We start from the raw sequence: 138,397 nt of genomic DNA on the forward strand, positions 1-138,397 counted from the left end.
GTAATGGATCACAGAAATGTAAGTGGTGTGTGAGTGCCTCTAATTACAAATTGTATTAATAAGAATAAAATAGAATATAGAGCATCTCGGAAAGGAATCCTCAAAATTGAACATGTTCAATACATTGACATCAAGATTTTTCATCATCATTATTGCCATAATGTTTGTGATGTGCCAGCTGTAAAAAAAACAAAAAACAAAAAACATTTACACAGAGTATTTAATTCTCATATAAATGCAGGTGATATAGATATGAGTTTCCTTCTTTATAGCAGAACCAATTCTTAGAGCAGGAAAATGTATGCCTCTAAGGTACAAATAATGTGTATTTGTCTATTAAGATATTTGCTAGTTACAACTCTAAGTCTTTGTAGTTTGGTACTTTTCTTACATAGACTATTTGAAAACTTAAGGGTAGCCTTTTTCTGAATGATCGAATGAAATCACTATCAGAAAGTGATTTAAAAATCCATTACCCAAGCAGTCAAGAAGGCTCCCAGTTTTCAGATTTGTAGGGCACAGGCACACTAAAAAGCTCTTTTGTGTCTGACCTTTTGTTACTGTACTAACACTCATTTTCCTAACTTGACATCAGAGAGTTAGATAAGTTAGAGAACAAAATGAGATGCTGATTGTGGAGCAGAAGAGCCTGACTGCACCCCACAGTAACTCCTGGATTAGTTAGGTTACTTAATCTAACTAGTCCTTAGTTTCTTCACTTGAAAATAATAAGAAACAATATCCTATTTAAAATAGGTTTGTAGTAAAGATTAAATGAGTGGCTATGTGTAACATAGTATAGAATAAAACTTTTATAATCGGACTTCAATATTTGTTTCTTACAACTAAATTGTTCACCAGAAATTACGATTGGCCCTTTGCCATATCCAATACCATTAGCTTCTAAATCTGTCTCCTTGTGATAATAAACTGCTTAATGGCAGATGTCTGGCAAAATTGCCTTTTTTATGAGTGAGAACTCAACGATGTTTTAGTGCATAAAAATGTGTGGTTGACAAGCCAGACCTTTTATTTCAAGCCTTAGACTACTTTGCAATAGTCTTATAAATTTAAAAAGTGAAATCATGGTGATATAAAGTAACAACTGTATTCAACTCATGATGTAATTAAGAAAGGACCTCCATGTTTCACAAGGATACACTGTACATGCCATGCCTTTTATTGAGGAAGGATTTTACTTTGGTATAGTCATTTTTCTTGCTGCTTAGTACCCTCCATTTCTGTTGCAATCTTTTTTTTAAGTCAATAATAATAAATATTGCTAGCAATATATTAAAGATATCCAAACTGAGTGGGTAATAGTGTCTGTGGATAATTTTGTGGGTCTTTAGAAATCTGAACGACAGTAAGTAGAGGTGTGAAAGTGTAAAGAGACATAGTTACTGTAATTGTCTTTGATTATACATCTATTATAAACCCATACATAAAGGGCAAAAACACTGCTTGTGTAGCAACACAAAGACCAATCTGATGTTGATAGTGTTAAACTGAACACCAAATGCTTGATACTGGTTTTGCAGACTGAGAAGCTCAGAAAGCCAGTTTATCATGTTAGTGATGGGGTCCTTTATCTCTTTAAGGGTCCTAGTCAATAAGGTAATGCCAAGTCATCCATCTTGAGGAGTGACTCAATTAAGCAACTTTTGGAAAGCACTTCACTGATGAGCAATAACAGAGAATAATGATTGTTTTGGTAAACACCTAAGGTTTCATTCACCCAGGGAGCTCAAATAGTCTATTTCTACACAGGTCCAGGTCTGTACCATAAATATCCAGCAGAAGTAGCATTCATTCTTAAAAATTCTGTCTTCTTGTAAGTCATGTTGTTACATAAACACTGTTTCTTTTGATCATTCCCCAAGATAGGCATCTCTACTGTTTTATATTCCCTTTCTAATGGTGAAACCTGTAAATATCACCTTCAGAAACAGCTTTTTCCATCTTCAATTTATTGATTGGCAGCAAATCACAGAATTTGTCATTGGGAAATGAAGTCATTTCTAGCTTTAAGTGCCTATAGAAAATTAAATTCTGAACTGGATTGTGCTTTATAATTATAGCTCAAAATCTAAAGAGAGTGACTATATTGTAACTATATAGACATACTAAGTCCAAACTTACACTAGACATTCTGTTTATAATATAACATATGTAATCTGTTCTAGCAATTGCTCACCACAAAAAAACACACTATTTTTTAAATGACATATTTTGTTGAACTTACATATAGTAAAATAGTTACTACAGTGAAAAAAGCAGAATAATCATAGCCTCATTTACCCTACAAATTCTCTTTTTGTGATGCACAGTTGCCTCTTCCCATTCTTCCCTTTCATCCTATCTATATCCATAGTAAACACATTTATTTCATATCTCTGTATATTTTATCTTTTGTGATTTTTATAATAAAAGATATACATGCACATGAGATTATACAATTTTTTTCTTTATGTACCAGTCTCATTTTACCAGGAATACTGTCCTCCAGATTCAATGTTATGTTTCTTTCCTATATTTTTTTTGAGATAGAGTCATACTCAATATGCAATCGAGGCTTGCCTTAAGTTTGCAGTCTTTCTGCCTCAGCAACCCAAGTGTTAAGATTACAAGGGTATGACACCATGACAAGCTTATATTTTATTTTATTTTTTCATTTTTTTTCTTGTGTGTACATCTCTAGGAATCAAAATTAGAGGCTGTATTAGACATACTTCCCACTACTGAGGTATAATTCCAGCTCCAAAATCTTCTTCTATTGATAAACTTTTCCATACCGCACAGTGGATTCGTCAGCAAATAGCTTTCTCTTCATAACATACTTGAAATCTCACCTCATGTAACCACCTCTATATCTCTCACTGTGATCTTCATCATGTCCTATCTGGATTAACTAGTCTCTTTACCTCTGTTCTTGTATCATAAAGACTTAGTGCCAAGCAAAACTCCAGATTTACACTTTAAATTAAATATCCACATCGCATTGACATATTTGAATGTTCAATAACTCTCTCTATGTCCTTAATTGTTACCATATCAGACACAACAGATTATTTAAAAGCACTGTTTAGGAGTGTTCTTGTCTTCTTAGATTACATACTGTATTTATCTGCTTTTTATAAATGCAAGAAATCCACAGTGTTTATGTACAAAATATCTCTACAATTCTGTCAATATCATAAGTAGGAGATCAAGTAAAAATTTACTTCCTATGCATTTTGTTGATCCTCTTTGTTAAAGAAAATGACATTAATAAATGTGTCAGGCTTCATATAAGAGCTCATTTACTCATCAAGTACCAGCATGAGTCTTCGTATTTTTAAGCTTTAGGAAGTCAAAGATGGTTTCCAGGCATATAAGTTCAGATTGTGCTGACAAGATTGTGAGCAGAATTTTTCATTTGCTCAAACTATTCATTGTGAAGACTTTTTAAATATTAGTCTACTTTTTGTTTTAATTTTTATTTAAAATTGAAACAAACTTGTTTTACATGTTAATCACAGTTCCCTCACCCTCCCCTCCTTCCCTGTCCCCCCAAACCCCATGCCATTCCCTTTCTGATCCCCATGGAGGATGAAGTCTATCATATCATTTGGAGCAGAGCCCAAGAACCGCCCACCATATGTCTAAGCTGAGAGAGTATCCCTTTATGTGGAATGGGCTCCCAAAGTCCATTCCTATACTAGGGATAACTACTGATCCACTATCAGAGGTCCCGTAGATATTCCAGGCCTCCTAACTGACATCAACATTGAGGGGGTTTGGGTCAGTTCGATGCTTGTTTCCCAGTTATCAGACTGGGAATCATGAATCCCCCCTTGTATAGGTCAGCTGTTTATGTGGGATTCTCCAGCCTGGGTTTCTGTGGGTTTCTTGAACCCTTTACTTATCCTTCCTGGAGGGATCATCTAAATCTGTCAAGTCATTTGGAGTAGGGACTAGGTCCTACCTCCTGCTTGTAGCTTAAGGGAGTATTCCTCCATGGGTAATGTGCTCCCAAAGTCCTTTTGTGCACCAGGGATACATCCTGGCTCCACTGCCAGAGGTTCCTTAGACTTCCCAGGCCTTTCTAATTGAGACCCATGTTCAGGGGGGTCTGAATAGGCCCAATGCTGAATTCCCAACTATCAGTCTTGGGGCAGATTAGCTCCTCCTTGTTCAGGTCAGCTGTTTCTGTGGGTTTCTGCAGCCTGGTCTTGTCCTCCATCTCTGCATTTGGATTCCAGTTTGGCTCAGTATTTAGCTGTGGGTGTCTGCTTCTGTTTCCATCAGCTACTAGATGAGGGCTCTATGATGGTGGATAAGAAATGAAGAATGGATAAAGAAGATGTGGCGCATTTACACAATGGAATACTACTCTGTGGGGGGGATCAGAATTTGCACACAAATGTATGGGGCTTGAAGAAACCATCCTGAATGAGGTAACCCAGTCACAAAAAGAGGAACATGGTGTTTACTCGCTAATATATGGATTTTCAACATAGAGCAAAGGATCACCAGCCTATAATTCACATTGCCAGAGAAACTAGGATACAAGGAGGATTATAAGAGATTCATACAAGGTCCCTCACAGAAGGGGAAAGGAACAAGATCTCCTGAGCATATTGAGAGTGGGAGTGCAGTTAGTTGAGAGGGGGCTACGAGAAAGAGGAGAGGAAAGCACATGGAACTAGGAAGATTGAGTCAAGAGACAAATGAATGAGAGGAGATAGATAGATAGATAGATAGATAGATAGATAGATAGATAGATAGATAGAGAATAAAAGAGGGAGCCACTATAGGTTTGAAGAGAAAACTGACTCTAGAGAAATGTCCAGAGACCTACAAGACTAACCTCAATTAACAATGTGAGCAACAGTGGAAAGGCTACCATAAATAAATGCCCTTCCCAGATAATGAGATTGATAACTAACTTAAAGCTATATTTCTTCCAAGGTAAAATGCATAAGTGAGCAGTATCCTTCCAGATAGAGACAAATACTGCAGCGAAAGAAAAATGTTTTTCTCACCTGTTTTGTAGTTTTCACATTGCTAATCTGACTAGTTTAGATTCCAGGGCTTCAATGAGCAGACTATGTCCTCAAAAGTCAAACACATAAGGTGTTTTCCTGTTTCTCTTGCCTTTGTGGAGCAGAATCTGGCCTTAGATTGTGGTTTATCTCCTTTGTTTTCTACTACATGTGCACTTGAATGTTATAAACCCTGCCTTTATGTTTCTAATATGGGTGCAATGTGAGTAGTGAAAATTTGAAAGTGGTTTTGGATTTGTGGACAAAATGAGCTGTCTATTTTTTCCTCTTGGATCTAAGCCATGGATTGCTGAGCAGTTGCATAGAAATCTTTCATTGGTATATAAGATATACAAATGACAACCTCTTTTTTTTTTACCACTGTCAAGTGTGCATATCTTTAGACATTTCAAGGACAAGAAAGGAGGTCACTCTTCAAAAGAAGATTCAGATGATATTTTATCCATTGGTCACATATCTATTGAATAGTACTCAGATTCTCCCTAGAACCATTATGATGTATTAGGAGAAATAAAAGGTTGAGTAGTGAGTTACAGAGTGGTCCTGTATTTAGTTACAAGATAGCTCTGGTAGGTGCTAGTGTCCCTGATAAGATAGGTGTTTTTTCCATACATGATGAGGACTTATGCCACTTGCAATAGGGGTGGTGGAATAGGAGGAATAAAGTTGCTTCCTGTTGGAGCAAAGGCCATTTAACATATGTCTATTTTTCCTGGCAATGTTTCATTTCAAAGTTATGAATATTTACTTGATCTGTACTCTTGTTTGTCTATAGAGAACAAAAATCTTCAAAAGCACCATTTAATAACTAAAATTTACTTATCAGGGAGATAATTTTGTCTGCTAGTTCTACTAAGATAATTAATTGATGCATAAGCAATGAAAACTAAATTCATTGCATATTTTCATAACAGCAACAAGAATAGTCTCAAAATAATTTCACCTTCTCAACTAAAGTATCTATAATTCTAGCCACAACAAAGAAGGCATACATTGCTATATCTTGATAATAAGTCCAGGCTTGGTTTTCACATTTTTAATTCATTCATTTGTTTCTTTGTTAATGTTCACTGTCTAAATCACTGTTGTCAAGTCTGTGCATTATGGATGCTCAGGAACTCAAACTACTATGTATAAAGGACCTTTAATCATTTTGTTCCCCAAATATTGTCTGCATACTCAATAAAAATATCTTCCTATATAAGTGCTGCTGAATTTAGATGTCTGCACACACTGTGATTAATCAAGCACAAGACCATATAATATTGTTTTTAAATATGTACTCAATTTTCATCCCAGTTCAAGTACTTTCTTCAGCAAATAGTCCTAGAAATATAAGTAAAATCATATAGTGATTTTGGATTTTTCTGATTACATAAACAGTTCCTCATACTTCCTTTCATAACTCCTAAGTGTTAGAAAACCTCAGTTTCCATCATGCAGAGTTTGGTCCTTTCCCACTATGAATTAATATGTACAAATTCATTGTAATACAATTTTTGAGCAACAGGAGCCACCCAACCCTGATAAGTGACTGTTAAGGTATCTCTATAGCACAACTAGGGACATATACCCGGGATATTAACAAGTGAAACTGAATAAACTCTTTCAAAAACAAACAACACAACAACAAAGAAACCCCTCTGCTCCATCTAAAATGATTGCTTCCTTCTTGTTCCTGAAAAATACCACCATTTCTTTGCAAACATAAGGAAATAATAGGACCTAGAGGGAACTCATGAGACTCTAGACATGCAGTCTCTCAGCCATACTTTATCTTGTACTGATTTTGACTTTCTTAGTATTGCTGGCGAGAAGTGACCAGCTAACTCGTTGTTCAGCACCCTCTCCTCTTCAAACATCCCTGCTACACATTTCAGGCTGCTCATCTCTCTAGGGTTCAACTTGTATAAAGATAGTCAGTCAGCTCTCGTTCCTTCTGGGGCTACATGGACAATGTGTCAAATATCTCTGCAGTTCTGATTAAATGGCCGACTTGATCTGTTCTTCTTCAGTGAGCTGCAATTGAAGTCTTTGGGAGGTGGAGGAGTGGCAAGAGTGACAACACTGGTGATGCACTCAGGCTTCACTTCCAAGATTAAAGGGTAAGATGTGATGACTCATTCCCATATAACAAATTGTTTTCATAGTGAAATTAATTGGAAGACTGGGTAAAAGTACAATCTGATTTGTAGCTTTTGCTTAAAGTTTAAATGGCAAGGACAGTCAATTTTCCTCAAAATAAACTCATTTGGATAATGAACTCCTTTAGCTTGCTTCCATCTCACAATTTTCACCTTAAATTTCAGTTCATTAGCTTTCAAAAATCCTGTCGCATAATAATTTGGAGAGGAAGTGTCAATAGGAAAATCTTGCGGCTGGATGAAACAACAACAACCACAACAAATGAAACAATGAAAATCCTGTGCCTTTGATATTAAATCAGTGAAAGTGACTTTCGTTGTAAAATGACAACAGCATACACACACACACACACACACACACACACACACACACACACACACACACACACCACAGAGAGAAAGAGAGAGAGAGAGAGAGAGAGAGAGAGAGAGAGAGAGAGAGAGAGAGACTCCTTGAGCACTAGTTGAAAGATTGGAGAGCAGTGGAAGGATAGAGAACAAAACCATCCCTTTTTATTGCATCTGTTATTGCGTCTACGCATTTTGGTGGACATTTTTAAAGGCTGACTTATCATACTTCCAAATGGGTATAATGATGGCCAGCTTCAGCCAGCAGTGCACACTCTACACATAATAAGTACCCAATAAATATTTATTAACAGCAGCTGACCAATTCAAGATCAATTTAGGAGACTGCCCCTTTTATTTATTTATTTTTCCTGCCAGTCTTCCTCTGATTTTAGGTCTCAGAATGCCTTTAACTAGGCTCAAGATAGAGATTAGGAGCAGAGTCACTATAAAATATGCTAATTTAGCATCAGCATTATGATCAGAAAACAACATCTTTCCAGAGGGAAACATACCACATACCATAAACAGTTGTGTTTATTCCTCATGTGTTTTGAATATTATCTTCAGAATATTATTTTAAAAAAGAATTCTCATCTAAAGATTATTTTAGCATGTGTGTATTTTCTCTAAAATGGCTCAAAAATTACATTTTCCTTTTTACATATTTATCAAAATGTCTCCAAGTCACCATATTATAGAGATACTTGCATATCAATGTTTATTGCAACATGCTTCCCAACAGCTTAAACGAGGGAAGCAACCTAGGTGTTTATTAACAAGGGATAAATAGAGTACAATATGCATACACAATTGAATATTTTTAGTCTTGAATAAGAATGAAGCTATGTCAGGAAAATGTATACAACTGGAGATAATTATATTAAATTAAGTCAGTCTCAAAAAGTGAAATATTGCATACTTTCATGTGTTGTCCCTAGATGTTACATGTACATATAAAATCATGTACCCATATTTTACACAAAGGTAGAAACAAAACTCTAGGGGATCAAAAGGGTGTAGTTGGAGGGAGAGGAGGGAGATCAGGCAGGGAAGGAAGACACAGGGGAATACACACAAAACAAATGCATACTTGTATAAGAATGTTGTTGTGCAACACAGTTTTATTTATAAAGAGTACACGTTAATGGAAGTTTTTTTAAAAGGCTGTATATTTTCTGTATTTTGTAATACTATTTTCTGGCTACTATTACAAATAGAAGGCTACACATTCCTACATTCTTTTTCATTGGTTTTATAAAGCCTTCTTTATTCTTTCTTTATAGACTTCCTAAAGTTTCCAGTAGGTTTTGTTGTTAATTTTATTTTTCAAAAAGTAGTAGATGAACTCCTGGTAGAAATTTCAAAATAAGCATCCCATTTCTTTCACATCTTTTAATGTGTTTTTTTGTGATAATTTGGTCAAAATTGTGAGTAATTTGTTCTTAAACATAAGAATATACAAAAATCACCCAGAAAATATGAGACCCAAGGGCCTATGTCTAAGTCCAGATAGTAATATTCAGAAAGAATTGTCTGATACTTATGCAAGTCACAGTTTTCCAGTTACTATTCTAAAGGCCTGAATGGGACATCCTCCAAGGTGTGCATGCGTGTGTGCGTGTGTGCGTGTGTGTGTGTGTGTGTGAAGACCTGACCATGTTACAGCTTAGTTGCAAAACTACTGTTTTGAGAACAACTCAAGTGTGATGAACATGTTTTCAAAGCTTATCACGTGACCTATGCACATTATCAGTTGGTGTGGTAAGGTAGCCTTTGTACATTTTAAGTGTGTGTGTGTATAAAAAAAGAAAGCTTGTTTCCTTTACTAAGAAACTACTGGGTTCAGTAAAACTTGATTTTTGATTTCATGACAGGAAACCATGATAAAGGAGGTGAGGAAGCACTCAAACACATTTGGTTACTTTGCATGTCTTAAACTACCCTAGGCCCGGGGAAGCAAAATAGAAAGCCAGCCAACAATCTGGGATGAATTTTCAATAAATGCATATATATTCTTTATAAACAAGTTTACTTGAATTTCTAAATCAGTAACTCTAGATCAAGTCCTACTTAAAGAAACTGGTAAGCCTGCAGCATTTTCCAGATCTGACTATATTTCTAAGAAAACTTTTTCTTGTTCCCTCAGAGTAAGAGTAGACTGCCGAAGACTTGGGTCTTTCACTGCTAAAGGAAAAAACGGTCTGAACTGATTGACAGGCAGCAGAAGAGACATGCTCCTTTCTCTTTTTAGAAGAGATGAATTCCACATGTTGCTAAAGTTATGGGATAGTGGGAATCACTTTTACCACAGAAGCATTCAAATAGGTTTCATGGCAAAACTGCATGAAATTTCTATCACTTTCTGGAAGTTAAGGAAGAGAGGAGAGATAGGGATAATAGAGGGAAAGGGGTGAGGGAGAGAAATGGAGGAGAGGAAGATAGAAAGAGAGAGAGAAAGAAGGAGGGATGGACAGAGAGAGAGAGAGAGAGAGAGAGAGAGAGAGAGAGAGGGAGAGAGAGAGAGAGAGAGAACACACGAGAGGACCTTTTATTCATGTCAGAGTAGCATTGGTAAATCCTGTGAAGACCTGAGGTGAGGCCCACCACAGCACTTGGCCTTTAATTAACCTCATTTATGATGCCACTTTTCATCTTCCATGGGAAGTGCAGGGACTTGGTTTCCTGTGTCACTTCAGAAGGCTATAATTTCAGCAGTGGCTTCAGGACAAGTGATTAAATGACATCTTTCATCGAGTCCTTGCGCTGGTGGATCAGAGTCAGCCAAGGCTTTCACAGGTTTTCCTACAATGTGTTTCCCAGTTCTCAGAGAAAAGGCACAAATGACAAGGACCCCTTGAGGGTTTCAGTACAAGGTACTCTTTCTTTGTATGATTGTGGCTTTTGATGTTTCTCTTTTACCTTAAGTGTGCACCACTTAAAATTATGCTCAACAGGACAGCTCAAAATGTCCCTGCTTAAGGAAGGATGAATGTGTATGCATATCCTTTAAGAAGAAAGAGACTTCTTTCCAACAATTCATATCACATTTTCCCACTTGTGATTAAATGCATAATCTCAACATGGGCAGTTGGAGAGACAAAGTAACTGTATTTTCTAAACATCATAGAAAAAAATCTTTTTGCAAGCTTGCCGATGCTGTGTTACTTTTTGGCAGCCTCTAAAACTTACCAAAACTACATATATTTGTTAGGTGATATGTAGCCCTATTTGATCCTCTAGGAGGATTTCTGCAATTTGAATGAGAACTAGAATGGAGCTTGAGGGACCGACAGCAGAGCGAGAGTGATTGAGAGAGAGAGAGAGAGAGAGAGAGAGAGACTACCAAGTACAAGTTGAATTGAACATGAAGAGTTTACAAAGGTTGTGACTCACTACATATGTGTTTGCATATATGTATGGATATTTCATATATGGCCCAAGTATATAAGGCTATATATGAAAATGTGTATATATTTATTATATATCTACACTTAATTTTATCAATGTACTACAGTGTATTTGTATATTTTTATAAATGAAGCTCTACACTAGAGCAAGATGAAGTAATTTGCCTAAAGTCTGTACAGAAAAGAGCAGAGAGTTTTGAATGTAGTTCTCCTTGCCTAATGATACCTTCAGACACCACAATTATTGTGAGACTGGAAAATGAAAGTCCATTGTACAGAATTTAACTGGATCTCTGTTTTATTTTTTTCTTACTCTGTGTATTGGAGTATGGGCATGTTGGCAGCTGCCTTCCACCCTGTTTTGAGACAAGGTCTCTTGGTTTTCCCTGCTGCATATGCCAGTCTAGCTTGCCTGTGCACCTTGGGGAAATCTCTTGTATCATCCTAGTATCTCTCCATAGAAATAATGGAATTACATATGTGCAGTACTACATCTGGCTGTATATTGGATCTAGGGATCCAAACACAGAACCTTAGGCTAGTGTAAAAAGCATTTTTCTAACTAAGACACCATGGGAGCTCATTTCATACAAACAAATACAACAATGATAAAAACAAGCCTTTGGTTTAAGGCATCTACTTGGGAGGTGATAGTGATAGCAGAGAAGAATTCATTATGTTTTTGGAAAAGTAGTGGAAAGAAACCAACATGAATCAAATTCCTGAACTGAGCACTAAGGAGAAGATACAGGGACAACCCTGGGAATTGCTGGCCAGCAAATCTAACACTATTTACCATGTTCCAATCCAGTGAGAGACCCTATCTCAGAAAAAGGAGTGGTGAATAATATTCCAAGGAGTGACACCCAAGCTTGCCCTCTGGTCTCTACACACACATACACCTGCAATAATATAAACACATGTGTACCTGCACATACAAACACAAAGAGAGGGAGAATAAATCTTTAAAATGAGTGATATATTCGATCCTGATTTCCTACATTTTCTTCATGTTAGCCCCAAATTATTAAGAATGCGCCATAGTCCCCATGTACTTTTATTCTAAAAAGTTCAAGCACTTTTTCTAGGTTCTTTATTAATCCTCCCCATATGTGTCCAAGGCACCCACTGCCAAATGTCAGGCCCATTTTATAGATGAAGGATTTGAGCAGCTTAATAGAAGGCATGTCACTCACACCCTCAAAGGAGTGAGGATCCAAACCAATGTGAGACCAGACTTTCTGGTTTCCCTGCTGTTGCCCTTTTTATTAAGAAATGTGGTTTCCCTTGGTTTTACTCTGGTGCTCGTCCTTGGATGGTTACTAGGCAACTTGAGCTATCACAGCCTGACTGGTTCAAAATACCAGTGCATCAAAGTTTTAGAAAAATATGAGGGAAAACCTTTCCATTGTACACATGTTAAATTTAGCCTAATATGTCACTGCAACCAGGATCAGTTGTGAGACACAAAAATAATAAAGAAACCCTTTGATGCAGCACCAAACACTGTGCATTTGATAGACTGGGTTAATTATAAGCTGATAATCATTATATATGTCTTAGAGGGGAAAATACAGGCAGTTTGCTCTGTAGAGTTTAGACCCTCAAGGCACTCAAATAAATACTTGTAGCTTGTGGGAAAATGATATAAAGGGTATGATAAGAGGTCAAGGAAGAGGATCAAAATCATACAATAACCAGGGCAACTGGTCTTAGCTTCCCTGGGCTTTCATGGCAATTTCAAAATGAGAAGGCAAAAAGGTGAAGGGAGAGGGAACAAATCACCCAGTTACTTGTCTTTGAAGCAGAGAAAGGAATTCCTTAAAAGAGTCAGCATGGAAAGACTGTTATATCTCAGAATTTGGATCCATACAGACTTTGCTGTGTGAAGAAAGTTTTGCCTTGAGGACAGACAAAGGTTCAGGATATTGTCCTGGTCTTTCAAACAGCAGAGGAGCTCCAAGCCTATAGTACAATATTTGGTGGCACAATTAGGTAGAAATATGTTCTTTCTCTGCAGAAGTCACAAAACATGGTCCAGGGAGAATGCTAACTAATGTGGGTATTTGAACCCATACTTAAAATGCATGAAAAGCTCAAATTTGCCATTTTAAAAATGTGGCACTGAAATATGAATGGAGTAGTAATTGCCTTTCAAGATCTTCTTTGTTACTCGCAGCTCCATCAAACCAAATAACAGAAAAACTATCCCAAAAGGTCTATAAAATCCTCTTATAATATATTATTCTTTCAGGATATGTTTTAACTCAGTCATATCATCATGGAACACCATGAAAGATTATGCAACTATGTAAAGTATCAGCATCCTCACATATAGTAGATATTGACCAGTTGCTTAGACTGAACCAAGGACATGCTATTTCTTTCATATTTTTAGAGTTCTGGCTAATGAGATAATCCCTAAACAACTTAAATAAACATTTAAGTCATATTGTCCCAATATGCAAGTAATTTCATACAAATAAAACTAAGCTAATTAAATATAAATTATGTTTTTTCTTTCAAAACCACACTAAGGTATTGATTACTAAGAAACAATACTTTAGCTCACTGAATTGTTACAACACCAGATATGTATGGAAACAAAATACAAACATATACACTCCTTTCTCTATCAATTAGTGAAATACAAATCAAGAGAATTTTGAAATTTAATCTTATTCCAGTCAGAATGGCAAATATTATCAAAACTGATAATAAAAGCTGGAGGAGGGGGGGCATAGGGGAATCCTTCTTCCCTGTTGATAGGATTGCAAACTGGCACAGTCACTATGGAAATCAGTGTGGAGAATTCTCAAAAAGCTAAAATTAAATCTACCATATGATCCAGCTATACAACTCTGTCTTATACCCAAAGGACTGAACATCCTACTCCACAGACACTTGCTACTACATTCACAATAGCTGGGAAATGGAAACAACCCAAATGCCCTTCAACTGATAATGGATAATGAAAATGTAGTAATATAATAAAACAATACTAGTCACCTGTAAAGAAAAACTAAATCATGAACTTTGAAGTTAAATTGATGGAATCAGAAAAGAAGCATACTGAATGAGGTAACCCAGACCCATAAAGGCATATGTCACATGTTCTCTATCATAGGACATGCATGGCTCCAAATATTCATGTGAGAGTACATATCACAGAGTAACTACAGAAACCAGAGTACCAGGGCCACCTGAGTGGGACAAGGAGGCCTACAGCCAGGGCTTTTACTCTCCACTTCAGACTCAAATAAGAAAACATGGGCCCACCTGGAAACTTGCAGCATAGGCCAGATGGACACTAATAGTGGGGCAGGAGAGGAAGAGAGAGAGGAGAGAAGGGGAGAGAAAAGAGAGAGGAGAAAGAGGAGAGAGAGCAAATAGAGGAGAGAGGAAGAGTGAGGGAGAGAGGTGACAGAGTGAAGAGAGGGGAGAGAAAAATGGGAAAAAGAGGAAAAAGGAGAGAGAATGGAAAAATATGGGAAGTAGAGAGAAGAGAAAGAGAGAGAGTGAGGAAAGAGGAGAGAGAGCAGATAGAAAGAGGAGAAAGCAGAGAGAGAGATGAGAATGTAATAGTAGGCTACAAGTGATTGGGGCAATGGGGAGGAATCAAATTAGGGAGGGGAGGGAGATAAGTGAAGAAGAGACAGGAAGCTAAACTTACAGTAAGGGTGTCTGAAAAAGTCATAAAGAAGCTCACTACTAACTAAAAGGTCCTTTAATACATGAGTTTGTTCAAATATACTTACATAGTTTAAATCAAATGTCCCCATCTGGGCTACAATGCTCCTGTCAAACTCCAAAGACTTTATAACAATAACTCAATCACAATGCATGAGAAGCTCTCTTTTGAGTTGTTGATCAGAGTCATCCCAAAGACTTGCAGAGCATTGAAAACTATTGCAATTGCCTTTGGTTGCCTTTCCCAACTCCCTCAGAGGTGGAAGACAAATTCTATTGCTGAAGACACCATGTACTTGAGACATGGGCCTCAGAAACCTCTGAGGTAGAACTGATTTGGAAGCCTCCTCACTGAGGATTAGCTTTCATGACACCAGAAAGCACAAGGCAGACTTTTAAAGGCAAGAAATGACCAGTAGTTCTACCTAGCTCCCTATGATGCCTATGAATCAAAACAATGACCAACTCAATTAAAGGTTACTCATGCCTGGAAACCTAGCCAATTACCCAAGACTAGTGAAGTCATGGATTTTGGAGGAGAATCTACAATTGCCATTTTACTAATTCAGCATAAAATCCTGTACAAAGAACTATAAGCAACTAAGGTATGTGGAAAACTGGATAAACAGTCTTCCCCAAGGAAGAACACACCACACACCAGCTGGTTACCCAATACAAAATGGTCAGCCCCAGAAACGTACATTCAAGTAACAGTGTAAAGACTGGGAAATTATATATATATATATATATATATATATATATATATATATATATTTGGGGTGTGTGTGTGTGTGTGTGTATATGTGTGTGTAAGTAGTAGTGTTAGTAACAACAATTAATTAATGATTACAAGGCCATGGATTACAGAGAGAGCTAGGAGGGGCATATAGGAATATTTGGAGGAAGAAAAGGAAAGAGATAATTCACTTAATTATATTGTGACCTAAAAAAATTAAATTAATTTTAAAAGTAAAATAAAAAAATTTGTCAGGTGGTGGTGAAGCAAGTCTTTAATCCTAGAACTCAGGAGGCAGGGGCAGGCAGATCTCTGAATTAAAGGCCAGTCTGGTCTACAGAGTGAATTATAGGACAGCCAGGGCTACATGGAGAAACACTGTCCCCAAAACTAAAACAAATAAATAAATGAACAAACAAATAATAAATAAAATAAATAATTTATGGATAAAGGATATTTAATAAGCATTAAAAATAAGTACAATTTGAAAGATAATCTGATTTATAATGAAACCAGATAGAGATGGAAATAGAACATATATACTCCATTAATAATTGAGGCAAAATGACATAATTTATTATGTTTACAGTAAAAAATGCAATAACCAAAATACAGGATTAATTTAGAGAGTTATAAATTTTATTGAGGTTCGTCAAATTAGACTGGCAGAAACATTCCATGCTCCGTGACAGAAAGTCTGAAGTATCATACAAATGTCACTGTCTTCCAAATAACAATAAATATTTAAATAAATATTTAGTGAAGTTTTGTTAACCAAAAAATCAAGTGGGGTTTAGGTAGTTAAAATGATTTTTAAGTGCATATACGAAATCTGGATCCATCAACATCCTCTTACAGAAAATAAACAATATATGGGAGAAACCAAAGTATGCAAAAGTTGCTAAGAATGCTTTAACATAAGTAGGAAATATAAGCTTGTTCTCCCAACTATTAATGTGAAAGGTTGGTGTATTCCAGAAGCTTCCCCTTAGTAACAGTTTTAAGGAACTCAATATGGCACAGTTATTATGATGAGTTCAGTACTGACTCATAATTATGTAGGGATATGAACATTAGAGTTGGCTCTGTGTTTATGAGTCAGATAAAGAAACAGGTAAGGGGAAGTGAGCTTAAGCTTCCTACTGCTGCAGGTTCTAATGAGTTGGGACTCAGAAGAGCTGTGCATCCTAAAAGCTTTCCTGGGATCACTTCCTGCTGCACTCTGCTCTTTCAACATTTCCCACTATAAACAGGTCCTCCTTCTACTCTGCACACTTTGCCTTGATTTTAATTTGGTTTCCTGCTTGGCTTGGAAGTCTGGGATCTGGCACTGTTCCCAGTGTTTTCTTCTGGCTTGGCCACTTTTATACTCCACTTGGATTTGACCCAACATCCAGCACTTTTTTCTAACTTGCTTTATCCTTGCCAGCATCCGGAATTCCAGATTCAGTCACATCCTCAATCGTAATTATATTGCTCCCCCCCCAGAGAAAGAAAAATGGTCTCTAGTGGATTAGGACAAGTGGCTAGACTCTGAGAGGTTTGAAGTCCTGATTTATCAGCCTAGCATCTCAATCATAGTTTCATTCGTTTGCTCAGACAGCTGTGGCAAAAAGACGACAGTCTGGGCTTAAACTCCAGAAATGTTTTTCCTCAAGCTTCTGCAGGAAAAAAAAATATCTGAAATCCAGCTGTCAATGGACTTGGTTTCTTTTAAATGGCTCTCTTTCTGTCAGATGCCTATCTTCAATGTATTCTTTTACATGTTCTTTCTTTGGAGTGTGTCTGTGTCCTAATCTTTTAATAAGGACACTAGTAATATTTGGCTAAGGCTCACCCACTGATCTTATTTAACTACAATTACTTCCATAAAATCCCAAAATAGAGTCATATTCTGAGACACTAGGGGATAAAACTCCAACATAGGAATTTGACCAGGTGAGGGAAATCCCCAGTCCACACTATAATACTAGCTCATCCACTTACATTCAGTATACATTTCCACCAGCTAAGGAACTTGAAACAAATTATGTTCTTTAGGCCTCACTTACCTTATTTTCAAAATGCAGAAGATAAGTTTTTGTCTAATAGAATTATTGTGAGGAGGAAAAAACAATAGATACCAAAGTGCCTGTACTATTAAACTATTATTAGTGTCTTTGAGGTCTCAGAACCACCACAAAATCAATAAGAGATCATGTAAGAATGACTCTATACATTTTAAAATGCTAAGGTATTTATTTCCTTAATGAGGATTAATTGAGCACTACCTACACAATTAACTTGCATTGTTTAGTTGATTGTTTTATGTAAAGTTAGCTGCATACTGAATCACAGAATAGTGAATCATTGCTCTTAATGCAAATACAGAGTTAAGCTCCTGAAGCCTCTAGTCACAAGCTTTGTAACACTTAATCAATATATAAAATTATTTTATGTGAATTCATATTTAAAAATACTTAGTTGTATAACATTCATTTATTGACATTGAACTACTGACTATCAATAGGACTGAAGAATGTTTATCTGATTCCTAAATTTTTTTCCATTAATCTCATCTTCTGGCACACCTCAGCCTTCTTGCACTCAAGTATAGCTGTACACATGGCGTTTTCATTTTATTTAATTTATTTTACAAGGGTTCTAATGCTGGACCACACCTTCAGCACCTAAAACACACTTGAGATAGTGTGTTTCCCAACAAAGAACACAAAGGTGAGCCATTACTTTGTCCTCAGCAGAATATTGTTTTGGTTTGAGAACTGATACAAGAAGGCCGAATGCCACTTTGCTCAACCTCAGTTGTTACTATGCATGCATACTTTTGGATTCTTAATTTTTTATTTTTAATATAAAATAACTTTATTTTTATTAACTCAAAAATTTAAAATAAAAAGTTGAATATTACTTTTTGTTGCTTTGCACATGTCCATGAAGTACTGTAAAAGTTATTAGAGTACTGATATTGAAGTTACATATAAATTTTAGTAGGTAGGTGAATCCACGAATAGAGAATCCTTGGATACTGAAGTTAGACAATATGCTGAGTACTATGATAAAAGTTTAGGGCACACTGAAACAAAGGTGAGCTTTTTATTTTATTCTTTTTTTTCCATTTTTGTAATTTTATTTTCTTGTATTTTATATAACAAAGTCCAATTAAATGAAAACAAACATTTATACACAATATTTGGGATTTTGTGCGTCGTTCTTTCCAAACTACTTCCTGCTGGTAAGGGGCGCTGTCTGGGGGATTCGAAGAAGATTCAGAAATCCTGGCTGTAGTCTGTAGGGCTGTTTTGTCCAGCTGTTTTGAATGTAGGATTAGCTTGTACTCTGTTTCAGGCAGTCTGGCATGATCAAACCACATTAGTCTGGAAGGAATCCACATCTTTTCATTTTCTGTGGAAACAAAAATAGAAATCCTTTCCCCCAGTAACTTGTCCTTCAACCTAAATTTTGGAGTCAAAGCATTTTTTTAAATTTAATTTATTATTTTACATGTCGATCCCAGTTTCCTCAACCTCCCTCCCTCCCCCCAGCCCTCCCTCCCTCCTTCCCTCCCTTTTACCCTCTCTGCCCTCTCATATGCACTCTAAACACCCTCCCCTCCCATTCCCCCACCCCAATTCCATATGTAGGGGAATGTCATCCAGTTGGGGTCATGTAGATCTGACAGGTCCTGTGAAGTAGGGACTAGGGCTTCTCTCCTGTCTCTAGATTAAGGCAGTTATCCCTCCATGGGGGATATGTTCGCAAAGTCCTTTTGTGCACCAGGGATACATCCTGGCTCCCCTGTCTGAGGTCTCTTAGACTGCTCAGTCCTTCTGGCTGAGACCCATATTCAGGGGGCCTGAGTCAGTCCCATGCTGGCTTCCCAGCTATCAGTCTAGTGGCCTTTAGCTCCTCCTTGTTCAGGTAAGCTGTCTCTATGTGCTTCTGCCACCTGGTCTTGTCCTCTCCATCTGCTTCTGGGTTCTAGTTCGACTCAGTGTTTGTGTATGGATGTTTGCTCCTATTTTCAACAGGCATTAGTTGAGGGCTCCATGGAGAAGTTAGTTGTTGATCTCACTCTCCGGGAAGGGCATTTATGATAGCCTTTCCACGTAAGCTCAACTTGTTAGTTGGGAGCAGTCTTGTAGTTCTCTAGACCTTTCTTTGTGTTCAATTTTATCTTCAAACAAATATTGGCTCCCTCTTTTATGTTCTCTGTCTCTGTCTCTGTCTCTGTCTCTGTCTCTGTCTCTGTCTCTCTCTCTCTCTCTCTCTCTCTCCTATCTTCTATTCCTAACCAGGCTCAATCTTCCTGGTCGCACAGGTTTTCCTTACCTCCCCCTCATTTTCTCCTACTTCTCTCTCCATTCACTGTCCTCCCCCACTTCACCTGAGGTCTGGGGGACTTGTCCCTTCCCAGTTCTGTGAGGGACTTTATATGAATCTCTTATAATACACCTTGTATCCTAGTTTGTCTGGTGATGTGAATTATAGGCTGGTGATCCTTTGATCTAGGTCTAAAATCCATATATGAGTGAGTACATACTGTGTTCCTCTTTTTGTGACTGGGTTACCTCATTCAGGATGTTTTCTTCAAGTGCCATCTACTTGCCTGCGAATTTCAAGATACCATTATTTTTTTCTGCAGAGTAGTATTCCATTGTGTAGATGTGCCACATCTTCATTAACCATTCTTCAATTGAGGGGCATCTAGGTTGCTTCCAGGTTCTTGCTATTACAAATAGTGCTGCTATGAACATAGTTGAACAGATGTCTTTGTTGCATGGATGTGAATCCTTTGGGTATATGCCTAAGAGGGGGATTGCCGGGTCCTGTGGTAAACTAATTCCCATTTTCCTGAAGAACTGCCATACTGATCTCCAAAATGGCTGTATGAGTTTGCACTCCCACCAGCAGTGGAGGAGTGTTCCATTTCTCCACATCTTCTCCAACATAAGTCATCACTGGTGTTTCTAATTTTAGCCATTCCGGCAGGGGTAAGATGGTATCTCAAAGTTGTTTTGATTTGCATTTCCCTGATAGCTAAGGATGTAGAGCATTTTCTTAAGTGTCTTTCAGCCTTTTTTATTTCCTCCATTGACAATTCTTTCTTCAGTTCTGTACCCCATTTTTTAATAGGGTTATTTGGTGTTTTGTTGACTAGTTTCTTGAGTTCTTTGTGTAATTTGGAGACCAGCCCTTTGTCAGACATAGGGTTAGTGACTTCACCGACCTTGAAAGGATAATAATCAACTTTATATGGAAAAACAAAAGACCCAGGATAGCCAAAACAACCCTATACAATAAAAGATCTTCAGGAGGCATCACCATTCCTGACTTTAAGCTCTACTACAGAGCTATAGTTCTGAAAACAGCCTGGTATTGGCATAAAAATAGACAGGTAGACCAATGGAATCGAATTGAAAATCCTGATATTAATCCACGCACCTATGAACACCTGATTTTCGACAAAACAGCTAAAAGTATACAATGGGGCGAGGACAGCATTTCAACAAACGGTGCTGGAACAATTGGATGAGGGTGTGTAGAAGACTGCAGATAGACCCATGTCTGTCACCGTGCACAAAACTCAAGTCCAAATGGATCAAAGACCTTAACATCAATCCAGCCACATTGAACCTCTTAGAAGAGAAAGTAGGAGATACCCTTGAACAAATTGGTATAGGAGACCGCTTCTTGAACATAACTCCAGGGGCACAGACACTGAAAGAAACAATTAATAAATGGGACCTCTTCAAACTTAGAAGCTTCTGTAAGGCAAAGGACACAGTCGACAAGACCAAACAGCAGCCCACAGACTGGGAAAAGATTTTATTTTATTCTTATTTTATATATCAATCCCAGTTCCCTCTCCTTCCCTCAATCCCTCTCTCCCTCCCTCCCATGCCCCCCACCACCCTCCCATCCTACCCACCCACCCCCACTCCACAGAGAGGGTGATGAGTTCCAGGATGGATCAACAAAATCTGTCAAGTTATTTGGAGTAGGATCTAGGACCTCCCTGCTGCTTCTAGGTTAAGGGAGTATCCCACCATGCAGAATGTGCTCCCAAAGTACTTTTGTGCACCAGGTATATATCCTGGTTCCACTGTCAAGAGGTCCCCCAGATTGCTCAGGCCTTCTAACTGAGACCCATAATCAGGGGATCTGAGTTGGCTCAATGCTGGTTTCCTAGCTATCAGTCTGCGGGTACATTAGATGCCCCTTGTTCAAGTCAGCTGTCTTTGTGGGTTTCTGTAGTCTTGCTTTGTCCCCATTTTCTTGTAACTCCTCCCTCTCTGCATCTGGATTCCAATTCTGCTCAGTGTTTAGCTGTGGGTGCCTGCTTCTGTTTCCATCAGCTACTAGATGAGGGCTCTATGGTGGTGGGTAAATTAGTCATCAATCTCATTATCAGGGCAGGGCATTTAAGGTAGCCTTTCCACTGTTTCTCAGACTGTCAGTTGGTGTCATCCTTGTAGGTCTCTGGACATTTCTCTAGAGTCAGTTTTCTCTTCAAACCTATAATGACTCCCTCTTTTATGGCATCCCTCTCTCTTTTTTTCCTCTCATCTATTCCTCTCCTGACTCAATCTTCCTAGTCCCACATGCTTTCCTTTCCTCCCCTTCTCTTTCTCTGGAAAAAGGTGAGTTTTTTTTTTTTTTATTTTACATGTTGATCCCAGTTCATTCTCCCTCCCTCCCTCCCTTCCTCTTAATCTCTCTCCACCCTGGCATGTACCATGACCACCCTCCCCTCCCAAAGATTTTTTTTACATGTCTCCCTCAGTTCCCTCTCCCTCCCTCACTGCCTCTTAACCTCCCTGGAAGCAACCTAGATGCCCCTCAACTGAAGAATGGATAAAGAAGATGTGGCGTGGCACATCTACATAATGGAATACTACTCTACAGAAAAAAATAATGGAATCTTGAAATTCGCAGGCAAGTGATGGCACTTAAAAAACCATCCTGAATGAGGTAACCCAGTCACAAAGAGAGAAACATGGTATGTACTCGCTCATATATGGATTTTAGACCTAGAACAAAGGATCATCAGGTTATAATTCATATTACCAGAGGAACTAGGATACAAGTTGTATTCTAAGAGATTCATATAAGGTCCCTCAAAAAGGGGGAAGGGACAAGCCCCCCAGAGCACATGGGAAGTGGGGGTGGCAGTGAATGTAGAGAGAAGTAGGAGAAAGAGAAGGGGAGGAGAGGAAAGCACATGAGACTAGGAAGATTGAGTCAGGGTAGGAATAGAAGACAGAGAAACGAGAGAGACAGAGAGACAGAGAATGTAAAAGAGGTAGCCATTATTGATGTGAAGAGAAAACTGAACCTAAAGAAAGATCTGAAGACCTACAAGACTGCCATCAACTAACAATTTGAGCAACCGAAAGGCTACCATAAATGCCCTTCCCTGATAGTGAGATCAACAACTAACTTATCCACCATCATGGAGTCTTCATGTAGTACCTGTTGTTAACAGAAGCAAACACCCATATACCTGAATACTGAGTCAAACTAGAATCCAGATGCAAAGGGAGAGGACAAGACTAGTTGCAGAAACACATAGAGACAGCTGACCTGAACAAGGAGGAGCTAACGGGCCCCCAGACTGATAGCTGGGAATTCAGCATGGGGCTGACTCAGACCCATGAACATGGGTCTCAGCTAGAAGGCCTGAGAAGTCTAAGGGACCTCCCATAGCTTTTTAAATGATGCTTACTGTCTAGAAAGTGACAGGATGGTAAGGAGCCACAAAAAAAAATGTTTAATGAGTGACTTAGAGACTTTAAAGTATCGGCAGGGATGTTCTAGTTCCATATATTTTGTGGAAGGGAAGAGGATTCTAAGCATCCCTATATCCTTCAGGATCTGTCACCCCACTTATTGAATAATCACTTTCTCTTTCAGGGAAAAACCTAGTGAGGTGCATGCTGAAAATTGCAGTTTGTCAGCATGCTGTTATGTGTCCTCTAACCTATAGCAAATGGTTTCACATGACTGAGATAGAAGTACCCTTCTCTCTTAACTCAAGTGGACTCTTTGGATGCCATTTTCCCTTTTCAATGAGGCAGTAACTCACCCTTAAGGGCTTGCTTTGATGACAATGACCAGAGTTTTTCAAGAAAGGGGCAGGTATCTTTTTCTAGGCCCATATGATCTTATTCTATCCCCTATCCTGCGACTAAAGTTTAAAATAGGGATTCTGTGCTAATGAGAATGTGGAGAAAGAAGAACACTTACACAATTTGTTAGGAAGCTACTATGAAAGTTGGTGTAGTGGTTTCTCAAAAGATTTAAAATAAAAAATACCTTATGACCTAGATACACTAGTATATATACCAATTCTGGGTGCTTATTGTAAATATATCACCCAAATACTTACATATCCATAATTATTTCACTATGCATATTAGCCAAGGTATAGGCCAAGCTTTGATGTTTATCAAGAGATAGCTGGATAAAAAATATTGTACATATATACAGTAGAATTTTATTCAGCTGTAAAGAAGAATGAATAATGAGATTTGAAGAAAATAGATGGAACTAGAAAATCACTATATTAAAATAAATACACCAAACTCAAAAAGGAGATTGTTGGGGGCTGGCAAGATGAGTCAGTGGAAGGCTGTGGCAGGTATGAGGGGAAGATATGGGGAGACTTGGGGGTGAATGGTATTGGGGTGAATGATATGAAATTCCCAAAGAGTCAATAAAGAAGTTGTGAAGAAAAAGAGAAATCAGGCAGAGCCAAATAGGGGAAGTCAGTAAGCAGCATCCCTCCTTGGCCTCTGCATCAGCTACTGCTTCCATGTTCCTGTTTGAATTCCTGAGATAAACAGTGATCTGGAAGTATAAGCAGAATGAACTTCTTCCTCCCTACTCTGCCCCTCCCCCCAAAAAAATAGATGAGTACATCTGCCTGCTATCCTGAGTTCAATCTCAGTGGAAAAGTCAACTTACTACTGTGGTATACAGGTATCATTCCCTTCCAAATTAGATAGATAGATAGATAGATAGATAGATAGATAGATAGATAGACAGACAGACATATAGATAGATGATTTTAAATGCACTTGTCACAATTTCTTTCTCACATGTAGTATCTAGAAGGGTGTAGCTATAAGCTGCAAGATCACACAGCAATTATACAGCCATTATATATCATGAATAACTTGAAGAATTAAGGATTCTTCTGAAGAAAGAAACCAGTACAAAAGTTGTACCTGGCATTATTATGTTGTGAATGAATTGGCTGTGTTTTGCTGTAGATTTTACCTGTAGCTTATTACTTCATGTAACAAACTTGGGATTTACTTCCCACAGTTCAGCACCATCTGATCATTTACTGAGAAAAAAAAATTCTCCCATGAATTTGGAGTTTTACTGATTACACTCCCTAGCTATGTGTAAACACCTGTTCTTCACTAAAAGGTCCTACTTTACTAATTATATTCCTTAGCTATATGTGAGGCCTGTTTTCCTCTATAAGGTTAGTGTCCCCCTCTCCATTGCAATTGCAGAGATCTGCCTTTCTGCAATTACATTCATTGATTTGGCATTTGGTTAGTGTTTAGGACCCTGGCAAAAGCATTCCATCTAAGACATTCTCAAATATCCAAGGACATAGAATTACCACACGTCCAAAGTTATTGATTCATCACTGCCTAGATGGATAAATGGATAGAAAATACAAGCATGCCCTTGTCTTTACCTCAATGGCAGATAGAGAAAGTAATAACATGAACTAACCTTGCACTAACCCAAGATTTTAGCTCAGAGATTTACTGCTCCCTCTTGTTTCCTCTGAGAAGATAAAGACATAGGTAATTGTCCCATTTGCTCATCCTCAGGGTAAAGTTTCTTGAAGGCCTGTTCTGCCACTGAGACTAGAGCACTAGAAGGCACCAGGTTTTGTTTCTTGTGCAAATCAAACTTAGACCCTCTTTGACCTACAGCCATAAGCAATTGATGCTAAAACTTTACCCTAGAAGTTTTAGTTTATTGCTCTGTGTGTAAATCTTATCTGCCTTACTGACCCTGAGAAACTCAAGCCTCACATTGTATTGTAAAAAGAATTACTGTTGCTAATGTATATTATACCTATACCCTCAATAACTGGGAAAAGACAAGAACTTGAGAGAGAAAAGAGTTAGGGAGAGGAAGAGACGATATAGAGAAACAAAGAGGGAAGAAGATTAAAGATAGACTAAAGAACTTGCAGAGGAGCAATTGTGTGTGAAGCAATTCTTTTTTCCTCACATACATTTATTTCCATTGCTTATTTGCAGTTCATTTTTTAACCCTGAGTGGAAATTTTAAAAACTGGACTTTTAAAGTTTCTGATTGTGTGTGTGTGTGTGTGTGTGTGTGTGTGTGTGTGTGAGTGTGTGCAAAACATGAAGGTAGAAAGGAGACTCAGATGAGAAGCAAGTGAAGCAAGAGTGCAATGGGAAAAAGGTAGGCACACAAGGATGGGAGAACAAATAAGAAGAAAGTATAATCACATACAGGAAAATACCATAATGAAATAAAAAATTAATCTAAAATATAAAAGAACCAACAACCAAACAAACAAGGATTCTGAATTCCGGCTGTACTAGAGAACCACTGGACAGGCTTTAAACAACCTCTGAAGTCAGAGCAATCCAACAGGCTCTGCTAGTGGCTTCCATGAATCATTTCCTAAGGTTTCCTGAGGAAAGCACCACTACGTCGTGTTCTTTGCCTTTCAATTTCATCACATGTAGAAAAGGATGATGCTGTCTGATGTGTCTGAAGACAAGATGTTATAAGCTACAAACCTAGATTTAGTTTAAAAACAGCATAATCATCTATCTCACAAGCCTCCTTCCATTAATATGGATTCTATAATAAATATGCTAATCAGACTCAATAAGAAGTAGGTTCTCTTTATCTGTCTTTCGTATCTTGGAGTAAGAAATTGCAATAAGGAGGAATTATCTGTTTAGGAATAGCTGACTCAATAAGTCTCAGTTAAGCCCCTAAGACAAACAATGAATGACCTCATCAATTTCATTAGCATGGTTTAAGATGAACCCACCTTTCTTAACTGGCAAAAAGATTGATATGGCCTCGTTGGAATGCTAGATCTGTACCCAGGCCAGAATTCTATTCTCTGGATCAGGAAAAGTATTCTCTTAAGATATCTTCATTTCTATAAATTTGGTTCTCTAAAGATCCTAGAATCACTTACAAACCAGATTATAGATCTAAAAGCCTGGAACTGTCAGGACAGGTGTCTGGAAAGAGTATTGAAAATGGTCAAGGCAAAGCTCATTTGAATCTCTTAATGAATTCACAAGAAACTTCATTTATTGGACCCTTTGATTTACTTTGGTCTCTAAGGTTGGTCTCCAAAGTGATGAGCCCAAAATCATATGCCATATCCATAGATAAGAGGAGGAATTTTTAAGAAATATTAAAAATGAGCCTTTTCTATCACAAACTATAAAACATGTTTAGAATAAAGAATTCAAGTATTTTAATTGTCCTTATTTTATAAGACATCTATGCAAATACACACACACACAAACACGTATATATATATATATATATATATATATATATATATATATATATATCATTGATTTATGTGTTGGCTCTACTGCTGGACAAGGGGTATAACCTTAGGTGTGGTTAGCACCAGTAAGACACCATTGGGGAAAACTATCTTTTCATTTGCAAGCAGATGACAATTGGTGTTGGCTTCTTGGTTAAGGATGGGAGAGCCATATCCACTTTCCTCTCTCACTGCTGGCTTGAACCTGTGTAGACCCCTCCATACCCAGTAAAATCTTTATTTACACAAAGGCCCCTGATATATTCTAGGAATTTAATGGCTTAAAACAGTTACCCTTTTTCCCCTTTCCTCCTTTATTTCTTATACATCAATTCTTTTCAGATTATCCATTTAAATAAAATTGTAAGGTTGAACCCAGCCAATGGGGAAAAAGCACAGACAGTTACCATCTAATTAAGAATAAAAACCCATGGTATTTCCTGTTTCTGTGATCCCTCTTCCAAGCATACCCTTTTAATCAAGAGTAAAGTTTTACCTTCTCCCGAAAATAAATACGCTAATTAAGAGATTTTCTTTCTCACAGTATGTCCAAACTGTAATTGATGTCTAAGTATTCACAAGTTTGGAAGAAATAAAATGATGCTTTTCCCTCCAAAGAAACAAAAATAAGAGGTGAAAAACCAAATCAAATCAACCAAACAACCAAAAACAAAACCACACCCACATCTTTTTTTTTTTATTGAATAAGAGAAAAAACAGTATGATCTCTCACATGACAGTCGAAATTGAATTCATCATGACATGAATTTCAATGCCATTTTGTGTCTCTAATCACATCCCTTGAGAGCTTTGGTCTATGGCTTGAATGAGCAGAAGAGATATAGATTTGAGCCAAACAGGATTTTCTTTTTATTGTTCATTTTTGTTTTTGAAAAAAGGGAACATGTTTGCATCTTTGGGGAAAAAGAAGAGTTCAGATCAGAATCTATGAGGTACGACTAAAATAAATTTGAGTGGGCAGATGACCAGAGTAAAGGGCACAAGGCTCTCCCTACAGGATTTAATGCTGAATCAAACAAAAAGAGCACTTTATATTCTTCTCAGATGGCACACTGAAATCCAGTACTTACACTACCCAAGCAAGATCTTAAAATGAATGAAATTTGAAATTTCAAGTATCATTTAGAGGTGTTAATTAGTTAAACAATGGTCCTAAGAGGTTTTTGAGTTTTTTTGTTTTGATTTTTGATAAAGACAGTTTTATGTTTTCTGCTATTTTGTTAGGTTGGGATATTGATGGGCCTCCAGGGAATACGATATTGAGCCAACTTCCAAGATCCAAGATGTGAGGCTATTTAAAACTTTTGACAGTAAAAGAACTGATAGTGCAAAGAAGCTCAGATATAAATTTGAATTAGAATACAAGAGATTTCAGAATGGAATCCAGATAAATTAGTAAGATAACTAGCAGATATCCCAAACTCACATGGATGACAAGTGAGATTCAATGATATCTGTAAAGACTAGATGTGATCAGGTCCCAGAGGTAAAGAAATGAAGACAGGATAGCTAGAGGTTTATTTATTGTTCATGATACAGAAAAAAATAAGCAAATGGGATGGGTCTACATAAAAGTGAATCACAAATCAAGGGGCTAAAGGCAGAAATAGGAAGCCCATATTAACTATTGGACTCTCGAGATTAAATGCCTCTATGAATCAGAAATGTAAAGTGGGACAGGAGTTCTCTTACAATTCCATTTACAAAATCAGAACTGTCATCAAGGAATAATCTGGCAGTTGGGTACCTCCTGGTAGAATAACTAAAATCCTGGTTTGTTTGGAATTTTTAAAGTTAAAAAAAGAAACATGAAGACCTAAAAAATCTCTTAGTCCTAGGGGAAAAAAAACAGTAATGGTTGATTATCTTGATACTGGCTGATCCTGTAATAAAATCATACACTTTCTGAGTAAGAGAAGGCCTGTTCTAAAGAAGACTATGAAAGGAGTAGAAAAGCTAAGGAATTAAGAATGTTTATTAGAGCTTGTGCAATGGCCTTGGGATCTTCTCGATATCTGCCATCTCTTGGAACTTGGTTTCTACATCTGCCAAATGATTATATGAGATTCAAGAAATTACTTTCTATTATTTCTCTCTCTCTCTCTTTCCTCCCCACCCCCCGTGTGTGTGTGTTTGTGTGTGTGTGTGTAAATCTTTTTTTCCCTTTTACTGAAGAAAAAATTTTCTTCTCACATAACATATCCTGATTAGAATTTTTCTCCTACTATTCCTCCAAGTTTCACCCCTCCTCCACTCCCATCTCTCAATAGAAAGCAAACAGACACTTAAGGGAAAATACGAAAAAAAATAACCAGACAAAAAAAAAACTCCAAGACATTGGAATAGAACAGAACAAAATAAATACAGAGAAGAAAAAGCACAATACACAGATGAAAATGCAGAGACCCACTTATTTACACACATAAAAACACTGCATCAGAGTTTATGTATGGGTGTTTGATCCTGTTTTCAACAGGCATTAGTTGAGGGCTCCATGGAGAAGTTAGTTGTTGATCTCACTCTCCGGGAAGGGCATTTATGATAGCCTTTCCACGTAAGCTCAACTTGTTAGTTGGGAGCAGTCTTATAGTTCTCTAGACCTTTCTTTGTGTTCAATTTTATCTTCAAACCAATATTGGCTCCCTCTTTTATGTTCTCTATCTCTGTCTCTGTCTCTCTCTCTCTCTTTTCTATCTTCTATTCCTAACCAGGTTCAATATTCCTGGTCACACATGTTTTCCTTTCCTCCCCCTCATTTTCTCCTACTTCTCTCTCCATTCGCTGTCCTCCCCCACTTCACCTGAGCTCTGGGGGACTTGTCCCTTCCCAGTTCTGTGAGGGACTTTATATGAATCTCTTAGAATACACCTTGTATCCTAGTTCGTCTGGTGATGTGAATTATAGGCTGGTGATCATTTGATCTAGGTCTAAAATCCATACATGAGTGAGTAAATACTTTTTGTGACTGGGTTACCTCATTCAGGATGGTTTCTTCAAGTGCCATCCACTTGCCTGCGAATTTCAAGATACCATTATTTTTTTTCTGCAGAGTAGGATTCCATTGTGTAGATGTGCCACATCTTCATTAACCATTCTTTAATGGAGAGGACAAGACGATGCTGCAGAAACACATAGAGACAGCTTACCTGAACAAGGAGGAGCTAACGGCCATTAGACTGATAGCTGGGAAGCCAGCATGGGACTGACTCAGGCAGAAGGACTGAGTAGTCAAAGAGACCTCAGACAGTGGAGCCAGGATGTATCCCTGGTTCACAAAAGAACTTTGCGAACATATCCCCCATGGAGGGATAACTGCCTTAATCTAGAGACAGGAGAGAAGCCCTAGTCCCTACTTCACAGGACCTGTCAGATCTACATGACCCCAACAGGATGGCACTCCCCTACATATGGAATTGGGGTGGGTGGATGTGAGGGGAGGGTGTTTAGAGTGCATGTGAGAGGGCAGAGAGGGAAAAAAGGGAGGGAAGGAGGGAGAGAGGGCTGAGGGGGAGGGAGCGAGGGAGGGAAGGAGAGGGAACTGGGATCGACATGTAAAATAATATATTAAACTAAAAAAATAAAATGCTTTGACTCCAAAATTTAAGTTGAAGGACAAGTTACTGGGGAAATGGATTTCTATTTTTGTTTCCACAGAAAATGAAAAGATGTGGATTCCTTCCAGACTAATGTGGCTTGATCACGCCAGACTGCCTGAAACAGAGTACACGCTGATCCTACATTCAAAACAGCTGGACAAAACAGCCCTACAGACTGGATATCTGAATCTTCTTCGAATCTCCCAAGACAGCGCCCCTTACCAGCAGGAAGTAGTTTGGAAAGAACGATGCCCAAATTCCCAAATATTGTGTATAAATGTTTGTTTTCATTAATTGGACTGTTATATAAAATTAAATAAAATTAAAAAAAAACACTGCATCAGGGAAAAGGAATGGAAAAGGATATTCTAAGCAAAGGAACCTAAGAAGGACGCTGGCATAGCCATTTTAATTTTGGGGAAAATAGATTTCAAACCAAAACAATCAGAAGAGATAGTGAAGGACACTCCATACTCATAAAAAATTCATCTATGCAACAAACACAGGGGCACCCAATTTCATTAAAGGAACACTATTACAGCTTAAGTCACATCTTGACTCTCATATAATGATAATGGGAGATTTCAGTTCCCCACTCTCTCAAATACACAGGTCATTAAGTCAAGAATTAAAAAGAGAAATGCTGGAGCTAACCAACATTATAAACCAAATAGACATAGCAGATAACTAAGGAACATTTTATCCAAACACAAAAGAATTACCTTCTTCTCAGGACCTCATGGAACTTTCTCCAAAAGACACAAAGCAAGTCTCAACAGATACAAGAAAATCAAAGTAACTCCCTAAATCTGCTTAGTCTACCATGTATTATAGCTGGATATCAAGAGCAGTGTAAACAACAGGAAGCTTACAAACTCGTGGAAACTGACTCCCTATTAATGGAAAAATGGGTCAAGTCAGAAATTAAGAAATAAATTAAAGATGGTCTAGAACTGAATGAAAATTAATACACAACATATCCAAACATATGGGTCACATTGAAAGTGGCTCAAAGATGTATGCACATTGAAAGTGGCTCAAAGATGTATGCTCATAGCAGGAAGTACTTACATAAACAATTTGGAGAGATTACATACATCTAAATTAACAGTATGCCTGAAAGTTCTACAGCAAAAAGCAGAAATCACACCCAAAGAAATATCTGGCAAGAAATAATCAAACTCAGGGCTGAAATCAATAAAATAGAAACAAATAATCAAAACAATATGAAGAATCAATGAATCAAAAATTTGGTTCTTTGAGAAAATCAACAAAATTGACAAACCTGTCAATTAATGAAAGACCGAGAAGATATAATTATCAAAATTAGAGATGAAAAGGAAAAAAACATACACTGAGGAAAAACAAAAAAATCATAAAGACGTTGTTTATAAACTTGTACTCCACCAAATTGAAAAATCTAAAAGAAATGGTTTTCTCAATACAGTCTACTTACCAAAGTTAACCAAAATCAGAGAAACAATTTAAACAGACTTTTAACCACTAGTGAAATAGAATAAAGCAGTCATTAAAAGTCTCAAAAACAAACAAACACAGAATTTTCCAGATTTTCAAGGATGAGTTAAAAATCAAAATACCTCAAATTATTCCACAAAATAGAAACAGAAGTAACATGACCCAACTGGTTTTAAGAAGCCACAGTTGCCATGATACCTGAAGCACAGAGAGACCTCACAAATAAAGAGAATTACAGACCCATAAACCCATTTCTCTTATGGACATAGATGCAAAAATCTTCAATAAAATACTTGCAAACTGAAGACAAGAACACATCAAAAAGAACATCTTATGTGATCAAGTAGACCTCATCTCAGAGATTAAGGAATGATTTGATATACAAAAATAGATACATATAATCAGCCATACAAAAAACTGAAAGAAATCACTATCCGTGAAAGGCATTGATGGTAGCCTTTCCATGGTTGCTCAAATTGTAAGTTGGAGTCAGTCTTGTAGGTCTCTAGACCTTTTTTAGGTTCAGTATTCTCTTTAAACAAATAATGGCTACCTCTTTTAGGTTCATTCTCTCTCTCTCTCTCTCTCTCTCTCTCTCTCTCTCTCTCTCTCTCTCTCTCTCTCTCCTGTCTTCTATTCCTACCCAGATTCAATCTTCCCAGTTGCACGTGCTTTCGTCTCCTCCCCTTCTCTTTCTTCTAGTTCTCTCTCCATTCACTGCCCCCGCCAATTCCCATGGGGGACTTGTCACTTCTCCCTTCAGTATGAATCTCTTAGAATACACCTTGTATCCTAGTTCCTCTGGTGGTATGAATTATAGGCTGATGATCCCTTTCTCTAGGTCTAAAGTCCATATATGAGCAAGCACATACCATGTTCCTCTTTTTTTGTGACTGGGTTACCTCATTCAGGATGGTTTCTTCACGTGCCGTCCACTTGCCTGCGAATTTCAAGATTCAATTAATTTTTTCTGCAGAGTAGTATTCCATTGTGGAGATGTGTCATGCCACATCTTCTTTATCCATTCTTCAGTTGAGGGTTGCTCCCAGGTTCGTGCTATTACAAATAATGCTGTTATGAACGTAGTTGAGCAATACCTTTGTTTCATGGATGTGAATCATTTGGGTATATACCTAAGAGGGGGATTGGCAGGTCCTGTGATAGACTGAGTCTCATTTTCCTGAGGAACTGCCATACTGATCTCCAAAATGGCTGTACGAGTTTGCACTTCCACCAGCAGTGGAGCAGTGTTCCCCTTTCTCCACATCCTCTCCTGCATAAGGTGTCATTGATGTTTCCCAGATAATGAGAACAACAACTAACTTATCTACCCTCATGGAGCTCTCATCTAGTGCCTGCTGGAAATAGAAGCAAACACCCATAACTAAACACTGAGTCAAACTAGAATCCAGAAGCAGAGGGAGAGGACAAGACCAGGTTGCTGAAACACATAGAGACTGCTGACCTGAACAAGGAGGAGTTAATGGGTCCCCAGACTAATAGCTGAGAATCCAGCACAGGACTGACTCAGACCCCCTGAACATGGGTCTTAGCTAGAAGGACTGAGCAGTCTAAGGGACCTCAGACAGTGGAACCAGGATGTATCCCTGGTGCACCAAAGGACCTTGCAGACACATCCCCTATGGAGGGATACTCCCTGAACCTAGAGACAGGAGAAAAGTCCTAGTCCATACTTCAAATGAATTGACAGATTTACATGACCCCTCCTGGATGGCATTGCCCTTCATGTGGAATTTGGGTGGGAGGATGGGAGGGGAGGGTGGTCAGGATGCATGTGAGTGGGGGGAGAGGGTAAGAGGGAGGGAGGGAGGGAGAGGGAACTGGGATTGACATGTAAAATAAAAAAAAAACTGAAAGAAAGAAAACCCAACATGATCATCTCATGAGAATCAGAAAAGGCCTCTGACATGGTCAACACTCCTTCATGATAAAAGTCTTGTAGAGATTAGGAATACAATAGACATATCTAAACATAATAAAGGCAGTTTATATCAAGCCCATAGCCAAAATCAATTTACATGGAGAGAAATTAAAAGCAATTCTCCTACAATCAGGAACAAGCAAGGTTGTCCAATCTCTCCACACCTATTCAATATAGCACTTGAAGTCTTAGCTAGAGCAGTAAGACAACTAAAGGAGATCAAGGGAACATGAATTGGGAAGTATCCTCATTTGCAAATGATATGTTAGTAGGCATAAGTGACCCTAAATTTCCCACCAGGAATATTCTACAGCTGATAAACACTTTCAGCAAAGTAGCTGGATACAAAATTCACTCACCAAAACCAGTAGCCCTCTGAGGGAGAAATCATGGAAACAACATCCTAGTCAGGGCTTTATTTCTGTGACGAGACACCATGACCATCACAACACTTTATTATTATTAACATTTTCATTTACTTTACATACCAACCACAGTTTCCTCTCTCTCCTCTCCTCAAATTCCCTCCCTCCCCCACCTCATATCTGTCCCCTCCATCCACTCCTCTTTCATTTCCTTTCACGAAGGGGCAGGCCTCCCAAAGGAGTAAACACAGTATAGCACATGGAGTTGAGGCAGGACTAAGTTCCTCCCCCTGCATCAAGGTTGAGCAAAGCAAGCACACATGGGGAATAGTTTCCCAAAAGCCAGTTCAAGCTCCAGGGACAGGTCCTGATCACACTGCTAGGAGCACCACAAACAGATCAAGCTATGCAACTGAAACACACATGCTGAGGTCCTAGGTCAGTCCTATGTAGGCTCCCTAGCTATTGGTCCAGACTTGATGACCTCCCACTTGGATTTTGTCATACTTTAGCCTAATCATCTACATTTGAGGTTAGTAGATTCTATTGGCTTCACAGGATATACTTTCCCATAAGGATTATGTTCTGATGATAAAGAATCAAGTACTTTAATGAGGTGACCCTGGACGGTATGCAGTTTTGTCTCACCAGAATGATAGTTTCCAGTGAGCCTGAAATTATGCCTAAACTCTATCTTTCTGTTTTCTTAGTACAATAGATAGGTATTGGTGAATATAAACAAATCACAATCATGAAGGTATATTGGAAACCAGAGGAAGAATCATATGTTTGGTTGTCATGAGATGAAAGCAAAAATTCTTATTTTGGTAGTTGCCCCTGAGACACACCTCATGGGAAGCAGATGAACAAGTTTCTATCACTAGTCTCTTCAGCTGCTTAGTACTTGAACCATACAAAATTAAGTTCTTCTGGTATTTTGTTTCTAGCATTAGTTTGCGACTTTGATCTATGAGATTCTTTCCAGTGTCATTCTTTCGTCAAAACTTTTATGTTTTAAACTTTATCCAATCTTGTTGCTTACTGGACCTTAAGACATGGTGGTGAAAAGATACAAGTCCAGGGGCAATCGTCTGTTACTACCTAATTGGGTGACTCTCAGCAAATTATCTTAACTCTCTAAACCTCTTGTTTGGTCCTATTGTGATGGTTGTGGATAGTTAATTATAGCATTGGCCACACATTTATTGTGTTATATGCTACTTTTAAAAAGCTATATGTTACTTAAATTGTGATAGTTTTAAATATAAACTAGGTCTGCTCAACATGAGTTTCATAGCAATGCATGTCCTGTTTGTTTATTATTGTTCTTTAACAGAGATGGTGGTATCATAGAATTGAAAACTAGCAGTAAAAAACCTTTAGATTTGACATTTTTTAAAGGTAGCAATTATACACAGATACTTTGACAAACAGTGATACAGATGGTATTCCATTAAAGAATGTTTCACATACAATACAACATGTATAACCTACAGATCCTTTGAAGAAATATTCAACATTCCTTATTTATTTACCCTTCATCTTCATGGTATTGTCATCCATTAGTGTCTATTAAGGAAAGAAAATATAGTGTAACATGTGTTCAAAAAAAAAAAAAAAAGCTCAAAAATCAGTTTCCAATGTAAATGGGATGCATTCCAAAGCCAACTGGCAGTTCTGATTTGTATTACTCATGCCGTTTCTCAAAGATGTCCAAGGATAATTAAAAGCCAGAGGGAAATTTTTAATTCTTTTCTGTTAAGGTATAGTGGCTGTAGTAAAAAAGAGAGCATTACCATTTTCAGAGGAGGAAGAAAGAAGTGCTTGATTAAATCGAAAGCAAACAATCAATTCTAAGCATATGCTGTGGTCACTTTATCCATTAGCTGCTGGACAAGAGTGGCATTTGGAGCTGACTCTTCAAGGCATTGGCACTTGGCCATTCCTGAAGCACACAGTCATTATGCAGACATTTAATTAGTGCATTTTGCATGATTGCCTATGGACACAGGAGAAGCAATGTGCCATTTGGCCCTTTTAGGGTCAGTTGATGGCTAGAGTGGCTGTCAGCCTACAAAGTCATGCTAAGCCTATGTGGCTAGGAACTTCATAATGCTCCTATTTTTATTGCCCTTCATTCATTGATTAAGGCCTAGAATGTATTGGACAGTCAGTAAAATATATGCTGAGTGAATAATTGGCCTTCAAGTTCAGTAATTTAAAATACTTCTGGAAACCTATTGGTATCACTAGCTCAGTTCAGGATACCTGGCCCTAGCATTTGGCAGAACCATTATTTAAATGCAAATCTTTTAAATTCTAGAGTTCACACTTATTATAGTCTGTTGCAAAACTGACATCAGAAACAAATGACATGATCTTCACAACTGAATGGCCTCTCAATGTCTGATTTCGGTACCCATCCTTCATGCCTCACCAGGACTGTCACCAATCACTTTCCTCTCTTCTTCCTAAAGAGGGATACATAATGGTGCCTTTTGCACCCTTACTAGGAAAATAAAACTAGATCCTTTTGCTGTGAGCAAAGATGTCCTCATTTTCTTTATTTAGTATGTTGGCTGTATTCTGACCTTGCCTTTAAGAACTCAAGTTGACCCTTGGGAGCTCAAAAGATTTTAGTTTAAATAGAAAGTGGAATATGACTCTGAAAACCCATTTCAACTTGTTGTTTCCTACAACTTTGCATACTATATCACCTTTAAGCAACCTTCAGTTGCATATTTTAAAACAATAATAGAACTAATAACAGTACTTAATTTAAGTAAATATGGTAGTGTTTCCAAATAAATTAAACTCATTTTTTATGTGACCAGCTGATAGATAATAGATAGATAGATTACATGAGTTATGAACTGCACCCTGAAAGCTGTGGGTTCGAGTGAGAGCATTTAGATTTTGTCATATGGAGGAGGAAAAGAGCTTTCAGAGCTATAATCTTGGAATACATTGATTCAGTCTTAACAATATCATTTAGTTGTTATAAAAGGTGGGTCTTGGTAAGTGTAGCCAAAACAACCCTGTACAATAAAGGAACTTCAAGAGGCCTCACCATCCCCAACTTTGAGCTCTACTATAGAGCTATAGCCCTGAAGACAGCTAGGTATTGGCACAAAAATAGACAGGTAGACCAATGTTATCGAATCGAAAATCCTGATATTAACCTGAGCACCTATGAACACCTGATTTTTGACAAAACAAAATTGATAAAATTATACAATGGAAAGAGGTAAACATCTTCAACAAATGTTGCTGGAACAACTGGATGATGGGGTGAAAGACTGAAAATAGATCCACTTCTACTGCCATGCATAAAACTCAAGTCCAAATAGACCAAAAACCTCAACATAAATCCAACCTCATTGAACCTCCTAGAAAAGAAAGTGGGAGGTACCCTTGAAAAAATTGGTACTGGAGACCACATCTTGAACTTAACACCAGTAGCACAGAACCTGAGATCAACAATAAATGGGACCTCCTCAAACCGAGATGCTTCTGTAAGGCAAAAGACACAGTTGACAAGACCAAACAGCAGCCCACAGACTAGGAAAATATCTTCACCAAACTCACATCTGAGAAAGGGTTGATCTCCAAAAGAAATTAGTCACCAAAACACCAAATAACCCTATTAAAAAGTGGGGTACAGAACTGGATAGAGAATTCTCAATAGAGGAATCCAAAATGGATGAAAGACACTTAAGAACGTGCTCAACATCCTTAGCCATCAAAAGAAATGCAAATCAAAACAACTCTGAGATACCATCTTACTCATGTCAGAATGGCTAAAATTAGAAACATCAAAGACAGCTTATGCTGGAGAGGAGGTGGAGAAAGGGGAACTTCATCCCCTGCTAGTGGGAGTACAAACTTGGGCAACCATTTTGGAGATCAGTATGGTGGTTTCTCAGAAAAATGGGCATCAGTCTACCACAGGATCTTAGGCATATACCCAAATGATCCACATCCATACAACAAAGACATCTATTCAACTATGTTCATAGCAGCATTATTTATAATAGGCAGAACCTGGAAGCAACCTAGATGCCCCTCAACTGAAGAATGGATAAAGATGTGGCACATTTACACAGCAGAAAAAAAACTACTCAGCAGAAAAAAACAATGGATTCTTTAAATTTGCAGGCAAATGGATGGAACTTGAAGAAACCATTCTGAGTGAGGTAACCCAGTCACAAAAAGAGGAACATGGTATGTACTCACTCATATATGGATTTTAGACCTAGATCAAAGGATCACCAGCCTATAATTCACACTGCCAGAGAATCTAGGATACAAGGCGGAACCTAATTGATTCATATAAGGTCCATAACAGAAGGGGAAAGTAACAAGATCTCCTGAGAATATTGGAAGTGGTTGGGAAGCAGTGAGTGGAGTGGGAGTTAGAAGAAAGAGAAGGGGAGGAGAAGAGAATATGTGGGACCAGGAAGATTGAGTCAGGGATGAATCGATGAGAGCAATACAAAAAGAGATACCATACTAGAGGGAGCCATTATAGTTTTGAAGAGAAAACTGACTCTAGAGAAATGTCTAGAGACCTACAAGGATGATCCCATCTAACACTGAGCAACAGTGGAAAGGCTACCTTAAATGCCCTTCCATGATAATGAGATTGATCACTAACATATATGCCCTCATAGAGCCCTCATCTAGTAGCTGATGGAAACAGAAACAGACACCCACAACTAAACACTTAGCCCAACTCCTGGAATCTAGTTGCAGAGTGGGATAATAAAAGCGGTCAAGACGAGGTTATAGAAACCCACAGAGACAAGGGGAACTCATGCCCCCCCCAAGACTGATAGCTGGGAAACTAGCATTGCACTGACTCAGACCCCTTGAAATTGGGTCTCAGTTAGAAGGCCTGGGCAGTCTAAGGAACCTCTCACAGTAGAACCAGGATGTATCCCTGGTGCATGAAAGGACTTTGGGAGCATATTCCTAAAGGCAGGAGGGAGGGCCTAGCCTCTACTCCAAATGACTTGAGAGATTTAGATGATCCCTCCTAGAAGGCATCACCCACCTTCCCTGTGGAGTAAGGGGGAAGGGATAGAAGGGGGTAAGGGGGCATAGGAGCGACGAGCGACGCAGAGGAAACTGTGATGGATATGTAAAATAAGAAAAAATTATATATGTATATATTATATATATATATATAATATATGATAAAGGTGGGTCTTGGAGACTGATGTGTTGTAGGAATTGAGGCTAGCAGAAAAATAGAAATGAAGGTGATGATAGGAAGAAATGAAAAACTTTGAAGAAAGAAGAGATGCACACTAAAATTTCAAATCCAACATTTATTGTCTGTTCTTGGTTTAGAAGCTATAGGAAGTGTCAAAGTTTTGTGTGTCATATTACGTGAAAGCTGTCTTACACCTAAATTAATAACTATATGTGAGTTTATGACTTGGTGTGAAGCCATACAGAGCAGATGAAAATGTATACTCAAAACAATGCCTTGTAACAGCAACTTCTTTCCAAGAATCTGATCTCCCCTCTTTTTGCCTATATACTTTTAAAGTTCCAGAGAGCACCTGAGTGGGATTAACTCACCTCAGGGCTGAGGTGAAGACAGAGGCAAAGACTCTGATTTTCCACTTGAAAATGGTAATCCTATTCAGCCTTTCTTTGGCATTTAAAATCTTTGCAAGATGCCCTTTTAAGCCTTTTACTTCCTCTATTGTTCTTTATTCACCTCTTCTTTGGCTCAGTCCCTGCTTTTGTTTTAATGTAGCATCATAGAGAAGCTGTAATTGCATTGATTTGAGTTCAATTATTGGCCAATCTTAGGAAGATTCTCTTGTTTTTTTCCTGAAACCTATTGCTGTCTAAAATTAATACTTAATCTTCACTACTTCTTCTGGGTGATTTCTTTCTTTTTTTTTTTTTCTCTCCATGAAATGGTCCTTTAAGATTGTCTTTCTTGAAGTACTATTGTTAGTAAATATTTTCAGGTTCACTTGTCTGAAAACATATTTTCTATCTCTTTTACATTTTGTAAAAGAATTTGGCACATTGATAATCCTAGGTCAGAAGCTGTGATTCTTTAGTATATTGAGTCTGTATATTATTTTTAATATTTTCGCTTGGTCGTATCACTGATAATTAATCTTCCCAGTTGTTGCATAGTGTTGTTTGAAAAGTCAATTGCAAATTGATTTCAAGGTTTTAAAATGCGACAATATTTCATTCTTCCTGAATCTCACTAAAATTCCTAATTTTGATGATTCAAACTTTTCATCAATTCATTGCATCTTTAGAAGCCACGTCCTCTGAATTTTAAGTCCTTTAAACTTGTATTTAACATATATGGAATAGCAAGTTACTCTCTTTGATGTATCTCCCTAACTCTTTCATATCTTTGTGTCTCTGTGTCTTGTGTTCTTAGTGAGATTTTGTCTGTTCCAGTTCAACAACTGTCTCATTTTCCATATCTAATATGACAGTCAGATGGTTCTGTAAGACCCTCAGAATGAGGAGTCTTCCAGGTTAGGTCGATACCCCAAGAACTCAATGTCCAGTCCAGTTCAAAACGCAATAGGCTTTAATGAACAGGAAACGTTTGCGCAAACGGGCTCCTCCAGCAAGCAGGCTAGAGAGAAGCCCCCTCCCCTGGGCCCAGGTGTTTTTAAAGGCAAACCCACAAGCTTAGGGAGGGGGAGGGACCCTCTGTCCATTGAGTACATGACCCTTGGAGGCCGGATGGTCTGTTATTAGGGTCAACAGACCTTAGGGCCTCAAGGTGTGCTAATTAATTTTGTCTGGGCAAACCAGAGTTATAGCTATCTCTTTGTTTCCTAAGGACCCTATTTACCACCTGTTGACTCACAGGAAAGGAGGGGCAGAAAGGAGGGGCAGTGTGAATTCTTCTTATCTCATGGCCTTGTGAGAGGAAGTTAGCAAATTCCAAGGAACAGATATTGGTTTCCAGGTCAGTCCATCATTAACATTACTGTTTAGGTCTTCAGTTCACTATCTTTTAATTACAGATAATTTATTTGGCCATGCTTTGGATCATCACTTATCTTTGTAATTGCTGATCAGGTTTAATATATTTGTTTGATCTCTGACAATTCTAATCTGATGTATTTTACTCTACTCATTGCTTCTCCTGGACTATACTCATGAGTTCCCTGATATGTGTTCTGGGGTTTGTATTCTGGGGTTTGTATCTCCATGATAGCTGTAGTTGAAGGAAAACCTTGAAGTAGGTGTTTGTTTCCCCTAAGTGCATTATTCCTTATACAGAGTTAGCCAACTTTGAGCAATTTTAAAAGAGGTTTTGGCCAAGTGTTTTGATTATGGAATTAGTATTAATTAAGATCCATAAACATTCATGATGTTTTCCTACTAGTACGAATTGTACAATTTTTTGTTATATTTAATGTCAAGTATCTAGCTATCTTTATTTTTGTACTAAACTGCATTGGTTATCCCTTTAAATAGACCTTCACTTTTCTTGGGTTCTAGGCCGTGTCTTTCATTCTTCCATCTCCCCAAGGTGCCACTAAAACTTCAGTCACAGGTTTCTGAAATCAAAAGATACTCCAAGGCACTATGTTAAAAGCATATGGATGTTATTTTGTGCTCATGCTTTTGTGTTTTAGGGCTCTGAGAATTTCCCTTAGCTCATGGCCATTTCTTTAAAAAAACACATTTCATCCATAAATTTGAGGCATTTTATAGTGAAAATCTTTGCAATCCATCTAAGGTTTATTACTCAACAAAAAGCAAATTCTGGCACACTCATCGAAGACTACTGCCCTTTGAACCATGCTTTCTTCCATTTTAGTGATGCTCCCTTCTATACTGAAACTTGGTGAGATACGTACAACTAGTAGAATGCAGGAAAATTGGGGCTGTGAGACTTCCAGGGTTAGATTATAAGAATTTGTCACCATCTCCCTGGCATCACTTTGCATTGTTCACAGTGGGAAGTCATTCTGTCAGAATTCTGTCATCATGGTATAAGTACTTCAGGGGAGAAAGCATGCATGCTCATGCATGTCTCACCTTAACTCCTACTCAGTACTCTTCAGCCAGTGTAACATTTCAATCATGTAAGCAAGCCATCTTGGAAGTCTAGCAAAATTGAACCTCCAGATGACTAAAGCTGTAGCTGCCTTTAATATCTGCTAAAGTACTATGAACAGCAACAACAGGGTAAAATAATTTGGTTGTGACAAGGAAGACCAAGCCAACAAAAAGTGAATAATCTTCCTTCTTTTGGGTTCTTTTCAGCTGGCTTGCTACCAGAAAAGGTGCTGCACGAATTTGGGATGGGTCTTTCTACATCAATTAAGGCAATCAAGACAATTTTTCAATTGATGTTCCTCCTTGGGTTTATCTAAATTGCGGCAAGTTAATATTTAAAAACAAATGTAATACCACTACCTTAGGAGTATGAAGAAAGTATAGAACTGTCATATGGTTATGTGCTACCACTCATGTATATCTACCTAAAGGAGTCAAAGTAGGAATGCAATAGAGATACCTGCATCCACTTTTTTATCTCAGCATTATCCACACCAACCAAATTATACAGTCAGTCTAAATGTCTTTTAGGAAGTTAATGGATAAAGAAAATGTATCTGCACTCTAGACTACAATCAACCACAGAAAGGAAAGAAATTACATTATTTTCATACAATGAATCAAATCAATGAGCATCATGTAAAATGAAATCACCAAACTATTCTTTTTTGGGGGGATTGAGGCAGGGTTTCTTTGTGTTGCCTTGGATCCTGTCCAGGAACTCGCTCTATAGAAAAGGCTGGCCTTGAACTCACAGAGATCTGCCTGCTTCTGCCTCTCCAGTGCTGGAATTAAAGGCGTGTTCGACCAATGCCTAGCAATCCACTTATTAAAGGCAAGTATTATATGTTATATTTCATGTGTGGAATGTAATATAACAGAGAGAGAGGAGGTGAGAGGAAAGGGGTTAGAGAGAGAAAGAGAAAGAAAGAGGAAGAATATGAAAGTAGAAAGGAAACTATAAGAGGAGGAAGAACATTTGAGAAAGGGGAGAAGAACAAGAGAGAATAATTTTCAGATATGATCAATATGTATCATATGCCTTATCACAATGGAACCAACAACTTATGTATAACAAAGTCATGAATTCAAGATGAGGTGGTTGGGAGATACAGGAAGATTTGAAGGGGTGAAATGATGAAATTGCAGTATGGTGATGTATGATATCCTCAAATAAATCAAAAGGAAAAATAATTTTTTTCAACTAGTATGTTGAAAGACAGTTTACTACCATAGCAAAGCAATACTAGAACAAGGGTAGACATTTTATGACTTTTAATTATTTTGCCAATGTATGTTGTAATATACTGTCCTAATGTAGGTCACTTTGATTTCCCAACTCTCACAAGGGAATATTTTAAATTTTCTATTCATATATGACATATACACATCTGTCAGCCACTATGTGTGTATGGCAGTTGCTTAGAGAACTAAAACAAGTTACAGTTACTGTAGATGTTAATTCTAAGTACATTGACAAAAAATACAGGGACACATGACATAAAATATAGGGACATGAACATGTGAATCAAATATGTTTGTTACCATTATGTGAAGAAAAAAAAAAAGAAACATGTGGCTGTTGAAGCATTTCTATTACAAGATTTAAAACAGCTAAACTTAAAAGAGATTCCTTAAATTTACTAATAACCTTTTATAAAAATAAAAAATATATGTCATAAATTAAAACAACAACAGCAAAACAAACAAAAAACACTGACTGGGAAAAGATTTATAAGATAATTTGCAAATGGCCACTTTAAAATAATTTGTACGTATGAATCAGGGAAAAGAAAAAAGTGAATTAAAAGCTTTTAATTAATAAATAGGTATTTGGAAGGTATAATCAGTCAGTAAATATATTACATTGGCCTTCAACCGTTTTTGTAATCTGATAAGTGCTAACGAAAATCAGTATGTGATGGTATTTAACAGTCTCCATATTGGCAACAAATAAGAAATCTGAAAATGCCAAGTGTTGGTAAGAATAAAAAGTAATTAGACTTTTTCTGCACCATGGGAAGACTGTAAACTGCTATTTTATGTATTAGGACACAACTTGGTAGCATCTAAACAAACTAGAGCCATACATATGCTGAGATTGAACAGTTCTTCTAAATATGCACCCTAGAGAAACACTGCACGTGTGCAGCAGAAGAAGTGCTCAAGAACATTATGCAGCATTATTTATTGTAGCAAAAAATTCCTAACAGGAACAACTCCGAATCCCACTAGCAGTGGAACAGATGAATAAATTGTGGACTTCTCATTGAACAGAGCAGCAGAGCATGAAAACAAATGAATTCTTGCTAAGTATAACAACCTTATATTGACTAAATAAAGAAAAACACAGAAGAGCACAATTTATCAACACTTTACAATGTAACTGTGTAAGATTTCTATATGTGTTAAAATAACAAAGTAGAGAAATAATAATGGGAAATTAGTTAATAAATTAAAATAAGAGAGAATACTGGATTAGCACTGAGTTATATAAAGAGGTATTGGTAGTTCTCTCTCCCTCTCTCTCTCTCTCACTCTCTCTCTCTCTCTGGTGTGTGTGTGTGCATGTGTATGTGCGTGTGTGTGCCACAGTGCCTATTTGAAGGTTAGAGGATGGCTTTGAAGGAACTGGTTTCCTCCTTGTGCCATGAGTTCTAGGGATGAAACTCAAATAGTCAGACTTGCACGCAAATACTTTCAGTGGCAGAGCCTTCTTGTCAGCATTGATTTTCTTTGACACTGTGCTTACACAAATATTTGTTTTGTTATTCTCATATACAGGTCACCTGCACTCCAAGCATACCTTTGGAAGCATATACTGTTCCATAATGAACCATGTTGAAAACACTGTGAACATACCAGTTAGCAACAGGGTTGACAAGAATTAGAGCACAAAAAAGAAGCCTGAGAGATAAACGAAGTTCCCCGGCAAGGAGTCATGAGCATAAATGATTTTAATATTTACTATTATAAAGATAGGGATGGGATGATTCTATCAGTTCATTTGATTTTGCTTACTCAGTTGTTTCACATTTTAATCGTAAAGTTGTAACCCATCATTCTAATGTAGTATATGTCAGGAAGCACTTCAGCATACAACCAGGTTTATTCACTGGTTTACTTGCTGTATTATCATTCCAGATTATATGCCATGCTCCTTGGTATTATAGAGTTACTATGTCATGTTCCTAATTTGTAAAGAATTTGTGGGACTAACAAGATTATTTTTGTGAACTTGTCAAAGTAAGGAACAGAATTCAGACTGAAGAATACACAGTAAGCTATCTCTATGTGATATCATACATTTCTACTTCTGTCATATTATTTTCATCTTTGTATTTATAAGTTCTTAAACACCACAAGCAATGCTTCCTTTACTTCATTATCTTCAAAGCATATATAATATAGTATTGTGCTTTTCTGTATTTGTTGGTTGACTACAAAAGTATTAACTAGTTATATAAATGTCATCACAGAGTCTAACACCTCTCCAGCTACCAATAATTTCCAATACAAATCTCTTGCTATTATTTCAGTTTGGATCATTTACTTTGTCAAAAATCAATTTTTTTAGAATTTTGGAAATATGAGACATGTTTAAAATAGACACTTCATGAAATGAAACTAGATATTAGTGATGTCTGTGACAAGAATCAGAACACTTCGATTTTAGTAGGGCATTATAAAGATGATGGTAACTTGAACAGTGGTTTCAAATCAGAATATAAGGTACATGATCTTGAAACAGTCCATTTTCTTGTTATTCGTTATTTTCTTCTTTACAATATAGCAAAAGGGGCACTTTTCTATCAATGTTAATTGTCATTTCATTGAGTTTATCCTCTAATTTATTCTTTGTCTTCTGATTATCGGCATTTCTCATTTTAGTCAATAGAACCACAGTCATTTGCCATGAAACTTGACTAGAAATAGAAATTATTTCAAGTTGAGCACATTTGTGGTGAATGAACACTGAACATTAATAAGTTGATGAGTTCCAGTTCTAAAACAACTTCCAAGCAATTTAATTCAGAAATTCTCTGGACAGGCATTCAGTTGTCTACCTGGAGCCTGGGAAAGCTGTATTTTCACATTTAGGCTCTAAGGCCTTGAAACTTGTGATTCGGCATGCTGGATATCTCTGTGCATTACAAAAAATTCAATGAAGGAAAGCAAATACTATTCTGAAAAAAGAGAGCATGTGTGCAGAGTGACATCAGGCCTTTGCATTTTTGCCCAATGCACAATGCTGGCCATTGGGGACCACCTTCAGAATTTTAATGCTAATATTTGCAATAGCCTGCACAAATGAACATGCAAAAACTATACTTCCTTCTTCACACTCTTGCTGTCATTCTTGTGTTTTCAGCAAACTAAATAATGGGGCATTCAGAATGCCTTTCATTTCCAATATAACTGTGTGAGCAAATAAAGGATATAGTGGATATGTGAGTCACCATGTTTGACAAGAGCTGTCATGAATTCAACATAGGGTAGCTCTTTCTGAGAGACAGACCCTCTACTTGATCAATAATGCATTTGTGATGGTTATTTTTTGTGTCAACTTGGCCAGCAAGAAATTCCTTGGAATTGATTAAAAATTATTTCTGATGTGTTATAAGTGTATTCTGAAAGAGAATAATGTATTAGTCAGTGGAATGAGTGGGCTACAATTCCCCTGTATATAGAAGAAAATATTCACTTGGATGCATTTGAGCATCAGAACTTCAGAGTCTCAAGTCTTGGAATTCAGCACTTAGTGAGTGGTCACCTGGTTTTTCAAACCTTTGGTCTTGATCTAAATGTTAAACCATTGGCTTTCCTGGTTCTTCAGCTTTCTGTCCTTAACAAAATCATAATATTGGCATTCCAGTATTATAACTTTGACACAGCCATAATTCCAGTATCTAACTAATAGACTATCTACCTATTTGCACATGAAATTATACATCAATGGAATGGAAATCACTCATACTTATCTCATGAACTATGTGATTTAATAAATATCATAATAATTCCTTAATCCTGTCAGAAGATTTCTTTCATTTATTCTATCTTAGTGTTATTTCATAAGACTGTGTTAAGGCATGTGAATCTTGCCCACAATTCAAGAGGATTATTTTATTAAACTGAAGTTACCTCTATTATTCTTTGTGAAGAAGAAACCTAAATCAATTAAAGATTTTATAAGATAACTTTGTGATATTTTAGTTCAAATTTTCCTCAGAATCTCTGTGCATTAATTGTAAACTAATATGTTCCTTTATAACATCAGCATTTTCTTAAACTAATATGTTCCTTTATAACATCAACATATTCTTTTAGAGTAGAAGGAACAGTAAGATGGCTTACTGTCCTGATGAAGGACATGTATGTATTAGACATCTCCCTGGCCTGGCTTTTCATTTGAGATATTGTCTCTGGGACTTCTAATATTGATTATTAATTATCAACATTTGTGTATATAACTTAATATAATGGTGATCAAACTCTAGTAGCATCATGATATGGTTATTAAAAATAGTTGTAGGCATACAGTGTGCTTCCAGTGACTGGAAGAATAGTATCAATCACACATGATAAAATCAATTCTGTTCACTTTGCTAATAACTATAGGAAGCATTTTTTGTCACTTAATCATGAATGGTAGGAAAATTAATGAAATTACATTCTTCTTTGGAAAAATGTGGGTATCCATTATTGTTCTTCCCCTGAGTGTGAGTAGTTTTTGAAAAGTTTAAAGTTCTCTATCTATTAGACATTTTAAAAGACTTTGGTATTAGTAGAGGATACCAATATTCATCTAAAATATTTCTTCCTTATATATGTGTATATATATTTAAATATATTTAGATATAGAATGATATGGATTGATCATTGTGTGTTTATCTTTACAGCATTATATGGTAGATCAAATATTCTCACTTTACCGACAAGAAAAGTAGAGAATGAGGGTGACGCATGGGTGACCAGTTTTGATTTGGTAAGTTGGAAGTGTAGGAGTTTTACTGTCCTTGTAAGTAGAATTATCTGAGGAAGAAAGTAAAACCTTAAAGTTTAATAGCCAGTTGATGCCAGGAACTGAGAATAAGAACCTAAAACACTTGCTTAGAAATGATTACCTGTGACTTTGAAGAGTGTTCTACATAGAAATATTTGAAGTGAAGATATTATCTACATGTTTTACATGTATGAGAATGATGCTCAGAGGGATTGTATGACTTTTCTACAGTCACACAACCAATGAATTTTAGAAGTACAACATGATTAAGGTAAGTTAGATCAATTATCCTCTACTTCGTTTTTTATTTGTGTTACAAACTTTGGGTTTGATTTCTTTTCAAATGATCATAATCTCAAATCTTTCATTATAATAACTAATTTTGTAGACGTATTTGTGGTTCATATATAATTATTTATATTGTTTCAATTAGTTAGCATTTCTGTGGAGACATTTAAAATTGCATCTTATTTACCATCAATATTATATTATACCTATTGTCAGTATCATTGAATATATGGGAGTGCGATAATACACTGACTCCTATCATTGTAAAGCTTATATTAGTCACTGTGAAAAATGCCTGGGAGATTCAAGTCAAAAAAGAATAAAAGATTCTTTTTGGTTAATTGTTTCAGAAATTTTAGCCAATTGTTGCTTGGCCTTACCTCTGGAGTCGTGTTGAGGTAAAACATCATGGTGTAGAGTATATGATGCAGTAAATCTTCTTACACTATGGCAACCACAATAAGAGCAAACAAAGAACAGGAGAGAAGGTATACCCAGCAAGGATACACTTCCAATGACCTATTTCCTCCAACTAGGAACCACTTCTTACAGTTTCTATCACTTTTCAATAAGATACCCTCATGCTTTAAGTTCCAATTTAAGACCACATGATCCTCATAATAGAGTTCCCCAAACTCTATCTCTGAACATAACATAATCATACTACCATCAATTTTTTAATTTGATTGACAATCCACACCCAATGTATAACACTAAGTAACATACCCAAGTATTTAAAAAAATGGTAACATGCTTATAAATCAGAGTTAAAACTCATCACAGCAGGGATAGCTGATAGAGTTGTACATGTTAGGGAAGACCCTCTTGAAGAAAGAATCTCTGAATGTATTTTAACATTGCATGAGATTAAGTACTTTAGCAAGCATAAGAAATTAAACATGGTTTGAAGGGATAGGCTGAAAAAGGGAAAAAATGAGGGACAATATAAATTTAGCCAGATTATGAGGGTATTTTAAACCATATTAAGTAATTTTTTTTGTTTTATCCAAAGATCAGTAGAGAACCATATCATTAATCAGAGGCAATTGTGATCAAATTTTAATTTGATCCTTCTGCTTGTTGTAGCATATTACATGACACGGTTGGTTCTAGTAGACTAGGAAGGTGATTAACACAGCAGCAGAAGAATCTTTTAACTGGAGTCAGAGAAATTAAGATGGAGAAAAATGGGTAGAGTTCAGAAATAGAATGCAAATTTGTGGGGCTTTGTGAAAACTTCATCTGGAAATTGATGGAAGGGCATGCCAGAGAGTGTGCATTGTCCATTTGTTGGTGTGGAGTATATACTGTAGAATAGGATCAGGGGAGCTTTGTAAGAGTTTATTTTACCAGGACAGGAGTTTGAAGACATTTAGAGATATGAAACAGAACTTATCAAAGAAGCAGATGGATGACTATGGTGTGTGTGTGTGTGTGTGTGTGTGTGTGTGTGTGTGTGTGTGTGTGTGCATTTGTGTAATTTACAGAAAAAGACAATGGAAGTTATAGTATCAAAATATTGTCTAACATAATTTAGTATGAGAAGTAATGTCCTAGAATATAGACTTTAGGAAATCACACTTTTATAGGCCATGTATTAGAGGGTATGTCTGGCAAGAAGATGGAATAGAAAGTAATTTAGCAGTTCACTGTGTCCCAAAAGGAAAACACTTTTTGAAATGAGAAAAAAACAGTGATGTTACATATCATGGAAATGTCAAGTAAAATTAAGGTGGATAAATATCTTTTGGCCTCAGATACAAGAAATTAATTGGCAAATTTGAACAGAGTTCTTTCTGTAATTTGAACGAGGTGGAATACAAATCGGGGAAAGTTGAGAAGTAAAATGAAAAAAGGATAAACTTTGCCTTTTCTAAATTATTTTCCAGATCTAAAATAATATGGTGTCACAATTTTGTGTTAATAGATGAGTGTCTCTCTGATACAACTCATTATATTACCACTTCCTGGTACATAATGTGCTTCTGTGTGTCGAAAGAAAGAATTAAATTTATTTTTTTTACACTGGGTATCATTAGAATATTATATTTGGGACAAATTGCTTTTTTCACTTTATCTCTAGTTTGGAAATGTTCTTAAACACACACACACACACACACACACACACACACACACACACCCCTCATATATGATTTTTCTATATAGAATCATTTGAAGGAATACATTTCTGGGAATTCATTTTTACTTTGGCTGAAGTATCAGGCCTTCAGGGAAACAGTAAGGTCTAGAGTTTCTATGTGTATACACTTGAGAGTGAACAGATTTGAAGCTAGAATACAGGTATTTCTCATCACAGCACCATATAGATTTTTGTTTAAAATGAATCATTTTCTTCTAGGTTTAAGAATTATGAAAACAAATGTGTGGGATGATTTTGAATGTAAAAAGAATGCATAGACACTGATGCATTCTATCTCAGAAAAAGCTCAGCAAGTCTCACTCTCTGGGTAGTGTAAAACCCTGTTGAAAGGTCATTTGGAGCCTTGCCTCTCAGTTCATGGCTGTGAACCAGAAGCATCACCCTTTGCTAATAAGAACTTGTTAGAAATGCAGAATATCAGGTCCTGAAGCAGGCCTACAATGTTATAATTTGCATTTTATTGAAATTTTCCTGTGTTTTACATTAAAGCGTGTAAATAACTTAGATTCTAAAAATCAGAATCTATCTTTGAAAAAGCATAGGATTCTTTGTTACTTTGCTCTTAATTTTAAGCCAGTCTGAGAGAAACTTGCCATTTATGGAATACATTTAATGACAACAGTATATTTTCAAATCAAGCAAACCCTGTGGTGGAGTGCCAAAGTGCTTAAGGGATTAGATTTCAAGAACTAAAATCAAGTCCGCCCCCCCCCCCCAGTTCATGGTATGATGCACATATTCTAACGCTTCCAGTTACTATTGTTCAACTATTTCCCCTTCCTCTTTTTATCAACAGTTTCTATAAATTTCACTGGAGATAGCAAGTTACCTGATATTCTTTTGTACTTGATTTCCAAACTTTTATTATTTTCATTCTCTTTAGCCAATATATGAGAAGAGCACCGCTTAATTACTCGACCCTTCTTGATGACTAACTCCTATAATGTGGAGGGGAAACTCAACCCCCAGTCTCACTATTCTTTGCTCCATTTCTGTCATGGAGCATTGTTCAAACCTTAACCAGAGCAGGAAAAGATTACTACTGCCCTCTGCTGGCTCGTTGTCTTTTTATTATCGGTTAAGTATTTTATCTGGGAACAGTAGAGCGAACTTTCCCAAGTAGGGAGATAGAACCTCTGGGAACAAGAGACTGAAATCAAAACAAAACGCTCAAGAGTCGAGAAAGGCATACAGATATTCTAAATTTGATTGCTGATCCCCGTGAAACTCTCTCTCTTTTCCTCTCTGTTTTCATTTTTCTTGCACGAAAGCTTCTTTATGCCAAGGAAATGGACCCTCCACGTCACCACAGGACTTTTCTTTTATGCAGGCTTCCACTGACCAGATGTTGACTTTTCGAATCCCAACATCATTTCAGCACTCTGGATCTTGTTTCATGTTGTCCTAGTTTACTTTTCTGACGCTTAAGCCGTGGTGTCTTCTGCTTCAAACTCCTATCCCGCCTACCCAGAGGCAGACTACCATTTCTAGGAGCTCAGACCCTAGACTCTATCACCTTTCCCTCTACCCGGACGCTCGTCGTCATCGTACCCCTTTCAGTAGCCCCCCTCATCAAAGGACCAGTCACTCTTTACATTTCAATAGCAGGCGCATCTCCTCTCAAATGCCTCTCTCCGACCCCCGCCCCAAGCTACTGAAAAAGGAAACATGCGCATTTCAGAGCTAGGAGCTGTCCGAGTGCTGAAATTTATAGGCTGGGTAAGATCACGTCTCCGTATCTTTCTATAGCCCTCATTCCAGCACAGGATCTCAGTAATTTTTCCCTCTTTCCCCCAAACACTCCAACCCACAGAGACCCTTTTTCTCCCTCATTTACAACTTCTTTTAAAAAGAGAGCATTCCCTAAAGAAAGGGGCATTGCTGAATAGAAAAGATATAAAACAAAAGCCACAGCAGCCTGACTTCCTGCATGGCATTGTCACCAACCCCCTTTGCATGGTGATGCGATTAAGGTAGCAGCATTTTTATTATTCAGGAAAAGCAGCTAGGGGATTCATCAGTTCTGAGGCTTTGTCTCTCCTGAGCTAACTGATGGTCCCGAGCCTCGGTTTGACCTGACCATGATGCCCAGAACTGGCACTTTTTGTTTTTTCTCAGCAAACTGTACAACCCCAAATCTCTTTTTGATTTTCAAGGAAACTAGATCCCTGCCAAATTTTGAATCTGGACAATAAATAGACACTTTGTCCTAGTCTGCTTTCTGGAATCATTTCGGGATATTTTCTACAAGGATCACAGACACAGGAATGAACCGGCAGCTAGTGAACATTTTGACAGCCTTGTTTGCATTTTTCTTAGGGACAAACCTCGTCAGGTAGGTAAAATGATTTTGCATGCTGATGTTTTCCACCTGAAAACTGTTTGAAAGAGAAAGTATGCAATTCTCTGTTTGTTTGTTCCCTGCATCATACTGTTTTAATGTTGTAGAGGAGAGTTTGGTTTCTTTTGTTCATTTAAAAATCTTAATTATGGTGGGAGGGAGGCAAATGTTCACAAAAGCAAGTTTAATGTGGCATAGCTGCACTCTGCATTTCAACACACATTTTGTGAAAGTCAATGTGATATTAAGATTAGACTAGTGAGTTGTGTGCTCTTTAAATGTCTGTATAAGGTGATCTTTTGCTTTGAAATTCTTCTTGAAGTCATTTAAAGGAATTATTGGATGCAATGTTATTTTTTTCATATGATGGAAGTGATTGGATTAGTTTAAATAAAATAAATAATAACCCTGATTCTCAGGCAACTTGGGACTTCTGTTATATTTCACCAACTAGGAGTATACAGTGAAATCTATGGTTTAGGAAATATTTTCAAGTAGCAAATATCTTTATACAACTCGATCCTACTGTTCAGTCCATTTAAGAATTGATTGCATATTTAATTAAAATGCCATCTTTGCATTTATGCCTCTATGAGAAACAGGGTGTGTATAACTAAAACAAATGAGAAGTCACTATTTGCATGCTTCTATTTTCAAATAATTTACTAATTGTAAAACAAATTGACACTTCAAAATATCAATTTTATTGCCAGTGAATGAAATAGCCTGTTAAGGCATAAGATCTAAGACAGCCTAGACATAAAAATTCTATTGAAACAAAAATATAAGACATTTTATGTTTTACAAGATTTTGTCATATTTTTTTCATAGAACCAGGGGAAATTAAACACATAGAAAAAATGATATGAGTACCGGGAAAACCCACTATGTTCCTTTCAGGTTTACATCTCTTACTATCATTAAGAAAGATGTGTAGGCTGGATTTTTATTAGAGTCATCACCATCATCATCACCATCATTACCATCATCATAATTGGCCTCACTCCAACCACCATCATAAAATATAATACTTATTAACCAGATGAATCTGCATATGACAATGTAAGTATTTCTGGATGACTGTACCAATTTTTAACTCTTACAAAATGTTCGTAAAATCTTTAAACTTATAATTAATGCTTCTGATTTGCTGGCATGAGTGTTGTATTATCTCAATGGCAGAATAACAAGTTATTTCAAATAAATTCACACACACATATATACACACAAATACCTTCATGACAATCAGTCAACTATCAATGTATTGAGAAAGAATTCACTTTATTACAAATCAAAGTTGCCATTTTATATGTTCTTTATGACTTCTAATATGGATATGAATACCTGAGGATCTTTTTCAATCACCCTTTACTGGTTTTGATAATGTAAAAGATAAACTGGTGTAGAAGTGGTTTTCCATTCATGCTTTATTGGAGATGCAACAATTAATATGTTCATATAGTAATAAGAACTGATAAAACAGTTGAATTTAACATACACATTATTGATCTATTTTAAAATGGTGATGAAATTTCAAGTGAAGGTTTTTTTTTTAGAAAACACATTGGAAAAGACTAATATATGATAGATGCAAAAGAATAGTAGTAAGTGCAAAAATATGCATACAATAATTAATTTAGTCCATCTTATTATTATACATTTCTCATAATGGATAGAAGATACAGTTAAAGCTGAAATGAAATAATTTTTATAATCATGAGGAAATGATTTCACATTATCACATACATTTCACAAACTGTCTTTAGTTCTCTGCTAATTTTAAAAACACATAACATTTGTATACCCATAAAATCTGGAACCTGAGTCTATACATTATCCCATCTTAATCAAAATAGAATTAAAGTTTAGAAACTTCAGTACATTACTCAAGAATTAACCTTCTCATCAGTCAAAGTTAACTTTAGAGAATGTACAGTTCAGAAGTTGATCAAAGACTTCAAATTTTTCTCCTTGTTAATATATTAAACATCTTTGCCATAATGTGGTTCAAATGTTCTGAATTAGTGCTCAGAGGATGAAAATGTAATTCTTGCTTTAAAAGTTCATAATGTGTTTAGGGAAGCTTTCTGCAAAGACCATGACTCCAGGTCTGGAAAACATCCTTCGCAGACCCTATCTCCTTCAGATTTCTTGGATAAATTAATGGGAAGGACATCAGGATATGATGCAAGAATCAGGCCAAATTTTAAAGGTAGGTTTCATTGAAAACTTACATTACAGCTTTGTGGAATGTTTCAGGTGTCAGAATACTTTACATTGAGAAACATTTTTAGGCTTATTATAAAAGAGACTTGCGAAGTATGTCATTTGTTTTACTTTGGTCTTTTTAAAAGTTATCTCTAGCCTGGCCAGCATGGCCTACAAAGTGAAATCCAGGACAGCCAAGGCTGTTACACGGAGAAACAATGTCTCAAAAATGAGTTATCTCTAGACTTAAACATCTAAAATTTTACTTAGTACTTCACATGTTCAAAAACTTCCCATGTTTTTATGCTGTTCTACAAGTAATCCTACTGGCAGAGATTGTTGTCACGATCCCTAATTTTCTTAAGTAGGACTGAGGCTGAAAGTGAGGACAAAGCAAGTGACTTTGACTGCATGAAAACCTGTGAGGAAACACATAAAATTCAATGGTTATACAAAAATATTAAGTAGTTTTAAGTATCTATATCAAAGTAAAATTTACATTTTAATATACTACATGCTATTTTGCATACTCTCAGACCTCTTTCACTTTAAGATTCTGTGAGATGAGGCTTTAATTTAATATATCATATATCTTCAATTCCAAGTTACTTAAGTATTCCCATTGCTAATTTAAAACTATTTGCCTGAAATTAACAATAAGAAAGGTTATAGGAATCTATGCTACACCTGTCAGAGATGACAGATGCTTTCTTTGTTCAAGTGGAAGAAAAGAGAAGATTAATTTTTTTTGTTTGTGTGACATTACAAAATACAGTTAATAGTTGTAGAAGTGATAGATTTATCCAGTTGGTTTCATTTTACTCTGAACCAGAAAAAAAACTATATTAAGGGAAAAAGCGATTATTGTTAGAACTGAATTGTTCTAATGTTTCTGTTTTAATACATATTTTAAAGGTCAAATGTCTTTTCTAAAATATTGAGTGTAACAACATCATGCATGATTAAGTGTTTGTAATATTTTATAAAAGGGGAGACTTTTAATCTAACTATTATGTAGTAATTCATGCATCAGTTTGGTTTTGCTCATCAATAATTTAATTACATTACTTTCCTTGAGTTTTGATTTCTATTATTGGTAAATGTGAGCATGAAAACTAAATTCTAAATTTACTTCTTCCCTAAATGTAATGCCTCTGAAATTACCCAGTTTTAAGCATATTTCATAAAGTTGTATATCATAATTCTGGCAAAACAAATATATTTTTAATTGAAAATGTTGCTAAAAAAGACAGCTAAATACAGTTTTCCTGAAGAAAACCTTTAAATTCATTCACTTGTCTACAATTTTGTGGCCACTGCTCAGGAGCTCAATATTTGAAATGGATATATAGGAGTAGCAAGCCAAGAGTCAACTTTGAATAAGATTGGTCACTCATATATTTAGAGACAAAAACATACATATACCCAATAGTGATTGCTTGGTGATTTGGAAAACTGAGAGAAGAAATGGGTGCATACACAAAAGCATTCAATGGAAAAAGAAGATGTTACATGAATAATTATAGTATTTGAAATAAATTAAGTGCCATCAGGTCCTTCAAAGGAGGTTCAGTTTTCCACTAAGCCATTCATACAAAGCCTCATTTCTTCCAGATAAGGAAAACTGTTCAAATGCATAAGTATCTGCCTGATAACAGTGATTGCTTATCACTGTCAAATAGCAGTAAACTAAGCATTCATGTGACCACTTCATATTTTAATATGTATATAGGATGAACTATCATTTTCACAAGATTTTTCCTCCTCTGTTTCTTCTGTGGATGTCACTTTATAAATGGTACTTATGGTTTTACAAGATAAATGAATGAGAAGATTGACATCAGCAGAGCAAAATCACCCTTTTGTGATATAGAAAATATGTAAGGGAAAATACAGGAGTTTTAAAGGGCTTACAAAAGATAAATAAGTAACATATTACTTTTGGTTCTAAAGCAAATGAATGTCACTGGGACACTCTAACCCTCTACTACAATAAACAGTATTATTCCTTTGCAACCTTATTTACATATACTAATTATATCAGAACAGGTCAATTACTTGACATCTCCCAAGATGCTCTTTATTCTAGAGAGCTTCATATTTCAATGTAAATGATCCTATAATATTTCAAACTAAAACAATTTCCTACCCTTGGCATTCTAATGGAACATTATATGTCTAATAAAATACTATGCATACTTTGGATTGCTAATCTACCCTACACTGTACTAAGGAGGCAGGATGGTATCTTATTTTACATATACACACATGACTTCGTGGTGATGTAAGGCAAAGAACTCTTCATTTTTTAGTGAAATAAGAAAATAAGAAATGAGAGAAATAAATGCATATTAATTTATGAAAATTATTGCTTCTAATTAAATCAGTAGATCTTGGGGGTAGGAATTTGGAAAGCAGTAGACTCATTGAAAAAAAAAATATTAACTTACCAGAGAGAAAGTAATTAAAACTGAGATATAATGGGTAACTTGGAGTATCAAGAACCCAGGAAGAAAACTATAGTGTTTATATTTGCCTGTTACTATATGAGCAAGAAATTTTATATAGTATGTACAAATGATAATCAATTAAGAGATGTTCTTACATATAAAATAGTGAGTCTTGTAAAGTAAATTGGTTGTGATAATAATAAACATGATGATGATGATAATGTTGCTATTGACAATAACAGTGATTAAGAAAAAAGAGAGAAAACTTTTTTTTTATTCCAAAAGAAAGAATGCTGAAACCAAATGTGGGCTGCTAAGGTAAGAAAAATGGCTACTCTATGAGCCTTAAGAAATCTTAGGAGTTTGCTCTGCCTTCCTTGCTCTTCTGCATTGAAAAGAGGAAAACCAAAGTGAATGCATCATGTTTTCCTACTGGAAAGTTTTTTTTTTTTCCCAGTGAACTTTCAAGTCAGTAAAATATTGTATGTCTATTCCATGTTCCTGAAGCACTCTGAAAGATGTCACAATAGTCATACATATACAAAAGAAGATAGATGTAAGCTGGTAACAGAAACCAGAAATGATTCAGTCTTAGGCCCTGTAATTGAGAGACATTCTTAGAAACTATAGGAAAAAAATAGCTTTTCTGATGTGCTGAGGCACAAGTGTATAAACAAGATCATGAGTCAGAGTTGCCAATTGAATTCTATCTGTAAGATCCATAGAGATGCGAATCAGATCCTGTCAAAACTTAAATTTTCAAATTTCCCCGTATAGATGAAAACACAAGTATGCCCATTCACAATTACCTTGTCCTTAGACCGTTGCAAATGTTGATTCTGTATCAACAGAGATGCTTCTTTCCTCCATTTTGGTGATTTGTCTCATTTCATTTGATTTGTCATGGTGCTGTTCCATCACCCAATCACATTTGCCTTTGTGGCTATTGTAGTACCTTGAAGATACCACATTTAGCATTAGCTTTTAATAAAATGTTAAACATGGATAATATGCACTAGTCTGCTTCTCTTCTTTGGAAACAAAGCCATTATTTATTTTAATACAATTTTCTTTGATAATAAAATTAACTTAAAAAAAGATAAAATAAAATTAACTTCATGTTAAATCCTGAATCTCATTCCAGTGTAAACAAACATATTTCACTATAGCAATTTTAGGAATAGGAGTTAGTATAGAAAATATTAGGGAGTAATATTCATTCCTTATTTTTGTGCATGTCATGCAAACTAATTTTTCTCATGTCTAGATATCTATGTTTAAAAGTGTGATGTGTGACATTAATACTTACATTTGCATTCAGTTTCAGTATAGCTTTCTGCAATTTCCAATGAGTTAGTAGCTAAAGAAATATTTCATATATAGTTAGAGCTGAATTGATCCTCTTCCATAAAGCCAACGGTTCCAAGCTTTGTCTCTTGAATATTCTATATCTCAATGCAGTTGAAGTTCAAATGTGAATTTCAACTTCTATGATATCTCTCTCAATTAGGGACCCAATGCAATAATGTCAATGTTGAAACATATCAGATTAATTGTTAAAAATATATAAAACACTTTCTTTTCAGATATTTATAAATTTCAGTATGAAAATATATAGTATATAAATGCAGCATATGATTTTTTGAAACACCATTTTAAAATTATGGAAGCAGTAGTCATTTCAAGTAGACTAGAACTAAGCCAAATTACAAGATGATATTCTATTAAGGAAAAGTTGTTTGTCCTTCACTATATACTGAAAATAAAAAAAAAAAAAACTAGAAATATGAGTAAACTAGAAGACAACTAATGAAGAGAATAGAAAGAAATTAGATTACTGAAAATAAGAATATTATAATTTTAGGACAAATTATAAAACCACTCTACAAGTTCTTTTCATTATGTTTATATGCCCCCTCCAATGCACATATACCATGGAGATATATACCTATACATACACCATGTTTGTATATGCATTAAAGAATCTGAAAGACATGTGGGAGAACATTGGTTAACTCTAAGAAGTGGGAGTAGTTACCAGAGAACCTAGGATAGAAAGAAATTTGCTTTTCTCAACATGTCTCTTGAAGTTTGGTCATTACACACATTTCCACTCTAAAAGGAATAGCCCCTCTTGAACTGTTCAGGCTTTGGTTACAGATTAGAGAAATTACCAATTTAGGTAGAGTAATATGAATGTGGCCTAATTTCAATAATAAGCAAATCTCCTGCCTGAAATTCCCTGACTAATGTATTTCTTAAATTAGCATGCTACTATCATGCCTCAAAATACAGTATGGTTGCTCTGTTTTGGCATGAATTTTTCATCACATATTAAAACACATGATGGAACTAATAGTAATGCTTATCAGTTACTTTCTCCAAAACTTGTGAGAGTATTATTTCTAGTCTGGAATTAGGAAATAAAATGTAGAACTTAGGCTTGGGAATTTGTTTTAATTAATTTATTTTTTCTATGATTTTTATACATTCTTATCTTCCACCCTTCCACCCTATCCATCTCTGTTTCCCCCCTTAAACATACATTTTTCCACATTCATATCATTTTGTTTTGTGACCCACAAAGTGAGTTTTTATGACCAAAACAATTGGCAAGGATATCCTTTCAATCGTGGCACACAGCTTTAATATCAGCACTCAGGAGGCAGAGGCAAGTGACTCTCTTTGAGTTCAAGACCAACCTATTCTATGTAGAGAGGTTCAGGACAACTTCAGGTACACAGAGAAACCCTGTCTCAAAGAACCAAAAAAAAAAAAAGGCAATTAGAGGTAAATATGTGGGTAACAAAAGGAAATTTATATGTAGCTGTTTTGTTCAAGAATAATGTTAATGATGATATGAACATCTGAGTCTACTGACTGCATCACAATGTAATTATTGTGTGCTGTATGAACATCAATCTATCTCTCTATATACATATATATATTTATATTTATTTATGTGTGTATGTGTTTGTGTATATATATTAGCCCCCAGTCCTTGCATTAGATCTACAGGATAGTTGTCAGTTGTTTTAGTTGGCATCAAAAAAGAAAGCATCCAGAACATTCTAATCATTTCTGACAAGGCACATGCCAAAGGGTTTAACAGTATGCAGGTTAGCATTATGGACAGAGTTATGGTCTTGTGTCTCAAAAATCAGCATTTATGTTGTGATTCAGCAACTTTTGAAAAATGGTATCTTCATACTTCTTCATGTCTTGTATATTTTGGTGTCTTTAACTGCCTCATTTTGGTTATTCTGAGAGTCAAATGAGCCAAATAGGGTCATGGTTTTAATTGTTTGCCAATAGGTAGTTCAGCTTATTTGCATAAGACTTGAATAAGATTGAGACTTTCAACATTCCACCATGAGGTCCATAAGAGCCCCAGAAGTTATGGTAGCAAGGAATAATAGACTTCCAAAAGTTAGCTTTTAATTTCCACAGATACATTGTGCCATGTAAATACATCATATCAACAGGCACACACACACACACACACACACCAATAAGAAAAATAATAAATTCAGTCAGGGAGGGATAAGAATCACACACCTGCCTGAGGAACCATTGATAATTAATGGTTGGTGGATCAGGAAGAGACATTTTATTCAGTGCTATAGCCATTGTTAAGATGTCTGTGCTCCTAAAACTGACCCCTCACCCATGAAATCTTAATGAAACTTATTAGTCAACAATAACAACAAATAGAGATTAAATTAGAAGAAAAATTATTTGTGAAAAAAAGGATATCATCAGGCACGAGATGGTAAAGATTGATATATATATATGAAAATAGCCTAATAAAACTTATTATATATATATATATATAAATAATGTATTTTAACAAAAGAGTAATAAATCACATGTTAAACTTGTTTAAAAAGGTCTATTATCTACAATTTGATTTATTATTATCATTCTGGCATTCTTTAACACAACACTTATTGTGACTGCCAGAGCTTGTTATTCATGACTATACCCTCATAGATATTGGATATTTTTTTTAATTGGAAGAAACCAATTAGAAACATTCCAGAACATTGGATGCTACTGATAGTTATTGCAAAGTAGATTCCATGTATCTCACCTAGTTTTCCGTTTATTAGTTCAGTGGGAGCATTTCCAGTGTTAAAGGGTTATTTGAAATGCCTAAGTATGAAGCCAAGTGGAAGCCATTTGTATGAAGACATTATCTTTATCCTTTCAAATACCATCCAGGATCATTCTTCTGGATTTGTCTAAAAAATAAACCAAATACAAACTGCAGAAGAAATTTCACCCAGTCCTTGAAAGGGAGAATATGCTGAATTTACAATGGCTTTTGTTCTAATATATCTTCTTTCCTGGTTACCGTCATTGCAAGGTTCATTACATAAACACATGTAATTGATATCAAATTTTACAATATGTGTTTTAAAGAGAATATTTGATCCCTAAAACTTAGGAGTTTAAGAGCACAAGAAATGGAGGCCCATCATTTCATCTTTAAGAAAGTATTATACAAATCCATATTCGATGATAAGTAATACCATATATTAATTTTCTTCACTGAAAAAGCCTAAACATCTTAATGCTGAGTTCAAGAGATCCTTTCTGTTCCTTACTATCCTGAAGGATAAATTGATATAATTTTGCTGATAAATTTGTAGTTTGATTTTTAAAAATAAAAATTAAAGGATAATGACATAAATATCAAGGTGTTAGTAGTTAATTGGACAGTATAGTAATTCTAGTTGAAATGATTAGGTTTAGAGTAAGGAAAGAACAGTCATTTGTTTATTTTTAATGTGTGTGTGTGTGTGTGTGTGTGTGTGTGTGTGTGCGTGTATGTCTGTGTGTGTGTGTATTGAGAGAATATACCTCCATGGGTAATGGGCTCCCAATGTACTGGTTCCACTGTCAGAGGTTCCACAGACTTCCCAGGCCTCCTAACTGGCACCCATATTCAGAAGGCTTGGTTCTGTCCAATGCTGGTTTCCTAGATTTACTACTGGGGTCCCTGTGCTCTCACATGCTCAGGTTGGCTGTTTCTGTGAGTTTCCCTGTCATGGTATTGACCCCTTTGCCTCACCCTCCCTAAGAGTGGATGGGGAGTGGGATTTGGTGGGGTTGGTAGGGGGGGACAGGGAGAGGGAACTGGGATTTATATATAAGATTGTTTCTAAATTCATTAACTAATTTAAAAAGAGTATACAATTATTTTAATGGGCCATTAGAAATGAAAACTTATCTATCAAGCTTCATAAAGTGACTTTTGGGAATACTGTTTATTATATTTTTATTGAAATTTTTCTTTTACAATATATTCTGATCATATATACTATGGCATACAGCATTTGCTCATTGAATTCTCTTCTGCTAAATCAGTTCTAGATATTTATGATTAATTATAGATGCTTTTAACATGTAAAAAACAGTCAAAATATTGGTACAATTGAAAGAATTAAATATCTGAGTACTATTCAGAAGTGTGAAAGACTTTTAAGAACCAAGTCAATAGTTTACATAGCTAGAGTCAAAAATGGCTTCCCAACCAAGACAACCTTTATTTGTATACTAATAATGTCAGTTTTCACTTCTATAATCTCATTTTATAAAGATTAAGACACAATTTGTAATCTTGTTGGTGAACCGTACAGTTTAGAAATGGTATGGCACACTCCAATTGGGTATAAGAAGTTTTAGGAAAACTAACTTTTAAAGGGAAAGTGTGGTATTTGGGGACTATCTATAGTAAGATTTGAAAGAGCAAGGGAGGTAGTGGTTACTGCAGCACAAGGTCCCCATCCAAAGTAGCCAGAAGCCACTCATTGGTAACAGGGAAGCAACATGGGCAATCCATGCTGCCTTACCAGGTAAAGCCAGGGGATATATATCTTGACCTCAGTCTTCTGTTTTCAATTTACCATAGGATCTTTTCATTGATCAGATCCAGTGGTTAAGAGTTCACAGATGCAGACTCCAAAGAATAACTTTCCAGGATATAAAGAATAGACAGTTAAGAGAGATAGACACTATGGGTGGTGACAATGTAAAGTAACTGGCCCAAATGTCAATTTATAAGTAAAGCTACTTGGATAGCAGAGTGGATACCTCTAAAATGGATGCTAAGTCTAATGAGCCTTCCTTTTTCCATTTGGATAAAGAAGATAAATGAAGATAGGACACTACTCATATATACGGCTCTGATTGATAATCCATACTTCAGAAAGCATAAATGAACACAATGACGTGTAATATTCATGTGTGTGAGACATAAGATTGAAACATTGAGATACATTTGGGGGATTGAAAATGAAAGGTGTTCTTGCTGGTAATAGTATAGTTTCCTTTCTGGTGAATTTAGTAGGTTTGCTAATGTTAGTGTGACTTCCCTGTGGCAATTCCATGATTAGATGGACTGTAAGCCTACATTTGGGTACAAGATGTGATGCCAGATCTACTCAGGGCAGTATTTTCAAGACATATTCTTTTGTTCATGCTCCTTCATTCTACTTACATCTGGTAGATCATTAAGTAAAAGAATAGTTGGGTGTGGGATTCAAAGAGCATAGAGCAAGCAGTGTGCATTTTCAGGAAATGTTGAGAGCTGAAAAGTTTTGCTTGTTTACCATTCTCTGTTAGATCTGTAGCTATTTATTGTTGCAATTCTGCTTCTAGGAAACCTCAGCCACTTTAGCACAGAAATTTTCTTCCATTTTTAAAATCCAAGTGCATGTGGAATTTAATATAATCTCTGATCTTCTAAATTGTTTCTGTTTAAATATCTCAGTGTTGATCCCTAGGAACCACTTCATGTGCGTCGAGGGAGTGAGTCAGTATTTCTTTTTATCAGATATTCTCTTAGAAAACATATTTTTGTCTTCACTTCCCACAAAGGTATATTCACAATGGGATTTTTGTACTCAAGTCTTTCCCTTTTTTTTTTAACACAGGGTTGCTCTGTATTGCTTTAGAGCCTGTCCTGGAACTAACTCTGTGTCCAGGCTAGCCTCTAACTCACAGAGAGCCACCTGCTTTGCCTGTATCTGCCTCTTGATATTGAGTGCTAGGATTAAAGACATGTGCCACCAACAGCTCGCTTCAAGTCATTCCTGTTAATTGACTGATTTTACTACAGTGTATCTGTATGAAATATACTAGATCAATGGATTTAGGACTTAATATTAATACAAATTAGCAACAAAATAGATGTTTTTAACATAAAGAAATGATCAAGGTAATAGGTATATTTATCCTGGTTTGAACATTACCCAATATATCCACATACTGAAATGCCACATGGAATTTCACAAATGTGTACAATTTTAATGGGTAAATTAAATTTTGAAATACATGTACTATACTTCACACTTTTTAAGCTTTGCCTGTGTTGAATCCCTGGATGTAGGTGTCTGAAATATCCAACAAATCCTGTAGTTTCCAAAATTTAGCAACTATAGGGCTAGAATATTTAAAGGATGGTGCTTTCTGTATAGTATTATACCTAAGACATTGTGTGACCATAATGCCTTTACCAAACCAAAGGTTGACACACAACAGAGGGAAAAAATCTTAATCTGGGTCTCATATGTCACTATTTTAACAGCTCTCTGACAGATTTGGCCTGAAACATGTCCTCTGATACACAAGTATCATCTCATCTATAAACAACAGACCAAGATATTGCTTTAGTTTCCTTCCAATATTTGTGATAGCCTAAATTAATATATTTCAGTGTAAGTTTGTAAATTATTGATTCACCTGAAAAAGAACTTAGGTACATCCAATTTTCCTAGAGATTTTGTCTCTTCTCTGGGAAATAATTATTTCTGTCCTGAAATTTCACAGTAGTCCATATTTTATTTAAGATTTCTGAATTGGTAATATGGTTATTTTCCCCATGGAAACCTGTAAAGGTACAGATAGAGTTACAAAACAAATCGGCCAATAACAATTCTTGCCTTGCTTTTTTTGGCTTAGGACTAATAAATTCACGTGCAAGGTTGTTTCTGGAAAAATAGCTGGTCCATATATACTTACATTTTCTTTCATTTTTTAGAATGTCATAATGTATATAATAAAATATGAGCATATCTATTCTTATATTCCTACCTCAACTCTCCTTATTTCCACCCAACACTCTACCTCCCATCTTTCTTTATGTCATACTTTTGTAACTCACTCCATCCAGTTATTGCTACTGCCGTGTGCATGGGTGTGGGATCTTACACTGGAAAATGGGAAACCTAAAAGTGGTCACATCATCAAAATAATGTTCTCCTTATCTCAACAACTCTCCATGGCCAAAAAGCTTCACAGAGATCAACCTCCTTCTAGTCTGGAATTTTGGCTGGTTTGATTTTGTGTAGCTAAACACAACTGAAGTAAGTTCATGATTCCATTAGTCATGTCATGTACAGAAGACAGCATTTCAGAGCACCCTTTTCCTTCCTTCATCTCTTACATTCTTTTTGCCTTTTCTTCTGCAAAGTTCCTTGAGCCTTGGTGATGGTGGGGTCTCATTTAGAAATCAGACGGTGAAATGGTCGACTAACACAAAGGAAAGGGATATAAACATCCATATGGAATTCTACTGTCTTAGGGCTTCTTTTGCTGTGATAAGCACTATGACCCAAATCAATCTGAGAAGGAAAGGGTGTATTTTCATCTCACTGCAAATAAGGGAAGTCTAGGCAGGAGCTCACGCAGGAACCCAGAGGGAGGGATTATTGTAGAGGTCGTAGAGGAGTATTACTTACTGGCTTCTTCCTTATGGCTTGCTCAGTCTGCTTTCTTCTATGGCCCCAGGGCTACCTGATCAAGGGTGGCACCACTTACAATAGGCTGTGTCCTCCTATATAAGTCACTAATTAAGAAAACGCAAATATAAGTAAAATATATTTTAAGTTGGTTTGATTACAAAGGATCATGGTTTGAGAGGGGAACTAACTTAGTAAAGTGCTTGTCATGTAACCATGAGGACCCGGGTTAAATCTCAGAATCCAGGTAAAAAATTAGTAGGTTAGACATGGTGGTATATACTTGTAATCCCAGCACTTGGGAGGAGGAAATGAGGAGGAGATATGTGGATGCCCAGGCTTGCTGTCAGAAAACTCAGAAGAGTTTGAAGGACCAGACCAAAAAGAAATCATGTGTCAAAAAAGGCTGACAGCACATATGTAATGACACCAAAGGCTGATCTCTGGCTTCTACACACATGCATATACATGTGTCTATACACACACAGCATTTTCACTGATAAGAACACTTATCTCCCCTCCACACTTCCACAATAATATATATACACATACATACATATATACAATATTTCACATACTTATATGTGTTTATATATATATATATACATATATTTAGAAATATGGAAAATTGTTTTCAATGGGATGGCTATAGAAGGAAAATGCCTTGGAAATGCCACTAAATGTCTTGGGAAAGAGATGTCTCACAAGCATGCTCGCATAACCACACACACACACACACACACACACACACACACACACACACACACACATATACACAACTGTATATGTCAACCTTCTTGAATATAACATATTAAGAAGATTTATATATTTTCAAATAAAATATACTTTTTTATTACTGGCTTTTCATGCCTTTTCTGAAAATATCTACTAAATAAGGAAGTACAAATAGCTTTTCTTTTTTGTTTCCTCAGCTGCTTCCAAAAATATAAGGAGTAGGAAGTCAGTGAAGCTACCTAGATTTAATCAATGGCTCCTGATCTGTGCTATTCATTTCATACAGTAGATGAATACACATTAGTGGTGAAGTCTCTCCACAGTTTGAAAGAAACTAACCCTTTATTTAAAGCATTGCCTCAAGATGTCCACAGTGACACCATTAGCATTGTTACTATTATGCTGTACAATTAACAGGTAATGACATGAAGGGTTTTTGTGGTGACTGAGGGTTGGCTTGCACACCACTTGTTTCCATGTCTTTAGTTTGTTTTTTGTTTTGATTTTGCTTTATTTTGTTTTTGTAGCCTACATACCTGTTTTAGTATTCCTTGTATTGCTTCCTTCCAGTTTCACAGCTGTGTCTCCATTTGCAAGGGGGGAGCATCAGATACTGGGAAAGATGGAAAGAAAATGTTGTGCATGGTCAGTACTGTGCCTAATGACTGAGAAGTCCTGGAAACACAGTTTTCATATTTTCAGAGGAGTTTTAGTAGTCAAGTGCTCCTCTAAAGATCGAGGTCACAGCTTACTGTTGCCATTCAGTATTGTCCTCTAGAAATATCCCCAGTCTTTTTCTTGAAACCAGTAGCCACTTGGTGATCAGCCACACTGACATACTTGATCAGACTTTTAGAAAACGAATCCTACTCTAATAGCAGACACATTCTCTATAGCTCTCCAAAAATAGGAAGAATTATTTACAGTTTGGAATCCTTTTTTCCTCCACGCATCTCTACTTCAAGATTCAGGTTTTTCTCTATGTCTTTAAGTCTGTGTCTGTCTTTCTCTTTGGTTTTTGGAGACATAGTTTCTCTGTGTGACAACTCAGGCTGCCTTGGAATTCTCTTTGTAGACTGGGCTGGTCTCAAACTCACAAATATCTGACTGCCTCTACCTCCTGAGTACTGTGATTAAAGGTGTGAGCCACCACTGCCTGGCTATCAGATTGTTTTCTCATGCATATCTGCCCTATTTATTTACAACTTCATTCAGTTTTCTCAATAAATAGTCGCATTTAAAATGCAGCAAGTGGCTTCCTGTTTCATAGTTCTTCTGAATGACAATTGAGTTTATAGCACACTGAGCTTCCAGAAAACTGTATGAATTTGGCACTTGGGTAAGATACCATGAAGCCTATTAAATACAAATTTCCTAAAGAGGAGAACGTGTTTGCTCAACAGAAAAAAATCTAAACTTATATCAACTGCATTTTGAAAGTAGAACAAATACGCATATGAGTTGTTTCCTGTGTCCTTTTGAAAATGGGTTTACAAAGTCCTTCCAGGAAAAGAGTATTCACACCACCCCCATCCTTCCATCAGACTCATTTAAGAGATATCAATGTATAGCTAAAAGCACTGTAGCTTGGGTAAGGAAATCTCTGGGGAATTTGATGGAAGTAGATCCAAGTGTTGAGGTTCAAAAATATAGTGATTATTGAGGAATTTGTAGCCATGTGCATATTGTTATATGTGCCAAAATAAACAGTGCATACATAAAGTCTCAAGTGAGCAGGTATGCCTTCAGTGTCCAACTTTTCATATAAATGCCAGAGTAAATTATCTGCTTCAGTGATAAGGCAAAGCACTTGAGGGTATTAACTAAAAGTGGCCATCAGTGACATTATGCAATATGCCATGTAAATTGCAGAATGACACCTTTGCAAAGAATTATTGACTCCTGAGGGGTGATGTGGCAGGTGCAAGACGACATAGAAATATAGAATGGATAATAAATAGCTCTTACAGGAAAGCTAAGATCAGAAATAGCTCCTGCACTCTTTTTAGAAAATCCATAGTGCAGCTGCTCTGGAGGGCCTGATTGGCTGTATCTTTATCTGAATGCACAGAGAAAAGAAACAGAACTGTCAGCCAGGGGTGTGCAGAGCTTGAAGTCTTAGACTCCTTCATGTTCTTAGGCCTCTCATGACTCTTGAAATTCTTCTAGGAGTTTTGCCCACTTCCAGATCAACTCCATATACCTCCATATTTGTTTAAAATGGTCTTTGTGATTAAATTCATGATTCTTTTTACCTGAGACTGCCTTTCCCCAAAGTAGAGATCATGTGCAGATGGTTTATTATGGGTTAACTACCAGGAGCAATAAATAAGAGAGTGGAAAAACTGTACAAGAAGGAAACCTAAGAAAGTGCATCATCTCAGACAAGGTCCAATAGACAATAGCCTCTGCTAGACACTGTAAGAGAAATCTAGAATGGGAGATACACTCCATAGAAGTTCTGGTTGGAAACTAAACTGAACATTCATATTTCCTTCTGTGTCAGGTATTGATTAAAGGCTATCCTCAAGTTGTACATAAATGCAAAAAAGGAAATATTTCACATAATCCTTTTTTCTATGTGGTCCAAATTAATTCTAGAATCCAATATCTCCCTGCTCCAGAATGTTTGCCCCCTCTCTCAATCATAAACTATGTATAGGAAGATAGAAAGGGTGAAATTGGACATTTCATTTCTGTGTTACCTCTAATATTGGCAGTCAGTGAGCATCCAATAAACATTAATAAATTAATAGTTAGATAATACTAATCTTTAATCCCAAATTCTGGATGGAACAAACTTGGATATGAGCAACTCAACTAAAATATTCAATCCACTAATATTTGTTTCATGTAAAATTCATGACATCCACTCCTATGTGTTATCTCATCTGGCTCTTTACAACATTTCTTTGAATAAACAACAGCCAGAATTTTGTTGATTTCTTCTTGTTTAGGAGGACATAGACTGATATTAGCTTTCTAGATTTTTAAAGCTTAGGATAGAGAGGAATGTGTGCCATTAAAAATGTCAGGGGCACTTGGCCTTTATCTACAGTACTTTATTGAATGTAATATTAAAGCAGCTGTTCACATTTCTATTAGAGGTTTAATTTAATTTATTTTTGAAGGCCCAGGTTTCTGCATAATTTGAAAAACTAAAGAGATGGTTATGTTGACTGAATTTATTCTTGTATGTGTGGACAAATTTTAAAAATATGCCACACATTTGACATTACAACCTGAGACCTAACTATCCCTACTCTTTTAAAATTTAACACACTTGGCTGCCAACAGGTTTTATTTCCCATATAAATTGCTTAAAAAGATGCATTGATATGGTATCTTACTTAACCAAGTATAACTTACTCTGGCAACACCTTTCATAAGCATCCTAAGCATTTAGTTAAATAAAGACAATGGTATCTGAATAATCGCCACTGTTAACATTTAATAAGTCTGTATTTCCAGGAAGTACTGCTAAACTGAGTCTATGTATTGGTTACTGCCCTTACCTCTTTATAACCAGTGAGCTTATATGGATGAATACAGAAAGGGGAGATTTAAAAAAAGAAACAGCACAAAAGAGGATGGAAAAGGAGTCTCAAAGGAACAGGAATGGTGAATCTTAGAGAGTAGATAGAGTCCTTGTACTGGAGGGGAAAAAATTACCTTATTCTGATACTGGTTAGGAGTATGGAGTGGAAGTATTCAGTGGAAGCCCATGTCTAATAGCTTCTGTATCTTTGGTGAAGTGGTACCTTGCCATTTACCACAGAGACATCACTTCTATTAGCACAAGTGTCTTCTTACTGCTGTCATTGTAGTCAGCAAAGAGCATGAGACCTTTAATGTGTTGACACTTGTCTGCCTATTTTCAGGAAGTGCTTAAAAGTTTAGATACACCATAAATAGCTTTTAATACTAAAGTTACTCCTGGGTTGTCTTATTGATCAGGAAGGTAACTTGTGTATTTTATGTGTTAAGTATGAAGACCAAGAAGATGAAGCCTCAAGTATTATATACAATTCTCATAAAAATGAGGAAGAAACATGAAGGGACTCAGTATTGAAGTTGTCCATTAACTGAATTCTTTGACCATATATTTCACATCATTTTCACTGAAGAGTAAAATATTAAATAGGCACACCATTAGCTTATAATAACCGAGTTGTTTCCATTTGTGAAGCTTCTATTGTATTGTATATTAATGCATTTTATTCTCCCAGCAACAATAGTGAAGTGAATGCATGCTACAATTATCTATATAGACCTGAAAAGAGAATACACAACTTATGTGGCAGCTCACTATATTAATTATTTTTCCAATTACTATGATAACATACCTAACAAAAGTATCTTAAGGAAGGAAACATTTAATTAGGTTCATGAGGGAGGGGCAATATAGTCTATTATTATAGCTCTGAGGTTTTAATGAGAATGACTTAATAATCACTCCATTTGGCTCTCTCTGTGTTATGGTTGTTGTCTCATCATACAAGCTCTCAGCTCCTGCTCCAGCATTATTTCTGACTGCCTGCTGTCATGCTCCTTACCATGATGGTCATGGCCTCAATCTCTGAGACTCTGAGCAGTCATGGTGTTTCCTCACAGCAATAGGTAAAACAACAGGGAAGGCATGGAAGCTGCAGAGGGGTGACTGGTTGTATTCCATCCTAGTCAAGGAATAGAGAGAGAGGTGAATATGGGTTTGCAGCTTATTTTTTTTTAGCTTTTATTCAATCCAGGACCTCAGATCATGCTATGGTGTTGCCCACATTTAACATTGGTTATTTTACCCCCACTTAATCTAATCCAAGCAATCATTTGTATCCTAGGTAGATATTCTAAACCTAGTAATTTGGCACTAGAATTAAATCACCAGACTCATTGACAGTACAAAAATGGCTTTTCATCCTATGCCATGTATCTCCCTTATAGTGTATTTGGTGTTGTACAATGACTTCATGAGTGAGTCTTGTAGCTATTACTTAGTTACACAGCCATGTTAGGGGCTTGCGAGTCATGAGGACTTTTGAGTGTTTTGCCTCCGGATCTGTTTATTATTCAGCATTACATCCTGAGATTTGAGCATATTATTAATACTTTGTAAATATTTGATGAATAATTAAGTGAACAAGCAAGGCTGATTCATCTCCAAATATCCAACAGCTTTCTGTTTGGAAAGTATTGGAACTAGTTTGTATGTTGGGAGGCAGTGATGACAGCAATCAGTACATGGTTAAAGAAAGGGAAAGGACACAGACATTTCTGCCTTGATGGGTCATATATAAACTCTGTATACAAGTACATATATATAGATATAGATATAGATATATAGAGATAGAGATATAGTAAAAGTTCTAAGAATACCATTTGCAACCATTTATTACATTTTTTTAGAGTAAATTATGCTTAAACATTGCAGGAAAATTCCGACGATGACATGAAGAATGCTTTCCAATCTGACATTTTAATCAACTTCAATTTTTTACCTTCAGAAGAATCAATTGTATATGCCCTAGAAATATTTAATGTTATAGCTCTAATCATTAAGACATAGTGAGAGTAAGTTCCAAGTGACCCCTGAAGTCCATAAATTTACTGTTTTTTTTATTAATGTATAACAAAGGCATAAATTCCAGACTTGCTTAGGGAAAAGAGAAAGAGAAGCTTTGAGACCTTGTTCAAGTCCTATTCTGTCATGACTAACAAGATTATGCTTGGAATTTTATTTGGTCATTCATTAAGTAGTGGAAACACTTGATGCTTGTATACAAAGTTAAGTAAATCTTGTAACAATATGCATACACATTGACTACAAAATATTTGGGAGAGTCATTTAAAATTATTGAAAATTTCTAGAAATTGTGACAGATACTTGGGGTTCTTACCGAAATGAATAATCTTCCTGAGCAAACAAAAGAATAGACATAAAGCATTGAGCATGAAATTACAACTACATATGGAATTATATCATTAATATTAAGCATTCAAGTAAGTGGAAATGCAATAGGCAAAATATAAAGAAGAGGAAGAAAATGAGAATTTGGGCTATGAGTGGGATTACAGATACCAGGAAACATGATTAGCTTTTATCTTGTTACTTCTCTATTGCTGTGATAAAATACTTCAAACAAAACCCATTTGAGGAAGAATTACTTTCTCCCGCAGTTCAAGATTGTAGTTTATCATGGCAGGTAAGTCATACCAATAGCAGCTTGAGAGAGCCAGTCACATTGTTCAAGAAGCTTAGCTTGCTTTCTTCTTTTCAGTCAGCCGAAGATCACAGATAAGGGAAAGGTTCTATTCAAACTGGGTGAGTCTTCCAGTGTCAGTAATCTAAGAAAAATAATGCCCCATAAGCATGACCATGCTTGCATTTATTTTCTGTGAATTCTTTAAGTTCAGTTTCTAACCAATCCCTGCTTTCTAGATCCAGAAACTAATCTTAAGATTTGTTAGGACTGACACAGTAGAGGAACTATTCAACCCCAGACAATCTGATGATGAAAGCCACATACTCATTCACCATACAGTACTTTATGGTTGCCCAGACAAGCTACTAGTGGCTGGTGTTTTCAAATACAAGCTACACATTAAGTTTGATGAAGGGTTTCTAGCCCAGGCTCATCTCAACAGAGAAGACTTTACTATGACATTTATTTCATTTTGGCATAGCAGACTTCTCACACCCATCACCTAAAGGGTTGGGAAATTGGCTCTTTACTTTTTAAAAATCAAAGGACATTTACTTCTCTACAGTGATACTTTATTGTGTCTGGTACAATATGCAATACAGTCTTTAAAGTCTTAACAAATGTTGTATCTAGTATGAAAGAATCAGAGTAACTAGCTCCATATTTTTTATTTGGCAAAATATTCAAACTTTCAGGCTTTCTAATTATAGACTTCTTGACTTCAAAGATGATTTTTCTGGCTATTAGTATGAGCTCACAACAGGAACACATCTAGTGAGAGACTGACTTCCTCCATTTCAAGTGTAAATATTATCTGGTGAATGGAAGGTTACTTGGTTTCTTTATATTTCATTATATTTTGTTGGCGATGCAAGTATATAATATCAGGAATTATATTCTTTATAATTTTAAATATTTCTAATTATGCAAAATTGAGATGTTTCAAATTTAACGGGGAATATTAAAAAAAGACAAAAATGCATATCCAGACTTGAATTAGTGATTACATTTTGAGATATGTATGTATGTATGTACGTATGTATGTGTATGTTAATGCTAATCCCCTGAAAAGAATATATCCACTCCTTTCCCTTTTCTACCACATATCCACTGATTCCTTTGAACTGTTCCTTTCAAACATCATTCTTATTATATTACATTTTAGCCTGACATGTCATCATGTCACTAATTAAGAGTTAACTGAATGTAGGTGTTATATATGTTTTGGTATTCTCAGAACTTTATAGGATACAGTTTTAATATTTCATTAATGTCTGTAATCACTATGTTAGTGTGCAACTTGACTTCTGAAGGGTAGCAACTACATTCTTTGCTTCAGGGCAGTGATTCTTAACCTTCCTAATACTGCAATCCTTTAATACAGTTCCTTATGTTGTGGTGACCCCCCAACCATAAAATTATTTTCAATGTTACTTTATAGCTGTAATTTTGCTACTGTTATAAATCACAATATCAATATTTTTGGAGATATATATTTGTCAAGGGGCATGTAACCTACAGGTTGAGAACTAATGCCCTAGGGCCTTCTCTGATCTAAGCCACATCCATATGTTGGACAAGAAGTGAAAATGAATTAATGGCTTTGAAGGGACATCTTGTTCAGTGAGTATGGGAATTGCTTTAAAGTGCTCAAACTATTTCTTCCTTGGGAAGAATAGTTCAGGAGTATGTCCATAATAGCTTCGGAAGTTGTTCACAGAAAAATGTATTCATTTGCTATCAAAGAAAAATGAACGCATTAACTTATCTCTCCTTGTCTGCCTGCCTTTTCTGCTCAGTCTCATTTATAAATTTTCTATTCAGGTTATTGTTTACATTCATAATAAACTACTTTCACCTAAATTAAACCAAATTATAGAGAAGAAGGATGTAACATGAGTTAAGACCTGGAAGTGCTATGCTCCCTAAGTGCTAGGGACCCATAAGTCAAATGTGAGCACTTGTAAACATGACAGGCACTGTGATTCCAAGGCAGCAGTCCTAGTTGTTAGGAGAGAAGAGTACATATCAGGAACTCTGACTTTTATTTTTAGATCTCCTGCTGACACAGAATACCTGGTTCCCAACAGTACAGTGATGACCTTATCACAATCAGAGAAATGGTGCATGATGCCTAAGGAGAAAACAGGTATCCATTTGTGGAAACCACAGAGGAATAGAAGAGGAAAATCAGAGCTTAGATCCTGTTCCTTGGCAGACATGGTGCTACATGATTTCTTTTGACAGCTAAATAGAGAGTGGTATGTTGCCTAGCAGTGCAATGATCTTGAACAAAATTTAGTTCTTCAAACTTCCAAGGCCTAGCCCTGAGCCTTAGCCTCCCATAGTAGTAGTCTCTGGAAAATTTTACATTCAATGGCAAATGTACAAAATCATGTAAAACTATGACTCTTAAAGATATAAAATCAAAACATGTTTAAAAAGTAGATAATTCATTAGCCAATTAGGAAACCAGACAGACGACACAGCAAGTTCAGAAGAATTTCCCAAGAATGGGAGCAGACCAAGAATAATGAAATCAATGTGGAAAGGAAGGAAGACAAGACTTCCCTCTCCCACAGTGGAAGAAAGAATTACTTGAGCATTTTCGGAACAGGATTTGCATGTCCAAGAGATAGTTTGAATTTCTGCTAGTTACTTATTTACATAGTGGTTCAAGGTAAAAGGATGTACACTGCAGAAAATGCATAGTTGTTCATTGGAGGGAATATTTTTTCTCAATATTCATGACTGTTAGATTTAATAACATAAAACTCACTAAGATTGATCAGATGTTTTGTCTACAGTTTATTCTCTTTAAAATTCCAGGCCTTTCCCTTAAGGGAAAAAATTCAGAGCAGAGAAAACAACTTATTGTCAAATGAAGGGAAAATCTCAGCCTAAATAGGGTGTGTCCAGGGTCATATGACTGCAGCAAGAGAAAACCTCAAAGTATCTGAAATAAGGTCCTTCTGTGGTAGGAGAAGGGGTGAGAAAAGAAAGAACTGACAGTCAATGTACAGGATCTTTTTCCCTTCTAGTATCTGATAAAGAGAAGATATTTTATCTTTTAAAACTGAGAAAACTGGAGCCCAGAGTAACTAAATAGCCTCCAAATTAAATAACTACACAAATAGTATATAGTAGAGCCAGTATTAAACCCAGCTTTTATGACATTAATGACTTTTTAATGGCATTCCACAGTGTATTGTTATAGACTGCGATAGTCATGAAGTTTCCTAATCCCCATCTCCAACAGAATATCTCAATAGGCTTCAAAGAATCACATTTTCCTTTTTCCCATTTGTGACTCTCATACTTTGTCATAATTCCTTCATTCTGCAAAGACAACATAGAGTTCTCTGATCTCCTAGGCTCATATAACACCATTGATTCAAGTGAATTATGTGTGGGGAGGAGGGATGGAAATTGAATTCAGGAACCTCCACATGAGCTAAACACTCACTTCACCACTAAGATATGTAGATTAGCATTCCAGTGAATTCCCTTTGAAGGAGAAGAAATAAATATATCTCTTGCTTTCTCACACAAAGTTTCATACTTTTGGTTAATTGCATACATTATTTAGTGCTTACTGTACTATCAAAATTATACTGAGTACTCAGGGCAGGGACCATACCAATGAAACAGATACAAGCCATGACCTGTATAGAGCATACCACAAAAAGCTAGAGAATTATAAAATAAAATAGAGAACAGCACAACATGGAAAAGCATCTAGGACTTGGGAAGTGCCAAGAAAGACTATTATAACCAAGAGAACAGCATAGTTTCTTATTTACAAATTATTAATGCCAAAAATCTATTTTCAATTTGCTAAGACCTAACAAGTTGATGAACTTGCTATTCATTTTCCAAAGTAGTAGAGGATTCAATTTAAAAAAAAAAGCAGTGTTTAATTCTATTTGTGTAACTTCCTAAAATGAAGGGAAATGTCATTTGAGTTCATGAGAAATTCTCAGGTTCCCTTATTTCTACACTGATTTTAAATGGCGTTTAAGGCTGTCTTCTTCTCAGAGCAACTGGATCTTCATTTCTTATCTAAAGCTATCCACCAAAGACAGAAGGAAACTTGTATTTTGCAGCACTTCTCTGTCAGATGACATTTTATTATGGCAGAAATAGATATATATTATATATTAAATCTATAAATTAAGCTTAAAGATTTTGATTCTAAGATCTTAAAAGCCAGAAACTGGCCTAGTACAAAAACCATAGTACTCTGAATCTCCCCAAATATTAATAGCTACTTAATAGTCACTATGGACTTGTAATAAACAAAAAGGAAACAGTTTATTTGTATGAAAAATGTACTTTGGAGACAATTGGTTTGGAACACGCTTTTTTTCTTGTTGCAGCTGGCATTTCCCAAAGCATGATTCAAGAGGTTTTCTGTAAATTGTTTTTGACTCATCATTAATGCTTGGATTTCTCATATTTAGCTCCACAATTCACCAACTAATTATAAATGAGAACTAGAAGATCAAATATAATGAAATATAATGGGCACTCAATCAATACTTGATGTTATGAGCGACTGGAGGTGTCTAAGAATAAAATACATCAATTGCAACAAATGTCTGCCAATTTAATTTGGAATGTAATTTATAATGAACAAACACAAAATTCTGAGGTTTATGACACTGCCTTGTTTTTTTTTAACAGTTCCCTTTATTGAAAGTAATTCTCATACATAATATTATCATCATTCCCCAACTCTTCCCAGACCCTACCAAATCCCCATCCATCCATTTCCACCTTTTCTTCCTTTTCTCTCTCTTTAGAAAACAAATAAACAAATATTTTTAAAATTGTAAGAAACACCAACACAGATGATATCTGTAACATCACACACACATACACACACACACACACTCACATGAGCACTTACACATACACATTTACAAACACATGCACTCTCACATGTACACTTACACACACACACACACACACACACACACACACACACACACACCATAGAAACACAAAAACCATAATCTAGGAGACAAAGACCATTAAGACAAAAATTGCCCAAACAAAGCAAAATAAGACAAATAGATACAAAAAATACATTTAGTTCATTTTGTGTTTGCCATCTATGCTGGACATGGGACCTATCCTTAAGTGTGATTTATATACCCAGTAGGATTCCACTGTAGAAAACTAATTTTCACTTGTAAAGCAGATGTCAATTACAGACAGCTTCTTAGTTAGGAATGTGAGCTTGTGTCTACTTTCCCGTTAGCATTGGGACCCTGGTTGTCTTGATCCTGTGCAGGCCTTTTGTATATTTCCACAGCCTTTCTTAGCTCGTATATGTGTCAATCTTATTGTATCTGGGAGACCCTATTTTCTTGGTGTCATCCATTCTCTCTTAAACTTACAATGTTTCTGTCTCTTCTTCCTCATACCTCACTGAGCCCCGAGGAGATTTTACTAACTTTCTGCCCATAATGTGTATAGGCAATTTCTCATTTATAAGTTTTGTTTAAATATAAACATCATCATGGGAAAATCAGATGGCTAAGAAGTAGTTTCACTGTACCATTAACATCTGTTTAGAAAGCAGAAGAATATTCTATCATTCATTTCATTACCATATAACACATGATCCTTGAATATCCCTTTCACTCAGTTTGCTATATCTACTTTCATTTTTATAACTTAGTGCTTCTCAACTGAGGGAGAGTTTATGCTGGGGGAACAATTGTAAATATGAGGGCATATTATTTCCAGATGTAAGGTGCTTCTGGTACCTAGTTGATAGAGACTGCAGATGCTGCTAAACACTTTATAATGATAAGGAAAACTCCCCACAACCAGTAATTATCTACATCCAAGCACCAATGACACCAAGGTTGACACACACTATTAAAAAAATAAGTCAACAACAATCATTGCAAAACAATGCTGGCTACATGGCTTCTACAGACATGATATTAATGCACAATTCTAGGAGAAAAATGTTGTAGAGAGTGGTGGGTTCTTGCCAAAAAGGTTTGTAAAGCTGAAAAAGAATCTGTGTTTACAGAGAAAATTGATAAGAATAACATGTCAGTAAATATTAGTATTATAGAATGTTAAAGGATAGTATTAAGATTTCAGTTAACTTTACACTAAAATGATTTAGGGGTGGGGAGGAAGGATTAGAGAGATAGTCCAACCATTAAGAAAACATATTGCTTTTGCACTGTGCCCAGGTCCCAGCGCCTACAAGATAGCTCACAACTATCCATAATTGCAGTTCCAAGGAATCTAATGCCATCTTTTGTCCTCTGGAGGCACCAGACACAGTTGTGGTGTACAGACATATATACAAGAAAAACAGTAATATGTATAAAAAATAAATGATTCGGGTGATGCACTTTCTTAATGGATATATTTTGACAATTTGAGGAAGTTGTTAACAATGGTAGTAATATAATGAGCATTACTATTATTAATAGCTATTTACTGACCAAATATATACTAGTTACAAAATACTATTAATTTTCACAATTATTATCACTAATCCTATGATAAAGAAGAGCTAATAAATTCAGAACGTTTGTGTGATCTGTTTAATCAACAGGTGGTAATAATCAGAGCTAGTCCTGAAGACAAGGCAGACTTGTAGCCATCATACTTCAAATATACTTTTGAATACTATGATACAAAGTCTACATTTTTTTCAAGAAAGTATTAATTTATTTGATGCTCCTGTGTATTGTTGATACCGATTTCTTTTGAGTGTTCACCTATAAAATCAGCATGGTGGTTCGTACTTATAATTGAAAGTCAGAGGCAGAAAGGTGTTATCTATTGGGGCCACCTATGTAGTATTTACCAATACTACATAGACTATGACTCAAAACAATAACAACAAAAAGTAGTCACCCAACTTGAAATGCTGTACCCCAACCTATTATTCTTTAAACCAAGGAGAAATCCACAGTATACAGTAACAGCAATTTGCCAACATTTTCCTCTTCTCTGAGATCCATCAAAGTCATATGCCTATCTGTTCATGACCTATAACATTTTATGAAATCAACTGATAACTGGTAGTCATCAGTGGGAAGAACATATGTCTGCTACCATTTCCTATGAGTTAATTCATTATACTGAATGGAAATTTCCTCATTTCCATCAATAAAGCTGGTCCTACACTAACGTTTATGAACTAATCAGTCTATCATTTACCTCTGAATAATTTTTTCTTCCTGAAAGTATAGATAGAATAATCAATGGTATATAGTTAATTCATGGTGGAGTTTTAATTAAGTTATTATAATTGCTTAGATTGTTTTTAAAGTATGATGATATTTATAATTATACTTTCTTTCATATTATGTGCTTTTAAATCTCTCATGACCAAGTGATCACCACTATGACAAGACATTCCTCCTTGCAGTCCTACTATCTTCCAAGACCTCCTTTTTCATGAGCATCAAGACATCATGTAACAAAAATTATTAAAAAATAGTACTTACTTGTGTCAAGATATCAAACTTCTAGCCCTTATATCTACATCTTTTTAATTCTTCTGTGATTTAGTTTTTTTTTATCTCTTGAGTCAACAGGAATGATTCATCTGTTAGACAAAAATAAAATTTATTCCACAGGAAATTTAACTTCTATATGCAACACTTAATTTTCCATTTCCCTACAAGGGACTCATACCAAAGCAATTGTGATACTTGAAGACATGCTAAATTATTTACAAGAAATAAAATGAAAAATGAAAATGCCATACTTGTGTGTTTGTGACAAGAGAGAAAAGCATGACATTTTCATCTTGGAATGCAAAGACTATTTTTCTTTCTTTCTTTCTTTCTTTGCAAGTAATCTTTCACACAAAATTGATTTTGGAAAATATCTGGGACAAAACTAAGCATTAATGACTAATTGTCTTGGTGTCATACCAGGTCCTTTCTTGATGCTTACTTTTAAAGAAAATATAGCTTAGACATTTAAAAATTATGTAATGTTTCTTGCTACCTGAAAAAGCTCTGGTGAATACAAATATATACTATGTTATACATACAAATTTTTATAAATAAGACTAGTTGAAAGTACATATGAATAATACAGGAATATTTGAAGAGAGCATGACATATGCTTATAGAATGGTCATTTCACCAGAAGATAGAACAATTCCCAACATATGCATTTATATATCTGAATATTATTTTTAACAAATATTCTTTAACTTTATATTCATTTTTATTCATGTGTATGTGTCTGTGTTTGATGTGCATATGAATGCAATAATGACAGAGAACAGAAAAGGATGTTGTATCTCCTAGAGCTGGAGTTACATATAGCTATGAGCTTCCTGATGTGGGTGCTTGGACCTGAACCCAGGTCCTGTGAAAAAGCATCAAGTGCTCTTAAGTTGTTAGCCACCCCTATATCCTCTCTATAAATGTTCTTAATCATAGCATTTATTGCCACTAAAATGATTCTATTCAATACCCTCTTTGAAACAATATTAATCTCAATCCTATGATTACCCCCAAAATAAACAAAACAGGATGACTAAGCATGGGTCTTTAGTTCATGGTTTATATATTGACTGGCTCATTTCCTCTGTTGTTAGCATTAATTAATGTCTAAGAGCACAAAGAAGACCTGTTGAACTTTTTAATAACATGCACAAGAATTCTGAAATAGATGAAACATACATTAATAGATTTAATGGAAGAAACAAACATTTCTATAACAACAGCATATCAATGCACAATTTTCAATACAGAAGACAGTATACACAGAGAGATCAGTAAGAAAATACCAACAGCAGCAGATTATAATTTCCTCAATTACATCCAGAATATTTTCAGAGATCTAAAGTAAGTTTCAGTAAATGTTTGATGTTTGAAATAATTAAAAGTATCTTTTCTAACCAGGGGGAGTAAGAATCATATACAGAAAACTACAAATTTCACAAGGTCTTAGAAATGAACACATTCTTAAACAACCCATGAATCTAGAGAGAGAGAGAGATAAACCAAAAAAAAAAACACAATATATCAAATTACAGGGTGCAAGGAAGATTAGAGAACAAATTATAATGCAAAATCCATATTGAAAAGAAGAAAAATATTAAATTAATAATCTATATTTATACTTCAATGATGAGAAAAAGAACGGAGAACTAAACCCAAATCATGAAGAGGAATTTAATATTAGAGTAGAGTACAAAAAACAGAGAATAGAAAAAAAGTTGAAGGACAACATAACTAAACATTGGGTCTTTCAAAGTTTCTACAGAAATAACAAAATAACGAGCATTTGGCTAGGTAGACAAAGGAAAAAATGGAGATGATTCAAATAATAAAAATCTGAATTCTACTGAGTTATTGTTGGCCTTACAGAAAGAAAAGGTATTTTAAAGATGAGAAACAAGTTAGGTGAAATTTAAAAATACCTAAAACTCACTAATTACCTAACAGACCTGAGATTGACTAGGAAGTTCCAACAGACATACAACAAATAAAAAGACTGAAACACTAATCAAAGCTCTCCCAATAAAGGAAACTTCAGGACCAGATGGTTTGTCTTTTGAGTTGTATCAAATATTAGAGACTTGATACCGATTATTTTCAACTTTTTCCAAAAAATAGAAAATGAATGAGCCAACTTAAAAACTCAAAGAAAAATACATTGATAGAATGAAGGAAACCGTCATAATTATCTCAGTTAATGCAGAAAAGGCAATTGTAGAATTCAAAATCACTTATGGATTAAAAGACAACAAGGAAGTTAGGAACAGAAAGGGACTTCTTGAACTTGGTGGAGGGCATTTATGAAAATTTACACTTAGAAACACAATGTAAATATGAGTGTTCCCTGAGGGAAAATTCTGAAAGATTTTCTGCTATGATCAAACAAAAACAATTTGTTATTTCATAACTGCTAGTCAGCATGATGTTGGAGATTTTATCAATAGCAACTGAACAAAAAAAAGTTTAAAAATGTGGTGTCCAAGTTCAAAGTGAAGAAGTAAAATTATTTCCATTCACAAAGGATAGTGTTGGATGTACAGAAAACCTTCCAGTACCTGATTGAAAGCTACTAGAAATGATGCATTCAGCAAAATTGCAACATGAAGGCCGTCATGAAAAAATAAGTTATTTATTCTATAGAATTCTATGGAAATATATCACAAGAAAATTAAAACATAAACATGGGTGGGTATAACTTGCTCATTTGGTAACATGTTTGTCTTGTTAGTATGAAGACTTGCATTCCTGCTTCCAGAACTAGTGTAAAGTCATGTGCAGTGGCATGCACACAGTTGCAATTCCAGGCATGTATGAACTTGTAATTCTAGCAATACTAAGGTGGGAGGCAGAAATGAGTGAATCCCTGGTAGCTTTATGGTTTGTCTAGCCTTGCCTGATAAATTTCTAGTCCAAGGGGAGAGCCTGAATCTCATAAGAGGAAAGTGTTTAAAGAATGACACTCAAGACTGTTGTCTGACTTATACACTTCTTGCTCCTTTACATATGCACTTACTTATACCGTACTCACTAAAGTCCATTTCCAATAAAATTTAAGAAAATAAATTGTTATATATGTGCTAAATAAAGAGATTGGAGGTTTGTACACTGAAAAATACAAAATACTACTGATGTGAATTAAGGAATAAATAAATAATTGTAATGGCATCTCATGTATATCATTAGGCAAATTTAGTATTTCAACAACATTAATACTGCCCACCATAATCTACAGATTCATGGAAATGCCTTTCAAGTGAGTTGGGGCCAGAATGCTAAATATTGTAGGAAGAAAAGAAAAGAGTAAAGGGGGATTGTAAGTGAGAGGAAAAGAAGGAGGGATTTGAGAAGAGAAAATGAGGACTAGAGAGATAACTCTGCCACAAAAACAAAATTATAAGAGGAGAAAATGGAAACAAGAAAGGGAAGAATTTAGGGATGAGTAATTAGAAAGACAGGACAGTTATGTTTTCTGTGTGATTCTCATCCAACTCACTGTGAAATAACACCCTCTTGCTAATAAATCAATCAGAGAGGTCAATGTTTTCTTTCAACATGTTAAAGAGTAGTCATTTCATTGGTAATCACATCTAAGGGCTATGTTCTTGACAATCAAAATGTATAATGAGATTATTGGACTAAAATACAAAATGTGTTGGTACATACTAGGGTAACTCTTAAATGCAAATTTCAAAAAAATCCTTCAACCTGAGGAAATTATGGATTAAATGTTAGTATTTAGGTACCCCTATCATTAGGATAGAAGCCAATTAGGACAAATGTCCATTGGCTTCAGGAATTCTGTCCTTTCTAGTTAAGAAAAAAGAATCCTTAAAGTCTGTCAGTTTCTGCTACTTAAATATGTTATGATCTTGAGTAAATCAATTTATGTCACTGTTCAGTAGAGGAAAAGAAATGATAAAATGATTAAATAGTAAAAGAGAATGTATTACATGGGCTAGATTATACAGTTGGATTAATACAACAGAACCTATCTCATACCAGAGTGAAAATCCATGAGGCTGAGTGTTTCAACTGTCACTCTGACACTGACAGCATGAAGGATTCTTTGAGAACCATTAGTCTTTAGTCCTCCTTGGAAGCCTGAAGAATTTTCTTGTCATATCAATGAATGAACCTTCAGAAGCAGCAATAGTATAGATGATTTAGTAAACAATGTAGGTGTACATGCTTGTGAATGTAGGTAAACTTGCATGTGCTTCTTCGCATCTTGAGGAAAGAGGGAACTTCAGGTGTTATTCTTCAAGTCCACTTTTATTGAGACAGGGTTTCTCACTGGCATGCAATCAACAAAGTAGATCAGAATTAGTTGGTTTCCAAGATTTTGCCTATCCTTTGTTCTGGGGCTACAAGTATGCACCAATACACTTGGATTTTTGAAGATGTGGTTTCTGGGGATTGAGTCCTCGGACACATAGCAAAGCATTTTGCCTATTAACCTTCAGCCCTCTGAACTTGATGGTAATGTGCTTAGGATATGATAGCTTAAAATGTATTTTAGGTTCCAGAAACACACCTACACTGCCAGTTAGCAAGAAAAACAAAACAAATGATAGTACAGCTCAACTTTATGAATGTTTCCATGCCAAGTGGGTAGACCAGATACATAGATAATGTATAATACTTTGCCAACCAAGATTATAATTTCAAGTCTGTCTTTAAAATATTATACTAATGTAAAGTAAGTTTGATGAACATTTTTGGAATGGCTTTACAGGTTTTTAACATTCTTGTTCTCTCATCATTTGTTTTCTACTTTGCTTTATAAAGATTCATAAACTGTAACCAATAAGCTAATCTAAGAGGAAGCATTTATTTGTGACAAAAGGGGAAAAAACAAACACAAAAATTGTCATATTTGTCCCTCCTTGTCTAATTAATTTCTTACTAGCAGAAAAAATTGGGATATAATTGTGCGTCCAAGGAAGAGAAAGACTACTTTTTTCCCTTACCAGCTTGTGAGGAAGGCCTCATGTCAAACTCATCTTCATTTAGAACGTAGTGGTACTAAGGCAACTAGGTTGTTGCTTGTACTCAAATGATGAGAATTTGTCAAGTAAAGAGGAATACATGCCTACAGAGGAAAACAGTAAATGGATTGATAGTCCACAGCAGGATTTTCCTATCTTAAATTATTGGGGTAAATGCCTACAGGGGCAATAAACATATTCCCAGAAAAACACAAGGAAGGGAATCATCAAACAGTGACTTACCTGGTGACAAAATGCAAGAAGAAGGCTAGTGGCAGTCTAGTTTTGCATATATGGAGAGAAGAGTAGATAATGTGGCATGCCTTGCTTAATACCAAATCTACTCTGGCAACAGTAGGGATATTTAGTGACATTTCTGCCCATGCATGTGTCTTAATGCAAATTCGTTTAGTTTGTTTTGTATTTTGGTACAGTTTTTTTTCACTGATTCAGAGGGTATATAGAAGAAAAGGAGTAAATTCAGAGGCATTATAAGTAAAGAGAGATAATTCAGATACACCTGAACTCCTAAATTCAGCCCCTTGTAGATCCCATGATCCAGGTTATTTCATTATTGATAATATCTAAAACATTGATGATTTAAGGATTAAAGAAAAGCAGTCAACCAAATAGCTATTTTTGCATAAACTTCTGCTGATGAATTCAATGAAATAATTTTACCTTATATTTTCCAAATTCAAAACTCTTTGGAGGTAAGTTGCCATTATTTAATTGCCATTATTCAAAGTAATAGTGGGAAGTTATCATGCACTTTGGGGCAATTTTTTTATTTGCAGTCTCATCATCATTTTAATTTTATTTACATCTATAACCACAGGTGTTGAGGAACTGTAATATTGCTTCAATATCTTTTGCAATATTTTTATTGCATTCTGCAGGTCCTCCAGTAAACGTTACTTGCAATATTTTTATCAACAGTTTTGGATCAGTCACAGAAACCACCATGGTAAGTGCTACAGTGCCACTGGCAAGCGAAAAGCGAGACTCAATTATTCTATGAACACAACCTGTCAAATTTTCTATTGTTCAACTTACAGGGCCTCCTGTAAATGTTACCTGCAACATATTTATCAACAGCTTTGGGTCAATAGCAGAAACTACAATGGTGAGTGGGACTGAGCATTGAAGCCATCGTGTGAAGAAGTGGGATATGGGATCACAGCAATGTTGCATATTTATGTGACATTTATTGAGTGCCAATTTCTAACATCACCACCCTCTAAAAACAGACATTTATACACCTTCACTTCAGAAAGTCATTTTTCAAGGAGTTACAACTTAAAACCCAATGGTGTTTTACCTATTATCCCAGAGCAATGCTGTAAACACATAAATTTTAAGTTTGTTAGAATGAATAGAAATAAACATGATGTGTATTTAGGAGTTTTAAAGTATCTGCATTTCTGATGTGTCATGAGTACCAATTTCTAAGTCTGACACATGCTTGGCATTTCCAGTCTTTTACTTATCATGGAAGCTGGGATATCATGAAGCCTGTCTGTTGCACATTTATATCACAGAAGGGAATGATCCATAAGAGCATGTATATATATTCCCGTCTTCATATATGCATACACAATTTAGTTGGCAAAAGAAATATTAAGATTACAGCAATTCTAAAAATAAGAACATCTTTGAAAAACATAAAGGCATGAAAAATACTCATTAAAGATATGTGGTGAAAACACCTTTTACATATGAGAAGTAGACTCATATACTACACAGTGTCTGCAATGGCTTCATGCCAGTAATCTGTACCATTAGATCATTAACTGAACCCCACACAGCTCATAGGTTACAGCATGGAGATTACAAATGGAGCAACATATTTCATTGTTATCCACATGGTTTATTTAGTCAGTTTCTTGCTATTAGTTTACATGGTTATTAATCATATTGCCATTATATTGGGTGAGACCAAAATGAAATAATAGTTAAATTTGACCAAGTATTATAGTAGCTGAAACCTACAAAACTCAAGAGGGGAAAAATGAACATATGATTCCATTAAGAAGTCAAAACTGTGGATTTTCTCTTTAAGACTTCTAAGATAGTGTTTAATGAGTTTCTCTACTTTGTGGTGTTTTTAATACAAGGAAGGAATAATTTACCTCTAATACTCAGTTTTATTAACAAAACTTAGAAAATAATGTGTATCTAGTACCAATTTTAACATTTCTCTGAAACAGCATTGTCCAGAAATAAGATTTTAGCAGGGTATGTAGTACACTAAGAATTTTACCTAAATGAGATAGTTTTGATAGGGCTATGAGTCATGCATAAGAAAAAGTAAGCATGAAGAGAGTAACTCATCTGGCCTTGACACTCAGTTTCTGTCTCATCTTCTATTGCTTTTACCTTCAAATGAAGGACAACATTTCCAGTAGCCCACTGTTACCAACTTTACACGATGGCATTCAATGACTATATTTGCACGACCTAATGCTAATTGCATTAATTAGACTCCTAAGTTGCCTTGATTAAAACTCTCCATTGCATTTTACTCCCAATCAAAAATGTAAATATGCACCTTTTCAGTGTTCATCAATACAAAAAGCTAAGCTTTTAAGGAGATGAAAATGGAAGCAATGGATACCCAATTTTCCTCAGTCTTTAAGACATACAGAGCTGTTTAGTAAATGGGCTGCTTAGGTGCTTCCAGACCACTTAGTAAGTGTCCTTTGACATGTTTTCTATGAGAAAAGGAAACCGTTACTCAAAGGTAAAGTCAACAGCCTATCCATCTGCTGTGTGACATAAATCAAATTGCATGTTAGAAGAGTGTTACTTCTTTTATTTAACTTATTAGATTTTTATGTAACAATAAGCTTCTGGTTTTGAAAATACATATATGTTGTTTTCTCATTGCTTTGGTGTGTAACAAAAAACTTTTTACCAAAATTTTATCATGTTTATGTCCAAGAACAAATTCTTATATCATCTAAGATAGGAATTGGCAAATGGATGTGAACACAGTCCAATCAAACTTTACTTGAAAAAATAGATTGGGTCAAATAAGTATTTAAATTAGTGATATTTCACCAAACATCTCATCTTCACCAGAGGATGCTACTTAGTCACTTTATCCATCAGTGACACAGAAGAGTATGAAGAAAGGAGATGTCTGAGAAAATGCTAGAGAAGAAAATAAAGCAAAGCAAAATAGTACAAGAATTAAACAGAAGTCTAGGAATACAGCTTTCACTGATATTTTCTTGGTTTATTGACATATTTGATTACTTTAGTGAATAGCATTGAGGACTTTAAAAAGTTACATTTTAATATGTGAGATAAATGTATATGGTCATGCTCACAGGTGTAGAAAAAGTCATCATATTATCAATTTAAGGGAACACTGTTGATTTCTGTGTTATATTTTAGCCTTTAACATAGGTTGAAGCTAGTGCTCAGTTAAGAAAGGATAAATGGTAACACTGTCAAGTATAAATATGTGCATAAATTTATATGTCAATGGCAAAATTCTATCTGTGGAGTAATGAACTTATGTGTATATGGAAATAAAGGAGACAAATGTATGGCAACTGATCCACAAAAATGAAGAAGATCAAAATATTCATGGAATTTAATGACAAAGGATGTTTATTTTTCATTTGTTGAGATTATAATTAAATAATTTCCCCCTTCCCTATCCTACCTCCAAACTCTCCTTTATGATCCCCACTTCCTTTATTTCAAATGCATCATTTGCTTTATGGTCCCCCCAAATTAGTGATATTTCAATATTCATAATAGTATGGCATTTGCTCTATTATTAAAAAAATTTCTGACTTACAAAATGACAGAAACTTTGCCTTGGTGTCTAGTTGGTGTGACTTGTTTTAAGTGGGTCAGGCTATAAAGCTGCACAAACATGATGGTTTATAAACAGCAGAACTTATTTCTCCAATATTCAAGGCTGGAAGCCTGAGAATAAGGTGCTAGTGCATTCAGGTATTGATGAGGGATCTAGTAAGGTTATGGACTGATGACTTCTTATATCTTCTCATTGTACAAAATTTTTTCTCTGCCCTCAGAATAACATCTTAAATGTATTGTCTCCCTATACTATAATGTTGGGAGTTACAATTTTAAAAATGAGGTTGTGAGGTTATAAATATTTAGCTTAGTACTTACTTACTTACACATTATCACAGCTCAACTTTCCTTTATCAAAACTCTTAGATTCTACAACCTGATAATTCCTCAAAATTTGACCCATAAAATTTGCACAAATATCAAATGTAACATCGAATAATTATAGTTGAAATCAGAAAATTTAACATCTATGCTTATCAGTAAAGTAATAGAGGCCATCAATTAATGTCATTTTATACTACTAATAGTTTTGCTTTCTCTACAATTTTTAGAACTATTTTTACAACAATGCTTCTAAACTGAGTTTCTGATCATGTTTATTGTATCATTTTGCTTTACACCTAATTATTTTACAGTGACTGAAGTAGCATTATTACAAGATGTAGTTTTGGTTGATTGTTTCTAAAGAAGGGGTGATGATTTTCTGTTTCAAGAACTCAAATTCCCTTTGATATTATACAATTAGCCCCCCCAACCCCATGGTTACTGAAATCACACTAATTTATTGTAAATGCTGCCAGTTAACAAAGTATTGGCTTAGTTACAGATTAAATACAAATGTTCCATTCTTTGATACAAGTGTTGGAGACATGTGGTTCAGAAGACAACATATTGTTGTTTACTTAAGGAATAGTTTTATGGATCATCATGATGATATGTTATTAAATTCAATAGTATGTATATTCATTCATTAAAAGGCACATGAAATTGTTGGTATTTGACACTTGTACTATGATTATTCAGCAATTCAGCAGATATAATTTTCTATAATTTTAAGAATTTAAGAAATTAGTAGGGGACATATACTAAAAAGATTACATTCTGTTTTTGAAATGTCAGTTTATCCTTTCCTTCTTTTTCCCCCTTTTATTTAGTTGCTGATGACAATTGAAATTACAGGATAAGGAATATATTTACAACACTCTCTTTATTAATGCTGAGGCAGAGATAGGAAATATGGGAAACATAAGTAACAATCAAGGGTATTTCATACCAGCTGTATGCCACTCTCCCAAAGCCTGGAGCATCAGAAAATGGAGATAAGCTTTCTTCCCAGCTTCAAATGTCTGCCTGGAGAGATGGTAGTGGATTCTGTGTGAGTGAGGACTTAGAGGTGTTGCTTTGCTACCCATGTCTCAGTAAACAGATGTGAGGGATAACTATACGTACATAAATGTATTTACCATTAACTGCGGCACTGCAAGGAGTTACTTTGTCACTGATCTGAAACTCCATTCCTGAGGAACTCAGAGAAGAAGGTAGACAGAAGCTGACATGGTTACTTGTTGCATTATAACTACTGAATGAGCACCTCATAAAATGATGCTAACTGACAAGAGATAGCATATTATGTCAGTTATTTCTGACATCATAAAGAATAATCAATACATTCCATAAACCTTATATTATGTAAAGTTAATACAAAGGTTTAAATTGCTCCCTAAATTACCAGTGAGATAATAAAGTCCATAATCATCATAAAGCAACTTCTTACCACCACAATTTAAAGTACAAGTTCTTCCATTAAAACTAGCAAAGTTTTGTGATTATGGAAAATGATTTTGGAGGTTGGCAGGTTTAAAAACCAAAGTGAGACGTAAGCATTATGGATATATAAATATATCTACAATATATTTATAATTAGATTAAAAAGTACACACATACCAAACAGTAAGATGTATGATAAGGTTTGATATGAGTATTTATGAGATAAAATGGTCATCTTTATGGCTAAATGGAGAGCTATATATAATAGTGCAAAATAATTCAGCTTAAGGAAGCAATATTTATGGAGTAGGCATAGCTTTAGAAGGTATTAGAAATAAATTGAAAAATTCTAAATTTGACTTTAAAAACTATAAATGAATTTAGATACTCATATTATCAGTGTTGACTATATAAAACTTATTCAATTTATAAATGGATTTTGTTTGTAAAATGAAATACATACACATATATAATATAAATGTTTCTATCACCTTATTCAATGCTCAGAGAGTCAATAATATGGAAACTAATTTTAGTACAAAGAAATATGTCATTTATTTGAAGTAGAATCTCTCCTTAGAGAGTGCAGGCAATGTAAAAGAGAATGTAGTCTGCATTTAAACATGTTTCTAACTATTTACTTTCCCTTTAATATTTTATTGAGCCTGGAAGCAGCAGAAAAGTCAAAGAAAGACTACAGAATCACATAACTACTCTCTTATGATTAACATTATTATTAGATCATGAATTTATTTGTAGTGAAACAGAAATGATGCATTGATAAATTACATGTGCCAAAGGTTAATTATAGTGAACTAAAAGAATAACACATTTGTGGCTGCAGAATATTTTCTTCGGCTATCTACTTTCTCTGTATTCTTGGGGAGGAGATCCCTGTATGTTCTTAAATACTTTTAAGGGTAGCTATTTATTTTTAAATGGTGTATCTAATCAGAAACTAAATCATGAATAAATGTTAATGACTACACATTCAAAGGACTAGATACTTGTAAATCAAAAATCTGGTATATTATTGTTGAATACGAATACATTTCTTCTCTACTTGTCATTGTTTATAAATAGTGAAAATAATTTATTTTAAATGACCTTTAGATATTTAACAGAAGTTTATTTCCCAATTTTCTTGCTATAAAATTCAAAGTAGAAAACCAAGAAACACTGGAGAACACCCATGGGAATTTGCTATGAAAATCTATGTCGAGATATTTTTCTTAAAGGCTGTCACTTTATATTGTGTGTCACTAAGTTAGTATTCTTAAGGGTAGGTCAACAGGTAAGATTAACTCGTTCTCAAGAGCACAGGAGGATCACAAGGCAATTGTGTTTGTGATTTTGTCATCCACTGATTTCTAGCTGATTGATCATGGCTTTTTGCAACAACCCCCCACCAAATCCTTCCTGGTAAAGCGGCTGCTGTTTTCTGAATAATCTGCTATTTAACCATTGAACTTTTGTCATGTCAAGCTACTTCAACTTCCTGGACTTAGAGTATCTCTAGATTTGACTAGAGGAGGAAAGCCTTTTCTTTACTATTCCTGATTCAATCAAGCATAGACTGTCCCTACTCTGCAAGAATTCTGTTAAGTATGGATTCTCACTCTAAGAAACTAGACGCAAATGATCACCATAAACTGGAAAGGCCTCATTTCCTTTCTTGGGAAATCTTAAGAGCATCTCACACACACCAATAGAAACATGAGCTCTGCATTGCTGCATTTTTAATTGCCCTTTCTTTAATTTTCAAAAATTAGACTTTCATACTCACTATTCACACAAATCCCTAATGGTTCAGTAACATCCATTCCCAAAGATATATACCAAACTGCAAATAATTTCTTTATGACCACAGTCCTCTGGTCTCTTTGAACAACTCTAAGAATGGTGCCATCCTGCCATTGGCTTCGTCAGTCACCAGAATAACCAATTGAGGTAGATGTTGAGTTAAGCCCACAAATTGTATCCACTCTAGTCTGAGAATTTGCTGTGCAAAAATTCTAACTAAATGTCACCTGCTAAGCTTTTTCACATTATAATGCTTGTATTTTACAATAGAAAACCTCAGGTAATTCTTAGTAATGATACAGGCTTTCCAAAGAGTTAGGGTTTGACCACTGATTTACAATAGTTAAGAAGTATTTAATTATTAGTCTTTTCCAACCTACTTTAGACACCTTTCCCAAAATATTCTATGAGATTCATCATGAGTACTCTGTATTTTAAAGTTGCCATAGAAATTCTAATAGGTTAATATAACCTTATCTCTAAACCCTTTGTCTTTTGACCATGAGGGGACTAATCAAAATATATCATCTTTTAGTAGTTTCCATGGTACCTGCCAGAGTAAACAATCACATCTGTTTGCTTGGGAAAAAGAGTATTGTAAGACTTTAAGAACCTAAATTAGAAAGTGTTCAAGTAAACTAAGACAACCTAAACACCAGTTAGGAAAAATAATGATCTAAAGTGAATCTACATGACAAGGATATGGAGATGAAGCCAATATGGCTTAAACAAATGTGAGGGAAAAAGAACAAATGGAGATGTCTATCAACTTTAATAGTCACAAGTGACAAGAAGCTATGAAATACTGAAGGACTAGGGACTATTGATGATGCCTTAGACAGAGTCTAGATCATGAAGTTAAGCAATGGATCCATGAACCTAAATGTTTTTGAACACAAGCCCTCAGGAGAATAGCCACAGTCACAAGCTGATTCATTAGCACAGAAGAACATGCCCAGATTATGTGAGGACAGCGGGTCTGTATCTGAGACTCCCATTAAGGAGAAAACCTTTGTCAGATAGTTTTCATATTGGAAAAAAAAAAACCAAAAATTTTCTATTTGAATGAAGCATCAAGCTGTCTATTGCAGATATAACAAACTGAAAGAAATCTATAAAATATGCAATAATATTGACTGTAATTACTTGTGAAGGAATCATTTTGTTAACATAAGGCATCTTAATGTTGTTAAGATTTTAAGAATATTGGTTTACTGTAACACGGTTTTATGAGATTTTCACTCCCAAATTGCAGAGTTGATTTTCTTCATATAGAGAATCTAAACAAAAGGAGATTAGAAATCATGTCATTTCTATTTAGAAAATGAATCAGTTTTATCTGGTAATCTGTCAAGACATTCTGACTACTATACTCATCATTGCCTTTCTCTACAGAAAAATCATCTTGATTTAATATTATTTCTACCCAGGATTAATATTTAAAGCATAAAAAATAAAGAAAGTCAACCTGTTTAATTGGCGTTCTGATTCGGTTGATTCTTCTTTCTCCTTTCCCTTCACCTCAAATCCTAGTAGAACTGGAGGCTTTATTTTGACCAATGTGTACAGAGACATGTTTGCCCAGAAGAAAACACTATATCAAATCAGAAATAATGTGATAGGGAACGTAAACATCTTTCTTAAGCCAGGTTGGGCAGTAAGTATTTCTTGTATATGACATTTCTGTAGGACTATCGGGTGAATATTTTTCTGAGACAACAGTGGAATGATTCACGGCTGGCATACAGTGAGTACCCGGATGATTCCCTGGATTTGGATCCATCTATGTTGGATTCCATTTGGAAACCAGATTTATTCTTTGCCAATGAGAAAGGAGCCAATTTCCATGATGTCACCACTGACAATAAATTGCTGCGGATTTCCAAAAATGGCAAAGTGCTCTACAGTATCAGGTAAGCTTTTGCTGGTTATAGTTCTTTGGTTCTTTGGGCCAAGAGATTCCTTATTGGTTCTTCAAGGAAGGATATCTATGAATATATGACTTTGTGGCATCTTGATTATTTATTTGAATTTTAAAGTAGGTGGAACATTTCAGAAGTTTTAATGGTAATGTAAGTGCAATTCTTCAAAACAAAATATATCCAGTAGGTTTATGGACAGTTGATGGCATTATATAAACATCTAGGCAAATATATTTAGTAAAGAAATACAGACTATCCAATCTGTACATGTACAATGGATCAACTTGGTCACAAAGCATACTCTGGGTTGAATATGTAGAAGCACTAACCTCATTTGTGTTTCTCAATAAACATAATACCTAGAGACCTTGATGTCTTAATTTTTATAAGGCTTTAATTTGGGACAGAAATTGTCTAATGCTTTTGTTACAAAACAGGATCCCTGACCTGGGTTGGTTCACAACTCCATATGTAGTAGAACATGACCCTGAACTTTTGAGCCTCCAGCCTCTAATTCCTGGATGCTGAGGCATAAAATACCAATCTGTGTGGGGGGAATGGAGATTGAAGCCAGGGCCTCATCCATGCTAAACAAATACCAACTTGGTTGCATTCCTAGACCCTCATTTCAAAAATATTACATTCAAACATGTCCTCCATAATCTTTATCTTTCCAGACTCAGAAAATTTTCCTGTTATTCTTAATACAAATATTTATTTCTCTATGGCTATATAAGGCTCTTATTTTCTCCTGCTTTGTAATTTAAATTCTAGCATTTATGAGTGATTTATAAGGACATGGATTCTATTTTTAGTCATAGCATTGATTTTTTTAATAATATAGATGTAGGGTCAAACTCAAGCTTTGGCACTTATCAAGTTCCAGGATCTAAAATATCCAATTACTCTCATTGTCAGATATGGATCAGCATATCCACCTCTGGATACATGCTTGTGAAAATTAAAGATGTAGACATCAGAAAATATTTAAAGGGACAGATTGCACTCATTTCAATTATGCAGGCTAAATTACAGCTGTGTGTGCTATTTATTTCAAAATCAACCATAGAAAAAATGCAAACAATAATTTAATAATGCAGGGAAATGCTGGTACACTAGACTTCATTCTTTGGCTATGGTTAGCCAGGCCTTGACAGAGACAATACAAAACACATTGCCATGGAGTTCATGTTTGATAAATAAATCCTGAATCTTACAAATAATGGTCTTTTAAAATAATAACTGATTTCAGTCATATTTTATCTCTTCTGAAGGACTGGGACAGCATACTGTACAAGAGAGGCAATATACCACATATCTACTAATCTTTCAAAGGCCCTTTACTCTCTTCTTTGTTACCATCTCCCAAAAGTGAGCAATTAGTGTTCTTGTAAATATTTTTTTACAAATTTGAAGACTCCCCATCATTTAAGAACCCATTATTGTCATGGTAGTGGCAACTGCCTTTGATCCCAGTACTTGGGAGGAAGAGGCAGGAAGATTTCTATGAGTTCAGTGCAAGCCTGGTCTACACAATGAGTTACAAGACAGCCTGTCTCAAAAAAAAAGAAAGGAAGTAAGGAAGGGAGGAAAAAAGAAAGGAAGGAAGGAAGGAAAGAAGGAAGGAAGGAAGGAAGAAAAAGGAAAGGAAGGAAGGAATGAAAAAAAAGGAAGAAAGGAAGGAAAAAGAAAGAAAGAAACAGGAAAAGAAACCATTATGTAATTTGGTTCTTCAATGCATATTCCATTCCATTTTTTCCCATATAATGCTGTTGGCCAATTACTAGTGTTTCTTATCAGCTAGCTCTGTCTTAAATATAGACCCATTTCTACTAACCTAAGTATTTGCATGTGGTCTCATCTTACCAGAGAGAGGGCCCAGTGGTCTGCTCTCTTTCCATCCTAAATCTTGAATCCCCTCCTTACTCATTCCTCTCTCCTCCTTGTCTCCTAGTCCCTCCTATCTTGCTTTCCTATTGGCCAACAGTGCTTTATTCATTAACCAATAAGAGAAACGTATTTACAGAATGACATCTCCCATCATCTCCTCTTTTCTGTCTAAAATAAAAAGAAGGGTTTTAACCTCAACATAGCAAAATATATAACAAACAGTTATAAAATAAGAAGCACAGTTAACAATATTTAGTCCATAAACATTTGTAAGATTTAAAGAATATTTTCCATTGTCTATCCTATCTTTATGAGTTTGAAGTCCTGTATGTAACTTATCTTTAATCCTAACTAAGGAAAACTATAACTATCTGTATTCAACTCCTTCAAAGACTACAGATGGATAATATATAAACTCTAGAACTGACAGAGACATCTTGCTACCTAATCAATCACCTGAAGTTCTTCTATAATGTTTCATCTTCAGGCTACAGGCCATAGTGTGTCTGGTAGACTTCTCAGCAAAGCAGGAAACTTTAAACTGTCTACCTGTATTCACAGTTTTTCAGTCACTTTTTTCTGTGTCCTGCAGACTGCCTGGCAGACACTTCCATGAAGCAGGAACCCTGTAGCACTGTCCATCTTGTTTCAGCAGGAACATTCCTGTGGGTCCTGCATGTCCAGTTTATCTAGACAAGAGTAATATCTTGCTCAAATGGCCATCTTGCCATACTGAAAAGCAAACTCCATAACGAGTTTCTTTGATGTCTATCTTCCTTTATGATGTAGGTGGTATTGCCAGGAGGCAAGAAAAACTCTAAACCATTTTAAACGCCATATTCTGTAGGTCTTTGAAAGGTTTGAAGAATGTTTATCCATCTCAAATACATCTTGAGAACCTAACTAACTTAACTCTAAGTTTTGAGTATCATAGGTAACTATAATCTGTACTGTTATACATTTTTAAATGAGCTATATAAACACAATATCTAAACAAGAGGATAAATATGTTTATAACAAAATTTATGCTAAATTTGTATCAATAAATTAAAATCCATTTCAAAACAAACTATTCATATCTATACCATAATCCTCTTTTTACCTTTAAAAAGATTAGTTGTGGTCATTAACCATTTATAACCAAGCCCATTTAAATGAAAACAAACATTTATAAACAATATTTGGGAATTTGGGCGTTGTTCTTTCTAAACTGCTTCCTGCTTGTAGGGGGCACTGTCATGGGTATCCTAAGAAGATTCAAAAATCCTGGCTGTAGTCTGTAAGGCTGCTTTGTCCCAGAAGTTTTGAATGTTGGATCACCTGGGACACTGTTTCAGGGGGTCTTCCTTGATCAACCCATGTTAGAGTGGAAGGAATCCATAGCTTTTTATTTTCTGTGTAACAAAAATATAAATCCTTTTCCCCAGTAACCTGTCCTTAGACTTAAATTTTGGAGTCAAAGAATTTTTAAAATATATAAATTGGAATAATACAGCAGTATTTGTTTTAACAGTTGTTGCTATTTCTTCAGCAGTCAAATAATTTAAAGACAATACTATACCATATAGTATCCAGAGTTTCTCTGTGCTTTCCATCTTTACATGGCTTTTTTATTACTCTATTTCTTCTATTTTTATTTTTTACTTATTGAGACAGGGTTACTCTGTGTAACTTTTGGCTGTCCTGGAATTCACACCTTACACTAGGTTTTCTTTGAAATCACAAAGATCTGTTTGTCTCTCTTTCCTTAGTGCTGGAATTAAAGACATGTGTCACCACACCCAGATACTCTTTTTCATTTTATTATTCTTTTTATAAACCATTTTATCCTGTTTCTTTTCTCTCTCAAGCCTACATGTATTTTTTTTAATTTTATTTAATTTTATATAACAGTCCAATTAAATGAAAACAAACATTTATATACAATATTTGGGAATTTGGGCATCGTTCTTTCCAAACTACTTCCTGCACACTGTAAACCTTTAGCAGTTTTCCTTATGAATCTGTCTTTACTGTAAATCTTTATCTTTTCCTGGCCATGTCTTTTATCTGGTAAACAACATTGTTAAAATGAAAGCCATAGCTGTATTAAACTTAGTCTATCCAAGATGGTGGCGGGTATTTTACTGCCATCACTGAGAGCTTTGCTCACTACCTTGGTCAACACTGCCATCCAGCAGTATGCTGCCGGCTTGGAGTTGTGGCCACTATCACACACACCATTCAGTTGTTAGCAGAGCTCTTTAAAAGCCTTGCATTGTTTTTGTTTTGTTTTGTTTTGTTTTGTTTTTGCTGCTTATGGTGAGTCAGGAATCCTCCCTTAAAGGAGCTGCACAAGTCTCTGCTTGTCTCTAGCAAAACAGAGTCCAACTGAGAAAAATTATGCTACCAAGAAGCTTTGCTTGTTTTTGTTCTTTTGTTTCTAAAACCCTTTTTTACGATTTTATCAAGTTTCAAGTGAAAGTTCTTCGGTCCACGTTGGACGCCATTTTGTTAGGAGCTGGTCTGGTCTGACTGCTGAGCCAGAGCCAAATAACACACAGAGAAGCTGTATTAGATATAGTTCTGCTGGCCAGTTACTAGTATTTCTTATCAGCTAGCTCTGTCTTTAATATTAACCTATTTCTATTAACCTAAGTATTTCTACGTGGTCTCATCTTACCAGAGAGAGGGCCCAGTGGTGTGCTCTCTTTCCATCCTACATCTTGAATCTCTACATATTTCATTCTTATACTAATAACTCCAGAGCTTGCATTTGGTTTACTGTTAGCGCATTATTGAATGCAGGAGGATGCTCATTGGGAAAACATGGCAGTGTGGTTACTTTAAGAAAGAGTTAGAGAAATTCCCTTGATGCCCATTGCATTGTTAAGGAAACTGTCCTGCATGATAATCCATTTGTCTTGTGTAAGATGTATTGTTAGGCATGACCTAAGTTGATGTGACCTGATAGAATGGGACATATGTAGAGCATCATGCTGGAAAATAGAGTTATAAAAAGTAACACAGTGTATCAGCTGCTTTGGCTAGTCCTTTGGGCCTTGGGTGGTGTTTGTGCTAGTAAATACCTACATTGTGCACTGCTGAAATAAAATCAGTTTGTCGTCACTTTGTTTTGTACTATTAAGGTTCTCTGTCCTATTATCAGCGAAGTATATATGTTACTCTGTCATAGATCCAGAGGCAATTGTTTTTATTTCTGGTTCTGAAATGTGACACATTACTTATTGCTTAGATTCTGAGGAATTTGTCCATTGGCAGGTGGTCGATAGTCTCTGAAATCTGAGGGGAAAAGCCCTTGGCGAAGGAGAACTACAGATGACACATTCAAGAAACACAAGCTATTGGCAAATTTGAACTGCAGAAGTCTAATATTTTCCTAAAAGTGTTTTCAATGAGCCAGACAATATCTTAGGCATAAAAGTGCAAAAATACATAAGATATGGTCCTTGCCCTAAAAGGGCATGTGGACATATAATTAATTAAGAAATTACATTAACTAGGAGCAATGTAAAGAAATGTAGTCATAACTTTACAAATTGTGTTCTCAAAATGATGCTAGAATTTGGAGGTCAGTGTCTACATTTTTTGTGGCATCAGATTAAATCATTTAGTGGCCAGGAAGTTATTAGTGTTATATATTCCCAGCAGAGGACTTTTTTCAAGTTGGAAGTAAAGCGAGCTATAGTTGTTTATTTCTAAAAGGTGCTGAAAAATAAAGAACACTATCTAATCCATTTTTTTTCATTACAAAAACCCCACAATTCATACTTTGTATATATGCTTTCCAAATATCAGGAACCTAAAAGAAGCAGTAATGGATTAGAAGTCCATAAGTAGAATAAAACTTGGTTACCCCTGAATCAGATGTTTGAGACACACAAGGAAAGATCAAATAAGTATTTTCAATGGGAAACAAATTTCTAACTATTGATGCAAGACATAGCTTTTGTTGATGAAAACATGTCAAAAACCTTTTTCTTTTTCTTTTGTCTTCAGATTCTTTGTTTAATATTGATTTCTGGTCTAGTTTCCTTCCTTTGGCTATGATAAATACCTTCACAAAAAGCAGCTTAGAGGATAAAGGGTTTATTTAAGCTTCTAATTCTAGGTTACAGTCCACCATAGGAGGCAGGGGATTCAGAAAGCTAGTAACATCACTTTCACACTCTGTGTCAAGAGCACAGAGAAAGGAATGCACACATTTACTTGTTTGATTGCTTATGGTGAGATTTCTCTACTGTTAACACAGTTCAGGATCTCCTTCCCATGTACCAGAGCTGCCCATGCTTGATTGGGTCTCTCCATACCAATTAAATTAAAGCAATAACCTATAGATATGTCCACAGACTAACCCACCATATTAAATCTGTTACTGAGACTCTTCCCAGGTAGGTGGTTCTAGATTGTGTCAGGTTGCGTATCCAAGTTAGCCATCACAATTTCCCTAAGATGATTTATCACACTCCAACTTTTTTTTACTATTTTATTTTTTAAAGTAATTTTCATTTAAGTTATAAACAATATTATTTTACATGCCAATCCCAGTTCCCTCTCCCTCCCTTCCTCCCATGCCCCTCTTCCCATCTACCCCATCCATTCCCCAGGGACACACTCAAACTTTATAAAGAGTTTTGCTGGCTTAAATAATTAATCATTCATGAATAAAGTATGAAGGATATACATCAGGCCTTGTTTATCCTTTTTAGAGTAAGTCAGATTCTAAGTTTGAATTACTTAAAAATGTGCAAATCCATAGGAATCAGATAAGCCTTTTGTGTAACATATGTTATAATTCCAAAATATTTCATTGAGTTTAGTATAACAAATGGTAATAAGGGTCAGAATATCATAGGGTGTGGTGGGCCAAATAAAAGGAAAATGTAGATGGTGGACATTTTATGAGAAGAGAATACTGTTTCACTATTGGTAACTGCTTTCTTCCTTTAAATTATACCACTTCTGAGAGTCAACCTGAACTAGTTTCATTCTGTTTCTGTGTTAAGAAACTGTGACCAAAAACAAATTGCATAGGAAAGGGTTTGTTTGGCAGATGCTTTTATATCATAATCCATCACTAAGAGAAATCAGGGCATGAACTCAAGATATAAACCACTGAGGAATGCTGCTTTCTGACTACCTCCTGAAAGTTTGGGTACTGGCTTATTTCAGTATTTGGAGGCCTTAGCCATTAGAGTCATCCAGCAATGACTAATACTAGTGATACCTAGAAGTTTGTAGTTTTTCTTTCTGGGAGGCTGGGTTCCAAAGGCTTAGAGCATTCCTGAAGAGCCATTGGTCCTTTGTCTAAGCCAAATCTGTCTTGTCATAAGCCCAGAAAAAAAGCTTTTTCCAACATAAGTGAACGACTCTGGCAGCAGCAACAGCAGCAGCAACAGCAGCAGCAGGAGCAACAGGGGCAAGAGGAAAGGCCAAGTGAGCAAATAAGTAATCTTCCTTCACTTGTGATTCTCTTTCCCCCTTTTTATATCTGGGTTACTATCGAAGGGGCCACCAACATTTTCAGTTGGTCTTCCCATGTCATTTAAGGCAATTAAAACAATTACTCCATTGAAGCTCCCTGCTCAGATTATTTTAATTTTTGTCAGGTTGACATTTAAAACCAACTGTCACAAACTCTCAAACCATCAATAATTACAGAATTGCTTCTGCACAAAACATCCCATATCACCAAACTTCTGCTTGCCTCATCATCAAAGTTTGCATGATCTTATACCTACCTTCTTATGGCCCTGAAGGGAAGATGTCTATAAATCCTTTTTGGTTCAATCCCCAATTATAGGAGTTGATGATTCACTCTCCCACCTTCCTCATACCACTTGAGTTGTTATATAAAATCCATGGGAACTTACATTCCTTGTCCCTCTACCTATAGATTGCAGATACAACTGAGAGTGTGTAGAGAGTAGATTTCTAGACAGACACCCAACAGTGGCCCCTGAACAATCCTATCTGATGACCAACCCTATCCACACATAAAAGGCCAAAATTTTTCCACATTGCTTCCCATTCTTGACTCATAATGGAGCCTGATGCAAGAGCTTCAAAGAATTCTGACTATAGTTATAGAATGGTTTTAATATAATAAGATAAAATAACATTCCTCATTTAGATGCCAGAACTGAAAATAAAATATACACACAACTGAGACTTACCTAAATGTTATGACGATGATGATGCTTTGGTTATTTAACTCATAATTTTGATGAGCTCTAGAAACATGTATTTGTTGGTTATGGGAAGATGTGATCCCTCCTGTATATGCACAACCAGATTAGTTTATCTTTATGTACTATAATCTAGGAAGACAGTATACTCATTTTTTAATCTTGTACCCAAACATTCATTAGTATTTTTGTGATGTAACTTAATGAGGTAATGAAAGACTATAACATGAGCAGCCACATCAGAATTAAGCAGTAGTAAATCAGGGAGATGCTGAGAAATGCCATGAAAACCTATGATTCTAGTCTTCTTAGAGGCACTTAAGGTTCTGAGTATGGGAGGAGCTGGCATTCAACATACTGGTGGATTAAGCAGGAGCTGAGCTAAATAGTTTTATGGAGAGGGTAGATTTGGAGAAAGGCCTTCAAAAATGGACCAGCTGGGGGTAAAATTATGAAGACTTTGAAAGTGTGTTGTGTACCTGACAAATTCTCATAATTTCTGGAAAGCTCTGTTGAGTTCCTGATTGAGTTCATAAACACAAATATGCAATGGATTGGCTCATATGAAACACAGTTGTAACACTCTTATGCACATTTTAAGGAAACAAAGAAATTATTTAACAAAATAGATGGAAGCTGAATAACTACTTGTCTTACGGTTTCCATTACTGTGAAGAGACACCATGACGACAGCAACTCTTATAAAGGAAAACATTTCACTGGGGCTGGCTTATATTTTCAGAGGTTTAGTCCATTATTTTTATGGTGCGACATGGTGGTATGCAGGAAGACATGGTGCTAGAGAAGGAGCTGAAAGTTCTACATCTACTGAGCATAGCTTGAGCATATATGTGACATCAAAACTCATCCCCACAGTGGTGCATGTCCTCCAATAAGGCCACACCTACTCCAACAATGCTATGCCTCCTATTAGTGCCACTCTTTGTGGGCCAAGTATTCAAATACATGAGCCTATGGGGGCCATTCCTATTCAAACCAACATACTACTTGTCTTTGACTTCATCTGACTGGACTATCAATAGAAATATTTACCTCCATTTGAAAGTAACTTTTCACTGCATTAACATTAATCAGTTTGCTCTCCAGGTAATGATATAGAGACAGAATAACAAGAAGATATCTTGGGACAACATGAGAACCACATTTCCTTTCTTCTTTCTTCATTTAATCTGTCCTCTAAGATCACAAAACAGATCTTTCCAGGCTCACCAGATCATCATTCTGACTTAGTTTCCTCTGCAAAATGAGACTTAATCAGGAAAGCAAACAAAATCCAGTTGTCCTTCTAGCTATATAACAACATTTCTCTTCTTCCCAAGCCAAAAAGCTCCTCTGTGATTAAGTAAAATGTTTTCCTGTGTTCTCTGCAGCTTGAGAACAAGAGGAAATCCTTCATTTCAAGGTGCTTGCTTCAAACTGTGTGTAGATCTCAGAACTCTTCCCTCCCAAAAATATATATCCAACCACAGAAGTGGGAAAGCTGATTCTGAAGTAGTATAGAGAAGTTTAAAATACCTGTGATTTAAGAGGTGACTTTAAAAGTGTCAATGATAGTTTATCTATGACAATTCCTGAGCAAATTTCACAGACCCAATCTGAATCATGCTTCTGTGAGCAGGAGAAACTGTAGGGCATTTTTCAAATGCTAAGACCTATATACTTTTAGACAGTTATACAGAGATGATTGACTTGTTCAACAATTGGCTGGTTATGTAGGTGAATCTGATCACATTGTAGGTTTGAAATAACAGAGTTTAAAGGCTAGCATGTTGTTGCTCATTACCTAAATCCTCTTATTTCAGGAGGTCAAAGGAAAAGCCAGAGGTTATGTTGACAAGGGCTTCTTCTCAGTCCATACTTCTGCTTTTGAACGAATCCCTGCATGGTATTAATCCTTAGTGAAGCATGCATAATGTGGCTGTGGACCTTTCAAGACATCAAAATTATTTTGGTACTTTCTCCTAGAATGTATTCTAGAGCAGCAGTTCTCAACCTTCCTAATGCTATAACCCTTAAATACAGTTCTCCATGTTCTGGTGACCTCCAACCATAAAATTCTTTAGTTCTTACTTCATAACTGCAATTTTCCTGCTGTTATGAATTGTAATGTAAATATTTTTGAAGATAGGGGTTTGTCAAAGGGGTCCTGGCCCATAAGGTTGAGAAACACTGTACTGGAAGAAAGACATTCCATTTAAAAAGAGGAAAGATGTACACATTTGCAAAATGTGGCAGTCTCTCTACAAGTTTCACCATGTTTGAAGCATTTAAAGCTACAAATATCTGTACTATAGAAGGATAATGTGCTAACTGGTCAGTAATTAGGTACATAATTATAGAAGACATTGATAACTGTGTTACTTCAAAAAACAATGAAACAAAAGCAAAAAATGTCTCATTTAAGATGAAAGATATAAAGCAGAAAGTGGGCTAGGCCATTAATGATAAAATGCTATGGGCAAAATGTCAATTCTGGGAGTCAGGAAGATGTAAATTCAGATCCAATGTTACTAAGTGAGTATAAGAAATCATTTACCATTTCATAGAACTGTAGTGTTTTTCAGTTCCTCATTCATACTATGTAGTCTATGAATCTCTTGGAAGATAAAAGGGAAAGAAAGTAGATACAATTCTCCCTACCACCCACACTAATTTATAGATTTACATATTTCCTATTCAGCATCTAGGCCATCCTCATTACACTCACTTTCCATACTTAATACAAAGAAGATACTCTCCTGGCCTTGAGTTTCCTCCTTTGAGGAGGCAAATGCCTAATCATGGGAGGGATAATTGTACCTTTTTTCAGATAATAATTAGGCTGGTTCTGGATCTCCCATTTTAGTTATTTTGTAAAAGTAAACTTAGTGACAGTGCTTGATTTTATGTGGAATTTTCCTGGGGAGAGACAAACAAACATCTATCTATAATCCTCACATCTGTCATTGACAGCAGATTCAAGAACAAAGAAAAGATTCTCCTCAAGTGTTTTTTGGTAAATCAATGAATTCATTGGGTTGCTTATGAGCACATGGGTAAATGAGCAACTTATAAGAGCATAGGTTCTCGGACATAGCTATATCACTGGAAACTTTGATAGTGATTTATGAAGGCTGCATTACTGAAGTTCACTGATCAACTTATTGGTCACTCCAACAAAATGTCTCCTCTTCCTTCCCCAGAAATTTTTATTTTATATCATCTTAAAGTGGGGGGGGGGGGCTCATGAGACTAAAAATTTTTCATTAGCTTCTAGAGGCATAAGACCCTCCCTTCACCCCACCCCCACCCCAGGACAGAGTACTTCAATTTAATGTAGTTATACATCATTATCTCACCAAGGACAAGTCATCTCCTGTGTGTGGTGGCTCATGTCCTTAATCCCCATACTCAGGAGGCAGCAGAAGGTTGATCGTTGTTAATTTAAGGCCATTCTGATCTACACAGAGCACCCATGGCTACATAGTAAAACCCTGTCTCAAAAAATTCATCTTTGCCACCATAAGAGCAGTTAACAATCCTTCCATAATTACTGTACTAGAAATCTTCATGCTGTGATATGCTAGTGGATTAACACACACAATTATCTTCCCATATGTCAGTAGGTAGAAAGTTACTTTGGTTTGCTCAAAACCACATCTGCATTTTACAGAATGCTGTCACTTGTTCTGGAGTACCTCCCCCCCCACCCCACCCCTGCTCTGACCTAGCAACTTGGTCAAAAGTAAGATGATCCCAAACAAAATGTTAAGATCATTACTAACTAGGGATTTTTTTTTAAAAATCTCTTTCCACTTTACAACTGCTATTAAGAGCTATAAGATAAAGTGGCAAGGATCAAGTCCTTTCTTATTATTTTCATGTACTAGCTAGTAACAGTTTATCTTCAAAACTATTTGACTGTATAATTAAACGCTAGACATGAAATGACTTTAAAGTTTATTTAAATCTAGTTGGAGCTCTTTTTTTCTGGTGTTCAGTTTAGCCCTCTCCTTACTCGACACCTTCAAAACATTTTCTTTATTCAGAAAATCTGAAAGCATTTGGAAATTTGAGCTGTAGATTTATTCAATGCTCCCCAAGTAGAATCCAACCCAGATTTGGACTTGATTAACATGAGCCAACCATATGTGTGCACATTTTTTTGAAAAGACCACACACAGATGGGAGAGTTATTATAATTTTGTCCCTCCTAGCTGGTATTGCTCAATGCATATGGGTATTTCCTCTGATGTCTGTTTAATGTTTGGTAAACACGGTCCTTTCTACTCAGTCACTGAAATTTGAGGCCGGAAAGAGAAAAAGAACAGCTGAGGATCCAGGCAATGTTGCCTTTACTCTCCTTCACATTCCAAGTTCAGAAGGAAGAAACAAAACAGCAGGGTTGCTTATTTGGAATCAACTGAGAGGAAAATGTAATCTCACAGCTTATGACTAAGTTGTAGATTTTGGCCAGTCTAAGACAACAGTGAAAACATGAAATGGCTCTGCTGCCCAGCTGCACTATTCTAAGGCCTGGGTTGTTGTTGCTTTAATTGTGTCTAGTTTCCTACCTCCCTATGAGACTTTCAGTATCAGAGTCTGCTCTTGGAAATGTGCGTAGCAAACCCAGGAATCTATCAGCTGGTTTACACATAGACAAGCATGACTATTAGTACTTAAAACATCTCTTTAGCTTTTCATTTAGTAGTCATTAGAGCCTGTTATTAAATGTTTATTGGTTGATTACATTAACAGCCAGGAATTGGTAGGATAGAGGGCAAATTGAGATTCTTCTAGAACTCAACTACTAATAATTTACACAATACTTATGTGAAGAGCCTTATCTGATATAGTCATCCCTGTGCTTGTCCATGGGCCAGGAGATCATGAAAAGAAATGAGGCATGGAGTAAACAGCATGTTTTCCATAGTGTATGTGATGAGTGAACTCAAAACAGGAATGTCACTACACTGTTTCCATGAGAATGATTTTAAACTTTTTATTTTTTCTTTGTCTGGCCATTGGGCTAATAGTTGTTTTGTGTTATTATAAGGCTCCTTGTGTGTGTACCTTCCTTTTCAGTTATGAAGCATCAATTAATTAGGATGTTATTCAGTGTGTGTGCTTATCTAAGTTCCAATGGTAGGCTCATTCTGTTTAGAGGTATAACTTACATTATCCAGAAAAGACTATTTAGGTCAAGACTCTTTAAATGGAGAATTGAGAAAACCATTTTAAATTTGAAGAATACTGGTGTAGTGTGAATGCCTTTAATTCAGGCACTTAGGACAGAGACAGACAGATCTCTCTGAGTTTAAGAGTAGTCTGGTCAGCGTGGTGATCTCTAGTCCAGCCAGAACTACACAGTGATACCCTACCTCAAAAACGTCGAAGAATAGACTCTCAGCTATTAAATATTTCCATATCAAAGTGTAAATTTCTCCTTGAGGAAATTTTTATTCCAAGTGTTTGACATAAGATACCCCCAACTATTGGCAAACAATTGCTAATATACAGTTATAGACTAGGTGGAGTCTTGCCTAACAACATCTCCTCTTCCCAATAGATCTCCTGGGCTTCTTGCTGCACTTATTGTTGGTTGCCAGTTAACTAATCTTAGCTTCATTGCCCTGATTCTGTCAATATGTTCTCTAATATGACCTTATTACCTCCCTCTTGTCTCATTGTCCTAATACAATCACATAGAAGCCAACCTGGAGCTATGTGCCCTACCCTGATATAAAATAAGATTTCCCCCAAAACAGTGGCTATGGTTCTGAAAAGTTATAGATTCCATTCTCAAGTTTTTCATGTTTCCTTTACCAACCCCGCCTTTTACTTTATTATTTGACAGTGAGGTCATCCCTTGGGGTGTTTGAAGTAGTGGTTCTTAAAATAACCCCTGGGATGCCAACATACCTACATGGACTTCCCATAAAAAGTACCAGAGAATGTGAATTCTCACAAAAGCCCTTCAGATGCTGCTCATATAGACCAAAAATTAAAAGTTGAAATGCCAAGGCCAACCTGGCTAGCAGAATATTTTAATCCACTAATTTCCTATCACTTCTTTCATTCCCTTTCTCAATGGGTGAGTGTTATTAATGATGTACTTTAAAAGGGATTTATTGGTTTTATTTTATATTTGTGAATGTTTTGCCTGCATTCATTTTGAGTTGTCAGCTGCCATGTAGGTGCTGTAAATGGAACCTTGTAGGTGCTGTAAATGGAACCTTATTCTTTTTAAGCTATCTCCCAAGATCCTAATGATGCAGTTTTAACTTGACTTCTAACTTGCTCCTGGGATACTGCTACTTTTAGAGTCTAGATGGGTTCTGATGACAGTCATATTCAATTCTAATTGTATCCTGTCCAATCATTCTAATACTAGACTGTCACATGTTTCAAAAATTTTAAGATCCTCAGAGGAACATTTTAACAGGTCTAAACTTTACAGTAAGATACTCTTTATGTTCTCAAGGAAATAATTGATTATATTCTAAAATGTTTAACAATAAAGTAATCTTAGTTAGTTAGTGTTTCTAGTGCTGTGGTAAAACACCATGATCAAAAATAACTCAGGGAAGAAAATAGTCAAGTGAGGGCAATAACTCAAGGCAGGAACCTGGAGGCAGGAACTGATGCAGAGGTCATAAAGGAGTGATACTTTCTAACTTGCTCCTTATGACTTGCTTAGCCTGCTTTCTCATAGAACTCAGGACCACTAGACATGGTTGTTTACACTGTAGTAATTTGAGCCTTCCTATATCAATCGTCAATCAAGGAAAAGTTCTACAGACTATGAAGGCATTTTTCTCTAATCAGAATACTTCTTCCCAAATGACATCAGCATAAAAACTAGCCAGCACAAAGCCCAGTGGGAGTGCAATAGCTATATAACCGTTATGTGCTATTTGCCAGGAAGTCCCTAATTTTAAAAAATGCTATTACTCATTCTTTAGGTTCTCATCAGCTTCGAGGGGCTAAATTAACCTACAAGAGGAAAGCATTATTTCTGGTTATCCTTAATAACAGTTTGGAATCACCTATATATAAAGCAGTATAAGTAGGTACATAAGCAAGGAAGCTAGGAGATTCAGAATCCAGTTCTTTATGAGTACACTGTAACTACCACCAGGTCTCCAAAGTCATAATAGTTCTGATGCCCAAGAAAATATGAAGCTAATATCACCAAGGAGATAAAGACAATGAAGATATCTGACTAACTCTGCTGGCTTCAAAAACAAGGGAGGATTAATAGCTTGGTAAGGGATTCTTTCCTGAAAGAAGAAATATGGTAGATGAGAAGTCAATAAACTTTGGTATCAGTTAAGTGTGGTTTCTGTGAGCTTTAATTTGGTTTTTATCAGAATCTGAGATAATTTTATAATTATTTTTCCATTGCATAATGATTTTCGATGATTGTTTGAGAATGAGAGTGCTTGACGTACAGCTTGCATCCACAAAATAATGGTTCTTGTTATTATTATCATGATCCATTTATCTATTTTTCTTAAGTATTTTGACACTAAAAGAACACCACATGTTGTAGTCATGTTCCACTGTTTGCTGTGCAGAAAACCTGGTCCCTAACAAAGAAACAATACCCAGGAAGCTCCTTTTACCTTCTGGAAACAGAAGAATCCTCTACCCTCTCTCTCTCTAAGCAAGACAGATTGTTGTAACCATTAAAGTAACTCTTTCCAAATAGCACATTGAAAATATTTGCTTTGGGGCAAGTAGATCATCCATTGAAATGTGTATTTCTACCTGAAAGTTCACTTTCTTCAAAATTGGTTCCTTTGCTTCAAAATTCTCACTGGAATCGATCCCCAGTTTTAACACTTAGCTTCATATGAGTCTTAATTCCTTTAAGACTAAAGAAACCTGTCTGCCATTATGATGATGTTTTAAATTATTGATTTCTTTTGTTTTCATGGTGCAGGATCAGCTTTGGTTATGGATCTAGCTGCATCATTGTGGCTCGAGGACAGACAGTGTATTTTGGCACTTTGCTTTGAGTTTATTCAGTTTATTTCTAATGAAAAAATTGCTAGCAACTAACAAAAGGGCTCAGGCAAGCTTTCCTGCATTCCTTTGCTACTCCTGTAATTTAGTTATACTCTGTGGGCTTTGATAACCAGCTTCTTCCTTCTAAAGCCATTGTAATTTCCTAGTCCCATAGAATGAAAGTGTGAAAATTTGCCATACAGTTCCACGATGCTGATGCATTCATTTGTTCATCAAATATTTATTGAATGTCTACTTTGTGCAAGGACTTGTTTTTAGAATGTGTAAAAAAATGTCTGCCTTTATGTACTTGGATTGTAGTAAAAGAGAAAGGTTACAAAAAAAAATTAAAAACACAAAAATATTTTATTTTAAACAGGATAAAGATACTAAACTATTTGTAATACCATAATCTACAAATAATTTAAGTGTTAAGCAAACTATAACCTCAAGAATTGGGTTTCTCAACAAGGAGAACAGAATAAGGAGAAGGAAAGGAAATCATATGGAAGGTGGGGAAACAGTTTTTCTGCACTTTCCTTAAAGTCTAAATGCTTGCTCAGCTTCTTATTCTCAGTAAAGATCCATGGTCTCTTGGAATTTTGTTCCTTTTTTCTGAACAATAAGAATGGAGATTCTCTGTGTATGTAAGTACATCCATATGCATTCATTGGCTGTTTGAAAATGAACGATAATGCTTTAGGAAATGAGTTATTTAGCTTAAAGGAAGCAGGAGCACTGGCTTTAGGTGCTGTGGTCTTACTATTTCAGGCTATGGAGAAAAGAACAAATGTGGCATGTTATAGGCAGTGCCTGATAATGTAAATTCTGCATTTCAGAAAAAAGAATAACACTTGAATTTTAAATAAAATATTTAACACTGTGAAACACATCAACATTTATTATGGATATTTATGATTGAGTTTTCATTTAAAACCTACTTAGTATAATTAATTTATGCATCTTAGTACAAATAATACAGTGTTTGTTTGTTTATTTATTTATTTAATTTGAATCACATTTAGTCTTTTTCATAACAATGAGGTGTAGTTATTTTAGGAGGTTCTGGTCTGAGAATAAGGCACAAAGAAATTTTCTGGGGGTGATGTGAATGTTGTATGTCTGGATCAGAGTATTTATTACATGGGTAGATGTAAATCTAAAACGTCATCAAACTGAAATTTTAGGTTTCTGTCATTTACTCTGTTTAGTATATATGTCAAAGAAAAGTGGTGGTGAGGAGAAGAAACCTATGTTAGTCTTCCAGATGTATGTTAAATCAGACATCATAAATTTGAAACCCTGCAATTCATGTAAAACCAATTAAATTTAATAGTCCCTTCCCATTTACTTGCTCAATGACATGATTTAACAAAGTGTACAGCTGCTAGCCCTCTGTTTGATTATTGGAGCTCATTGTGTTCTAGATGAAAAACTTGTCTTAAAGGAAATGCAGGTAAGCAAGGGAGAAAAACTAACTTGTGAGCTCTTAAACAGGATTCGGAGATCGTTTCATATTTGTGGGGATTTTTCCTCAGTGTGTTCAGTCATCTGTGCTGTTAATAAAATTCTGTGTCAGTTGGGATTGTTAGATCTGACACAATGGCAGGAGTAATTACGTGAGTTCTCTGCTCCCTGAACAAATGTGGATAGTTCACTTTGCAAAAGAATCCAGTGCAGGGAGCCTATAGTGATGAATAACAGAGTTGAGTTGTCACAATAGCAACTGCACAGTCTTTAAACTACACCCACCTCTATTACTATTTTCTAATTTCTCAAAGTTAAGGCTTTCAAAATTATAATGATTATAATGAATTTTCCAGATTTTCTGGTGTTGATCCACTTTAATTATCCACACTATCTGAATATTGCTATATGCCAACCATTGTAGTTTTTCCGTTTCTTTCTTTTTTCATTGAAAAACTATAGCTGTGTATATATTTGGGGGGCTAAAGTGATATTGTGATTTATGTATACAATATGAAGTAATTAAATGAAGCTAGTTAATTTATTCATCACCCTCAAATGCTTATTTATGGTGAGAATATTTGGAATTTACTCTCAGCAATTTTGAAATGTACAACACATTATTTATTAAATTCAAAATATTGTAAGTAAGTCTCACAGAAAACCACCCCTTTCTTCCTAATTAAGGCTTTGTACTTGTTTATGGCAATATTTATAAGAAAAAATCGAGAAGAATGTATTATTTCATGATGAAAACATTATGTCTTTGAAAGTGGAAAAGAAAAACAAATTCATTTTAAATCTGTGGATCTTTTTGAGTTAGCCCTATTCCATTTTTAAAAATCAGCTAGTTAGTTATTCATTCATTTATTAGTTACAGATTGTTTTCTTTCTTTGTTCATTGTCCTTATTTTGAAGGGTTTATGATATTAATAGCAAAACACCTGCTTTTTCCAAAACAAGTCTTCATACATGGGAAATATGTAGATACCCTTATATTCACATCTACAAATGAACTTCAAATTGGTAAATATTGGTTTTATTCTTAAAAGTTATATTTTAAGCCAGTTCTTTAAACAAACCACACCTTCTTTGCAACTATGGAGTTTGGATTCTCATTGTGCCCTCAACAAGACATCTTATGCATTTAGCACTGAGGTACACCACAAGATCTGATAATACAATTATAATAGAAAAATATGGAATAAAATAGGATTTTCTAATTTTACCTCTAAACTATTATCTTGAAAAGAAACTTTTCATTTCCTGACGATGAGAAAGCTGATAATGGATTTTATGAACAATTTTAAATAGCCTATACTTGTCAACACAGATACTACAGAATAAATAAAGAATAAAAACAAACAAAAAATAACTATAGTATATACAACAACTAGAAATATCTACTTTTAGCATGGGGTGCATTTGTTTCCAAGATTGAATACATTTTTCTGTAATTGTTGCTTTATGTCATGCTTGTACCTATTACTGTTGTATTTTTATGGCTTTGGCAACCGTCAACATGAACTCTTTATTCTCACTTCAAATCTCAAGTCTTTCATGGCAAAAAATGTATTTTATAATTTACTTGTGCTTGTAAAAAAAAAATACAAAATGAAGCACAAAAAACAAAGAGAAGCAAATTAAATGGTAAACTGAGGATGAGCATAATGGCAAGGGAGACTGAGTTACATGAGACAGTTACATGAATCTTTGGATATGAAAAATGATTGATATACAACAAGCAAAACATGGAGCCATGAATTATTAGTATCAAATGGGAATGAAAATCATATATCCTACTTCCTAATGTAATCAGTGAGGAGCAAATATTTAGCAAGTTTTAATATTTTACTTTGGTACAAATGTAGTTTTAAGCAGTATTGGGAAAGGAACCTAGATCTGTTGATTATCAGTACTAATTGGTGTCTTTGAATCTTAAAAGTACAAAGAATTTCAGAGATGATCACTATTCCCATGACAAACCAAAAGGAAAAGTGTGAAAAAGATATGGTAACTCAATGTGTATCCTGTTTTAAGGCCCAATGTGGAGAAGGCTGGAGCTCAGAATAGTTCAAGGAGGAAATCGATCAGAGTCACCTCCACTGATGTAGAGAGATAAAGACCGTACAAACATGTATCTTTAAGTGGGTTTCTCTCACTCAATGATTATTTGCTCTGTAACTGTAAAAATCCTAGAATGAATGGCCCAATATGTTGCTAATAAATCCATGTGAATTAGTAAATGAAAAGTGTGTAAAGCCAAGTATTTCTCCATTTGATGGAAGGAAAAGTGATGCTTTTCCATTCACATCATGGTACATATGTCTGGGATATAATTATTAAACAACATAAACCTTAGGTCTTCGTTCATCATTGTGGGTGAGAGCTCATTGTTTATATTATAACATTATAACATGAGATGAGCATCATTGGTGGAGAGAATCCAAATCTGTGAGAAATACTCAGAATCTGGATGTGAGGCCTTAATGAAATGTGAAAATATTTTGAAAAGTTGTCTATAGCTGTTCTTCTGTGGGTGACAGTTCTGTAGCTTAGGCAGTCTGTGGGGACCACTGGTGGTGGTATCAGGATTTAATTCTTGTGCATGAACTGATTTTTTTTGTTGCCTATTTCCTATGGAGGGATACCTTGCTCAACCTTGTTACAGGGGGAGGGACTTGGTCCTCCCTTAACTTGATGTACCAGACTTCATTGACTCCCCAGGGAAGGCCTTACCCTTTCTGAGGAGTAGATGGTGGGAGTTGGGTTGGAGGAAGGAGGGGAGAAGCCCAGAGGAGGGGAAGGAGGGAAAGAAGAGGAAGGGGGTACTGTGGTTGTTATATAAAATAAAATAAAAACTTTTAAATAAAAGTTTTTAAAAAATATTGCCTTGAGAACTTAGATTTCAATATTTGAATCATTATATTTTGTTAATCATAGATGGTTTTTTGTCTCTCAAGGATTACACTTCACAGATTCTAAAGTAAGTTTTACTTCTTTTTCTTTGTTAAGGCTCACCTTGACTTTATCTTGTCCCATGGACCTGAAGAACTTTCCAATGGATGTTCAAACATGTACAATGCAGCTGGAGAGTTGTAAGTAACTGTTATTAATACTACTTGCCTATGGTAACCATTGGCATACCACTTTTAGTATACCAATAAGGAATAAATATTTGCAAGGCTTACTCTCCACAAATTTGCCAACGCCCAAGGTCTTAATGGAGGGTAAATGTTTAATAGGAAAAGCTCATTATTAGTACAGCAAGACAAACTTTCAGTTCAAAATGTTAAAGAAATTTCCTTTCAGACAAAAACAAACCCAAGTCTGGTTTAGTAATATTTTCTATGAAACGAAAATTTTCCCTTTGATAATTGTGATTATTAGCTTGCTTTCTTTTATAAAGAATCATGGTTTAATTACAAAATTATATTTCTTTTGTCATATACTCATATAGATCAAAGTATCCAAAGGAACACTGGAAGGAAGGGATGGTTGCTTTGAGAACAGACACAAGGCCCTTAGCCATAAGAGAATTCAAAAAGGAGAGGACAAAAGCTCAGTAGGAATATACTCACCTAAAATACTCAAGGCTCTGGTTTTGATACTCAGCAATACAAAATGTATAAACAAATGAATAGAATGTTAAAGGGCATAAATTGACATGGAATAAGAATTGGCATCTTCCTTAGATAAGCAATGGCTACACTAAGACATGTTGAAGTAAATAGAGCAATACCATCTCCTTTGTCTCCTTTATGCTCTGACTTTGTTGCCACTAAAATCATTGACATGTGCCATAAATTGTTGTGCCTCCAAGGTAAGGGGATTTGCAGTATAAGATACAGGAAATTTCCTATGGCTTGCACTTGTCAATTTCTCTATTTACAGAATCCAAAAACATAGTAAGTGATATTGATTTACAGTAAAGTGGGACTCAGATATATCAAAAGAGTCTTATCTAAGATTTAAAAAACTTCAGTCAGCATATTTGCTTTGTCCCATTAAGTATTTGTTGGAGATAGCTAGAATATATTCATATAGATTAGCAATGGGGGAGATAAGTTAGCCATTGCATATTTGGACTATCAATATTTAAACATGAGCCATATTCCAGTTTGCTGCTTTATATAAAGATGAAAAAAATAAACACCAAATCAATTTACCATGGATTTTTAGATGGGGTCAGTGAGTTTCTATTTTGTAGTAAGCAAGAATAAGAATTTACAAACTATAAATATGCCACAGTTATTAGCCAGCTCAATCTTCGTAGAACATTGTTTGTTCACACTAGTTTGCCTTCCACAGTTCAAACATCAAGAAATAAAAACAAGGAGGTCAGAGAAATAATGAATGGCAAAATACTAGTTGTCATTTCTGGAATGGAGAAATGTGCAGACACACTGACAATTAATGATCCAATTAGCTATGATTTCTATGATTCTAACCATATAACAATTGGACCTTATGAAATAGGGAGCCTGCTTTACTTCATGAGAATAATGAGTGAGGCAATTTAGCAGTGAACATATAACTGTTCTTACGTGATTTGTTTTTGTTTTGAGAAAGGGTCTCATGTAGACTTGTCTGGCATTAGACATACTATGTAGTAAAGGATAACCTTGAATTTCTGATATTCCTGCCTACTCCTCTACAGCCATGTGCCACCACTTGCTGTTTAACATAGTGTTTGGGATTGAACCTAGGACCTTTTCCATGTTAGGCAAGAACTGTATCAATGGTGATAACACTCAGCTCCTGTATCAGTGTTCTTGGTTACGTATCATGCAAGGTCCTCTTAAATGATTTGCCTATAGCCTTTCACATTTGCTGAAATGACTGAGAATTTACATTCAGTAATTAACATAAGTTTACTACAAGTCAAGCTAACATTCCATAAGGAGCCAAATGTGCACTGGTAATACTAGCAGGCTGGCCTATAATGAATTCATTCTCATTAAACATTTCAAAAGGAATGGTTTCATTTGAAATACTAAGACAGGCACCTTGAATTGGATTGTCTTATTGAACTGTCATAGACACAGCTCTTTCAAGTGAAGAAAATCTTCAAAGGGTTTTGCTGTTTGTTTACTTGTTTGTTCTTCAGAGAGAGTTAGTGAATAAAGAAGCAGGAGATGAAAGATCTTATAAACTCCTTTTTTCTTGTTAATCACACACACATACACACACACTAATCAGAAATATCTTGCTGTGTTCAGTTTCTCTGCATGTGATGATATGTGGTTGTTGCGATGGCTGTAGTTCTTGTTAAGACTGGACTTGAAATGTTTTCCCTGCTTGTCAACTTCTGTCTATAGATTTTGCTGTTTTCTAGGAAAGATACATGGTTTGTTACTATTTCTTTCCTCCAGTTGGGTACACCATGAATGACCTGATATTTGAGTGGTTAAGTGATGGTCCCGTGCAAGTGGCTGAAGGACTTACCCTGCCCCAATTTATTTTGAAAGAAGAAAAGGAGCTTGGCTACTGCACAAAGCATTACAACACTGGTAAGCTTTCCTTTCACTTGCTAACTCCAACTGCTCTAATTTACATATCAAATCAGAATCCTATTATCTTAATAGTTGCCCATTCATGAAGCAAATGGAGGTTAAAGGAATCCTCTTCATATAGGGTTCCTGAAGCCATGGGATAGGCCTCTGAGTGCAGCAGCTCATCTCCCCCAAAACACAGAAGAAAGAATAAGGAATCCTTTGCTTATTTATTTATTTACTTATTTATTTTTCGTTTTTTATTTTTATTTTACATATCCATCCCAGTTCCGTCTCCCTCCCTCCCTTTCTTCAACCCTCCCATGCCTACCGACCACCCTACCATCCCATACCCCCCACTCCACATGTAGGGTGATGCCTTCCAGGAGGGGTCCTCTATATCTGTCAAGTCATTTGGAGTAGGGACTAGGCCCTCCCTCCAGCCTCTAGGTTAAGGGAGTATCCCTCCATGGGGAATGTGCTCCCAAAGTCCTTTTGTGCACCAGGGATACATCCTGGTTCTACTGTCAGAGGTTCCTTAGACTGCCCAGGCCTTCTAACTGAGACCCATGTTCATGGGGTCTGAGTTGGTCCAATGCTGGATTCCCAGCTATCAGTCTAGGGTCCCATTAGTTCCTCCTTGTTCAGGTCAGTTGTGTCTGTTGGTTCTTTGTAACCTGGTCCTGTCCTCCCTGAGAGTTTGCTGTCAACTGAGTCTGAGGAAAAGTGTAGAAGACCTCATTAGTTGTGGAGAAAACATAGATCATGGCTGTTCCTTGCATCCACTCTTCACATTGAACTCTTAGTTCAATTTGCATTCCTGACATTGGCTAAAGAACATGATAATGACATAGGTCTGTGGAAACCCAGAAATAGAGATGTTCTCTGCAGTCCTGGAGAACAATATGAGTATGGATGAGCATCATCTTGAGAGAATTCAGCTGGCTCTAAAGTCAGGTGCTATTTTTAGCACTGAAAGACCTATGTGGTGGGCCGAAGTTGAAGTAGTGGCAACAAGTGGGTATCTGTTGTTTCCTGGAAGATTATACGGGTCCAGGAAATATTGTGTCTTTTATTGCAAATGCTCTGGTTTGTTGACAACATGAAGTCTGTTGGTAGCGAGGTAGTCATCAGTACATGCCTTGGGTTTCTTGAGAGCCAAACAGCCCAGAGGAGCCAACAACAGCTGCTTATGAAGTCAATAAAACCTGATTCCAAGGAATTCTTCCCAAATCTTTATTCTTTGCATAAAATAATACAAATAACCTTCCAGAGTCTAACTCAAAGCCAACAAAGGAGAAAAAATGTGTAAATATGCAAGAACATCAACCTCTTCCTAGTAATGATAAAAGTTATAGCATCTTCTTATGCCTTCATTTTTATAGATGACTTAATGTTATAAACATTTTCTAGGAATGAATACTCTTAAGTGTCTTCAAGAATTTCCAAAAGGGTAGAAAGATTTCGCAAAAACCAGGGTGTACACATATTCTATAAATGTACTCTTTGGCTTTACCATTGAAAATATAAAGATATACAGTTATCCAAATACTCCAGATGGTCTTGTAACCACTTAGAAGGTGTTGAGGGACTGGAGTCTTAGTTCATTCAGTGAAGTTCTTGTCATTCAAGCCTGTGAACCTTAGATCAATCCTCAGCACCCAGGGAACGGTGGCACATGATTATAACTCCAGCAGTGGGGAGGTGGACACAGGTAGTCCCTACTCTAATTTGAGAGCCCCAGGTTCCAGTGAAAGACTGCCTCAAAAACCAAGGTGAAAGGCACCTGAGGTTGATCTCTGGTTCCACAAGCATAAACACACATGTGAACCCAGCACACACACACACACACACACACACACACACACACACACACACAAATTGGTTTCAACTGTTCCATATTACTTGAAATTTTATATATTGCACTGTATATAGTATATCTTAATGGTTACACATTATGTGTTATATGTCACATATAGCCCAAGCATTCTTAAAAATTTTTGTCAGTCTTGCAAATGCCAAAGTCCTATTTAAATAATCTGGACTAGATCCATATTATATGATTTCAGCCTGAAAACTCTTTAGCTCCCTTATGCCTATACTATTATTTCCATTACTAGAAGAATTGGAAAACTTCAATTGATCATGTAAGGTGAGCATTTGTCTGCAATCTTCACAGTCTGCTTCTGGTGTTCTTCCTTTATCAAAATAGAATAGGAAAGTAGAATGGGGAAAATTATTTCAATTAAGACTTCAAATGATCCTTTTCTGTTTTCAGGCAAGTTTACCTGCATTGAGGTCAAGTTTCACCTGGAACGCCAGATGGGATATTATTTGATCCAGATGTACATACCAAGCCTTTTGATAGTCATCTTGTCCTGGGTCTCCTTTTGGATAAACATGGATGCGGCCCCTGCCAGGGTTGCTCTTGGCATCACAACAGTCCTGACAATGACTACCCAGAGTTCAGGGTCCAGGGCATCTCTGCCAAAGGTAAGAAATACCCTGGCTTGAGAGATTCTCCAAAGGTCTTATGGACCAGATAATTCTGTGATAAAAGAAATTTTGCCATTCCACTATACAGTTGGAAAGAAAGTGCATTAAGAAAAAATGTTGTGATTGAAAGTATCAAGACTGATAATATGGGAGACCCTCAATATTCTATCATTTATATGTAAGGCAGGTCTTATACTGTAGCAAATACTGGTTAAATAATGAAAACTGTCCTTAGCGAATGCCCTCAGCTCCTTAGAACTGTACACATATGTATTTTTTCATTTTGAAGAGTACATTGAGCCATTGGCTTCATTGCTCTGTGAGCGTGAGTTTTATTTAGTATTCAGCATACTCACTCTCATGCTGGTTGGATGATTTCTCCAAAATCCAGTTCCAGAAAAGAATTGAGATGCAATCCCTTTGCTTGAGCTTATTTTCAGTTGTGTTATATTTAATGTGATGACAAGTGTTAGAGCATGTACCATGCTATCCCTGGTGTTTGCAAAATAAGATCACAATATAGAGAAGACTTGCAGCTGTGACACAGGTGAAATAAATACCAAGGAAATTATTGTACAGCTTAATTTAGTCTTATACTTCCAAAAGGTAAATATGAAACTTCTATCCTCAAATTGAAGAAAGTGTCCTATCACTGACACCTTCTAAAACATTTTGTGGAATAACAAATAGAATAATGTACTTTGTCACTTACGTATTTCAGTACAGATGCCAGAAATACCCACAGCTTTTCTGAGCTACATAATTGCTGATCCATTTTAGTTAATAGAAATTATAATCCACTCAATGCCTTCGTGCCAAACAGGTTCATTTGCTTATTTCACTCTAGCTATTACTTACTACCGTCATGGCATGCCATTAAACTGCAAGATGCACAAACACATATTTTACAATTTAATAGACAGCCAAAGTGCTGGTGAGAAACTATGAGCAGATAATGTTAAAACAGAAGGCATTTAACTTGCAACTGCCCATTGCAATGAAAAGAGACATCACTTATTTGCAAAATGAGATTTTGAGTTTTGTAAATGTGTTATTCATTCTAGGGAGCTATTATGACTCTGTAGCAACAGGCAAAACTATTGCTAAGTAAATGGCCACTGATCAGTGATACTTTCCTGTAGAGACAATCAGGAACTCAGAAAGATAAACAAAGAGGGTATAATTTAAAATAATTTTATACTTGGCTTTGAACACATAGTGGTTAACCTTCTGCCACCAGCAGATTTCTCTTCCTCCATGTGTTTTCAGGCTATTATTAAGCATAGTCAACTCTCAACTGACCGTGAAAAGAAGTGACTCATATGTGTGATGGAGAGAAAGTGGGATTAAAGCACGCGTCATGGAAAATGAAAAATCCCAACTATATACTTACATATACATATACATAAGTATTATTAATTTATAAACACTACAGTTCCTGAACAGATGGTCCAACTGCTCCAAAGCCTACTGTGACACTCTGTACAGAATACACAGGTACATTTTACATATTTATAGAAAGACAGAATCATTATTTCTGTTCACTGTCCAATAAATAACTGTTGTTAAGAAATTTATGAATACACTTCACTTTCATTTCCGCTTACATCTATGGACAAACACCTTTATTTGTATGCAAAGAGAATTGAGATGCAAGTTTTATGTCATTCTATGCTATGTCATTTCTTAGGGTCTTAAAAATCTATTGTGAACATATCTTCTTTGCAGTGGTACAGACTGAATCTAGTTCTACACACATTAGGCAAGCAATCTACCACTGATGCATACCCTCATTCCATAAGCAATCTCTAATGACTTAGTAATAGTCACCTCAATGTGTCAGTCATTTATTTAACCATCTTATCTATTTAAGGGCTTCTTTTCTTCTTTTATAAGTATGAAAAATTATATATACAATTATAAATACATTTACATGTGAGTATATTGAAGGTTTTCAGCAGAGTGAATGGGTAAAGATGTATGGGAAAGTAGCAAAGAGCATGTACACACCATGGATACAGGCACTTGTTCGGTCTCATTGCATTATGCTCAGCACCTAAAATTCATGGGGCTGAAATTCGATGATTAACGAGTCCTTACTGCCTATTAATAAATAAATGAACAGTCATGGACCTGCCACATGAGACCATGTATAATATAAAGCAGAACAGAAATAGAATCCAAGCATGAAAATTTACAGAAAACTTTAGTATTATTTTTTGCTTGCTTTATTTATTTATTGTAATTTTCATGCATCCACATAATAAAGTTTGGTCATTGTCACCTCCCAAGTATCTTATTTCAGCATCCCCTTTCTTCCTGAAACTAGTTTTTCCCCCTCAACAAGTCTGACTCTTACTTAATGTCTTTATTTGTGTGTGACCCACTAGGTAGGATTGCTTACATGAGCATGGGCTAGAGAGGATATTATGGAGCATGTACTGCAGTGAATTATTGTGTGCAATTGCTAGAGTTTTAATATAGGGGAAATGTTGTAATAATATGGTATGTACCATAAATAAACGTGATTTCCCTAATATCATATATCTACTGTTTAATAAAATTTCCCAGCAGACTCTGGAAAGTTTAGAATGCATGTATGAAGATACACTATAGGCAAGCCTGGATTTCAGTGTTAGGGCTTTCATTCCTCCCCATTTCTCTAAGCCTTTTTTACTCATTTCTAAAATAAGAACATCTTTAGTTGCCCTTTTCAAATATTAAATAAGGACAAGATGAAGCACTACCTGTATAAATTGTTTATCCCACTTTAGACATGATAAATACAGAACTCTCTTTAGTTATTGTTGTTACTTTCCCCCCATTCATGCTGTAGTAAAAATGATTGCTCACAGAGATGGCATAGTGTATTAGAAAATTTGCAAAGAGGCTTATGACCAGAAGGTACCATAGTAAGCATATGTTTGCATGTATGCACATGCTGGTGTTTTTTTGATAATCTTATGAATAAGTTAAGATGCAGAGGGTCTGAATAAACAATGACTTGGTTGTCTGGCAATCACTGCCATTGAACATATTCAGTTGGCTCTGTGTTCCCTTCACTTGGAGGACATCTGAGTATTCCACTGATTGTCAGTAATAATATGCCAGGACATGTGACATCCCCCTCCACACAAACTCACATACATGCTTTATAATTGAACAGATGACTAAAGCAAAGGTGATATATACATTAAAATGTTGCATTATAAATTTTTAAAAAAAATGTTTGTTCTGTAACAAAACCTATCTCATAGACAGTTCAACATTTTTTTCCTGTCTTCTATCTCAGTCCTCAACTTTGTCTTAAACCTGTGAAGCAATATAGAACACATTGTTTTTTCCACAGTTCATCCACATGTTTGTGGAATTCCCCTATTCCTGTGACTGATTTGACCATTAGTGAAGACTGGAGGTCTAGGGAATGGTAGAGGGTTTTATGTGACTGAACAGTGAATTTTAGCTACAAGTGCTTTTTATCACTGGAAGCACTCTAATGCTTGACTTGAGCTCAAGTTCCCCAAAATTTCTAAGTGACGTCACATACCCAATCATTCCATGTGAATAACAGACCCTTCTGAAACATCTTACCATCTTCTCTTGGTCATCATCTCCAGCATTATATCCCATGGAGTTTCTTTGTTACAAGTAGTTTTTTCACCTGCCGCTTGTCTTGTCCCGCCATTGCTCCAGCCCCAAATACAGCATAGAGACTCTGTATTCGATGTAATTCTGTTGGCCAGTTACTAGTTTCTTATCAGCTAGCTCTGTCTTAAGTATTAACCCATTTCTATTAATCTAATTATTTCCACATGGTCTCATCTTACCGGAGAATCTGCTCTCCCCCATCTCTCCATGTTGACTCCTCCTTATGACTTCCTCTTTCATCCTTGTCTCCTAGTCCCACCTATCTTGCTTTCCTATTGGCCAACAGTGCTTTATTCATTAACCAGTATGAGAAACATATTTATAGAATGACATCTCCCATCAGTTTTTTATTCCAATGATTCCCATATTTAAGAAGATATTCTTACTCTCTGACATGCTGCCAAGTTGACTCATATTTGGCTACCTTTCCCACCATTTATTTGGCCCATTAAGATCTAAGGTATTTTTGTCTTGAAACACGTTAATCAACTATTAACCTTCCTGATTCCACCCCCCCCTCGTTGGATTTTCTAGCAAAACTACTGAGGACACATGAGATGCTTTCAGAAGAATTCTTCTTTTCTGATCCTGGTAAACTTATTGAAATTTCAGCAGCACAGTAAATTCATGGCATCAGGAAAAGATATCAGTCTGTTCTATCACAAGAGCCAGGGTGAAAGATCTTCTCCCATCTTTAGAATAGGAAAGATGTTACAGCACTGACACTACCCCGTATTTCATTACTTTAATTAACTCTTTTCTACTTTCTTAAATTTTACTTTTATTTTTGATATTATAGTATAATTACATCATTTCTCCCTTAACTTTCCTCCCTCTCAGTCTTCCCATATGGTCTTCCTCTCTTTCAAATACACAGCCTCTTTTTTCCATTAATTGTACATCTATATTCCTAAATGTAAATAACCTGCTCAGTATGATATTGTTTGTATGTATGTTTCCAGTGCTGACCATTTGGTATTAGATAACCAGTTGGTGTGATCTTCTCAAGAGAAGACTATTTTTCCTGCTACCAACATTCCTTTGTTGCCTGTAGTTCTATGTGTGATATGGGCCTCCCTAGGCTTTTCCCTACCTACTTTGGCATGTCTCTTGGTGTCACCATTGGTATAAAGTATTAGGTATTATTGTCCTTAGAAAGTATTTGCTCTTAGAAAAACCTTGCCCCATCCCAGAAAGGCACAGTGATCCTGTAATATAACACCTTAGAAATTCTGAGGCAACAGAATTTTTTGTTGCTATATGACCATACCTAGAAATAAGGTTTGTTAATTTTAGACTTTCTCCCTAGGAGGGCAGGAACTACATTAATTTGGCCCATGTTCATGTATCTACAACATGTCACAGCATCTGACTTGTAGTAGGCGATTAGTAAGGAGTAAGTTAGTAAATTAATGAACAGTATTAAAAAATAGCCAAGTTGTATTCTTGGCGTCATTTAAGTAAGTGTGATTCATTCATCACTTACTTGATTAATGATTATTGAGTATTTTCTTTGAACCATGCATTATGCTAGGCATCAAACAAAGAAAGCAAAACACAGACTTTAACCTTGCGGGGTTTATATTCTGGTCAGACAGAAATAGTCTGTCATTTGGAAGGCTGGTGATTAAACAATATGGAATATAATAATGTATCAAAGAGGATATTTAAGCTAGTAAATGGCAGTGATGGACAAAGAAGGAAAGGAGGACAAAGAAAGGGAGCAAGGCCAGTGTTGGGGAAATGGCCTGAAGATAGAAGAGGAGGTTGAGTTGAGTTGAGTCTGTGAAGTTCACAGAGTAGGTGAGGAGGGAGGAGAGAAAGGTCATTCCAGCCAATGAAGAACTTTTACTCGTACTATTTGAGAAACACATAAAATATGGTGTTTTATAGTTGGTTGTGGAGATTTTTGTTTGTTTGTTTGTTTGTTTGGGTTTAGTTGGAAGGGATTGAGAGATGCAGTCTGGGCAAGTTACCAGCATGCTTTGCAAATTTCAAACTCATTTCAAACAAGAAAGTTGTGTGTGGTGATTTCTAAGTTGGTTTCTTTTTTTTCTCTCTCTCTCTCTTTTCATTTTATTTATTTATTTATTTATTTATTTATTTATTTATTTATTTACATTCCAGCCCAAGTTCCCCTCCCTCCTCTCCTCCCATCCTGCCAACAGAAGGGTTAGTTTTGGGTATTTATTTTTGTTTGTTTTCATTTTTCAGAAGTTTAGTTTCTCCCCTAAATACAAGAAAAATCAAATAACATTGGTACCTTCTCATTTGAAGTTTTCCAGTTGATTTTGAAATATACATCTCTGCCAACATCCTAAGAAATAGTTTCCCTGACAATTTGTTCTCACTATTTCCAGCATGAAAGCCTTGCAGGCTGACTACAGGCTGGGTGGATTATTTCCTTTCCAACCCACAGGAAAAATGTCTGTGAGACAGGAAAAAAGGCTGTGAGATATCAGGCAGACTTAATATCCACTACACATTAAAGAACCTACAATCAACCCCTTCTTTTTTGTTTTTTGGGTTTTTTGTTGTTGTTGTTTGTTTTTTATTTTGTTTTGTTTTTGTTTTTTGATTTTGATTTTTGTTTTTTGTTGTTGTTGTTTTTGGAGACAGGGTTTTTCTATGGCTTTGGAAGCTGTCCTAGAACTAGCTCTTGTAGACCAGGCTGGCCTCTGGCTCACAGAGATCCATCTGCCTCTGCCTCCAGAATGCTGGGATTAAAGGCATGTGCCACCACTGCCCCAGCTAAACCAGCACATTCTTGAATTGCCTTTTGTTACTATAGTCCAGAAACTATAGGGATGAAAGCACACATCAGTAGGGAATAGGTGTGATGGCCCAAGTGTTCAAGTTCCTCTGACTGGTCCAGAACTATTTCTTTGGATAAAGGATGCAAGTATTAATTAGGGTGTTCCATTTTCTACACAAACACATATCCTTCTGAGATTTCAGCCTTCTGAGCCAACTAAGGCCAGATGGACCATTTGGAGCAGCTGTCAAACTCAGAACAAGTTTAGAATTTAAAACAAAAGAGACTCTAGTCTTTCCATGCTTGATTTTGCTTTACTCCCTATCATAATACTTCTACCTAGAGATCGCAGTTAGAGCTATTGAAGGCAGTGAAAGTACAGCTTTAAACGAGATTTGGCTGCATATTTGTGTTAGTGCCAGGCCTACACTAAGCTATTTGGAATAATCAATGTTGGATCATAGCAGTATATTGAAGAGGGATTGGAAACAGTTTTGTTCTCTAAGAAAGCAGTACTTTTGAAGTTCTTGGGTAAAATACTAAACATGCAGAAAGCTAGGCTTTGATAAAGTGATCTGTAGGCCTTGCCTGATTTAGCCAGATGTCTGTATATATGGGAGAGTTCTTAAACTTTCCCCTTCTGCCATTTTTCAAGCCACAGCAAATTGAAGAATCATTGATGTAGGGAATATGTGATAAAAATATTCAAGGAGATGACGTGTGTGAATTCTCTGGGGACAGAGCTGGAGTGCCATTGGCACTTTAGTTTAAGAATGTTGCTGACAGCCTTTGCAGGAACCTGACAGTGGGAAAAATTGCTTAGCTTCTGCTAAGATTCATATTGTTGGTTTTCTTTTTGTTTTGAGGGGAGGTGGGATGCTGAGGTTTGGGATTCTTTTGGAATCTCTCTCTTTATATTTTGCTAAAATGAGTAACTCTGGTTCAGAATCTACAAATATCTTTGGTTCTTCTTTAGAGCACAAAACATATTGAATGCTCAGAGTGCAGAAAAGGGGAAGCAAGAATTCTGTCTTTAACAATTGTATGATGCAGACATTTTACAAAAGTGGCACTGGGACACACGTTTAATTTCAGCACTTGGGAAGCAGAGGCAGTTTGATTTCTGTGAGTTTGATGTTAGACTGATCTACATAGTGAGTTCCAGAGCACCCAGGAGTACATATAAAGACCCCATTTCAAAACAAAACAAAACAAAAATGGTTGTAGTAATTTCCATCCTATATATAAATTCTTGGCTGATAGCCTCCTCTCTTGTGGGGTTTCGATCCATAAAGCTAGTGATTTTGGGGGCAGCAAGCCCTAGGGCATGATCTTGTCTGCCTACATGAAAGCTTAAAAGCTGTTGGTGATGGTACAGAGCTCTCTTTCTCTCATGCTTTCTTAAGGGGTTGGAATGGCACAGGTGGTGGAGAAGCAGCTTACAGTTGCTTTTCACCCCTAGGTGGAACAACTGGACAAATGCAGCTGATTAGTGGCAGCATCTAATTGGTTGTATATCAATGAGTGTTTGCCCCTATCCTATACCTAAATAAATTCTGGAAATCCTTTAACAGACTCTTGAAGCTACACATAACACTCCTTATTTTGATTGTAGCCTTGGTCATATGACTTGTCTTGGAAAATAGACAGTGCTTAATGAGGACTTGAAATATGGTTGCACATTGGAGCTGGCGCTTTCCTGGTCCTTTTAGGAGGCTTTTGGCCATTGCTTGATGAATAAAAGCAGGCTACCCACTTGAAAGATAAAACACTCACCAGTTATTATAGTTATTCACCAAGGTGACAGCACCAGAGAGCTGTACTATCACTTGCCAATAGACTGTAATAAAAGTGAATCTACCTACAACTCTGTGAAATAGAGTTAATCCAGCATAGCTGATTCTGGAACAAATTAGTCATCCATATATGCAAAAGACTATTGTCTAAAGCCACTATGTCTTTGTGGTGCTTGTTGCAAAAAAAAAAGTTCTCTTACAGCCATTGATGAAGTTGGATACAGAGGAATATAGCTGCTTAAAGAAGGATCCCTGGGCTAGTTTGTGACTTCTTAGAAGAAGGGCCATGAAAGAGATACACTTGAAATAAATTTCCTTGAATGTCAATGAATATTTTTCTTGGTAAACACATTTCCCACCACCATTCTCTTTCCAAGTAAATAACCTATACTAGTTTCAGTGTTTATAGAACAATCAGAAATACTTTACACAATGACTTTCTCTCTAATTTTCAAACCACTGTTAAAATTATATTTCTTTCTAGTAACTTAGTAAAGAACAAAGAATTTCTTCATCGTTTTCCAAAAGAAGCTCCAATTAGGCAATTCTTGAGTGCTTACCTCTGCTTATGAAATGCCTGTCATTACCTAAAAAGCAGCAGGATGTTGCTAATAAGCATAGCGATTTGAGCCCTCACTAGAAACTGGGTAGCCTTTCCTTTTCAGTACATCTCTTTGTAATAAATATACTTTTCTCAGAGAGAATCATGTGCTTTTACATAGGTACTGTGATGTGTTCATTTTTCTAAAGATCATTATAATTTTAAAATAAAATAAATTTTGGTAATATACAATATAGTAGAAAATATTAGCAAGCCATCAACAAAATTCAGAAGTTGGAATACGCTTTTTTATATTTATTTTTCTTATTTTACATATCGATCCCAGTTCACTCTCCCTCCCTCTCTCCCAACCTCCCAGGTCCCCTGACCACCCTCCCATCCCATCCCCACACTCTACATGTAGGGTGATGCCTTCCAGAAGGGGTCCTCTAAATCTGTTAAGTCATTTGGAGTAGGGACTAGGCCCTCCCTCCCGCCTCAAGAATAAGGGAGTATCCCTCAATGGGGAATGTGCTCCCAAAGTCCTTTTGTGCACCAGGGATACATCCTGGTTCCACTGTCAGAGGTTCCTTAGACTGCCCAGGCCATCTGAGACCCACATTCCTGGGATCTGTCTCTGTCCTATGCTGGTTTCCCAACTATCAGTCTGAGGTTCATGAGCTCCCATTTGTTCAGGTCATCTGTCTCTGTGGGCTTCTGTAGCCTGGTCTGGACCATTTTTTCTTATCTCTCTTCCCTCTCTGCAACTGGATTCCATGAGTTTGGCTCAGTGTTTAGCTGTGGGTGTGAGCTTCACTTTATATCAGCTACTAGATGAGGGCCCTATGATTCTGTAAGTCGGATGTTTTGCATTGCATGATGGGGCTGTCTGCTCATGCTTTTACAAGGCTACAACTCAAACCAGAAAAATCATGGTTTGTGTTTCTCTGTTAAATGTTCTTCTGTAGATTCCCATCTCACTCAGAGAAAAACCAGTGTCCTTGTGATGGTGAACAAGGGCATCTGTAATGTTTCATCTACTGTCTCTTGATTTGACCTCTCATTAACTTATACCCTTGTTCATTGCTCTAGCCACAGAGGCCTGTTTGCTGTTCCCTGGTAATGGTCCTGTCAGACATCTCCGAGACATAACAATTTGCCTTTAGTAATCTACCCCCTAGATATTCATATCACTAGCTTTTTTTCTGCATTTTACAAACCTTTAAACAAACCTTCTTCCTCAGTGAAGACTCTTCTGTCTAGTACCCTCATTTTGCAGGACTTCATCACCACCCTGATTTTCTTTAACTCCAAAGGGTATATTTATTTCTCCACTACACAGATCTCCTGATAGAAATAATGGAATTTATAGCAAGCAGTATCCTTCTATTATATTTGTTCTACACATTCTAGTTCCCTTGATATGACTATAATCTCTGTACAAAGGATTTTATCTGGTTCACTCCCTATAGCAGAACACAGCTCATAGTATATGTTTGGTGTGTGTTTGTTAAGCACACGAGCAGGGCATAAACTTCTTTATGGTTTAGTTATGGAGTACTGTCCAGTTAAGCCTTTCCAGGACACAGAACAAATAAAAGAGAACATGACCATTCCACCATCTTTATTTACCTGGCTGTTCTTTATCAGAGACAACCATGCCTATGTAGATTATTCTCATACAATAACACTTTTTATAAGGGTTTACTTCTCTGATAATGCAAAGTAGTTTTATATTCAATTTTCTGTGGCAGATAGTCCTTATTCAATTTTCTAACCAAGGAAATAATTAAATAATGGTGTCGAGAAGCGAACATCCATACAGACTATTTTTTTTCCTCAGCTTTGCCTTCTCAGCACTGTCACAATTTGGAGGTTTCTTGGTATGCTGACTCAAGCACCCATTATCATTTCTCACTAGTCCAGTTTGTTTGAATACAAGCTTATATTTTAACCTTCTGGTAAGGTATCCAGAAGTCTCCAGAAGCTCTCATCTAAATGTATAGTAACATACTCTTTCAAAGGAATTCATCCTGGAAAATTAGCTCCCTGTTTGCCAAATTGTATTGTAATAATTATTAGTAGTTCTCTCTCTCTCTCTCTCTCTCTCTGTGTGTGTGTGTGTGTGTGTGTGTGTGTGTAAAATTACCTGAAATACAAAGAAAGTAGGCATTTTGCCATGGTCATATTTTCAGCAAGTGAAAAATCAAGATTTAAACCACTTGTTAATAGTAAATACTGAAAAAAAAGAAAACCTAGAATTTTCAGTTCCATCCTACTGCACACACTATGCTAACTATGAATCTATGAATGAAAATCCTTGGCTGCAAAATAAATTCTTTGCTATGTTCCAATATCCATAAATCTTTGGACTGTGAACATTATATTCACTGTACATTGTATGCAGCTGACAACTTTATTAATAATTTTGATGAAGAGACAAGGTTAACCAGCTTGCCATTTATCCTTCATACTAAGAATGTCTTACAAAGTGAGATTTCCATTACAACTGTGAGTTGGTGACAAAAAAATACTCATCTCAAGTATAGTTCTAAACTAAACTCTGTTGCTGTTTCCTCAACTTCAACCCTCTAAGCCAACATTTTCATCAGTTCCCAACATATGTGATTCTGTTGCCCAGGTATATGATACTATCCATCATTTAGTGGTAAATAAAATGTTAAAGGAATGGAAACTGGTAAATCGTCAACAAGAAAATGGTAAAACAGACTGTGGCCTGTTCATACAATGAAATGCAAGATGGGATGAATTTCACTCATAAATAACAAGAATGAATCTATTATAACTAATATTAAAGTTAGCAAAAATGAAAGGATATGATTATGTGACTTTGTGCTCTTAAGCATTTTTATTTATTTTACTCATTTTATATGTTGATCCCAGTTCCCTCTACCTCCCTCACTCCCTCATTCCCTCTTACACTCTCTCCCTCATCACATGCACCATGAACACCCTCCCCTCACATCCTCCACCTGCATTCCACATGTAGGGGTTACAACATCCAGGTGGGGTCATGTAAATCTGCCAAGTAATTTGAAATAGGGACTAGGACTTCTCTCATATCTCTAGGTTAAGGGAGTATCCCTCCATGGGGGATGTATTCAAAAGGTACTTTTGTGCACCAGGAATACATTCTGGTTCCACTGTCTGAGATCCCTTAAACTGCGCAGGCCTTCTAGCTGAGAACCCTGTTCAGGGGGTCTGAGTCAGTCCCATGCTGGATTCCCAGCTAACAGTCTGGGGGACCTGTTAGCTCCTCCTAGTTGAGGTCTGCTGTCTCTATGTGTTTCTGAAACCTGGTCTTGTCCTCTTTCTCTGCATCTGGATTCTAGTTCGACTCAGTGTTTAGTTATGGGTCTTTGCTTCTGTTTCCAACAGATACTAGATGAGGGCTCCATGATGGTGGATAAGTTAGTTGTTGATCTCATTATCAAGGAAGGGTATTTATGGTAGCCTTTCCACGGTTTCTCAAAATGTTAGTTGGAGTCAGTCTTGTAGGTCCAACCTTTCTTTAGGTTCAGTTTTCTCTTCAAACCTCTCTCTCTCTCTCTCTCTCTCTCTCTCTCTCTCATTCTCTCTCTCCCAATCTCTCTCTCTCTCTCTCTCTCTCTCTCTCTCTCTCTCTCTCTCTCTCTCTCTCTCTCTCTCTCTCCCTCTTCTTTGTTCTATTCCTACCCTGACTCAATCTTCCTAGTTCCATGTGCTTTCCTCTCCTCCTATTCTCTGTTTCCTGGTTCTCACTCCATTCACTGCTCCCCCCACTTCGCATGTGCTCTGGAGACTTGTCCCTACCCCCTTCTGTGAGGGCCCTTATATGAATCTCTTAGAATACACCTTGTATCCTAGTTCCTCTGTTGGTGTGAATTATAAGCTGGTGATCCTTTGCTCTAGGTCTAAAATCCATATATGAGCGAGTACATACCATGTTCCTCTTTTTGTGACTGGGTTACCTCATTCAGGATGGTTTCTTCAAGTTCCATCCACCTACCTGTGACTTTCAAGATTCCATTATTTTTTTTTCTGCGTAGTAGTATTCCATTGTGTATATATGCCACATTTTCTTTATCCATTCTTCAGTTGAGGGGAATCTAGGTTGCTTCCAGCTTCTTGCTATTACAAATACTTCTGCTATGAACACAGTTGATCACATGTCTTTGTTGCATTAATGTGGATCATTTGGGTATATTCCTAAGAGGGGGATTGCCGGGTCCTGTGGTAAACTAATTCCCATCATCCTGAGGAACCACCATACTCATCTACAAAATAGCTGTACAAGATTTCACTCCCACCAGCAGTGGAGGGGTGTTCCCCTTTCACCAAATCCTGTCCAGCATAAGTTTTCATTGGTGTTTCTAATTTTAGCCAATCTGGCAGGAGTAATATGGTATCATCAAAGTTGTTTTGATTTGCATTTCCCTGATAGCTAAGGATTTTGAGCACTTACTTGTCTTTCAGCTTTTTTGATTTCCTCTATTGAGAATTCTTTCTTCAGTTCTATACCCCATTTTTAGTAGGATTATTTTGTGTTTTGTTGACTAGTTTATTGACTTCTTTGCATGTTTTGGAGATCAGCCCTTTGTCAGATATAGGATTGGTGAAAATCTTTTCCCAGTCTGTGAGCTGCCGTTTGGTATTCTCCACTGTGTCCTTTGCCTTACAAAAGCTTCTAAGTTTGAGGAGATCCCATTTATTAATTGTTGATCTCAGTGTCTGTGCTACTGGAGTTACCTTACAGAAGCTTCTAAGTTTGAGGAGATCCCGTTTATTAATTGTTGATCTCAGTGTCTGTGCTACTGGAGTTATGTTCAAGAAGCGGTCTCCTATACCAATTTGTTCAAAGGTACCATCTACTTTCTCTTCTAAGAGGTTCAGTATGGCTGGATTGATGTTGGGGTCTTTGATCCATTTGGACTTGAGTTTTGTGCATGGCGATAGACATTTGCAGTCTTCTACAAACCATCATCGAATTATGCCAGCACCATTTGTTGAATATGCTTTCCTCCCTCCATTGTATTCCTTTAGCTATGTTGTCGAAAATCAGGTGTTCATAGGTGTGTGGGTTAATATCAGGAACTTTTATTCGATTCCATTTGTCTACCTACCTGTGTATTTTTGTGCCAGTATCATGCTGTTTTCAGAACTATAGCTCTATAGTAGAGCTTAAAGTCAGGGATGGTGATTCCTCCTGAAGTTCTTTTATTGTACAGGGTTGTTTTGGCTATCCTGGGTCTTTTGTTTTTCCATATAAAGTTGATTATTATCCATTCAAGATCAGTGAAGAATTGTGCTGGGATTTTAAAGGGGATTGCATTGAATCTGTAGATTGCTTTTGCCAAGATTGCCATTTTTACTGTTTATCCTACCTTTCCAAGAGCATGGAAGATCTTTCCATTTTCTGGTATCTTCTTTAATTTCTTTCTTAAAGACAAAAAGTTCTTAATTATATAGGTCCTTCACTTGTTTGGCAAGCATTACTCCATGATACTTTATGTTGTTTGTGGCTATTGTAAACGTTGATGTTTCTCTGATTTCTTTCTCGGCCTCTTTTTCATTTGAATAAAGTAGGACTACTAATTCTTTTGAGTTTATCTTATATCCTGCTAGTTTGCTAAAGGTGTTTATCACCTGTAGAAGTTCCCTGGTAGAGTTTATTGGGTCACTTATGTAAACTGTCATATCATCTGCAAATAGAGACATAGAGACAGTTTGACTTCTTCCTTTCCAATTTGGATCCCCTTGATCTCCTTTTGTTATCTTATAGGTTTAGCTAGAACTTCAAGTACAATATTGAAGAGATATGGAGAGAGAGGGCAGCCTTGTCTTGTTCCTGATTTTAGAGGATTCGCCTTAAGCTACTCTCCATTCAGTTTGATGTGGGCTGTTGGTTTGCTGTATATTGTTCTTATTATACTTAGCTATGTTCCTGTTATCCCTGATCTCTCCAAGACCTTTATCATGAACGGATGTTGAATTTCGTCAAAGGCTTTTTCAGTAACTATGGAGATGATCATATGGTTTTTCTTTTTCAGTTTGTTTATATGGTGGATCACACTGATAGATTTTCATATATTAAACCATCTCTGCAACACAGGGATGAAGCCTACTTGGTCATGGTGGATGATTTCTCTGATGTATTTCTGGATTTGGTTTGCCAGTATTGTATTGAGTATTTTTGCATCCATGTTCATGAGGGATATTGGTTTATAGTTTTCTTTCTTAGTTGTATCTTTGTGAGGCTTGGGTACCAAGTTCATTGTGGCCTCGTAGAAAGAGTTTGGTAATTAACCTTTTGTTTCTATTGTGTGGAACAATTTGAATATCTGGTAGAATTCTGCACTGAAGCCATCTGGCCCGGACCTTTTTTTTTTGGAAGGCTTTCAATGACTGCTTCTATTTCATTTGGGTTTATAGGTCTATTTAAATTTAAGTTGTTTTCCTTTTTTATTTAATTTTTTGTAAATGATAGTTATCCAGAAATTTGTCCATTTCCTTTCAATTTTCAAATTTTTTAGAGTACACTTTTTCAAATGATGATCTGAAAGATGTCTGCATTTCCTATGTGTCTGTTGTTATGTCCCATTTTCATTTCTGATTTTATTAATTTGCATGTTCTCCCTCTGTTTGCTTTTTCATTAGTTTGGATAAAGGTTTGTCTATCTTGTTGATTTGCTTGAAAAACCAACTCTGTTGCATTGAATTTTTGTATTTTTTTCCTGGTTTCTATTTATTGATTTCAGCCCTCAAATTGATTATTTGCTGGTGTCTACTCCTCTGGGGTGAGTTTAGTTCATTTTGTTCTAAGGCTTTCAGTTGGGCTGTTAATTCTCTTATGTGACTATCATCTGTTTTCTTCATATGAGCACTTAGTACAATGAACTACCCTGGTAACACTGTTTTAAAGGTGTCCCATAAGTTCGGGTATGTTGTGTCTTCATTCTCATTAAATTTTAGAAAGTTCTTAATTTCTTTCTTTATTTCTTCTTTGACCCAGGTATGGAGCAATTGCGCTTTGTTCACTTTCCATGAGTTTGTACGGTTTTTGCAATTTGTGTTGTTGAATTCCAATTTTAAATCATGGTGGTCTGATAAGATACAGGGGACTATTCCAATTCCTTTGTATCTGTTGAGGTTTGTTATGCCACCTAGTATGTGATCGATTTTAAAGAAGGATCCATGTGTAGCAGAGAAGAAGGTATATTCTTTTGTGGTTGGATGGAATGTTCTATAGATGTCTGTTAAACCCAGTGGAGACATAACTTCTATTAGTTCTTTTGTTTCTTTGTTGAGTTTCTGACTGGTGGTCCTGTTTAGTGGTGAGAGTGGGGTGTTGAAGTCTTCCACTATAAGTGTGTGAGGCTTTATTTGAGGTTTGAGTTTTAGTAGCGTTTCTTTTATTAATCTGGGTGCCTTTGTATTTGGGGCATAGATGTTCAGAATTGAGACTTTGTGTTGATGGATTTCTCCTGCGATGAATACAAAATGACCGTCTTCATCTCTTTTGATTAATTTTGGTTTGAAGTCTAACTTGTTAGACATTGGGATAGCCACACCTGCTTGCTTCTTGGGCCCATTTGAAAGGAAAATCTTTTCCTAGGCCTTTACCCTGATGTAATATCTATCTTTGAAAATTAGATGTGTTTCTTGCATGCAGCAGAAGGATGGATTCTGTCTTTATATTCATTCTGTTAGCCTGTGTCTTTTTATAGACCAGTCAAGACCACAAATATTGAGGGAGAGTAAGGATCATTGATTGTTAATGGTTGTTTGTATTAGATTTGTTGTTGACAGTGGCATTGTGAATAAATTTGTCCTGCTTCACTCTTGGTTTCTGGTGAAGTGGGATTATCTGTTGCTTATGACTTTATGGGCATAGTTAACATCCGTGGTTTAGGGCTGGAGTGGTAGATACGTATTGTGAAAATCTGGCTTTGTCATTAAATATCTTGTTTTCTCCATCTATAGTGATTGAGAATTTTGCTGGTTATAGTAGCCTGAGCTGGCATCCATGGACTCTTAGTACTTGCAGAACATCTATCCAGGATTTTCTGGCCTTGAAGGTTTCCACGGAAATTTCAGGTTTAATTTTTATAGGTCTGCCTTTATATGTGACCTGCCCTTTTTCCTTCGCTGCTCTTAATATTCTTTCTTTATTCTGTATGTTAGGTGTTTTGATTATTATGTGCCAAGGGGTCTTTTTTCTTTGGTCCAGTCTATTTGGGGTTCGGTATGCTTCTTGTACTTTCATGTGCATGTCCTTCTTCAGATTGGGAAACTTTTCCTCCATGATTTTGTTGAATATGTTTTTAGCACCTTTGAGCTGGGCTTCCTCACCTTCGTCTATGCCTATTATTCTTAGGTTTGGCCTTTTCACGGTGCCCCACATTTCTTGGATGTTTTGTGTTAAGGATTTGTTGGATTTACGATTTTCTTTGGTACATGAATCTATTTCCTCTAGTTTATCTTCTGCCCCTGAGGTTCTCTCTTCCATCTCTTGAATTCTGTTGTTTATGTTTGCATCTATAGTTCCAGATCATTTGCTCAGTTTTTCTATTTCCAGTATTTCTTCAGTTTGTGTTTTCTTTATTGCCCCTATTTCAGTTTTCAAGTCTTGAACCATTTCCTTCACCTGTTTAATTGTTTTTTCTTGGCTTTCTGTACTTTCTTTATGAAATTTGTTCATTTCTTCCAGTTTTTT

The 138,397-nt window shown here is 36.0% G+C and overlaps 1 protein-coding gene across 1 annotated transcript; it reads left to right on the top strand.

Annotated features, from left to right (window-relative positions):
* Window positions 1-52,539: 52,539 nt before the first annotated feature.
* On the top strand, window positions 52,540-120,938 carry Glra2 (glycine receptor alpha 2; the record flags this gene model as incomplete). Its single annotated transcript, XM_051179232.1, has 7 exons — window positions 52,540-53,221; window positions 55,306-55,439; window positions 86,963-87,030; window positions 95,160-95,383; window positions 115,966-116,048; window positions 118,326-118,463; window positions 120,724-120,938. Coding segments are annotated over exons 1-7 (930 nt in total), but the record flags the coding sequence as incomplete, so codon positions are not given.
* Window positions 120,939-138,397: the final 17,459 nt, after the last annotated feature.

This window comes from Phodopus roborovskii, unplaced genomic scaffold (genome assembly GCF_943737965.1).
Source record: "Phodopus roborovskii unplaced genomic scaffold, PHOROB, whole genome shotgun sequence".
NCBI lineage: Eukaryota > Metazoa > Chordata > Mammalia > Rodentia > Cricetidae > Phodopus > Phodopus roborovskii.